The 141,306-nt window shown below is 51.2% G+C and overlaps 2 protein-coding genes, 1 long non-coding RNA gene and 1 other non-coding gene across 8 annotated transcripts; 2 read left to right on the top strand and 2 right to left on the bottom strand.

Annotated features, from left to right (window-relative positions):
* Positions 1–4,190: 4,190 nt before the first annotated feature.
* LOC119037600 (uncharacterized) lies at positions 4,191–8,197 on the top strand. The gene is made up of 5 exons (XR_005080243.2): positions 4,191–4,271; positions 4,771–4,858; positions 6,144–6,551; positions 7,545–7,766; positions 8,109–8,197. It is a non-coding gene; the product is annotated as an uncharacterized LOC119037600 (long non-coding RNA).
* Positions 8,198–28,969: 20,772 nt separating this feature from the next.
* LOC119037715 (U6 spliceosomal RNA) lies at positions 28,970–29,076 on the top strand. The gene has a single exon (XR_005080265.2). It is a non-coding gene; the product is annotated as a U6 spliceosomal RNA (small nuclear RNA).
* Positions 29,077–60,087: 31,011 nt separating this feature from the next.
* On the bottom strand, positions 60,088–83,296 carry LOC119037612 (organic cation/carnitine transporter 2). Of its 5 annotated transcripts, XM_037129866.2 has the most exons (11): positions 82,641–83,294; positions 76,126–76,229; positions 70,576–70,730; positions 69,454–69,625; positions 68,159–68,285; positions 66,398–66,498; positions 64,592–64,806; positions 62,983–63,165; positions 62,066–62,263; positions 61,836–61,971; positions 60,088–61,489 (listed from the first exon to the last, which is right to left on the bottom strand). In XM_037129866.2, the coding sequence occupies exons 1-11, from the start codon at positions 83,031–83,033 to the stop codon at positions 61,402–61,404; spliced, it is 1,872 nt and encodes a 623-aa protein (XP_036985761.2). In that variant the 5' UTR covers positions 83,034–83,294; the 3' UTR covers positions 60,088–61,401. The 5 variants fall into 5 exon arrangements, with proteins under 5 accessions (XP_036985761.2, XP_036985763.2, XP_036985762.2 ...); XM_037129868.2 differs by lacking the exon at positions 70,576–70,730 and having other exon boundaries at positions 69,454–69,516; positions 82,641–83,296; XM_037129867.2 differs by lacking the exon at positions 62,066–62,263 and having other exon boundaries at positions 82,641–83,289.
* Positions 83,297–99,391: 16,095 nt separating this feature from the next.
* LOC119037703 (solute carrier family 22 member 4) lies at positions 99,392–139,913 on the bottom strand. Its single transcript, XM_053672759.1, is given in 20 exon segments — positions 99,392–99,467; positions 101,156–101,273; positions 101,276–101,290; positions 103,815–103,877; positions 103,880–103,948; positions 103,951–103,995; positions 104,914–105,044; positions 105,046–105,105; positions 106,942–106,994; positions 106,996–107,037; positions 110,377–110,481; positions 114,146–114,366; positions 120,621–120,775; positions 122,052–122,161; positions 137,285–137,394; positions 137,397–137,450; positions 137,453–137,542; positions 137,545–137,862; positions 138,684–138,846; positions 139,908–139,913. Coding segments are annotated over 20 exon segments (2,004 nt in total).
* Between the last annotated feature and the right edge of the window lie 1,393 nt (positions 139,914–141,306).

Here is a 141,306-nt window from a genome sequence, read left to right as displayed (position 1 = left end):
TTATGGTAAACTATGTATAACATAACATTTAGCATTTTCACTGTTTTTAGGTGTGTGAGTCAATGGCATTAAGTTTTTGTTAGATATTTTTTCTTATCCTCACAGAAGGACATTTTTTCCTTGCTTTTTAAAGGGAGAGGAAGGGAGAGAATGAAGCATCAATCAGCTGCCTCCCACATGCGCCTGGACCAGGGATTATATGTGCCCGGACTAGGAATCGAACCCACAGCCCTTTGGCTGTGGAATGATGCTCCAACCAGCTGAACCACACCAGCCAGAGCGGCCTGGCGTTCCCTATGCACCTTGCTATGCTGCTCCAGGAGTTTCATCATCCCCCACATAACTCCAACCTCCTTCCATGAACTCCCCGCTCCCTGCATCTGCCATTCTACTTCCTGTCTCTCTGGACTTGACCGCTCCAGGCTCCTTGCAGGTGTGGGGTCGTACGATATTTGTCTTTTTTGGTCTGACTCATTTCACTTCTTGGCACAATATTTTCAAAGTTCATCTACGTGGTAGCATGTGGCAGAATTTCACTCCTTTTCAAGGTTGAATAACATCCCACTGTGTGTGTGGATTCCACCCACCTGCCAATGGACATTTGGGTCGTTTCCACCTGTCGGCTGTCGTGGATGAAGCCAGTATGAACACGGGTGAGCAAGCACTTCTTAGAGACCCTGCCTTCTGTCCCTTTGCACACATACCCAGGATTGGACTTGTTGGATCACGTAACCATTCCACGTTTAACTTTTTTAGAAGCTGCCGCACTGCTTTCCACAGCGACTGCATCAGTTCACACGCCCGCCGGCCATGAACAAGGGTTCTGATTCCTCCACAGCCTTGCCAACACTTGCATTTTCTGGGTTTCTTTGATAACAGCCATCCTAAAGTGTGTGAAGAAGTATGCACTGTGGTTTTGATTTGCATTATCCGAATCCAAACAACTTATTTTTAACAAAAACAACTTATTTTCATTTGCATTTCCCTAGTCCAAACAGCCCAATTCTATGTGAAATCCATTGTCCTTTGCTTCCTGATAAAATGGACCACTCTCCTGCTCATACTTACCCTCTACATTGTTTTGTAAATGATGTTAAAACACAATGAGATAAAATTGGCCATCTTTATCATTTGTTAAGTATTAAGCAAATTCACATCTTTGTGACGTAACACAAATGACCTTTATAATAATAAAAAGAAACAAAAATCTACTTAAAAAGAAATCAAGAGGTGGGTTGTCAGCTCCCATGATGCTCACACACTTTGGCTTAGTCCAGGCAGGGACTTGCACCCACTCACCGAGACCCTCCAGGGTGCCAGGTTCTGGGCCAGGCAGGGGGCTCCGAGGTGCCCCTGAGTTTCAGCCTCTGCCGGGAGCAGTTATGCCCAAGGCTGCTGGGCCCAGAGGGCCACCCCGTTGTGCGGGCACAGTGCTGGGAAAGGCGGCACAGAGGAGGTGGCAGGGCTGGGCATCAAAGGTGTGATGTCTCCACCTGCAGAAAGGAACGGGCTGTGGCAACACTGGTCACAACGGCCATTTCAGAAGCATTTGTCTGTTTATGTCCGTGTCCCTTCTTCGATGATAAGCTTTGCAAGAGCAGGGCTGGGTGCTCTTGTTCTCCGGGGGGACCCCAGAGAACAGGATGAAATGAATACTTGCTGAGTAAGTGAGGGGTTGAGGAGGAGAGGGGGAGTCTCCTTCCAGAATCTTGGCCCCGAGAGGCAGACAGCATGGCTGTGCTCTGCGGGGAAGGGACTGGAGGGACGCGTTCCACGGGTGATGGAGACAGGAGTGGGCCAGATGCTCAGCGCAGGGGCCCGCGGGGAAGGGGAGTCTGGAGACCCAGGTATGAGGGAACGAAAGGCCATGATCACTGTGCAGAGGCCCTGGAGAAAGGGCCCCTTTCTCCAGAAGGAGATCACTGGAAGGAGAGGGGTCTCCCTTTTTTGTGAGACTCAGGTGGTCAACACGAAAAAGACAGAAAATGCCAGTTGTTGACAAGGGCGGGAAGCACCTGGAACGCTCACACACTGAAAGAGCGTGTCCTGCTGTTACTCTAGGCTTCAGATGGCACTCCGGTTGCTGGCTGGCTCAGGCTGCCATCTGGGCCAGCCAAGGGGGCCCCAGCATCTGCACTTAGGCTACCAGACATGACATGTTGCATGTCCAGAGCGGTCTGCCAAAAAGGGCCTGAATTCATGGGACAGGGCACAGTCGAGAGCCCAGACTTGTCTCTGCTCACTGGCCCCCAAACTGTCGACTTTGCCCATGCGCCCCCTTGCCTCTCATCTCAGGTCCCGTAGTTGGCAGGACTTCCGTCAACGGAAGGTGAACCCTCTCTTTTCAGATAGCTCGTGGGATGGGCACTGCCAAGCTCCCTCGACCCCACCCCTGAACACTGTGGTGAAGCCCATGCATCAGGGGCCTTTCCGCGCTCCGGCTCACCACCAGCATTGCAGCCCCGAGCTGAGGTCCGAGACTCAGGGCACAGCCCCGCCCACCAGACGCGCAGCACGTGGGCCCACTCCCAGCCCCCAGCTGGCAGCTCGGCTTGATGCTTGCACAGCTCAAGTCGGGGGCAGGCAAATGCTGACTGTGTGTAGTTTGTATTTTTATTGCATCTTCCTTCTCAAGTTCAAGGACCCCGTCACTGAGTTAGGAAATGCTGCTTTGCTCCCTGTGGGGAGCTCCCTGTGCTCGGCAGTTCCTGGGAGGAGGCCGCAGTCTGGAGACGAGAGCTAGCTGAAGGCGGGAGCCTCGGAGGGGACTTGCTACCAGGGAGTGTGCCCTCAGGAGTCACGTGGCATGCCCTCACTCTCAGTGCCACAGGGTCTCGGAAGTGAGAGGGGCCACAGAGGAGTGGGGTGGGCAGGGAAGACCCTGGAGCAGGACCCCCAAGGTGGGGAGCAGAGGATAGAGGAGACCACCACAGGTGAGCAAAACAACAACTGGAACTGCATGCACATTGTCAGAACATACGAGCGGGCCCAGCCTGGGCCCGTGTGGGAGGGGCCCACCGGCTGCCCTTTCACCCACAGATGGCAGGCCTCCTTCAGCCCCACCCAGGTCCCCAGGACACATGCTACACTGTCCCCAGCCTGACCACAGCCCCCACATGAGCCATGTCCTGTTCAGACTGGCTTAGAAACTGGGAAGTACCTGGCATGGGGCCCTCCACTTCCTCTACTTGATCGCCTGGGGCTCCGGGGGGACCAGCAAGGGGTCATTTTTGTGGCCAGGAAATGTCTGTGGCAGCTGTGGACACCACAGGCCTTCCCTAGACCCAGAATTCTGAAGTGCAGGCCACATTCCCAGTGATTCTCAGCTGCCTGAACTCCAGCTCCAGTCCCTTGCTTCTTCCTGGTAGGCTCATCCTGGTGTGTGTATGCCAGGGAGGAGGTGAAGGTTGTCTTTCCCGAGTCCATGAGGTGCCCTCAGATCCAATATCCTCTAAGATCAAGGGCAGGACACTGAGAAACAGAGCAGTGGATACTCACTTGTGGTTTAGTTGAAAGCTTTTCAACCTTGGCCGCCCATCACAGCCACCTAAGGAGCTTCTTAAAAGTACTCACGTCCAAATACTTCAACAGACACTCCGCAAAGAGGGGATCTAAGTGGCCAATAGCCAGATGAAAAGGTGCTCGACTGTGTTAGTCATCAGGGAAATGCAAATGACGCCACACTGTGATGCCACGCCATTTCACCAGAGTGGCTCGTGGGAAGAAGACAGAAAATAGCAATCACTGGCAAAGGTGTGGAGCAGCTGGCACTGCCTCACATTGCGGCAGGAAGTTGCTTTGTAGAGTCACCTGGCCTAAGGTGTTAAAGCCGAAAGCACTCTATCCATACCTGCCCAGCAGTTCTACTTTGGGGTCTGGACCCGACAGGAACGCCCCCACAGATGCCGCTAGGATGCTCATAGCAGCAGTGTTTGGAAGAACCCCGACTGCAAACAGCCATCCGAACACCCCATGTCGGCCAGCAGTAGAACGGACAGGTAAACTGAGGAACATCCATAGGGTCTGAACCCTATGGACGAACTGACGACATGGATGAGCAACAGCTTGGGCAAATCTCACAAACACAGTGCTGAGTGGAGGAAGCTGGACCCCAAAGCACATCTACTGTGTGACTCCATTTACAGAAGGTCAAGCTCAGAAATAGGTGAACCTAATTTCTGCCGTTAGAAGTGAGAACGGCGATCACCTTTCATAGCAGGAGGGGATGCTGGCGCTGTTCTCTTTCTTGATCTGGTTGCTGGTTACTCGAGGTAAGTTCACTTTATGAAAATTCTCTGTGCTTTGCACTTCAGGCTTTTTTCTTTCCTCCTTCCTTCCTTCCTTTTTTTCTTTGCATGTATGTTATCCTTCAATAAATATATATATATATATTTTAAACTCAGATCAATTCAGTCAGTATCTTTAAGGTGAGGATAAGACCCAGGCATCAAGATTTAAAAAAATATATTTTATTTATTTTTATTTTCCTAGAGAAGGGGAGGGAGGGAGAAACAAAGGGGGAGAAACACCGATGTGCGGAGGCGCAAGAGAAACACTGACACCTCGACCAGTTTTCTCTCAGGTGTGACACACCGGGGACCTGGCCCACAATCTAGGCATGTGTCCTGACCAGGAATCCAACCGGTGACCCTCCAGTTTGCAGGCCGATGCTCAATCCACTGAGCCACACCAGCCAGGGCATTATTTTTTAATGTAATAGATGATTGTCATGTGCAACCAGGATTGAGAGCCCTTGGCTTCATTTCTCAGGCAAAGCAGATCCACTCAAAGGCTTCAAAGGGCCCTGACAGAAGGCACTTCCAGCCCGGTGGAATGGCATGCTGGGCAGGCGGAGCGGGTAAGCGGCGCCCTGTGCTGTGGTGAGCAAGCCCCCTGCCTGGGCACAGGAAGCCCTGGAGCCGCTGTCGCAATGCGGCTGTTGAAAGCTGGTTGCATCAGTTGGTGTGTAAGGGGAACGAGGTGGGCCCCAGCCCCACCCCAGGGCAGTGGCTCACTCAGCACAGCTGCTGCAGGGTGATTTATAGAGAAGTGGCAGCTGGGTGTCCCAGGGAGGGCCACCAGGGCCAGATGCACTGCCCAGGCTCTGACACCTGGTGGGGGGAGGGGCGGCCGTAGGACTCACTCGGGGTGCCTGTGTTTGTGGGTAACACCCAACTCTGGGCTCCAGATGATGCCCAAACTCTCCGTCCTCTGGGTCCAGATTGGGAACTTGCAACATCGCGCTGAGGACCGACCACACTGGCCTTGGCTCAAGTGCCTGGGCTGAGACTGCTCCTTCCTCTTCGTGTGGTTTGTGGCAGCCACCCTCGCCGTGGCCAGCCTTCAGCATACTCTGGTCAAACTGCATGCAGCTTGGCCAGGCGGGACAGGACATGGGCTTAGGCATGACACAGGTGTCCTGCCTCCCTGGGCCCCAGCCATCCTCCCAGAAGTGCAGAGAGGCCTCAGAAGCTTCCCCCAGCCCTCCGGGCCCTCCACCGCCAGCTGCGGGCTGGCCCCCTGGCCGTGTCCCTGCACGTCTGCCTCCCAGCATCGCGTCTGCAGGGCAAGAGTAGACAGGAAGGGGCCCGGGTCTCATGCACCTCTGCTGGGAGGGACGCTTGCCGGGGCCTCACGGAGTGGCGTGGGCTGGAGGAAGACAAGCTAAACTGATAGAGGTTACATCACTCGAGGGAAGCCACCAAACATTAAAAACGAACAAATCTGACTCCAACTGCCCAGCCCCCACTCCCCAAATTAAAAAAAAAAATCCCTAGAAGTGAAAGAATCAGGAATAAGGAAGCTGGAGTATGAGTGCCTCCCTCCCGCTTTCCTGGCTTCAGTCCCCTCTCTGTGAAATGGGGGTTCCTCCCAGGCCTTTCCTCTTGCCCAGGCAGACTGGGGGGTCCTGGCTCTGCCAGAGGGGCCTGGGCCTTGAAGGCCGGGCCCGGACTGCCCCTGGCTGGGAAGTCACCTCCCTCGTCTGTGAAATAATACCACAGTGGCAGCCCCTGCCAGCCAGCCAGCCAGAGGGGCACTACCCCTTCCTGTTGCCTGCTTTAAGAAGCATTTAAAAATATTTTCTTTCTGTGCTTCAGGAAATGGGTGGCCAGAAAGAATTCTTGATTCTATTTTTTCCCTAGATACGTAACATGTGCTTCAAAGGGGTATGCAGATTAAACACAACCGCGAGCCAGCGGGGAGTGCCCTGGGTGACCTTGGAGGTGGCCCTGGTCCGCTGGGCTCTGGCTGCTCCTCGGGGTGTGAGGTGCATGAGGTGTGACGGGGCAAGGCCGTGGGTCCCCCACTGCCAGCTGATCCTCATCGCAGACCAGCGCACCACACTTGTCAGAGCAGAAGCGTCAAAGAAGTCGCTGGCCTGAAAGCACAGAGGCCTGGCTAGTGGGTCTGAGGGACGGCTAACGTCACATCTGGGGAATCCCACTCACCCACAGCCTGGATGTCCCCCAGACACACTCTTCACCTTGACCCAGTAAGGATCTGCTGTCCCGGAAGGACGACTACAACTGCTGACGCTTCCCAGTCTGCAGGTCATCATAAATTCTCTCTCCGGACTCCTTTTACTTACCTGCTAACTTTTCTTCTCAAAACACCCCAGTAAATAACACTTCCCCATCCAGAGGAGTCACTAGTCCAGTGCCCTCTGTGATGTATTGTTGTTAAAACCAGAAAGTGAATTTTAAAACCCCCCGAGGAACCCAGAGGTGTCTGACTTGGGACTCCCAGGAGGGGCTCCCAGGCCACTCAGGGACTATTCTTGTTGTAGATGCAAATCAGGGGTTTCTGGGTGTGGTCACAGTCCCAGAGGTAACAGATGCTCACCCCAGGGGCGGGTGGGAAGGGGCCGAGGGAGGGCCTGGGCGGGGGGCCTGAGGGAGGGTGGGGTGGTTAGTGAAACTACAGAGAGCTGCAGGAGCCGCTGCGGGGAGGCATGGTGGCTTTAGGGTGACAGACACTGACCCTGCTGACCTGAGGCCCGGCAAGGGAGGGAGCTGGGGATAAAGCACCCCAACATTATTCTGCAATCTCCTGCGGGGGCTTCTGTGGGTCGTAAGCAGCTGGAAGCCTGAGGAAGCGAGTCTGGTGGCTGCGGTCCACACAGGGCTGGCTGGGGGGCAGGGTAGGCAGCGGGCAGGGCAGAGGGGGAATACCTGCACAGTCATCTGGCTTAACCATTTAAAAGGAGTCCCTTGGAAGTTAATGTGCTAGAGTGCGGCACCCTCATCACACAAAAATGTGTCAAGGGGCAGCCAGGGACAGAGGTGACCATGAAGAAAGATTTAAGGAATCGTATCGCAGTGATCCTGGTCCCCATCCTGGAGGGACCAATAGCTCTACTTAGCTTAATAATTTCGAGGTAAACATGTATATTTTAAAAAAGGTAAAATGTGGGCACCGTACTACTTCACAGGGCTCAACAGGGCAGGGGGACATGAACACACTTAGAGTCATCTTCACCCAAAACAAGGGCAACGGGCCCTCCGTGAAACGGCTGTTCACGCCCGATCTCCTTTCTCTCCCAGGTGCCATCAACACGCCAGGCGAGAAACACCAAGGGACAAACCCTCCAGAGCAGAGAGAGCAGTGAAGGGCGAAGGAGAGATTGCAGCACACTCCGGGAGGCTGGGAAGCATGGCGGCTGCCTCGGGGGATGCTCGTCCCTCAGGGGGCGGATGCCGACAGGAGGGAGGCAAGCTGCTGCGCCCCCAGACCCTGGAAGGGCTCAGACCCCAGGGGAAGACCAGGTGTGATGGTGGTGGGGGTCAGGTATAGGAGGGGGCAGGGTAAGAGGCCAGGGAAACTGGTCGGAATCCTCCCAGGCCCTGCTCCACTCTCTGCCACGCACAGCAGGAGACTGAGGACACTGAGGACTGAGGACACGGGAGACTCAGGCAGAGGAGAGGCCGATGGCCAGGAGGATGAGAAGGGGAGGGGGAGGGCGCAGTCTGGGCGGAACAGAGGACTCAGCGTCCTCCCTCCTCACACCCTTCCCTGCCCCAGGCGTACACTGATCACTCTGCACTGGATTATGGTGAGTTTAACACAGAGCTGCAAGTTTTTTTTTTAAATTTTTCTCCCACTGAAAGGTGGGGCTTTGTTTCCTTCCTGGAACCTGGGCGGGCTGTGCTGCTGTGGAGGTGATGCTACCTGATGGCCAAGGCCAGGCCAGAAGAGGGGACACGGCTTCCGCGAGGCTGGTCGGGACTTCCGCACAGCAGCCCTGGGCCACCCCACCGGAGGTCCGTCTCTCAGGCGCTGTGGGAGATAGGCCACGGGTCATCTTTCTGATCACCAGGCCCAGAGGAGGCCAGGGAAGAACCTCTTTGGGGTGGACCCTTGGGTGCCAGCTCCTCTACCTCCCACAAAGTCATTCCTCTAGGCCTGGGCCCCAGACCCTGCAGCACAGAGGAGAGTTGGGCCTTTTCCAAATTCCTGACACGCGGCCTAATAAAATGGTCGTTTATGCTGCTAGGTTCTGGGGTGGCTGGTCCTGCAGTCACAGATGAGTCGAACAAGGAGTTGGAATGCTTATCTTGAGAAGATGAATGGCTCATAGGCCTTAAATGGGCAGGCACCCCCCCCCCCAACACTCCGACTCGGGATGTTTGGCAAAGTCTACAGATAATTTTGGTTATCACAGCTCTGTGGGGGGCTTCTGACTGGGCAGAGTTCAGAGACGCTGCTGAACGTTCTACAACGCACCAGAGTCTGACACAGAGAAACCCTTGGGCCCCGAATATTAACAGTGCCAAGGTCGAAAACCTAGTTCTAGAGAAAAGGGTCTGATGTTTAGGGGCCTGCTCACCAGAGCACTGGCTTGCTGCCTCCAGAGGGACCCCCCGATACGTTCTCCCCGAACACACGGTTTAATTTAGCGTTTTATTGCTTCATCCATAAATAAAATAGCCAGCCAGGACCTCTGATGTTTGAGGAAAGCTTCCAACAGGGAGAGCGAGAGAAAACACACGCACGAAGGGGAAAAAACAAAGACAATATAGAGAATGGAAGACTGTTAAAACAAATAGACAAAAAATACATAAGCCTTTCAAAGGGGTAAGAGGGGGAGAACATGTCCATAGAGTAAGATTGTGAGATTATGAAAAAGGAACCATCAGGAAACAAGAATGAGTACTTGTGTGTTAACAATAGGAAAGCCAAAATTTAAAAAAAAAAAAATCAACAGAAGAGTTGGAAGATAAAGCAGGTTTCCCTAGGAACTAAACCCAAAAGGCAAAGGGAGGAAACATAAGAAAAAAATATTTGTTAACAAATGGAAGGTTAATCCAGTAGCCCAACAGGTACAGTAGAGGGGAGTTATGAAAGAAGGAACGCAAACTTTTCCCGAAACACAAGGACACAGAACACACTCCTCAGTGCAGCGGTGGGGAGCGCGGCCACATTCACTATGGATTTGAGCCAAACGCATGTCACGTCTGCGTTGGGAGGATGAGGTGTGGAGACCAGAAAGGGCTTTGTAACGAAGCACAATTCCCATTGAACCACAGGAAGTCCCCAGATGTCTGCAACTGGTACATCAAAAAACAGCAATACGCACAGAAATAGAAACTAATAAGAGGGTTGAAAGGGATACCTCTAGAGAGAGTGGGACTGAAAAAGCTGGGGAGGGGATTTGGATCCTGAGCCTCTCTGCACTCTTCATATTTAAACCACATGCACGCATTATTTTAATACATTCGAGCAAACAGACAGTAGTTGAAACGAGTATAGTAAAAAGCTGGCATGTGATGAAATTAATTTGTTTGGAAAATTCACTCATGTGGACAAGCCACGCCCTGAAAGTGCTCAATAAATTGGCGCTGTTGAATGTGAGCCGCGTTAATGCTGCGTTTCTCCTGGTGGCGCCGAGCAGTGAGGCAGGGTGGGGGTGGGGATGTGTGGGGGGTGGGAGCCAGCACGGCAGCCCTTAGGCAGTCACTGGCTCCCTTTCCCAGCAGGGTATATTCACCTGGGGATCCTGCTCTTCAGTGTGGACCCTACCAGGCTGCCAAAGAGAGAGAGGAGCTTGTGGTCCTTACAGGAGGGCTTCTGGGAATTCACGAGTATCGTGTGTTGGTTTGATATGCCTTGTTTATGACTCGGCTGATGTTGTTTTAATTCACCTGTTTATGGCAAAGGGGAGGAAAGCTGTTTTTTGGAGTGTAGTCGGTTTGACATAAGAATGAAGTGAGTTGGGTCCGATGCCCTCACCACCAGGAAGTCATCATCTGTCTCGTTGATCAGCACTCGGCAGTAACTGGATGTCTGGGAAGCCCTGCCTGGGGCTCAGCCACACGGACGGACGTGCGGAGCAGCCCTGGCAGCCAGTGGACGCGCGGACGTAAATGTTGCAAGTTTCTGAGGAGTATCTGGGCGTTTTGATCTGGGCAAGGCAATTCTTTGCGGACTTAAAACCTCTCTGAAGACTTTTGGGGCATAAGTTCTTGCCTCTGTGAAGGTGACTCTGATTGACAGCAACAAAAGCCATGCAGTAGCCAAGAGGGAGATCACCTTGCCCTTCAAACTGGCACCATTGTCTCCTAGCTGTGTGCTCCAGCAGCAAGGGACTCTTACTCTCTGCACTGGCAGCTGGACACCAGCGCTCAGTTGGCTGAGCATAGAGGTGCACTTCAATTAAACTTGGACTTTTCCCCTTTTATCTCCCCTTGCCTGGAACATGAGTATAATTAATCCATCCTTGCCCTTGATCATGGTATTTTTACTGACTTATTAAGAGATATTAACCTGTGTGCTATTGGTTCGTGCAATTCCCTCAGTGAACCTGTGTTAAATAAACTACTAGCAAAGAGAATCCCAGTCTCTGAGCAGGATTTTACTCCCCAAAACCAAACAACTGGGATTCCCTGCCTCTCCTACTCTGGGCATGGACAAAGATCCCGGGTTTCTAAGGGTGGGTGAGGGGCCCAGTGCCGGTTGGAGCCTTAGGACCCCGCTGGGATGTGTCGGAGGGAGGTTGCCTAGCAGCCAAAGATGACCACACACACTCAGTGTCACTGACCGGACAGGTGGGCCTCCAGGCACTAACTCTCCTGGCAGGGGTGCCCCAGCCCAGGAGTGGCAGCAGTGGGCACCATGCCTGCAGGCTCTTGAGCCTCACCTCCGAGGTGCACCCTTCGGGCACCAGCCCTCGGGCCGAACAGATTTTTCTGTTGTCCTTTTCCTCACCCACTGCTTTTCCTGTTGCCCCTCCTCCTGCCTCTGCCCCAGTCCTCCAGAGCCTGCCCGCCAATGGCACTGCAGTGTTTTATTTTTATTTTTGTAACCTTTTCCATTGTTACTTCCTTTTTAAAGTTACATCATCGTTATATAAGTATTCCATGTAGAAAAGTAAGAAAAAGTTGAAAATCACTCCTAATTCTACCAGCCAAATAAGAAAACAAAACAAAACACTATTTGTTTATAAATTTCCAGAATGTTTCTAGGTCAACACACAGGTAAGTACACTATTATTGGCCCATATCTCATCTGGGTACCCACCTGCGAAGCACTCCCCATGCGCCCAGACCCTGTGCTGGGGCTTCAGCTGTGTGAATCCCACCGAATCCTCACGACCTGGGAAGCTGCCGCTGCTGCTGCTGCTATGCCGTTTCCGCAGCAGGAAGCAGACACAGGGAGGTCACATCACTTGCCTGAGTTCCCAAACTGGTTACAAGGCTGATCTGGATCTTCGCCCTCCAGGCTGAGTCCACAGCTTTTTTCCTTTGCATGTTTTGGAAGCTTTTTCCAGTTTTCTTTTTCTTGGTTTGAACTTAGCCAACATCCTTCTTGTGAATAAGTATACACCTCCGTCATTTGGAGGCATAACACTCCCTCTGTGGGTGTGCCAGGTTTTAAATGGCCAATTTCATTTTGCTGGACTTTCTGCACTTTCCTATTGAAAACAATGCAGTTATAAATATCTTTGTACGTACACCTTTGCACAATGTGATAGCTTTCTTTTGTTGTTTTTCTTTAAAGATTTTATTTATTTATTTTTAGACAGAGGGGAAAGGAGGGAGAGAGGGAGAGGAACATCAATGTGTGGTTGCCTCTTGTGAGTCCCCTACTCGGGACCTGGCCTGCAACCCAAGCATGTGCCCTGACTGGGAATTGAACCGGCGACCTTTTGGTTCACAGGCCAGCACTCCACCTACTGAGCCACACCAGCCAGGGCTGATTATTTTCCTAGGATCAACTTCGGAGGGTGACATTGCTTGGTCAAAACCTAGACACATTTTTCTTTAATTTACTTTTTAAAAAGATTTTATTTATTTATTTTTAGAGAGAGGGGAAGGAAGGGAGAAAAAGAGGGAGAGAAACGCTGATGTGAGAAACATCAGTTGGCTGCCTCTCCCACATGCCCTTGCTGGGACCCCGAATCCTACCCATGTGCACTGACCGGGAAGTGAAGCAGCAACCTTTCACTTTGTGGGATGAGGCCCTACTCACTGAGTCACACTGGTCAGGGCTGGACACATCTTTAAAAGCTGCCCCTTTCCGCTCACATCAGCTGTACACAGCAGCACACGTTTCCCCACATCCATTATTTACTATTTTTAGTTTTTAAAATTTGGACTGTGACTTAACACAGACTCAGAGGACCTCCATGATGGAAGCATCCTAGTATATCCCTCTAGATCTAGAACCAAACCAATATACTTAAAAAAAAAAGCCCCAGACACCCCGCCAAGGCCTGCCCTGATTTCAGCAGGCAGGGCAGAACCTGAGGGGGGGGGGGCACTGAGGGGCGGGGCCTGGAGGTGGGCGGAGCAGGAGGCCGGGGCGCAGGCCTCCAGCGGTTGGCTGGGGGGAAATCGCAGTGCTTTCCCCGTCTACTGACTGCGCAGGTAACTCAAGGATCCACCCTTCCATGCGAGCTGTCCTCACTGTCCCCAGTGCCCAGGCTCTATCCAGGAAGTCAACGCAAGTCTCTTGGACGTTCACTTTATCCAGCTGCCAACGCTTCAGTACTCTGGTCTTCCCTGAATCCCTTCCAAGGCCCTTTAAGTTGAGAAGTCCCAAAGGAGACACAGTCGTATTGTTCTCTCACCTGGCCACTGCTTTCTTCCAATAGGCCACAAACTCTGGCACCTAGAAAAAAGGGGGAGGGAGTAAATGACTGGGGCAGAGCACCGAGGGAGGCCTCTGGCTGGAGCAGAATGGGTGGAAACTGAGTGAGGTGTGCTCACCCCTGGCGAGTTAGTTCTTCAGAAGCCACCGAGGTAGGAGGTGGCTGCACGCTGGCCCAGGGCAGACACGGGCACCGTGACTGCTACACCGGGGGCCTCTGTACGGGGGGTAGTTCTTTCTCACTAGCCTGTTAATGCTGCCACGCTGGCAGGAAGCCCAGTGCTCTTCCCCCCTTGTCTCAAGGCCTTGTGTAAACAGCATGTGGTCCTTCCATACACTTTTATCCATGTGGCCATTCATCAGCTATTTACTGAGCACCTAGTATAGGCCAGGCACTGTCCTTGCTCCCGGGGCTACAGCAGCAGACAAAACACACAAACGCCCTGCCCTCGGGGAGCTTATGGTCTACCGGGAAAAACCAACAACCAGATAAAAAAATTAATGAAATATTTAGTAGTCAGAGGAGGTAAGTGCTCTGGAGGAAATAGAAAGTAGGGGGTTGGGGGTGGGGAGAGGGAGTTTGGAACAGGAGGTGGGAAGAAGTGCCAAAAATCGAAATAGTGAGGCCAGGGGAGCTCAGACATCTGAGAAGGTGAATTATAAATAAAGGTCTGAGAGAAATGAGGCCACAAACCCTGAGAATTAACGGGAAAGCACCTTTCCAGATGAAGGGAACAGAGCACGCCAAGGCCCAGAGGCGAGCCGGCCTGACACGGTGAGGATCAGCGGGGAGGGTGGTGTGGCCAGAGTTCAGTGGGCAAAGAGAAGAAAGGCAGGGATCAGAGAGGGAGGGAGAGGTTCCAGAGCGTGCAGAGCATTAAAAGAAAGCCCTGTATGAACTTGAGCTTTGAAACAGATTGGAGCCACTGGGAAGTTTTGCAGAGAAGTGTGGCATGGTGCGACTCACGTTTCAACAAGATCAGTCTGGACACTGGATGGAGAATAAGTTGGGGAGCAGAGGCAGAACACAGGCAGAAACCCTGGCAAGAGGCAAAGGTGGCCTGGACTCGAGAGGCAGAATGGGGGCTGAGATGTGTCAGCTTCTAGAAAGCAGAGCCAACAGGATCTGCCGATGGATTGAAGTGGGGTGTGAAACCAAGGAGTCGAGGAGGCCTCAGATGTTCAGCCTGAGGGGGGGGGGTGGATGGAATTGCTGTCGCAGAGCTGCAGAAGCTGCTGATGGAGCATGTTTGGGGGAAGATAAGGAACTCCATTCCAGGCATGGTGAGTAGGAGACACCTGTTTGATGTCTAAGTGGAGAGGCCTGTAGGCAGGCAGATAGCTGAGTCTCGGGCTCAGAGGAGAAGTCTGGGCTGGAAATAAAGATTTTTGAGTGCTCAGAAGGTAGGGCTTTTCTTTTTGTTTTGTTTTTGTTTTTCCAATCTTCACCCAAGGACATTTTTTCATTGCTTTTTAGAAAGATGGGAAGAAAGAGAGAGAAACACGTGGAAGAGAAAATTGATTGGTTGCCTCCCGTACGCACCCAGACTGGGGATCAAGCCCGCGGCGTTTTGGTGAGGGGATGACACTCCTGCCAGCTGAGCCACGCCAGCCAGTGCCGGCGGGTGGCTTCCTAGGATGGGATCGCCAAGGGGGTGACTGTGAACTGAGACACTGTCCAAGGACTAATCCCCATTCGGTTGCTCAGCCAGGGAGACTAAGAAGGAGCAGTGCCCTGGTGGGCGTGGCTCAGTCGGTTGGAGTGTCATCCCGTAACCCAAAAGGTTTTGGGTTTTTATCGCTGGACCTGGCGTGTACAGGAAGCAACCAATGGATGCTACTGTCTTGCATTGATTTCTCTCTCCGGTCCTCTTTCTCTAAAAGCAATGAAAAAAAAATGTCCTCAGGGGAGGATTAAAAAAAAAAAAAAAGAGTAGCAAGTAAACAGGAGAGAAACCAGGGGTTTAAAGGCTTCAAGGAGGACTGGGCAATCCACTGTGATACAAGAACAGAGTATTAACAGCTGGATTTAGCATCTTGGTCACAAGTAATCCCAGTCAAGGGCAGATTCCCTGGAGTGGCTGGGATGAGAACCTGACTGGAACAGGAGCTGAAGTCGTGCGCTGGGGGACAGAGTGCGTTGGCTGGCCGCAGCAGAGGCGCTGGAAGCTAGGGGGAAAGGGATGAGAGGACAAATTGCTTCTGCCTTCCCTCCACTCAGTTATAAAACACACAGCACAAAGCTGACACTTCCACAACGCCTGTAAACGGCAGCCATGGTTACCGAGCTTGGACCAGGTGCCCCAGGTAGCTGAGCTGCGGGAAGCTCTGGCCCGGCAGCTGGCTCTCTGCCTGTTTCTGAACTCCCACGAGGTTATTCCCATGCTCTCACTGTCACGTGCAGCCTTAGGATCGGTGCCCACAGCTTGGGGCTGCTTTGTTCCTACAAAGCAAGATCTTACTTGGGCTTTCTCCAGATGGTAAGTCAGAGGGAGCAAGAGAGGCGGGGCCCTGCTCTCTGAAGCTTGCCTTCTGGTGGAGGAAGACAATCACCAAGGAAACAGATGAGCAGGCAGGCCACTTCGGATGCAGACAAATGCAATGAAGACAATCACACGGGGTGAAGGTGGATGGAAGTGCGGAAGGGGCCCCCTTCAGCCAGGTCGTGTGGTCAGGTGGGCTCTCTGGGAGATGACATTAAGACAAGACCAGGACAGCAGTGCCTGGCCAATTCTCCTCCAGCTGGTCCCCAGCTACTCTGGGGCTCCCAAGTCTCCCAAGGCTGGGTGGGCCCAGGGCATCTAAGTACAGGGCCGAAAGATGACGTTCTCTCTCTCTCCTATCTCCAAAATTCACTGTGGGGATTTTTTTCCTCCAGATTACAAAAGACGTGCATTTTTATTGGAGGAACTGGAAAACACTGAAAACGGAAGAAAGCAAGTCACAATTCTACTGCCTAGAGATAACTACGTTCACATTTGGTACGCGCCCTTCTAGACACCGTCTACATGTACGTATGGCCGTATTTTAAAGAATGAGATCCAGTTGTGCGTTCTGATTTGTGTGTATGGTTTTAGTCCTGAACTTGACTGCACCTTTATGAGTGCCCTTCTCATGACATTTTCCTCCAACATGATTTTCAGTGGCTTCTAGGTATTTCATTGAATGCACGCTTTAAAAATTATTTATTTAGAGAGAGAGAAGGAAAGGAGAGAGAGAGAAACATTGATGTGAGAGAGAAACGTGAATCGGTTGCCTCCGGTACATGCCCCAGCTGTATGCGCCTGACTGAGGACTGAACCTGAAGCCCAGGCACGTGCCCTGACTGGGAATTAAACCGCTGACCTTTCACTTTGTGGAATGAGGCCCAACCAACCAAGCCACACGGGCCAGGGCTTGAATACGTACTTTTATCATATTTTATTTAATACTCAAACACTGGCCATTTAGATTGCTTCCAAGGGACTGCTACTCAGTAAATGCTGTAGTAGACAATTTTGTGTCTTTTTTCTCAGTGCGGGAGGCTTGCAAATCTCGGGTTGTGGAAACATCAGTGCCCAGTAGGAGTGCCATAGGTCTCCTGAGATCAGGGGGCGGCCCTGGCCCAGGGCGGAGCTGAGCAGAACAGAGACCAGAGGCTGATTTCATCCTCTGATTTACCCTCATCCTGTTTTCTTCCCTGGAGGGTTTGAGCAGAGACCAACAGCTGGCCCCTCCCACCAACCCTGTGAAATCCAAAGGGATTCCCCACTTGGCCAGGAAGTGGGTGTCACTCTCCGAGGGGCACAGGCTGCACCCCATCCTCCCTCGATATCCCCTAAGGGAAGCTCCACCTCCCACTTCCCTGGGGAAAACCCCCGAGGGCCAGGAATTCGGCCTTCCTTGGGGGCGGGGCTCTACAGAAAGGGCAGCTCCCCTCTGGTCCCAGAGCTGGCCTCGTACAATCTCTGTCCCCGAGGGAGCAATGTCCCCAGGGGCAGTGAGTTCTGGGGTGAGATGGGAAGAGTACAGGCCCAGGGGGCCACCAGACTGGGGTTGGAATCTCCGCTCTGGCACATTCCAGGCTTATCTTGGGCAAGTGGCTTCACCCAAGTTCCATGAGGGAGGAGACCTGGGTCTGTTTGGTTTACTGTTATATCTGCAACACTTAGGGCGTAGTGGGTACTCAATAAATATTTACTATGCCAGGTCAATGCACGCTCCTTTCTGAGCCTTAGTTTTTTCATCTGTACAATGGGAATGATAATAGCTATCTCACGGGTTTGTTTTGAGGATTCAATGAAACATGGGTGAAACACAGTGTCTGGTGTTCAGCAAAGCCCTGAAAAGTTGCCTCCACCCTGGCACACGCCCCATGGCCTGGCAGGAAGCTCTGCAGCTTCCCCTTGTTAGACAGACTTAGTTTGGCTCTGCTCTGCCCTGCCCACTCTTGCACCCCTCAGCTGTGGCAGCACAGCACACGGTGTGTGTGTGTCTGTCGGACTCCCCTGCTAGGCTTCAGGGCAGTGCAGAGACAGGAATTTCACCCAGTGTCCTCTGTGCCTCTGAACAATGCGGTGAAGTAAGCAAAGTCCTTATCTCCACTCTGCAGCTGGGGAAGCAGACTCGGAAAGGTTAGATGCCTCGTCCTAAATTACACAGCTGAAGAGTGGCAGAGCTAGACCTGAGCCGGGTTCTGATTTCTTCTCCCCTGCTCTCCTGTAAGCAATTCTCTTGCAAATGGGAGTGTGTGTGTGGGGGGGTGGTAAGGAGGAAGCAAGCCAGTCCCATGCCCCAAGGGAAAAGGCAGGCAGAATTCCAGGAGAGAGGGAGGTCCTGGGGGTCAGCAGGACAGACACAGGGAGTCCCCTGAGCCCCACTTCATCTTCCTGCAGACTGTCCCGAATGCAGCAGCAGTGGTGGCCCCTGAAGGCCTGTGGTTTGGCTGGTCTGGGACAGGCTGATGGAAAGGCAGGGCCCCGGTGCCCTCTGTCAGTGTGCAGCCCGGCCAGCAAGTGGACTCGGGTTTGCTCAGCCCAGAGGTGATGGTCACGGGTCCCAGCTGCAGAAGTAGAGGTGCCTGCTCGGGACTGACCTGTCTCCAGATATGGGACAGGAAGGGCTCCTACCCAGACCACAAACATCTTGATTTACTCATCTCTGTGACCCCAAATTCCTGCGGAGTGAGGAGAGGAGGGAGCGGGGAGAGGAGACAGCCAGAACGAAGCCAGGGCTGCAGAGGAGGGACCAGGGATGGGTGGGAGGGTTTGAAGGAGTAGAAAGGGCTCTGCCTGCCTCCCCCACACTGAGTTTGGGTGCCTGGCGGGCAGGTCTGTGGCTGATTCATCTCCGTCTGTATCAAAGGACTTTGCAGATAGTCCTACTCAGTAAGTGTCCCTGGAGGCCAGTCCCCAGGATCAGATGGCATCTGCTTTTTGTGCCTGCATCATGTGGGAGAGGGCCAGTGCTGCTGGCCCAGGGTCCAGACCAGGATGGCCCGGGGCAGGGCAGGGGCTCTTGACCTATAGCGTTCACAGAGTTCACCTCCCTCCCAGACCATGTGGGGAAGTCTCCTGGATCCAGGTGTCTCCCAGGCCATAGAAAGGGACTGGGCCTGTGGTGGAGCACTCTTGCCCTTGAGAAGCTGGGAGCACTGTGGCCACGGGGAAGAATGATTCCGAGCAATCATCCCTTTGTAGAGAGTAAAGCAGCTGCTTGTGTCCGAACAGTCACCCAGAGGAGCCTGGTTGCCCCTGCCATCCCTACGGCACGCACGAAGCCGTGGCTTCCTTGGCAGGCATGCTGTGTGCAGGGCTTGTCTCTGCAAGGCCAAACTCAGTATGTGCTTATCACCTGCATTTATCTGTATGGCGTTAAGCTGTACGCTGAGGGTACCCAGACCCTGGAGTGGGACTTCCTGGAGACCAGTTATCATACATGTCCATTCGTGTGGCCCTAAATTAAGTCTATAGAATTAGGTCTAAACTCAACAGCAGCCAAAGGCCACCAGGCCATGGCCTGGTCCACCTGCCCACCCTCTTCCACCTTGCACTTCGCTTACCTAGCACTGTGGCTCAGATGAGACGCCACTGCCTGGGCCAGCTGGTTTCGGCTTAAGCCAGTGGTCCTCCAAGTGTGGTTCCCAGACCAGTAGCATCAGCACCACTGGGGGTGATGCTGTTAGGAATGCAGATTCTCAGGCCCCACCCTAGACCCACAAAACCAGAGAGTCTCTGGGGCGGAGCCCAGCGATCTGAGTTCTCACCAGTCCTCCAGATGATTCGGACACACGCCAGCACTTGACAGCCACCTGGTTACGCCACTGCCTGAGCCCGGGCTGCCTGTTCTCATCTCAACCACTTTTCAAAGCCCAGCTGCATGGGCTCCCTTTCAGGAAGCCCTGCTAGTCCACCAGGCACCTATGGACACCTCCTCCCGGAACCCGCAGCCCCATTCTGGTGAGAGGGTTTCATTTCTGCTCCTGTTTGCAGCAGGCATTTTCTGCTTTGTTTTACAGTGAACTGGGCTTGTTCATTAACTGTCTCCCAGACTGACTCCACTCCAGCGCCCACACACACACGTTCCTCTGAAGACACCTTGGGGGTTAAGGCCATGGTCTTACTTCACTCAGTCGGTCGACAAACATCTACTGAAGGCCCGCTGAAGGCAGCAGGACCCATGCTGGGCCCTGAGGTTTCCAAGGGAGGGGAACGTGTGGTCCTGTCTTCCACCAGTGCACGGTCGTGTGATATGCACTTTCTGAGCATCTGGCTTCTTTCACTCAACAACCCTGTGAGATTCATCAGTGTTGTTAGGTGTGGCCATGATTTGTTCTTGTTTAAATTGCTGTGCACTGCTAAGCGGTTTTCCAAAGTGTTCATATGAATTTACGCACCTACTGCGATATATTGGATTTGCCAATATTTGGTGTCATTGATCTTTAAAGATTTTTGGGTGGGTGTAGAGTATTATCTTACAAGTTTAATTTGCTTTTTGGCTATTTAGATAGCCACTTGAAGACATTTCTGTTCAAGACTCTTACTCATTTTTCCTGTCTTTCCCTTACTAACTTGGAAGAGTTGTTTGGACACTCTGCATATGCGTCCTCTGTCGGGCTTTGTCACTGAAAATACCTGTCTGTGGCTGGCCTTCTCCCGCTTTTAAAGATGCTTTTGATGAACAAAAGTTCATGAAAGGTCAATTTATCTATTTTTCGTCTATGACTACTGCTTTTTGTATCCTGTTTGAGAAATCTTAATTTTAACATCTAGAAATCCAGTGAACGTAGAACAACCAAACTCACTCACATTAAAAGCACAGCGCAGTGCGGGAGAAAGTTGGGTGGTGGGTGTCAGAGAGGATGGCACCTGACGGGGCTGGGTGCCCCCTGGGTGCGGAAAGCCTGGGCTTCGTCCTGGGGCGTGATGTAGGTGAGAGGTCAGCCTCTGGTCGTCTGGGGCCCAGCTGGAATGGGGTGCACAGTGGCGGCTGCAGACTGCTCTATGGGGGAGGCGGACCCTGGCTGACCGGTCAAGAGAAGGACCACCCCTCTTCATGTGTGTTACACTGGCTTCAGCCCCCCAACACCCTGCAGACTCCCCTTAGTCCAGGCCCTGTTCCTGCTCCCCTGTGCCAGAGCCTGCAGGGAGAACAGTGTCAACACAGTCCAGCTGGTTCTAGAAGGGGAAATTCTCCCCTCCCTGAGTCACCGCAGACGGGAGGAGCTTCGAGGAGCAAGCCCGGGATGACGGCCAATTGCTGCGCTTGTTTCACTTTGCCGCCTCACCGCCAAAATCCCCAGGGTGCTGGATGAAGTCTAGGTCCCAAAACTTCCCCCATCTTTCCCCCAGTTTAAATACCCAGGGAATCACAAACTGCCTCTTCAAGTTGACTTCCCCAAAAGAAAATAGAAGAGGTCTCAGACTCCAAGTTATGAAAATACAGTTGGGAGTGACCGAGGCTCCACCTCTTCTACCCGGGGGGTGGAGGGTGGTGAAGGCCCGTCACCTTGCCAAGAGGACCCCAACCCACCAGATGACACAAGTTGTCTTCTGCCTCCTCCAGCAGAAAGCCAGCTGCAGCATCTCCTGGGCGTTTGCTCCCCACCAGCTTCACGGAGATGCGCGGCACAGGGCCCCAGGAGCTCTGAGATGCAGCACATAAGTCCCCAGCATCACTGCGGACGGGGCTCGCCTCTGTCCAGGGCAAGGCAGTGACCACAGCTAGGTGACACATTCACTTCTGATGCGTTCACATTACCGGTCTTGGGGGAAACCACAAAGTGATCTCTCACAGCCCCCTGGTTCCTGGTCTGTCCCTGTTCCCCACCCCTCACGACCACCTTATCCCATTTCCCACCCTCTCATAAGAAGACTCAGAACTCCAGGGTGGGGTCAAAGCAGCGCTCGAGACCCACAAACGATGTGCACAATTTTGGGCATTTTCCTGGGGAGTAGGTTCGTCTAGTTTTTTAGATTCTAGAAGGGGTGTGTCGCCTCAAAGAGGCTAGGCACTAGGCCCCCTTTAAATAGATGAAGTTAACTTACACTCGTGAGTCATGCATCTTTAGCTACCTGCATTTCCGAGATACACCTGGGGAAGGAGAACCTCAACTGAAAATACATGCCCAATGGCAAAACTGAGCTACCCTTGACACCTGCGGGGAGGCTGACTTTGAAGCAGGGGAGCCTTCTTGCTATCTCTCTTTGAAGCCCCTCCCACCGGTGCATAAGGTCAGTTTTTCGGTCTAGATGGTTTCTCAGAGGCCCCTGGAGTGGGGACAAGGGTCGGCGACTAGAATGTGTTAAAAGAGAGGAAGCCCCATCCCTCAGGTTTGAGAAGCCTTCAAGGCTTCTGAGGCTGCGAAGACCTTGACAAAGACCGGAGCTCTGGCCAGGCGGCGCAGTCATTTGGTTCGATCCTGGTCAGGGCACATACCCAGTGGGATATCACTGGGCACATCCAAACCAAAGGATGTTTGTCTCACGTGTGGATGTTTCTCTCTCTCTCACCCCTCTCTTCCCCTCCTTCTAAAATCAATAAAGATATCCTTGGGTGAGAATTAAAAAGAAAAAGTCAGGTGATTTCCACCATGACGCTGGGGCCCAGGAATGCTGTTTCTGCTGTCCTCTCGAATCTCACATTGGAAGAGCCTGCCTGGAGCTCCTGCTCCCTCCTGAAAGGGCCAAGGCCTGTGCCTGAGGCCTCCTGAGCTGCCCCCACCCACGCCCTGTTGGTGACGAGAGGCAGCTGCCCTCAGCAGCAGCGACCTGAGGGCTTCCCCCCACTGCCCGCCCCAGCTCTTCCTCCAGGACTCGGACTCTCCGGGAGCTTCCTGGAGGAGCCAGGGCCCAGCCCCCGCTGCAAGCAGAAGGAAGTGATCCTTCAAGCCTCCCAGGGACTCCCAGGGCTGGCTCAGGCATCGGACTGTTAAATCAGTGGGATTTTTTTGTGTTTTCAGAAACTGTTGCTTAAAAAAAAAAAAACCATCCAAGGCGTTTATGTAACCCTCGGGAAGTCTCAACAGAGATGGTTCCCTACTTATGACTGTGGCGAGGACTTAAAAAAATAGAAGTAGCAGGCCGTCAAAATCAGAGGGGCTGTCACGTTCAAGTTCAGCTTTAGTAACAGAGTTCAATATTTTACTCTAATTTGAGAAGTTCCTTTTTACGCATGGCCCCCTTTTCTGGTTTTCTTTTCCTTCATCCTTCACTCCTGTGTACCATGCACTCCTGACGGTTTCTGGAAACATCAGAATTGTCTTCCTGAAACAGAGATCAGAATCTACCCAGAACTTGGCATTTTGGGGTTTTAGAATGACTGTGCTGGAATTCATGTAAAAGCCTAGGACAATTCCATTCTCACAGAGACCCCACGCCTGCCAGGGCCGACACTGCTCCCTGCTTCCCGGCCGTGCCCGCTGGCTGCTCCGCCTCTCGGCTGTCCTCCTGGGAGGCGGGCACAGACTGCCTGGCCCAGCTCTCAGGGGTTCGGCTCCCGAACTGTGCCAGCCGGCTCAGTGCGGTCCCTGAACCAGAAGCTCTGGTTCCAAGGGGGGCGTGAGACTCCTGGGCACAGTCAACTGAAGCCTGAAGTTGATGGTCCAGGCTTCTTTCTAGAATCCCTCTAGAAAGGGGGATCGCCATTACTCAGTACTGGCGATTCAAATAGAATCTGTCTATTGCATAAAAATATCTTCAATTTTTATTTATTGATTTATTTTAGAGAGAGAAAAGAAAACAGAGGGGGAGTGGAGAGAAAAAGAGAGAGAGAAACACTCATTTGTTATTCCACTTATTCATGCACTCATTGGTTGATTCTTGTATGTGCCCTGACTGGGGATTGAACCCACAACCTTGCTGCATCAGGATGATGCTCTAACCAACTGAGCAACCAGCCAGGGTAAACATCCTCTTCTTTGTCAAAAAGGCTATTCTCATTTGGGTTTAAGCAGTGGTTTGGATCACAGACTTTCCTACTTAGAAAAGAATCTGATGAGAGCATAGTTTGATACCACTTAAGGGGAGAGGATAGGCTCACACGGGGCTGTGGACCTAGCGATAAGGGTTTATGACCTGCTTCCTGGCACCACAAAACATCCAAGAACTCCTCACCGCTGCCAAACCGGCACCAACAGCCAAGGCCTCGGCCTGGAGGCCCCTCCTCGCACCAGCACTGGTCGCCCTCACACAGAAGGCAAGAGCCCACGCCCTCACCTGCTAGGGTTTCCCCTAAGGGCCCAACAGCTTGGAGGGGTGGCAGGGAGAGTAGAAAGTGTGGCCGCCACAGTCCTTGTCCCTTTCAGCTTAGGGACATCAGCCAAGAGAAATCCAAAGGAGGGCGGAGAGATTGTCCAGAGGTTCTTCCTCTCTGTTCTCCGCACCCACCCTCATCCTCAAGCCCTGATGTCAGCCCTGCTGCGCCCGCCCCGGAAACCCTCAGCCACTTCCCACAGGCCCCTCCCAGGCAAGTTTTTAAACTGGTGGGTGTGGGAAAGAGGAAGAGCAAAACTATTTCCATCCCTGCCAACTCCCGCCACTCCGTGAGCGCCCCATTGGAAAAGGATCGCTCCTCCGACCACGAGACCTCCTTCCGGGACTGCAGGGCTCCTCTCGCACCCAGGGGAGAAGGAGTGGCGGAGGGAGACCTGCAAACGCCGAACGTAGAAATATGTGCTTGAAAAAGGGAAGCCCCCCAAAAGTTCCCATCTGTGCCCAGCGGCAATTAAAATGATGACTTAAGGAAGACTTTGGGGTCTTTCCAAACCCTGGAGGAAAATATAAACCCAGGGGGACATGCTGTAGCCTTAAAACTCTGACCTGGTTCCAAAGTGCGGTGCGTGAACCCCAACAATTGAGGGTGCGTGGACACCCTCTCCCCAAGACCTGTCTGCCTACCTTGCCCCACCCGTGTGAGGCAAACACTGATTGGCCCCTGACTGCGCCCTTCCATGCCGGGCGCTAGAGTTCTGCAACCTGGAGGTGCTTAGAGAGGGGCAGGGAAACGATTCCGTCACCGTTCACTGTGTGCCTACACTGTTCACTGTGTGTCTACACCGTGCGAGGTTCTGAGGTTTGAGGGGATAGCAATCTGAGAAGAGAGCGCTCCAGCCTGGGAAGTCCGAATGTACAAAGGGCAGCACAGGCGCCAGGCACAGTTAATCCTGCCTGTGCCATCAGGGCAGGTGGCCCAGGGAAGGGCACGAGTGGGCTTGGGAAACGTGTTAGGGGTTTGATGGGTGCAGCTGGGAAGGAGCGGCACTCCAGGCAGAAAGGACTGAGTGAGCAAAGGCCAGGGTTTATGGGAGGTGGTGTGGACAGGGTGTTGTGTGGGGTCTGGGTGCAGGGAAAGAGGAGAATAGAGGCAGACGGCAGTTTATGTCAGCCACAGAGAAGTGCCCTTCAGAGAACCTGCTGCGCAGAGTGACAGCCTTCGGCTTCAGGATCTGCCCTACCATTCAAGTCCAGGCCGCATTGGCTCCTGGGAAACTCCCAGCCAATGGTAGACTATGGCAGGGTTGCTGGGGCCATTTCTGCCCAAAGCAGGAGTCTTCTCATGGGCAATCTGTGCTTGTCAGACTGCTTGAGAGGATCTTGAAGCTGCATCACAGCTGGGGGTCTTCCTACTTAATCCTCCTTCCTTTCCCCTCTCTTCCCGGGAGGTTAGACCTTGACCTCTGTAAGACACGCCTCTCCCAGACCACTTCCGCTCCCTTCCTCTCCCTTCCCTTCCACAGGCTTCCCCTCCCAACAGTCTCCTGCATTTCAAAATCCCTTTCATGTCTGCTCTCCAGAGGCCCCCAAATGACTGAGAAGGATCCTGGATGAATGTTTAGTGTCTGAACTTGATCTTGTTGGCAGTGAGGAGCCACTGAACAGGAGGAGCTGTGATCAGATCTGGTTTGTACAAGTAATTCAGCAGCAGGGTGGGGAATGAACCAGTGGGGAGGTAATGGGCTGGTGAAAAGACCACTTAAAAAGATGCTGCATTTATTGGTACAAGGTTTTGATGACAGGCAACTGGCAGCATTTGTAATATACCATGTATGCACTCTTGAACTCAACAATCCCTACTTTAGAAATTGTACGGAAACCCTAACACAAATGCGTAAGAGAATAACGATGAGAACGTTTATGGCGGCCTCAACGTCCTGGCATGACATTGGAAATGGCATGTTCTTCAGTAGGAGGGAAAATGAAATAACGGCACATCCTTGCAGGAGACGCCATGCAGCCTTTAAAAAGAATGCAGTGGATCTCTGTACTGTGTGAGAAGGATGTACGCAGTTTATTTCTATTCGTAGAGAGTCAGTTGCTGAACACAGGAGACAGCATGATCCAATTATCATGAACAACATTATGCATGGGCATCTCTTTTGCATTTGTTTGTCTAAATAAATTGTGAAGAAGACACATCAACTTGCTACAGGTCACTCCTTGGGCTGGTAGGGCTTTCACTTTTTTATGTATTTTTACAAAGTAGTAGGAGATTCTGGCTTTATTTTTAAAAATATTTTATTTATTTATTTTTCGACAGAAGGGAAAGGTGGGAGAAAGAGAGGGAGAGAAACATTGATATGTGGTTGCTGCTCGAGTGCCCCTCCCCCACCCTAGGGACCTGGCCTGTAACCTATGTATGTGCCCTGACCAGGAATCAAACCAGCAAACCCCTGGTTCACAGGCCAGTGCTCAATCCACTGAACCACACCAGCCAGGGCTAGATTCTGACTTTATTTTTATTTTGCTTGGTGCTTTACTGTATTTTCCAACTTTTCAGATGATAAGCATTTCTCTTATTGGAAAACAAAATTTTAATTGAAAAAGCGCTGTGTCTACTTGGAAGAAAAATCTAAAAATTCTTCCTAGTGTCTTCCCAGAAGAAAACAATAACAAAAGCTCCCGGGAGAGCTGGGACATTTGTCAGCGGCCCAGTCTAGGTAAACAGGAATTCGAATTGAACTGGAAGAGAGCTGAACACAGGGTGGTGAAGACAGAAGTTCCAGAGGCCCGGAGAACTGTCCTGGGTAGCCGGCGGGTAGCAGGAGGGGGCGAGCAGGCTGAAACTCAGGCCAGGCCAGGCAGCATAAACGAAAGATGACACGGGCCCCTCTCCTGCAGCTCAGGAGAATAGTCGGGGCTGGAAACTCATGACTACAAAAGATTCAAAACTGGCCAACGGCACTCCCCCATGAACTAGAATGCCAAATGTAAACAGTGAAATCATAAAACACAACTTAGAAAAAAATGGTGAATATTTATCTGATCTGAACAGATAAGGGCTTTAACCACAAAAGCAACTAGCATTTTAAGAGTCTGTAAAATTTGAACATTAAAGATAAATACTTATCTTTCAAAAACAAAGCTCACAAACAGAATCAAAAGGCAAGCAAAAACAGGGAGAATATTCACAGTATTTATGGAGAAAATATGCCTTATACATAAAAAACATAGATTGGTAACAAACAAAAAAAAAACCTCTCCAGAAAAAAAAAACCCGAGAGCATTTATTTTGTATTGGGTAGAATGTGGTTCAGTTACATAAAACAGGAAACAACAGGGCTTAAATAAGCTGGAAGTTGTTGACTTCCGGTCAAGATGGAAGTGTAGGTAGGCATGCTTCACCTCCTCATGCAACTAGAAAGAATTACAACTAGATCTCAAAACAAATAACATCAAGGATCATCAGAAAATCGAGCTGTATGGAAGTCTGACAACCAATGATTTAAAGAAGGCACATTCATCCAGACAGCCGGGAAGGGTGAAGTTACAGAGATGGGCAGAGAGGCATAGAGATGTGGTACGGCGTGGACAGGGGGCAGTGGTGGTGGAGCGGACAATCCCACATTCACATAAGGTGGATAAAAATTGTGAGGGATACCTTGGGAGAGAGTGATCCCAGCCCCAGGCCAGACCGCACAGCCTAGGGTTCCAGCACTGGGAAGATAAATCCCCACAACTTCTGGCTGTAAAAACCAGTGGGGAATGGGGCAGTGCAAGAAATTGCAAGATTTTTAGGAGACTCAGCTTAAAGGGCCTGCATAGACTTAGAACGTACACAAACCCACTCACTCTGGGATTCAACACCAGGGCAACAGCTGGAAGGGCACCAGTCATGTACAGGAGTGGGTGAAGTGACTGGAAATGGGGTGAGTGCTGGGCAAACCTCCATAAGCCAGGCAGCGGCACAGTCCCTCCTCTGAGCTCTCCCTCCACTCAGAGCCACAAAATAGTGAAGGAGGTTGCCCTGCCCTGGCGATTACCTACAGCTCTGCCCCACGGAATTTATAGGTGCCTTTTCTACAATAGGCCACACTAAGACAGGGGGTCAAAGCAGCTCCACCTAATACACAGAAACAAACACAGGGAGGCTGCCAAATCTAGGAGACAAAAAACATGGCCCAAGTGAAAGAACAGGACAACACCGCAGAAACAAACTAAATGAAATGGAGACAGCCTATCAGATGCAGAGTTCCAAACACTGGTGATCAGGATGCTCAGAGAATTCATTGAGTATGGCAACAACATAGAGGAAGAAATGAAGGTTACACTAAGTGAAATTAAAAAAAAAGTCTACAGGGAACCATCCGTGGAGGGGAGGAAGCTGGGATTCAAATCAATGATTTGGAACATAAGGAAGAAGTAAGCATTCAACTACAACAGTGAGAAGAAAAAATAATTTAAAAAAATGAGGATAGTATAAGAACCCTCAGGGACATTTCCAAATGTACCAACATCTAAATCATAGGGATGACAGAAGGAGAGAAGGAAGAGCAAGACACTGAAAACTTATTTGAAAAAAAATGATGAAAGAAAACTTCTCTAATTTGGTGAAGGAAATAGATGTACAAGTCCAGGAAGCACAAAGAGTCCCACACAGGTTGGATCCAAAGAGGACCACACTAGACACATCATAATTAAGGTGCCAAGGATTAAAAATAAAGAGAGAAACTTTAAGGCAGCAGGAGAAAAGCAGAGAGTTACCTACAAAGGAGTTCCCATAAGACTGTCAGCTGATTTCTCAAAAGAAACCTTGCAGGCAAGAAGGGATGGCAAGATTCAAGTGATGAAAAGCAAGGACCTACAACCAAGATTACTGTATCCAGCAAAGCTATAATTTAGAATGGAAGGGCAGATAAAGTGCATCCCAGACAAGGTAAAGCTAAAGGAGTTGATCATCACCAAGCCCTTACTCCTACACTTATTTAAGAAAAAGATCAAAATTATGAACACTAAAATGGCAACACATTGACAGGTACCAACAACTGAATCTAAAAAAACAAACTAAGCAAACAACAAGAACAGGAACATAATCATAGATATGGAGATCATTTGGAGGGTTACCAGCCTGGAGGTGGAATGGGGAGAATGAGGGAAAAGGTGCAGGGATTAAGAAGCATAATTGGGTGCTCTCTTCGGCAGCACATATACTAAAATTGGAACAATACAGAGAAGATTGGCATGGCCCCTGAGCAAGGATGACACGCAAATTCGTGAAGTGTTCTATAGTAAAAAAAAAAAAGCATAATTGGTATGTACAAAATAGACAGAGGGATGTTAAGAACAGTATAGGAATAAGAGAAGCCAAAGAACTTATATGCATGACCCAATGACGTGAACTAAGGGGTGTGGAATGCTGGAGGGAAGGGCAGTACCAGGAGCGGGGGGCAAAGGGGGAAAATGGGGACAACTATAATAGCATAATCAATAAAATGTGTTTAAGAAAAAAAGAGATGGAAGTTTATTTCTCTCTCACATTAAGGGGAAAAAAAAAAGTCCACAGGCTGTCAGTCCAGAGCTGGTATGGTGTCTCCAATAGTCCTTAGGGAACCTAGGCTTCTTCCAGCTCATTCTGCCCCCTCTCTGGGGTGCAGCTCTTGTGGTCCATATTGGTTGCTAGAGCTCTAGTCAATGTGACCTCATTTAAGGCCACAGGATGGAGAAAGAGAGGGTGGGTAGAAAGGCATATCTCTTTTTGTTTTTAAGGAGTCCTCTTGGAAGTCCCACCCAATACTTTTACTTATATCTCATTGGCCAGAACTCAGTCACATGGCCACACCTAGCTGCAAGGGAGCCTGAGAAACAGAGTTACTGATTTGGGTAGTAAAGGGCTCAGCTAAAAACTGGGTTGGCCCCGGCTGGTGTGGCTCAGTGAATTGAGCATGGGCCTGCGAAGCAAAGGGTCGCAGGTTAGATTCCCAGTCAAGGCACATGCCTGGGTTGCAGGCCAGGTCCCCAGTAGGGGACACATGAGAGGCAACCACACATTAACGTTTCTCTCTCACTCTTTCTCCTTCCCTTCCCTGCTCTTTAAAAATAAATAAAATATTTTAAAAAAATGGGTTGGTTACTAAGGAAGATGGGGGGATGGGTATTATAAAGCAACTAGCAGTATTTGATATACATGTGAAGAGAATTATCAAGATGAATACAAATGTAAAAGATTTTTGAAAGGGTTGGTCTTACTAATAACCAAATAAATACAAAGCAGCCCTCTTAAGGTCTCCTTCAGCTAAGATTTTTAAGAGCTGGCCAGACAGGCCATCAAGAGGACAGTCAAATGCTTATTGTCTAGTGACAGTCCCACGGTAAAGGCCCTTCTGCCTGTGCAGTGGCTCCTGGACCTTCTCCCCAGAGTCTCCCTCCAACCCCAAGTGACATCAGATTCTGTAAACGCTGGAAAGTGGAGAAAATTCTGCGCCCAGGGATTCTTTAGGTGAACTATGGCGACAATTAAATTTTAGGTGTTTTTGAAAGTTCCTTAAAAAGTAATATCCTCATGCAAACTGAATCAGCAGTTTCAGAACTAAAAAGAACCTCTTCCCTCTGTTTGGGGTGTCACAAACTAAGCATGAAAACAGGCCATTAAAATAAAGACCAGTATCGGGGAAAATCAGGCAACCACAGATCAACCTTTCTGGCAAATCCAGAACTTTACTCCAGGCTCCGGGGCCCTCTGGCAGTGCTGCCGTCCCTCAGAACGCACAGAAGAAGGCATGGCCAGTGTGGACCAACCCTTCCATTGTGGTTTACATTCAATATTACTTTGCATGACTTTCAGATATACAGCATAGTGGTTAGACAATCGTAAACTTTACAAAGTGGTCCCCTGGATATTTTCAGTACCCACCTGGCACCGTACATAGTTATTACAATATTATTGGTTATATTCCCTGTGCCGTACTTTGCATCCCCACGACTATTTTCTAACTGCCAATTTGTACTGCTTAATCCCTTCACCTTTTTCAGTAAGTCCCCCAACCCTCCGCCCCTTTGGCCGCTGTCTGTCTGGTTTCTGTGTCTATGAGCCTATTTCAATGTTGTCTGTTTATTTATTCTGCTCTTTAGAATCCACATATAAGAGCAGTCATATGGGCATCACCTTTGATTGGCCCATTTCTCTGAGTGTAATACTCTCTAAGTCTACCCATGCTGTCGCAAAAGGTAAGATTTCCTTCTTTTTTATGGCATCCGCCTATCTTTAATAGTTCCTATGCCTTCTCCCCATCTTGGACTGTTACCAGTCACTTCTCACTATTTAATTGAAAGCCAGACTTCACCCCTTCTTTTAACTTTGGCTCCTTTTAAATGGTGGTGGATTACGGAACCAAATACAAGAGGGGACATTTCATGGAGCCTGGGGGAAGGGGCCTTGCGTGCCTGGGAAGCAAAGCGGTATAATGACTTGACACACCCTGGGTTCAGACTCCTAGTTGTACCCTTCACAAGCTGTGTGCTCTGGGACAAGTTAGGGACTTCTCTGAACCTCGGGTTCCTTGGCTTACAACAAGGACACCGTGGAGCTCGCCTCCCGTGGTTTATCATGCTATTCGGTCTTGTAGGAAACAGACAGCTGGCTCAAACTGGGAGGGCTTAAGGGAGCCAGTGTGGCGCAGGAGAGGACTCGAGGGCTAGCCGCAGCGGGGAGCTGTTACTGCCATTGGCTGAAGGGGTGGAGTGTGGAAAGAGGCAAGGGAGCCCCGAGATGGCAGCTTCCGGTATGGGAGCCTGGTGTGATCTGTGAGCTCCAGTGGAGGAGGCCCGTGCCCTGCAGTGACCTGAAGGGGACCCAGGGAAATGAATTACTGCCCATTGGCCAAACCCAGCCAGAAGCCAGAGGCCAGGGAGATGGTCCTGCAGTGCACTACGGGTCAGCCCCCCAGGACACAGAGCAGGTGGAGAGGGTGGACAGCCGATCTGGAGGCGCAAACAGAAGAACTTCAGGGAAGATGGCACAGAGACTGTGATGAATTTAGTGCAGCGCCTTGAACACGGCAGACAAGTGCACGAGTCCTCAATAAATGCTAATTAATTCTGGACTTCAGCCTTCTCTCTCCCTCTTGCTCTGGCTGCCTTTTTGACTCACTGCTTACTTCCTGGTCTTCAACAGATCAGGAAAGGTCGAGGTGACTTCCAAGTAATGAGAGTGTGAGAAAGGATAACCGGGGACTCTGGGGTTGGGGATGAGAGGGGGAAACAAGACGAGAGGAGAAGGTACGAGGAAAGAATGAGGGAAATGGGAGAAAGAGTAGGTTCCCTGTCAGCCTGGAATGAACACAGGATTGTCACTTTATGATCATGCTATGCACTCCCAGTGCCCTTGCAGCCTCATGAACTTGCAAAGTAGGCCTTCCTTTCCTACATGCAAAACCTTGCTGTTACTTCTAGATTAACAGGCTTTATCTCCGTGCCCCTTTCCTCCAAAACCGAGTAGTCAAATGTGTCCACATGGACGACCTAACACTTCCACACTCCCTCCTGGGTGCCGGGGTCAGGTGAATGTGCCATCCCGATGTGGGAATGGCTTCATGGCAGGAGTTGGTCCTCCCACAGGGTGACTCACTTTGGGAAGGGAGGCCCCGAGAGTGGTCTGAGCTTGTGGCCCTTGATGTCCTGTCCCCAAGTCTTTGCCTGCTGCCAACTTGGGCCTTGAGGAATCAGTCTTTAATGCCACAGTCTCTTCTGAGTGTCCAGTGCAGGCTCCAGGGCAAAGCCTTCTCACCCACCTGTTCCACTCCTGGCATGCTTCTCATGTCTCCTGGCCTCCCTCTGTGCAGGCTACTCTCTCCACCTGGAACACACACGGGCTCCTCTTTGGCTACCCTCACCTCATCCTCCAAGATCCTTCAGGTGTCACCCCTCCGAGAGCAGTGCCTCCTGCCCTCTGCGCGCTCCCACCACCCTCTTCAAGTCTCTCACCCACGGCACTGACCACAGTGTCTTGGTGCCCTGGCCCTCGGTGAAGGTTTACTGAATGAATATTTGGAGCGTAATTCCAGAAAACAAGTGTCACAAATCCAAAAGCATCTAATCAGCCCAGCTATATGTTCTAAAACATTTCTCCTGACCTACTGTCCCGCCAGCTCTCCTGCCCCAACAGCAGCCAGGCCGGGCAATTTTATGACCCTTCACCTGCTCTTTCCTCAATCTTCTTTTCCAAACATCCTCTTATACGCCCCTTCCTTCCAGGCCGTCCCTGACCACCCAGTCCAGAGTGGTCACTCAGTCACTCGCTTGCATATCAGTGCATGGCAGTGTGCTGTACAGCATTTATTTCTGGCCTCACCATTTGATTGACATATTTGTTTAATTGCCCTCTGTCAGCCCCACTTGAGCAGGGACCTTGTCTGTTCATGGCTGTGGGCCAGGCATCCAGCACAGCGTGTGCTGCAAGCACGGTGCTCGTTACACAGTTGTCAGATGCGTGCATGCCATTGTTGCTGCATTCTGATCCAACCTGATGCCTGCCTTCCACCTTTGCTGTTAGAGTTAAGTGCTCCAGAGGCACTCGGAAGGACCTCCTTCGTGGCCTTGCGGGGTGGGAGGGGACCTCAGTTCCTTTCCTAGGCCAAGGAGGGTTATGCTGCCTGCTTACAGCTTCCCTGTGGCCAGATGCTAAGGAATCTCGGTCCACGTGTCTGCAGGCCCCAGATGCTGGAAGGGCTCCTCCAGCTTTCTGTGACAGCAGCTGCAGCTGCCCGTGGCCCAGACGGAGAGAGGAATGTGCCCAGGGCTCAGCACTGACAGACCACTGCCACCCCAAGAGTACGCACAGCCTCCTGGCAGGGTGCAGAGAGGGGCCCTGCCCCTTGGGGCAGGGCAGTGTGGCTCCTGGCCCTGCTGTGGAATGGGACTAGACTTGAGAAGCTGTGGCCTCCACCCGCCCCTCCTGTTCCTGCAGAAATTGCTCTGCCAGCTCAGCAGAGGGCCAGGCCAGGAGTCTCTCACCTGCCCTGGCTGTTCCTTGAAGTCTTCTGGTTTCCTGGAAATCATAAAATGTGGGAGACAGCCTTTATCATACCCTGAACAGTGTACTCACAATGTAACGCCAGAGACTGAACCGGCCAATGACAACAGGGCACTGAGCCTCCTGGTTACTCCCAGAGACTGATATTTGCACCTACTAACTGAGGTCAAATTTGCTTCTTTTAAGTCACATGATTTGCCTCAGGCAGGAAGGTGTTGGGGCCACTTGTTGCAAAGGGACCAGGAGGTGATCACTGAACTGCTGCAAACCAGCCTTGGCGGCAACAGCTGTGTTCCCCGGGCAGCCAGCCCTGGGAGCGCATAGCTGAGCTGAGCTGAGCTGGCAGCTGGTGAAAGACCCACGGTAGGGCCTGCACCCCAACATGTTACTCAGAGCAAACTTAGGACATCTTCTCCCCTCCAAGACACCTGCTGCTTAGAGCTACTTTGAATCCTTTCTGGAATAGGGTGGGAGCTAAATTAATTAATTAACAAACTGATTAAGGCGACCCAGAAGATTCTGGTTGGTAACTTAAAGGTCTGCAAACCACAGTGTAGGCCCTACCCTATCCAGACACCTAATCTTGCTCCCTGAGGCTTTACTTAACCTCAGGTATTTATCTCCTGGTTGCCATGGAAGCTGCTCAGACAAATAGCAACTGGGCCAACCTGCTGCCCCAGGCCCTTCCCCCCCCCCCCAGCCTTCCTTCCAAGAGCAGCAGAGCTCCCTGGTGGCCACTGGTGGCCCTGCCCGAAGGTGGAGGCAGCCCATCACCACCTCCCACGTGAGGTACCATTTACAACGTCTCTCAAGGCACACAGTAGGTGCTCAATAAAGGCCTGCTGAATGAAGGTACCCCCAAGGCTTTCAAGACCCTAGAGAACCCCTCAGTGGCCTCGGTGGCTCGAGGAGATCTACCTGTCACACCAGTCACCCCAGGACTGCAGGCCAGGTCTAACATGGCCACTCAGCCTCTCCAGGAACTCAGCCGGCCACTTCCGCTGCTCCCAGAGCCAGGTGGACGCAGACCTGTGGGGAAGGGGCCAACTGTGGTCTGGCAACTTGGCCGGGTGGCAGGAGGGGACCATGTCTGGCTACACTCACAAAGGGAGCCACACACCAAGGTTCGAGCGGCCGAAGCCCCGCCACCCGCACTTCGCAGAACATCGCCCCCACTGTCCTCCTGTCCCCCCAGGACTCACTCAACACCTGCTCAGACTGGGTCCCTAACTACTCGAGAGGACAGACGCTGGCCTCACTGGGACCCTGCAAGAAGATCAAGGAAGAAGCCGCTGTCCCTGCAGACCCTGAAGTGGCCACCAAAGGAGGGCCTGCAGTGCTCTCAGGAACACGAGGCAGGCTTTCCCCCGTGCACGGCTCGGTCCGGAAGGGGCCCAGCCCTGGAGCCGACTACCTGAGCTCTCAAGGCCCCGTGTGGACCCCCGCCCTGTGGAGGGAGGCAGGGGCGTGGGGATGGCTGAGCGCGGCTCTGGAGCCGGGCCGCGAAGGCCAGGCTGGCCGTGTGATGCCGTGCGGCCGAGCAGCCTTCGGTGTCCTTTGACCCCTGTCTCTTCATTTGCTTGTTATGTGAGACATGGAGTTAAGGAAGATAATATATGTCAAATTTTAGTTCAGTAAACCCACCTACACTTTAGCTGCACAACAATCTTTTCCTTCAAGAACACTGAGAACAGGAAAAAACCGGGGAAGCAAGTAAATGGCATGTCATCACACAATGGCAGGAGCTTAATCATCCGCCCCGAGTAACAGAGATGGCAGCAAGTGACGAGGCGGCAAAGGGGTCTGAGTTCTTTGGCTCAGTTGCTTTGGGCTCCTGTGTCTCGGCAGATGCACTTGAAAGCTGCTTCCGCCCACACGCCGCTGGGGCCCACTGCTACGCTCAATAACAACAACCAGGATGATTAAAATAGCGGCCAGGCACATGCTACTAAGCAGCTCACACACGTTATTTTACTTAATTTGTACTGCAAATCCGTGAGGTAGGTATTTTCGTTCCCATTTTACAGATGTAGAAACCGAGAGTTGAAGAGGCTGAATAATTTCTGAAGTACACCCCCACCCGCGTCCCCACACACAAAGGGACAGGGCTGGAATTCAAACCCACATCTCTTCTGGGCCATGTTTTCTGCAGCAGAATTCTAAGCGCTGCCCCTTTCCTGGGGAAACCCACTGGCTAGTCCTCAAGTCTAATCTGCCAGGAGTATGGGCACCACTGTGAATCTAAGACCAAGGGGGACAACCCTCAGGTGACAGGGTGGCTGGGGCAGCTGGGAAGGGCAACTGCTGCCCCTGCCCCCTGGGACAAAAGTCAGGCCTCTTTTAAGTCAGGGCTTTTGGGAGATGCCTCCCGCACCTAGTCCTCAGGTCTGAGCCACAGAGTCCGGCCACAGGAGGGAAGGCCCAGCTTTGTGCAGGGAGAGAGAGTTCTAGAGTGCCCACCTGCCACCTGCAAACCTGTCCCAGCCCCGTCCCCACTCCAGGGATGGTCTTTGTGATGCACACGGGTGGTGGGGGTGGGAGAGCGACGGGTGGGGGGTCTGCAGGATCTGACCAGCACGGAGCAAAGAAGGTGGGGAGTACTGGAGGGCCACCACCCTCACCCCTCCTGGTCCTCTGCCCACAGATGCCCCTCCCAGGGGAGCTCTGAATGCCGAGGGTTAAGGGTCCTGTGTGCTGAGGAAGCCCCGCCCACCAACCCCCTACAGGAGCCAACACCGGCTGCCAAAGGGTTCAACTCAGAACTGCCTTCGCATGTTACTATTTTTTCCTGGAGAGCAAAATGAATTTCAGGGAGAGAACACTGGCCCAGGACCCCTTGAGGAGAGAGGAGAGAAAGAAAAGAAAGAAAGAAAGAAGGAAAGAAAGAATACTGAATGTAAAGGATATTGAATATTGAGGGAAAGAACACTTCTTCCCCTCCCTGTGGGCAGGAATGCATGCTGTGACTGGCCAAATTTTACAGGTGAGGCCAGAAAGGCCAAGCTTTGGCTCTCCGCTGTCAGAGGAGGAGGGAGACAGAACTGGGCCTCCTGGCTCCTGGGGGCAGGAACAATGATTATAAAAAGCCCATTTGTGCCAAGGCGGAGCCCCTCCAACCAAAATGTCAACATTTTATCATAATATCCAAGAACGCCTTTTCTAACCCTAAACCCACATTTTATTTCAACACCCAGCCGGCCAACATTCAGTTCTAAATGTAGGGGACCTCCTCCCCTCCCCCAAAAGCCCTGTATGGGAGAGGGCTCCTGGTGGCAGACAGCAGAACTGATGGTAAGTGTCGATGACATCACCAGAAAGCAGGCTCTGTGTACAGAACGACCGTGGGCAGATCAGAAAGCTCTCGGGGAGGACTGCAGAGTTAGAGGCCAAGCAGCCAGGAATGTGCCTCGAACACACCTTGGAGCCGGTCAAGAACACAGTCCTCTCTTCCTAAGGTGGCCTGCGAGGCTGGTGGCCAGTCCCTCCTCCCTCTGTAGCCTCCGATCTTCCCACTCTGTGCGGCTGGCTCCCCAGGGATTGGTGCGGTTGTGGCTCCCCCAGACAATCCCATCCCAGGGCTATGAACTTGCTGTTCCTTCCGCCTGGAACACAGACATTCCTAGGGTGCGCTCCCTGGTTTCTCTCACACGCCCCCTCCCTAGAGAAGCCTTCCTGGACTGCCCTGTCTCTCTGTGTGTCTCTGTGCTTTGCCTTCCTCAGAGCACCCGCTGCTCCCTGGCACTGTGTTAGGTGCTGTCCGACTCCCAGACAAGACCGGAAGCTCCGTGAGGGCAGGGGCTTGGCTTCTGCTCGCTGCTGTCAGCCCGCAGCCCTAAGTGGTGCCTGGTACCTTTTAGGTGCTTAGCTATTTGCTGAATACTCTGTGAAGGAATGAACAAAGGAACGAATGGAAAACTTCAGCGCAAACCAAGCGCTCACACTCTCCTGCCTGCGCTGGAAGAGCAGGGCAGTAACAAGAGTCAGCTTGTGGGGTGGCTGCAGCTGCACCGTCACCCTGCCCGATAGCGATCAGCCCTGAGGCTTGCACCTGGAGGGAAGACTCATCCAGGGCTTGTGGCTCCAAAAGTCCCCGACAGCCTCTGCAGCTTTCGGGACTTGTCTGGGCCGTTACCCTGCAGACCACGGAGGCCTGGCGGGGTTCCTGCCCCTGCTTTGCCGGGGCCTCGGATAGGCCGGGAAGTGACTAACCCAGAGCCTTCCTTCCCCCCACAGCCAGTTCAGCCCAGGGAGGAAGGCTGATGAGCACATGTGGTCATGTGTACACCCTCAGGGTCACACGAGGTCAGAGCAGGGTGAAGCCCAAGGCTGACCTGCGCTCTGCAGATAACACGGGGGTGAGCGGCAGGGCAGGCGCTGGCGTCTGGCATGTCCACCCACCACCGGCCATGGGGCCTTGGAGAATTATTTGAAAAGACAATATAAAAGCACTGCTTTTCTCAGGTGCAACATGGAAATAAAAGTCCCTGCTTCAAACAGGAAGCTTATCGTGTTCAAAAGTCTTTACTTCCATTCTTGATGATATTTAAGTCAATCTTTTCTTTTTTTTTTTTTTTTTGGTTTGACAGTCAAATCCTACCACCACCAAAATCGGGCCAACTCAACCTACTCGGTGTGGTGCCTCTGGACCCCTCCCGACACTCCTGCTCCGTCCCACCTGCGGCGGAACCTCCCCCCTCCCATCTGAGCTGACTGAAGCCCGGGGCGGCCTGGCAAAGCCTTCCCTGGTGCGGGCTTTTCTGGGCCCTCAGCATGTACACACTGCATGTTAACAGGAAGGAACTAAGTTTTTTAAAAAAATTAGATCTCTTTAAATTTTACATTTTAATTACAGGTTACATTCAATATTATTTTGTATTAGTTTCAGGTGTGCAGCATGGCGGTCAGACAATCGTACACCTTACAGAGCATTCCCCATATTTCCAGCGCCCAACTGGAAACTAAGTCTTGACCTACAATCAGAGCACAGGATCCCTGAGGGCAACTGTCTCTTTTCTGGGGACACTGTCCCCTCCCGGGCACTAAATAATACGCGGGAGTCCCTGCTGACTGACTCAGCTTGAAGTTCACTTGCCCTCAAATATTCCCTCTACTTTCGAAAGGAAGGAAATGAAAGATATGGAAATTAAATTGGAGAAAAGTTCAAATCACTCCTGTTTCTGCATGCTTGGGCTGCATGGGGGAAAAAAAACCCATCTCTATCTCCAACCCAGACCCGACCAGGACAGAGTAATGCCCTGAAAATGATGCTCAAAATAAATCACAAGGACCAGCCTCACTTCAAGATTTCAGGAAGGAACACACAGTTAAACTGAAAACTGTTAACTGGTGTTGAAGAAAAAAAAACAACAAACAGCCCGGAAATGTTTTTAGGCGTGTCTGTCAGAGTCCCTCAGGGGCTGCCTTGTCCTCCGACACCTGCTTTACTAAAAACCCACAGCCCAGCGCCCGTGCCTCAAGAGTCAGAAGCAGAGCAAAACCAACACAGAGGACCTCGGCGGCACATGCCATTAGCGGCCAGTGCCCTGCGGCCACCAGAGTGGGCGGTGGGGAAGCTGAAGCAGCGGCAGACAGGTGTCCCATGTCACTGAGACCACCCCCGCCACCTTGTCTCTTTGACTCTACTTCCCCTCCCACCTGCTAGATAAAGACATCTGGAAAAAAGTCCTTACGCAGCCCTTCACCCAGACTAATTCCACATTATTTCTAATGAGACCTCATAGCCAACAGAGTTCTTTCTGATGACTTTTAGAAGACAAAACCCAGGACACTCAAGTGATATGAAGAATTGGATATAATACCTTTTGGCTTTTAACTTCCTATTAGATAGTAAATCTTTTTGCTTGCAATTCTATGCCTGCACAAAGCAACTGTTCTCTTAAATTTCAAACAGCTGGAAGACAGACCACACGTTCCCTGCAAAGAACACCTCACACTTCCCGCCGACCGCACATTTGTGGGATTGAAGGGCATGTCTTGGGTGGGCATTGTCCTCCTGGATGACAAAGGGGACGGGCCCACGGTGCAGATGGGAAGGGCCACTGCAGTCACAGTGCAGAGGGTGACCCTCTGGGTCCCATTCCTTCTGTAACATTCTAGTAATATTTCTGGTTCCACTGTGATTGTTGCTTTTGTAAAGAAATCGTGAAAATCAACCAACTACCTCAAAATCCAGCATGTGCGATTTACACCAACCCCTATATTTAAACAAACAAACAAAGAAAAATGTGGGACAAGTAAGCAGAAAACTCTGGTCAAGCCCTACACTCACCCACAGCAGGTGACTGGCATTCACTCACACACGGGAGCAGAAGGGAGTCCATTTTCTCCGTTCCCCGCCGTTCAGAGCTGTCCAGGGCGTGCTGCCACCTGCAGGCAAAACACGGAAAAGCACACGCTGAGGCTTGCGTTGCCCAAGTGAAGCCCTTGCCTGGGGGCTTCCTCCAGCAGCTGGAAGACCCGAATCCCATCGGGTCTGGAGAAGGGCCCGGTCTGGTGCAAGGGCCTGGAGAAGTCACTCAGTTCTGTGTTTGGGATCCCACCGCAGAGTGGCGACAGACACAGTGAGAATTCCAAACGATCCGGAGCTCAAGGATTTCTCAACAGCAACAGCGAACAGACGCCCTGTGCTCGACACTGCTCTCAATGGTTTGCATCCACTCGCTCACTCACTCCTCACGGAGACGGTGAGTCTTATAGGAGATCTCTGCCAATCTGCCTGGGGAGGGAGTTGGTCGGGTTGTCAAAATGGAGAACTTGCTAATACTGATTTCAAACAGGGGTCAGGCGAGAAAGCTCCGCGAGAGACTCTGAGCATCCTGCGGGTCCATTCTCCAGATATTTGTCAAGTGCCTGTCCGGGCCCAGACCTTGCTCTAGGACCTGGGAACAGAGGCATGAACCCAAAGACAAAGTCCCTGCTCTCGTGCTGCTTCCCTCCTGGTGGAGGGAGGTGACGGTAGACGAGGTGACAAATGCTGTGCAGATGACAAAGCCAGGCGCTGTGCTGGGAGGCAGTGATGGGCAAAGGCAGACATGCCCCCTGCTCACACAGGACAAGCATTTGTGAATCGAATGGTCACCTAAATAAGCGGAGCTGTTGACTTGTGGTACGTGCGATCGAGGAATGGCACGAGTCCCTCTGACAGCAACCCAGCGAGGCCTGACCTTGTCTGAAGGCTCGGGAAAGCCTGGGATGGAGTGTGAGGAGAAGCATCCTCGGCAGAAAGCGCACCGTGTGCAAAAGGCTGGATCGTGGACAGCGAGCCGGAGGTGGAGTGGGGAGCGAGGAGGCCGGGGAGGTGGACAAGGGCTCAGGCAGCTCTTGCGTGGTGCTCCCAGCCCAGACAGGCCCCCACCCTCTGAGAATGGCAGCACCACTCTGGGGGCCTGGCAGAGAGGCAGTGTGGCTGCATGTGTGTGCTTTTAAAGGATTACATCATAGGCTTGGCTGAAAAAACGGCCCCACCAGAGATGTTGATGTTTGGATCGCTGGAAGCTGTGAATATGTCCTCTTACAAAGGGACCTGGCAGATATGATTAAGTTAAAAATCTTGAGTTAGGGGATTATCCTGGAGTGTCCAGGAGAGCCCAATGCCACCACAAGGGTCTTCGCAAGAGGGAGACAAAGGGAAATCTGATTACAGGAGGGGGGGTCAGAGTGAGAAAGACTGGTGGGTTGGAACAACGAGGAAGCAGCCCTGAGCCAAGGAACACAGGAAGCCTGTAGAAGCTGGAGAAGCCTCGTTTGTTATAGCAGCTATAGGAGACCAACGCACACCGGGTTCCGTGAGGAAACGCCCTGGAGGGAAGGGGAAGGGGAGGCAGGGACCAGCTGGAGGTCACCGCATGATCCAGGAAGGTGATGTGGGAGCCTGAGCCACAGCCATGGCCGTGAGGGTGGAGGAGAAGGGTGGAGAGGAGGAGGGGAGGAGCCAGCCAGTCGGAGGTCTTGCTGCAATCTGGCAGATGTTCCTGGAATGCACCACCAGGCTCCTTCCAGGCTCAGGATGATGTGGCTGGCTCATCCTGGGCAGAGCCCAGCACCCTTTGTGGGCGGAGGAAGCTGTGCCCGGCTGGAAGACCAGTCCTGGGCCCACTTGATGGGGACCCGTGGACCCCATTCCCACAAAGGAGTGCAGGGGGTTCCAGGGACAAGCCCTAAGAAACAAGAGCCTGCCTGGGAATTTCTACTGGACAGAAGGCAGGATAGTTTTCTGCCAAGCGTTAGGCCTAGGAGTAAACGTTTTTTCTTCCAAACAACGGGATTTCGTAATCTTGGAAGTAAGGCATTCAAATTCAAACACACACATCTTCAACCCAGGTGATGCATAACCGCAATGATATCCAACATGTCAAAATGTCACGGTTGGTAGAATAATAAAGAAATGAAAGGAGGAGAATAAACGGGAAACTAGGAGACCCTCTCTCTCAGCATCTGCTCCACTCCTGTCTAGTAACCCAGACCTCCCGAGCAAGTGGAGTCCCGATCTGGCCCTGCCTGGTAGGGCTGTGGAGAAGGAAGGCAGTACAAATGGTTCCAGAGGATGTCAGACATATTCATTTCCCCCCCAACGTATAAATATGTACCCACCAAGACCAAGTACTCTGGAGTCTACCGAGGGGTCACAAGGAAGGCTGAGGGCACCGTGGCCCACCCCCAGGCCGGGTGGCTTTGCATCAGGCCTCAGTGGCCCAGGTGGGTTCCAGGAGCAGGTGAGGACCTAGCAGTGCCCGCAAATGGCAAATTCCAGGCAGTCCCACCGAGGTTGGAACAGGTCAAGTAAAAAGTAGGTACATGTATGCACACATTGTTTTTCCGGGGACAGAGTGCTGTGTGTTTCTTATTGGAGAACACAAAAATCTCCTGGGTCCCAACCATCCAGAGAGAACTTATTAGGAGACACTTTCTTCCCATCTTTTTTCCAGTAATTTCAGTGTGCGTGTATCTATACTTTCTTTTCTTCAAAAAATAGATTTTATTTATTTATTTTTAGATGGAAGGGAGGGGGAAAGGTAGAGAAACATCAATGTGTGGTTGCCTCTCACACCCCCCACCCCTAACTGGGGACTTGGCCTGCAACCCAGGCATGTGCCCTGACTGGGAATCAAACCGGTGACCCTTTGGTTCGAAGTCCAGTGCTCAATGCACTGAGCCACACCAGCCAGGGCTATAGTTTCTTTTTAACCATATTAGGATACTGTGTATATTTTTATTTTGCAACCAGTTTTGTTTTGTCTAGCGGCATGTCATTTTTCCATGTCATTAAATATGCTTCTTTAATAGTTGGCAGTACTCCATCATGGAAAGGTATCAGCATCGCTTAACCAATTCTTTATTGCCGGACCACTGAGTGGTTTCCAACTTTGTGACAGCAGACGTCACCTGGCGGGGAACAGCCCCTGTGGAGGAACACCTCCTCCTCCAGGCTGTGTCTGAAGCTCCGCCCGCTCCCTGGGTGGTGGTTGGCACGTTTCAGTCACCCGGACGCCGCCATTACTAGTTTGCCGTCATTACGTACGTACCCTGTGTCATACTAAACGCTTCTCTTCAAATCAACTCATTTTCCCCTTAAATAAATGTGTTTTAAAAGCAAACCTTATTTACTATTACAAAGGGGATATGTCATAAATAAAGGGAACAGCAAAAATAAATACAATGAAAAACAAAGCAGCGTGGTAGAGATGCAGTTAAGATACTGCTAACCCTCTGCTCAGTCTTTTATATTAGAAGGGGGATTAGGAAAATTTGGAGAGCTGTTGAAGACACGCTAGCACCAAAATGAGATTCTTCTCCTTCCCTTGAGCAGAAGGTGGAGAGCAGGGGTGACTTCTCGCCGAGGGAGTCACCGTTAGACGATGCTGCAAGCGTGTTCCTCCCAAAATGACTCTGCACTGTCTGAGATGACCCAGCGTGGGAACGTGACTTAGGAAGGACTGCTGGGGGGGAACGACTGGGACAAGCAGTGTGGACACTTGAAAAAGCTGGGATGAATACCACCCAAGTTAGTTTCACTGTCCTTTTACCACGAGAGTGCCCGGTTGACTTCCCTTTCAAACAGTAAGTGCGGTAAACAAAAATGTTCAAACGTGAAGCTCCTAAGTGTTACATATTCAGCAGCTGAGGTTTCGGAGCTGTTCTCACTCTCCTCGCGCCGGTCTCTGATCCCGAGGCAGGGCCGTTATGTGAAGCTTCGGCGAGTGGCAAGTCCACACCAAACTGGTGTTGCGCTTTTTAACCAAACTAAACTATAAACTCAGTCCAACACAACGGAGAGACTTCGGCATTTGCAAATAGTTCAGGATGTTTCTGCGCCAACAAAGGTCAAATGAGGATCAGAGTAGCAGGGATTCTAGAGCACGCTTTTGAGAAATCAGAGACTCAGAGAAGCATTACTCATGAGACACAAATCACTACAAATTTTCAGTAAGTCAATAAAAATTCTCAGAGAAACACATGTTGAAGCCTTCCTATCCTGGTACGACAGGCAACTGCACAAACAGGTTATGGATTAATGCAATTGTTAAGAAAAGATTTTGAAAATAGAAAAGGAAAACTGTATTTTGAAGCATGAAGAGTTAATAAAAATGGGAAGCTTCTAGATTATGTCAATAATTCTGGGCAGGCACCCATGCGAGGATGTACATGTGGGAGAAAGGTGGGGGAGGAGAAGATAATTAAAAACATGCTAAAAAGTTTCTTATGTTTGGAAGGAGGTTAGAGGTTCTGATGAATTTTGTTATTTACAGGAACATACAAGTTTATCTATGCTTAAGAACTTCATGAGAGCTCTAGTGAGATACAGAATTCGAAGTCAGGAAGGAAGGAAGGAAGGCAGGCAGGAAGGCAAAATTACCTGATAAATCCAGAAAAAGTCACAAGAAAAAAGGAAGAACTCATGATGACTGTATGGCAAAACAAGATGGCAGAAAGAAGGCCACACTTATCAGTGATCAAAATAAGTATGAATGAATTATATTCCACTATTAAAAAACCAAGACTTTCGATCTAACTGCCCACAGATGAAAAACAAATACATAAACGGCGACACTCTGTTGCAGTGGATGTGTGTATGCACCACAGGAAGAGGCCCGTGCCGTATATAGGTTAGAAAGTTGTAGGAAAATGTGTAAGCATGGAAGAGAGTTCACAAAACATACCAGGTTGGTAACTGTGGCTGTCTATCAAGAGAGGGATTATGGGAAGTGGGAGTGGGCTTTCTGATCTAACTTTATAAGTGTCTACATTGTTTGAATCAGAAGCAGATTGTGCCCAGAAAAACAAGGTGAAATGAAATAATAAATGTAAGGGAAGAGTCAATGAAGTAGAGGATACAGAGGACAAAAAAAAACAAGGTGGTTAACAAAATCCAAAGTATGTGCTTCAAAAAAGACAAACCTCTAGGGATACCGGTCCAAGAATAACAGAAGCCCTGGCTGGTGTGGCTCAGTGGATTGAGCACCAGCCTGCGAATCAAAGGGTCGCCAGTTTGATTCCCAGTCAGGGCACATGCCTGGGTTGTGGGCCAGGTCCCTAGTAGGGGGGCACACGAGAGGCAAGCACACACTGATGTTTCTCTCTCTTTGTCCCTCACCTCCCCTCTCTAAAGATAAATAAATAAAATCTTTAAAAAAATAGCTGACAGAAGATGGAAGAAAAAAGACCACAGAAAAAAGAGGAACTTACAAATATAGCACACATTTTAAAACTTATAAAAGGATAACATAAATAACTGTATGACAATACATTTTGAAACCAAAACGTAGATGGAATGAATAAATTTCTAGAAAATGGCACAAAATGATAGAAAATGTGACTAACCATTTAAGAAATTGAAACAATTTTAAGAACCCCCACAAAGTCTTAGGCCCAGAAGGTTCTACAGGTGCCTTCTACCAACTTCTGAGGAACAGAAAATCTCTATCTTAAGTGTGTTGCTTCATAAAAGAGAAAAAAGAGGAAATGCTCCTCCACTTAAGGTTGCTATAATTTTGAAATTTGGAATATGGACTGTTCAAAAAAAAGAAAAATACAGGCCAGTTTCACTTATGAACATGGATGCTAAACACCTAAATATTGTCTAATCAAATCTAAAAGTGTATTAAGAATATATCATGATAGGCCCTGGCTGGTGTGGCTCAGTGGATTGAGTGCCAGCATGTGAGCCAAAGGGTCACCAGTTCGATTCCCAGTCAGGGCATGTGCCTGGGTTGCAGGCCAGGTCCCCAGCAGGGGGCAGGCAAGAGGCAACCACACACTGATGTTTCTCTCCCTCTTTCTCTCTCCCTTCCCCTCTCTCTAAAGGTAAATACATAAAATCTTTTTAAAAAGAATATATCATGACAAAGTAAAAAAAATAAGTTCAAAGCCAGAATATTTTTTAATGTGTATCACTCCATTAATGGATTGTGGGAGAGGCTAGTACTGTTCACCTCGGCTCTGTTCTCCTTTGCCTCCCAGGGTCACCGTTACACCTCCCAGCCACCTCACAGCTAGGTGAGGCCATGTGACGATGGAATGCCAGTACAAGTGATATTTGCCATCTCTGGCCAACACAGAGGTTCCCATGAAGGACTCAGGTCCTGGCAGCTGGGGGAGCAATGGCTAGAAAGAGCCTGGGTTCCCGAGCCACTAAGCACTGAAGAGCCCACCGCCTCGCCAACACGAGCGACTTGCTGTGAGTGGTAAAGTATCTGTGTTGGTTTAAGCCATTGAGATGCTGAAGCTGTGACAACAGCTTATATCATATACCCTAATAATACACAGAAAACTGGGGAAGGATCACATGATCATCTCACCAGATCCAGGAAGGGCATCTGACAAAGCTCAATGACTAATTCGTGATTTAAAAAAAACCACAATAACAACAACTTTTGCAGAAGCAGAATTAGGAGCCCAAGTGTGCCTTCCCTACCTCTTTCCTGCAGGGCTGGGTCATCCACTGGTGTAGCCGCCACACTTTGTTATTATACTTTTTGTTAGAAAGTAATACGTGGGATTTGATTTATTTTCCTCTTATCTCAGATCCTAAGGAATTAGACTTCCTTTACTTAATAAAAGCTATCATCTACAAACCTATAGCTAATACCATACTTAATACAGAAACTACATCTAGTTTCTTTAAGGGATGGAAGAAAACCAGGATGTCTGCTATCACCATCGCCATGTAGCACAATTACAGAGGCAGTAGCCCCTGTGAGGAAATAATAAAAAAGAAAAACAAACATAAAGCCAGAAGGAGACAAAAGTTACCAGGGTTTGCAACTAGTGAAATTATTTACATAGAACTCTCAAGAGAATCCACAGAAAAACAATCAGCTGTATTTCTCCACACCAGTAGTAACTAACACCCATCCAAAAAAAGAGGGACAATATGGAACAGCATAACAGGCAACAGTGTAACAAAATAAGAAACCGTTTATAATAGTAATATTAGTCAATCAAGAAATGATCTTAAAAAAGAATGCTAAGAGTCCATGCAGAAAAATGTAAAACTTGATTAAAGTCCGTAAAAGGAAGCCTGAATACATGGAGGGGCAGATCACGTTCATGAGTGAGATGACCCGACATTGGAAGGTATCAACTCTTCCTGGGTTGACCTATGATTTAGATTAAATCCCAATCAAAATTTCAGAAGGACTTTTTGTTAACTTCCCAAATAGACTTTAAAGTGTTTATAGAAGAACAAGTCCATGACAAGCTAAGTCGAGCTTGAAAAAGAAGAAAAAGTACATTTTAAGATATATAAGTCATTATAATAAAAAACAAAACCCAAGTGGATTAAAGATGTAAATGTAGAAGAAGAAACACTAAAGTCAATAGGAGAAAATATAGAAAAAATTTTTTACAATCTTCAGGTAGGCAAGGATTTCTTGAGTAAGGTACAAATACCACAAATTAAAGTAGAAAAATGATGGATATGACTACCTAAAATTTAAAGATTTATGTTGAAAAAAAAGGGAAGTGATCCACAAACCTGAACATTAGAGTTAAAACTATAGAAGCTCTTAGATGAAAACATAGAATGACTCTTCATGAACTTGAGCAAGGCAAGGATTTCTTAGATATGACACCAAAAGCACAAGAAAGAAAAGAGGAGATTGATCAGCTGGGCCTCAAAAAAACTGAATTTTGTTTCTTCAAAGGGCACCATTAAGAAAGTGAAAAGCCAACTCACAGAAAGGGGGAAACTCTTCGTTACTCATATGTCTGGTAAAGGACAGATATCAAGACTACAGAAGTCGGTGAAAGCAGATTCACAGTTGTAATACAGATAAATAATACAGCAACTAATTACTAATAATACAAGAATAAACTCTGTGTCTTGCGTTCTCACAACCTAGTAAGGGACAAATAATCTCATTTTAAAAATAGATTGGAATAAAATATTCTTCCAAAGAAGACAGACAGATGACTAGTAAGTGCTCAGCAACGTTAACCACCAGAGAAGTGCAGATCAAAACCGTGTGTGCCGCCGTTTCACACCCTCTAGGATGGCTATAATCAAAAAACCAACGGCAAGCGCCCATGAGGGTGTAGAGAAGTTGGAACCCTCCAGCCCTGCTGGTAGGCTGTAAAGCCACCGCCCGCCCCCCCCCTGGGGGGGCAGCTTCAGAAAACAGTCTGGGAGTTTCTCGAAGGTTTAAACAGAGTTACCACATGATTCAGCAATTCCACTTCCACTAGGTTTATACCCAAGAGAAATGAAAATATATGTTCACATAAAGATGCATATGCAAACGCTCACAGAAGCATTACTCATAACAGTCCCAAAGTGGAAGCAACCAAAACGTCATCCACTGATGAACAAAGCTACAGAATGGCGTTTATCTACACGACCGAACGTGGCTGAGCGGTGTGAATGAGCAAAGCACGTGCCGACACATGCTGTCACGTGGGCAGACCTCCAAAGCACCGCACTAAAAGGAGCCAGTCACCGAAAATCGCCTACCATCTAACCCCATGTACATGAAATGCCAAGCAACAGGCAAACGCATACAGAGAGAAAGTGGATGGGTGCTCGCCTAGGGCTGGGGAGGAGCATGTTGAGGGATATTGGAGAGTGACTGCTGGTGGAGAAATAAAAATATTCTAATATTACATCATGGTGATAGTTACACGCTCTCTAAACAGACTACAAACCACTGCACTGCATACTTTACACGGGTGAGTTTTATGGTATGTAAATTAATCTCAATTACACCATGACTATTAATAAAAGCAGCCCATAGATGAAGTTAACAGATGGGTGACAGGAGGAGAAGACTTACAACATCTACCTTCGATAAATGATTAATATTTTATTACGTAAGGATATTAATAAGTAAGGAACAACATGAAAACCAGAGAAAAATACCAGAAACCTAAAAGAATAGAAAGGCGGATGAGCTGGCTAGGCAATCAATCCATGAGTGGCAAGACAATAGTAGGGGGCGCTCCGTGCAGTGGAGACGGAGCAGTCTTCGACTACCAGTCAACAACCATGAGGCAGGTAATGGTGAGTGGGGACAGGTGCTAGGAAAGGACTCTTCATGCACCCCCGGTGGGAGGAAGCTGATGGGGCCATTCAGCAGCACAAAGTAGCAGTTTTAAGAAAAAGACACTGTGCAAATGTCCCAGAACCAGAAATCTCCCACCATCTATCTGTCTATCTATCTATCTATCTATCTATCTATCTATCTATCTATCTATCTATCTATCATCTCAGAGAAATTCTTGCACAAGATGGCATGGGGACATCCTAAAGGATGTTTGGTGCAGCACTGTTTATGGAAGCAAGGAGTCGAGAGGCCAGCCAAAGCCTCGCTCAGACGGCTGGTTAGGGATTTGTGGTGTCCACTCGTGATAGGAAACTATGCAACAGCCAGGAGTCATCAACTGGACTTACACAGAGCAATGTGGTTGGACTCAAAAAACATAATGCTGCAGGGAAAAAGCAGGCAGGACGAGATGTACAGGGCAGGGCTATTTATTTCGGTAAGTACAACCAAAGCGAAACATGACACAGTTTTCAAAGACGCGCCCTTTCTGAGCAGATGTAAGGAAAGGCAGTCGGAAGAGCGTGCAAACGCGCGGGCACGGCTCCCTGCGTGTGTGCGCGCCGGGGGAGGAGGGTGCTCACGCAGAAACGGAGGGTAAAGGGAGGGCATAACAAAACAAAAGAAGATGAGAGGCAGACTGAGGAGGAGAAATAAAATCCCTTGCATTACTTTCTAGTGAAAAAATGTAATCACAAAGGTCACCATGTGCTGGTGGAGGAAGGCGTGGGAAAGACAGGGCTTGCTGGGTCTGCAGCGGAGTCATCCAGTTTTCAGGGAGCTGGAAGCAAGAAGCTGGGGTGGCGAAAAGGCAGGGAGGGGGTCCACAGTGTCACTCCCTCCTACCCGCAGATGGAACGGAAGAGTGTGGGGTGTAAAAAATAATTTTCCTCCCACCTTTCTAAGTTCTCCTGGCTGGACTAGTAATCAAACCAACACGAGACAGATTAACAGGAGAAAATGCCCACATTTATTGCATGCACATGGGGGAGGGGTCCATAAGAGTATAAGACTAAGGATGCACCAGGCAGTTGAGGCTTACATGCCTTTCTAGACTAGAGGGAGGAAGGCAGAGGTCTAGGATTTCAAAGCGAGAGGAGGCAATTCATAGGTAGACGGACGAGAAGGAGCAGACGTGTGGTCCACAAATTATTGCTGGGCCACCCAGCATCAGTGCAACACAGAGGGCAGTCCAGCAAGCTGGCTCTGCTAGATTTCTGCCAGCCTACCACACTCAGTTCACAAATGCTAAGGTGAATGAGTAGACACACCAAGGTCAGTAGGCTAGGGTCCCCCTCCTGGAGCTGGCTCTCCTCTCTGAATTCCCGTGTGCAGAAAAGAACCGAAGGCTCTCTCAGAGTCTTCTGTTTCTTCAAAATAGCCATCTTAAAGTCAGTATGCCAAAGGGCATCTTTTGGGCTGGCAGACTTCGGTCCCCCTCAAGAGGAAAGGGAGAGAACTGTCCATGACAGTGAAATTTTAGTTAGCAGGAGGGAGAGAAAAGGACATTGGGGAATTCAGAAGAAAAGGAACGGCACTTGCTGAAGGTGAGTCACCAAGTCAAGGAATTCTATTTTCTGGCTCGTGACAAAGGCGGTATTTTCTCAAAGTGGTGAACACTCACCACCCTCCTGAGGGAGGCAGAGGGGGCCTCCACGTTTTAAAAATTAGGGCGTTGAGTCATCCTTGTTGAATTCAGATGGCTGTTTTCAAACTCACGAACATCCCGGTTTTGTTTCAGTGACGGGTCTTATGAGCAGATCCATGTGATTAAGCCAAATTCTTTTTCATTGAGACAAAAGTAGATTCAAAAGGGCCCTTGGCTACAAAAATCGGGCGTCACTCAAAAGCAAGGCAAGAGCCTCCAGATTTGTCACTTTGTTTCACCACTTGGTGCCTCATCTGCTCTGTGCTTGTCCCACATGACTGGCCTAGTGAGCCACCTGCTGACATACCTTCTCTCGCTGGGGGATGGGGAACACCCCAAGCGCAGGGGCTGTCTCTGCAGCATGGAGGGGGCACCCAGTTCCCTCATGCCACACACGAGCGGTAGATGGGACCAAGGGCAGACCAGGGCCCTCATCTTTCACCCTTCTGCTGGCCGATGCAGTGGACAGAAAGTGTCCTGGTTTCGGCAGGACCGGGTTCCTGAGGGCACCCATCCCTAGCCATCTATGCCAGCCCTGGGGTTGGGGTCCCTGCAGAAGGAGCCCGGGGCTTCGCATGGGCAGGGCCCTGGAGAGGAGCAGCATCCTGGCCTAGCTGCTCTCCAAGCCTGGGGCCAAGCCAGGGGAGCTGCCAGACGCTTGTAGAGCACCGCAGAAGCTGCCAAGAGCACCAGATCTGAGAAACGCAGGGGGTCAGCGGCAGGAGGGACGAGTTGGACGGGGAAGAGGGGAGGTCTGACAGATGAGAAGGCGTCAATGATGAGCACCTTTCTCCCCGCTGAGCTCGGGTGAGGCATTTTACATGCTTCCGTCCTCTCACTTCGATTTTTCAACACCCGGGTTGGGGAATGTGTGCTGGGAGTGCAGAGGGGAGTTGGGTGTCCTTCAAAGAGGGAACCTGTGCTGGGAGCGGTGGCCTTGTCTGGGCACAGTCCCACCTCGACCCCAGGCTGCCGGATCTTTGGCACGTTCGTCGGAGCTCCCCCCAGTCTTCCAGCCCGGCCCGGCGGACCCGAGCCTGGAGAGCCGCAGCAGGCTGCGTCGCAGGCCCTCCCAGCCCCGAAGCACGACCCCAGGCCGCTGGCCCGGGTCGCAAGCCCGCCTGGCGCCCCGCCTGCCGGGTCCGCAAGGAGGAGCCCGCGAGGCGACGGCGAAGGGGCTGCGCTTACCTCCAGCGGCACGTCGCGCCCGGACTCCGGGCCCCGGGCCACAGGTTCCAGTCCCGCCGCTAGTGCCGGACTCTGCGCCCCTCGCCCCGACGGCAGCCGCGCCAGCCCTGGTCACGGCCACTTTCATTTTCCTCGACTATATCTGCAGGAAAACGAAAGCGAAAACGGCTGAGAGGCGGGCCTGAGCTCGGGCCGGGAGCCAGAGGCGGGGGCACGGGGCTGCGCGCAGCGGGCGGTGGGGCCGGGGCCCGGTCCACCCGGGGGGGCCGCGGCCCGGCAGCGGGCAGGGCAGGCCGGCGGCGAGCGGCTGGGCCCGCGCGCCTCGGTCCGTCGAGGGGGCCTCCCCTTGGTCCAGAGCCTCCGGGGCCTGGTGGCTGGCGGCAGCCGGGCCCCCACTGCCGGCGCCCCTTCCTGGGTTTCTGGCTGAGGAGGTGGATGCAGGTTGGAGGCTCTGAGCGAACTGGGGCCGGTTTTTCTAGCGGACCCCAGGGGTCAGCCCGGCTCCTGGCCCAGGCAGGTGCCCTGGTCTCTCTGCCAAACTGGCACGCGAGGTACCAGGACTTCTCATCCGGGGTCAGTGGAGAAATCGAAAGTCAGTGGTGTCAGGGAAATGGGGGATAAGAAAGACTGGAACAGCAAGCTTAAGGTTTGGACCTCCTGGTCTTAACAGTGCCCGTTGATACTCCAGGTTTAGAGACTCCAGGGTTCGACCCCCGCTCTGTCCCTACTGGCTCTGTGATTTTGGGCAACGTATTTACTCCCTCAGCCTTAGTTTCTCTCCCTGCAGGACGGGGATAATATATACCTACTGCAGGGTTGTGGGAATTAAACAAAGCCATGTGAAAGGGAAAAATACTTGGTGTTTTATCTTAGGCTCCAGGTGGGTTCTTTGAGGGCAGCAACCAAGTCATGGTTTTTCTGGATGCTTGGTGTACATTCTCTTAATGGTCAGCGGTTGAACTTGGAGGTCTCTGTGATAACAGCAAGGAAAGTGTCCGTCCATGTCTGGACCATGTCAGCTTGCCGTGGAGGGGCCGCGGGGGCTCTGCAGCTTTTCTGGAAGGCACCTCGCACCAGGCTTGACAAGCGAGCCCATAGCGAGGCCACGGGGCCAAGCTTTTATCAGAGCAGAGAGGCCGATCTGGCCGGGGTCAGAGGGCGTCCCTGCAGCCCAGGGCGGCCTCTGCCTCCGAGGTCTGATAACACACCTGTAAGCATTTCTGCTTGGAGAACACAGGCGAGACTCCAGACTCCAAGCGCAGTTTGCCGTGTGCGTGTTTGCTCGTGTTGGTCAGACAGCAGTCCGACAACTGCAGCAGGAAAACCAAAGCTGCGCGGTCAGCCAGATGCACTTGGGTTTGCCTCTTTGTGATTCTGGCATGTTCTCCGTGTGATGGAGGCGAGTGGCTGCTGTGGTGGCTTCCCATGGTCCTGGCAGGTGGGGGCGTGGGGCAGGCCAAGGGATGGCCTTAGAAAAACAAAAGCCCATACTCCCCCTCTGGAAGGCGATGCTTTTTCTCTGCAGTATGAAGGAAAAAGGGAAAAAAAAAAAAATCAAGGCAAGGCCTGGAGGCTCTTCCTTGTTACTGGACAATAATTCTTGACTCCAGGAGAGCAAGGTAGAGTTAAATCTGCTTTTGCATCAAAAAGTTCGTCTGGGAGATGAGGATCAGGAAAAGAGAGGGAGAGATGCAAGAAGGTCAGGCCCGACCCTGGCTGCCTGTCACAGATGTCACGCCGGTGAGCAGAGAGTGAGCAGGAGGCGGGGCCAGCCTGGAGCCTGTCCTCTCGGGGACCTCCCAGGGTCCAGGCTTTGTCCTCGGCCTTGTGGGATCAGTGCTCCAGCTTTGATGAGAAGTCAACATTGTGTATACTCAGAAGCCAACTTACTGATTTCATGAGCTGTTTGCTAGCCGCTCTGCTAAGTGCATTGCATCATTGCTTTATTTAATTGTCCCCGTAATCACGTGCTATACTGTGGTGTTTTTTCACTTGGGGAGCGGGGGACGTTGAAGGAAATTCCCAGTTAGTGTGTGTGTAAGGGCAGAGTCAGGGTCCAGTGAAGGCCACCGGACTCCGGAACCTGGAGCTGAACCACTCCTGTTAGAAGCGAGCTGTCAGGAGCTTCAGGCTCATCGGGTCGCCTGGAGAGCGTGCTCTCCTCTCCTTACTGTGCCGTGTGTAGCCTAATTGTCAGAAGCTAGTGGGCAAACTTGAGATTGGAATCAGAAGAGCGAATCATCTGACTTACGCGTTACATGAGATCAGCCTGTTGCGTCTCTACCAGACCAAAGGTCAGACAACCTGGTAGGAGGGCTGGTCACTCATTCCCGCTGGCCTGGCCGGCCCCTCTCCTTGGGGTGACGCCCCGTGGGCCTTCCACCTGCTGCCTGGCGTCTCTTCATTATGCTACCTTGGCTGCACCTCCTCAGGTGGACACATTTCTTTTTCTAAAGGTAGAGCAAGGGCTCACCAAGTGTGACAGTACCGTTCAGGTCCTCGCGTCCTTACATCTCTTTATGGAAGCATTTGGTGTAGCTTTGTTCTGATTGGCTTGCTATACAACTTACCTTCCAAGGAGCAACGTTGTATTCCCAACTCTTTGGGAAAAATTCACTTTCTTTTCCTTCCTACCCTCCCTTACCTTCTAACCCTAGAATCAAATCTTATGCAAATAGCAAGTTCTGGAACAAGCACTTCATCCAGGCTGAAATGCTCATTGATGAAGACCCCAAATTCCAAGGGCTGAGAGGATCAGGCAACACAGCAGGAGAACGATTTACGTGAAAAGAGAAATCAAATTTGCTGGTGAGAGAAGGAAACACCGAGGGTGTGATTCAAAAAAAATTTTTTTTTAAAAAGAAGTCAAATAAATACTTTATTTATTCAACAACTATTTTGTGACAACCACAAAGTGCAGCCGCTCTGCTAATGCTATGATTTAATGAGCAGACACAGACACAGTCTCTGTCCTCAGGAAACCTGCCTTAGGGAGGCAGTCAGTCCCATAGTCAGTGCTATTCTAGATGCTACCAAGTGGATTTGGTTCGATAAGAGGGAGTAGGAAAGAATTTGAACTTGCCTGGGCTCAAGTAAAGTCTTCCCTGAAGAAGTGTTGTTTGGATTGGGAGCAAGAGAATGAGGATTAATGAACTAGGTAAAGGGGAAGGGGATTGGAGAAGAGATAAATGGTGGTGGGGTGGGGGGAACAGCATGTGCCAAGGTCCTGAGGCAGCCAAGATCGTGGAGCACTGGGGGACTGGAAGCAGGCTGGATTTGAACCATTATCTTCTATCTGATGCCTAAAGGTTAAATGGAGCAGGGAGAGTCCACAGGAGGCTGGAGAGTAAGGCAAAAACTGCAATAGGCAGGGTCTTGGAGGTCACAATAAGGACTCCGGTCTTATGAGCACCGATGTTTAGCTTTGTTTGCTGTGTGGCACGTGGACTGAAAGACAGTCACAACCTGGGAGCAAGATGATGGTGGTAGTGGTGGAGGAGACGAGGGGAAGTGGACAGGTGAGAGAGAAACTTAGAGGGTGAATCGGTCAGGAGCATGGCGATGGATTGGGTCTTAGCGATCAGGGAAAAGGGGTATCAGGCAGGACTCCCAGGGAGCGTGAGAAGTGAGTGGCGGTGGCAGCCCTGTGGGTCACAGGCCTCTCTCCAGGGGACCTGCTACCAAGAACACAGCTGCCAGCAGCTGCCCCTTCCAACCTGCCACCGTGTGAACACAAGACCACGCTTTCCGGCTGCTCCCAGGCAGTGAGTGAGCACAGTGGGGTACCAGAGCCGGGTGGGTCACTTCTGCCTGAGGTGGGGCTCCTCCAACAGGCCATCTGTCCTCTGCAGGTCCCACCCGGGTGGCCACCACCTTCTCAGAACTGCTCGGTGTCTGGTCTAGGGGGAACGACACTGACAGGGCGATGCCCTTGATTGAGCTGGAGCATCTTGGGAGAGGACCGAGTCTCAGAGCGCTTTGATTCTGCACGTGTTGGGTGGCGTGTCAGTGGGCAGAGAACCTCCACATCGACTTTCCCACGCATGATACACGTGTGTGCTTCATTCTGAAACTACCGGCTGTGTCACCTGTGTGAGCGACTGCCTGGCCTTGCGAAATGCTTGTGGCATGGATCATTTCCAGACTTCGGTTCGGAACTGGGCACTACCACTACGCGCCTCTAGGAAAACAGGACCTACCAATAGCAAAACTATCCTTTAACTTTCTTGAGGAGGAGGCAAAAGTCGAAACATAGAAAGGGAGCAAGGAGTTGTTCTTGAACAACTGAAGGTTTGTCATTTTTCTTTGGGGGCCCCGGTTTTCTGGGCAAGAGGAGTCGTCCTGGATAAGCGGTCCTGAAGAAAAGCGGTCTCGCAGTTGGCAACACTGATGGAAACCTCTGTTGTTCCCTGAGGGAAAGAAGCCAGCACTGCAAAAGGCACTTTGGCTCTGACCTGTCTCCCTGAGCAAGGTGCCCTTGGAGTGCCCTTGGAGAGCTGGGTGCCTTGGGAAGACCCTGCCACAGAGACCGCGGGCAGAGCTGCTCGGGCTGACATCGGCCCGTCCCATTGAAGCGGCCTTGAACAAGATCACCTAACACGGGGCTCTCTCATGGGCCAGCTCAGAGACCCAGACGGCCCGTGCCCACCCCACGCTTGAGTGTGGAGGCTGGCAGGACGTGATTTACACGTTTTGTGCACAGGCTTTCAGGAAGCGCAGGAACCACTGGTCTGCGTGGACTGAAAAAAGGAAAGAAGCCCCGATCGGTGTGGCGCAATTGGGTGGGGGCCATCCAGTAAAGCAAAAGGTCACCGGTTTGGTTCCTGGTCAGGACACATACCTGGGCTTCGGGTTTGGTTCCTGGTCAGGGTGCGCACAAGAGGCAACCAACCGATCGTTGTTTGTCTCCCTCTTTTTCCGCCTTTTTCCCCTCTCTCTGAAAAGAAATAAAATCTTTTTGAAAAGAGAAGTAGGTGTGTGCATCACGAGGTATGTTTTTCTGAGAGCTTTGTCTCTCGTTGAAGGTTGAACGAGGGAATATATTCGTTAAATTAAAATGTAAGCGAAGCACATCTTTTCACGTGCTTGTGTATCTTCTCTAGAGAATGTCTACTTGTGGGGGTGACTTTTCCCGCAAGTCCCTCTGTCCGCCACGGATGAAAGTAAATACGACATGATCTGCTTGGGAGGAGAGGTGGCCGATCCCTCAAAGGGGAAGGGCCTTGAACCCCTTCCTCCAGGGGCTTTTATTGGGTTGTAATACTGAGGAATACAGGGTGGCAAGGATCAAACAGTAGATAACATTTCAAAGAAATCTGAGGGTTTACTATGAGTCAGAGTTTGTCAGGAACAGAGTTTTAGGGTTTCCTGCTTGAACCCTTAACATATGAATGAAAGCACTCTCAGCAGAGCAGATTTCACAGGTTTATCAGCAAGTCTTTGTGATGCCAGATTTTTCCCCAGGACACACTCTAGCAAGGCAAGGAGCTGCACCTCTCCCCAGCAGGTATTCAGGCTTAAGAGGATTAGAGCCAGGACGTGATTCTCCCAAAGGACATGGGGACTCCGGCTATGTCACATAGCTGGGGGGGCACGGGTCTATTGCTTGCTCTTTGTTGCAGCCCCCTGCCCAGTCCTTCCATGAAGGCCTCCCAAGTGATCATGTCTGGCTTAGGTTGCTCCCCGCTGTGAGGAGACTTACCCATCAACAACACAGACCAAGCTTTGGGGGCAGGGAGAGAAAACTGAGGCAGCATTTGCTACCAGAGACAGGCTTTGTCTCCTGCGGCTCGAATTCCAGAGGTTGCTTTCTCATCCTTAGCCACAGGGGGTAGAGTTACAATTCCTGAAACTAGGCAGAACGGTCCACAACATCTACTCAAGTGTTTGGCTCATTTTTGTAAATTTTGAGTTGGAGGAGTTCTATGTGTTCAATAGAAACCCCTTATCACACACTCGCCCATCCTGACAGCACTGCATGCGTGTGGCAGCCTGTGTACGCGTGTACAGCGTGGCCCACACCCCCAGGGGTCCGTAGAGAGTTTCTCATGCGAGACAGCTTCTGGGGTAACAGTGCCAGACAGGTGTGTGGCTGCTGCCCTCTGGCTGGCCCAGCAGAGACGTGGTGTCCCCATGTCCCCGGCAGCTTCTTGCACAACCATCCTTTAGATCAGGCGCCTTCTTCCCAAGGTGAGACCTTCCAGGGCGGGTCTGCCCACAAATCCGGGAAGATGTGATCTCTGCTGAGAAACCTCTGATTCGGTCGTCCGGGGCCTCCTCTGTCGATCTCATTAGATTTTCGTGGAGATCAAGTGAGCACATAGATGTGCTTCCCTGAGGCCTTTTCGGTAGGTAGCACCGCCAGGTGTTGCCACACTGTGGCTCATGTCGTGGGTGTCACATAGCCTCTGTATCGGCACAGAGCCCTTCGGGAACGGGAAACACCCAGGGACAGGCTGGCTGTGCTACTTACTACCTGACAGAGCTGGGCCCTCTGCCCAGCCCAGTCCCAGCATTCGGACTTGGTGGCAAGTGGAATGATTCTCTTTCTGCTCTTCGGGAGTTTATGAGAATGTTCCAGGAACTCTGATGGGGACAGGAACTAGTTCCTAAGCGTAAGAAAAGAGGAGAAGGTAATCCCTTCTTTTCACTTTGATCTGTGGTAGAATATTCTTTTCTTGTTTTTAATACGAATTCTTTCTCTACCTCCTTTGCTTTATCCTTGGTATTCCTATGGGCACCCGGCTAATTCTTACGGGGACTCACTGAGCACCCCCATCACTCACCACCATTTCTGCAACCACCAGTGATGCTCGCCTTTCTCCCTGAGAGGAGAGCCCTGGTCAGGATAGCGGTCAGTCATCCCGAGTCATGGCTCGCAGGGGAACAAGCCACATGAGTCCAGGAGGCCAGGATGGAGGCCTCCCATTTCCAGGTACTTGGCTCCCGGCTGGGGCTACCATTCCCTTAATCAGAGCTCTAAGCATTCAGGTAACGTTGCCTTTGGCTCCCAGAAGGCCACAAACAACTGGAATCAGTGCCACTGAGAACCAGAAACCATTCCTGTGACAGGACAAAGGGCGGCCAGGCTGTGATTCACGTTCTGGGGCCCAGCACAGGCCCGGGTCTGCCTGTCTGAGTTCTCAGAGTTCTGTGGCTTTGCCAACTGAGTTCTCTCTCTGGCAGTGAAGCTTTTATGCAGGTCTGTCCACGTTCTAGCTCATTACATATGTGTGCATGTGTGTGTGCCCCACAATTCGCTCCAGCCATCGTTGCAGACCAGTTCACGGTGGCTTTGACCACCGCACGCGGCCTGATGGTGCCTCACTCAGCCTGCCACGTCTCGGAACCTGTTTGGGGCTTGGGCGTGTGCAGCCTGGGAATGCAGGGAGCTGACTCTGTGGGGCTGCCTTTGATGAACGGGGGATGCACACTGCTACAGAAATGCTCCCTCTTTTCCCCACACCGGGTGGTTCTGAGGTGGATTTCCTCAAGTTCCTCAGACCTTCTGGCTGGCTGGAGCTGTGCCCTCGGCACTGGCCAACCTGAAAAAATACGTCCCTGTGCAGGTCTTGCCCCTTTCCCCTTTCCTCCCCCGCCCCGTCCTTTACTCCTGCTCCCCGGAATCTTGCTCCCTCGTCACTGCACAGAGCACTGTCCCGGCCCTGCTCTCGGCGGGCCCAGACCGAGACGCATGTGTGAGCAGGCCGGCTCAGGCCTCGGTCGGTCAACACAGTGCGGGCTTCTAGCATGCGGGGGTTACTCTCAGCCTCAGAGGCTCATCACCAAGCACCGCCAGAACTAGCCCGAGGTGACCCAGAGAGAAGTTGGGTGACAGTGTGGCCTGGGTCACCAAATGGTGGAAATAAAAGTCGTGGGCAGTTGCTATTATTTTAAAAAAATCATTCTTTTTATTAAAACAGCTTCATTTCCAAGGCACTTCAGTAGCTTTCCCAGACATGTGGTTTTGAACCAGGTGGAGCACACGCTGCAGGAGTCCCACAGTAACCATGGTGACGATGGAAAAGGGAAGGCGGTTACACTGAACACAAGTGTCTGCCAACGTCACATGACTGAAGTGAGCAACTCTGAAGGGCTGTGAACACGGTTTACCTTTCTTCTTTGTAATTTTCCCCGTGGTTAGGTATCATGAAAAGAAGCCACACGATGATGTCCGTTTCGGGACTTGGAGAGGTGCCGGTGGCTGAAAGTGCTGAGGCCTTGCCTGGGTGGCAGCTGCAGACCATTATTACCAGAGTGGTTCTGGGTTGACAGAAAGAGCCACTGACCAAGAGACTGTGGCACCAGTCTCCCCCAAGTCTGTTCTGAAGGGTAAATAACTTAAGGAGAAGAAAACATAACAAATCGACAAGCAGATGACACACGAACAGACAAAATCTCATTATTGTTTTGAGAAAAGAGACAAGTTTGCTTGTCTCTCTCTTCCTGATGTGTTTCCTTCAAACCACACGTGGAAACCGTGATAGCTAGGTTCGAATCGCCTGGCAGAAAACGAGACCAGTAGGTTCTGTGGTGCATTTGTTACGGGCCTGGACAAGCCCAGTGCTTTGATCAGATGTAAACAAGTTTACCCAGAGTCACACCAAGTGGCCCAGGAGCTCACACAGGGACGCTGGCCTGTGTTCTGTGCCTGCTCGGGCCCCTCCGAGTTAACTACCTATAGGCTTGCCCAGCCCTGGGCCCTCCCGCCCTGGAGCAGCAGCCCTCCCAGTTACTGGGAAAGGGTGAGAAATCCAACTCCCTGTGAAATGATGTCTTTTCCTTTAAAGTGCGCCTTTAGAGGGAAAGATTTGGGGGGTGGGATTTAGACCTCCTGTCTTATTGGGGGGCCTTTTCAGGAAGTCTGAAGTTAAAATGTAAGTTTAGCAGGTGCTTCTCACGCTCTTCCGAATCCCACTGGTACGAGTTCACTTCTTGGGCGGTGCCCCATCCCTCGCCATGTTAGGACGTTTCTGAAGCTGTCTGTTGACAGTCCCGGCGTCACTGGAGGGAAGGTGGTGCTCCAGGACCACATGCGGCCTCCAAGGCCAGGTACCCATCTGCCAGCAGGTCAGACACAGGGCCACCAGGATGAACAGCAGGGACCTTCGTCCCTGAAGGGCCCCATGTCCACACAAACCACTTCTGACGGGATGCAGTCTTTCATCTTTGCTGGCTTACCCCCTGGGGGGGGGGAGGGCATTATAAGGCTGTGCTTTTAAGGACTATGGGACTCTCTTCACCATCTTTTAATATCCTTGTGTGGCTTGGAGTTTGCTTGTATTTTATTCTATAAAAACAAGCAAAACAAATGTTAGTAACAAATCTGGAAGAGACATCCTCCAGTCTCCAAACAAATAAACCAAACCCAGAACTGCAGCATCTTACAAAAGAAAAAAAAAAAACCAGATCCTGAAGGTCTTCCCTGACCAAACTGTTCCCAAGCCGCTGCTGCTGTGGGGACGGACGTGGGGAGGTGGCGGTCTGGGTCCGACCGGAATGGGCAGAGTTCCACCTCCCCGCCACTGCTAAACCTCCGACGGCTCAGCTGGTCCGTGGCGTTTCTGAGAGGTTGTGGGGAACGCTCTGCCAGGCCCGGGCCGCTGCACAGGCGTGGTGCAGGGGGAGGCTCTTACCCCTTGACCCTCAGCATCTGGTCGATGGTGTCTGGCAGGGGGATGCCGAAGCTCTCTGGGAGGAACAAGGTGAGGATGGCTGTCAGGACCGTCAGACTTCCCATGAGAATATAGGGTAGGAAGCGGTCATAGGCACCTAGGGAGAAGCAGACAGAGCCCAAAGCCGGCGTGCGGTTAGACCTGGTTGCACTCTGGCCCTTTGGCTGCCAGGACTCTCTAAAGGGGGTCACCTGCTCTCTCAGCCTCTGCGTGTCCCACAGTCTGAGTTGCCAGACTGGAATCCAGCACCCAGACAGGTCTCGGCACCTGGGTCTGCACCGACATGCTCAGAGCCTCAGCAGGGCCCCACAGGGCAGGGAAGGGGCGCGGAGCCACGATGATTACCATCCCTATTTCCCAATGCCAGGTTTCCGAAGAACTCCAGATACCTGTCCAGGGACAGAAATAGCTCTTGCACCTCTCCAGGTGTGGTCCAACCCATTCGCTTTGCCCACAGGCCAAGCAAGATGTTTCTGCTTGTCAGATCTATGGAGGGTGCTCGCCAAGCATTCTGGGTACTCTCAAGCTGGGTGCGCCCCTCCCCAGAGATGTGCCAGCAAGGGGTGTGCAGGGCACGGCAGGTGCGGGGAGAAACGAGCTTGGAGGAGGAGGAAATGGAGCCCTGCTATGGAAAATGGCGCAAGGCGCATCTTGACAGGGCCTGACCCACTGAGCCACGTGCTCCGAGTCACAAGAAGTCTCAGGTCGTCAGATGTCCGGAGTGGACACCTTTCCCTCTTCCCGTTCCTTTTAAACTCTGATTCCAAGAAGAGACTTCTCCGGGTACAGGCACTGCCTCCCTCAGTCGCTCTGCAGTTTCCTAGGATGGGGGGCTCCTGCTCTCTGACGGAAGGGGCGGGGCTAAACCAGGAACCAACCCCCCCCATCTCTCCCCGGTTTCTAGCCAGTGCACAGGCTGTTTTCCACATGCAAGCGCATGTCGCCCCCGCAGCCCCCGCGCCTGGATGAGGACCTCCTCCCCCAGGCACAGACCCAGACTCAGACGGGTCCCACCTGCCGTGCAGGCCCGTCGTCCTCTCCAGCTCGCACGGAAGCTCGTGGCGCCTCCACCCGCCCCTCTTGCGTGAGCTCACCTCGCAGGACTCACCGAGGTAGACGAAGTAGGGAGACAGGATGCTGCCCAGGCGGGACGCAGTGGAGCTGACCCCCACGCCCATGTTTCTGACCACGGTGGGGTACAGCTCGGCCGTGTACACGTAGGCCATGGAGAAGGCAGATGTGATTCCGAACTTGCCCACCATCACCAGGGTGGTGGATACGTAGTATAAGTCTGGAAGGGCAAAGGGAAGAAAGTAGGCGAAGGCACCAACCCAGGGTACACTGCAACTGGGAGTCGCGATTTTGGGGGGCAGGCAATTTCTATAACTCCGTGTTGCAGGTTGAGGAGCTACAGCCAAGATGCCGCTCCAAGTGGTTACTCCTGAGAAGAGGCTGGGATCTGCAGCTGTATGGGACACACGCTTCCCTTCTGCCTGAGGACCACCGGAGTGAGCCCCTCTAACCCCAGCAAGCCTGTGTCCCCGGCCAGAAGTCACGACATGCCTCTACCAGGGGACAAAGAGCTGTAGGCACTGTGGGGCTAAATGATGACTTTGCATGGACAGGGAGCTCCGTCCTCACTCGCTCCATGCTTTCGTCCCGCTCAGACCTGACGGTTCACAGACCCGCGGACCCTGGAAACGCTCGGTCCTGCCTGCCGGCTGCGAGTGGCCTATGGGCTGCCCAGGGCTCGGCCATGAACCTGCACACAGTCCTGCGCGCCCCCACCATGCCACAGTGGGGGCTGTGCTGCCAGTCCTGGGGACGCACAAATGATCCTGAGGCCACCGAAGGCATGAGTACAGTGACAGCTCTAGGTACCACAGGAAGTCCAACAGTTCTATCAGTTGTCACAGGGCTGTCTCCCCACCTGTGGAGTCCGAGGCAGTTTTAAGAATCAAATCCTGTTAATGGCCCAGGCGACCCACTCTGTGACCTGGCCCCTCCCTTCATCTCTTTCCAGCTCTTTGTCCATCTTCGAACACACACCAAGCTCCCCGCCCCCTCAGGGTTGCTGCCTTTGCTGTCTCTTCAGCCCACAGGGCTCTGTTCCTGGACTTTTCCACGGCGTTCTAGCACCATCGCTCACCTGACCTCCCCAGGACCACTGCTGGTGACCGCCCTCCGTATGCCAGCTCTCCCAGTCCTCCTTGTTATAAGACACAGTCTGCCCTGCATGAAGCTTTATTTACTTGTTTGTTGCCTGTGTTCTCGACCAGTGTGGCAGCTGCAGCAGCGCCCCGGGCTCCGCAGGGCTTTTCACTCCCCCACTGCTCACTGGCTGAGTGCAGGGCCCGCCCACTCATTCCCTAGCTCCTCCTGGAATAAGTGAATGATCAAGGGCCAGGCTAATAAGTAATGGAGATGGCTGTCTTTGCTCCCCCTTACCCTGCAGAGAAAAACAGGTATGCCCACACTAACTTGGGTCAACAGGAAAACTGACCACCAGCCCCGTCTGGTAGCTCCCCCCACCTTCCCCAGGCCCAGGCCAGGAGGGCTGTCTGGTCTCAGGAGACACTTTCTCTTGATTTTTGGGCCAAGCGGGAAGATACGTAGGTGAGTGCTGATGGCATGATCTTATGCCTCTTACTGACCGGGCCAGACAGCCTGCTAGAGACTGAGTGACTTGGTGAAGACTGCAGACGCACAGTCCCTACCTGAGGGCACCAGCTGCACAAAGAGGAGCACGATGCCGCCCAGGAAGAGGGCGGTGGCTATGGAGTAGCGCCGGGGCAGGTACTGCAGCAGCAGCCAGGCCAGCGTGTACGCCGGGACTTCCACCACTGCCGACAGGAAGCAGTTCACATAGATGTCGCCATGCAAGTTAGGGGTGTCCAGGGAGAGCCCGAAATAGCCCACCGATATGGTCATCCTAAAACAGAGCGCAGAAGCTGGAGGAGCAGCGTCCGCCTGGCTGCCTCCCACCCGGGGCCACTTTCCAGATACAAGGATCGCAGGAAATTCAAAACCATTCCTTCAGGAGGGCTGCAGGTTGAAGTGAGTCTCACTTCTTAGAACAAAAGAGAACTCCCCGGGCCCGGTGTCAGCTCCAGGCCAGAGCACTTTCAGAGTGTCCCAAACAGCAAACAGACATGTACGAGTCAGAGTTACTTTGTTGGGAAAAAAACAAAACAAACAAACTGTTTGTTGAATTGAAAAAATTCAACTCCGACCTGCCTATGGGCTCTAGAAACCCTAAGCGGAAGCTCTCGCAACACCCACTTCCTGGCTCTCTGCACATCCCCGAACCCAGCAACTGCAGAGCAGCTGGAGAATGAGCCAGGCAGCAGACAGCAGGTGGGGTGGGGCGGGGCGGGGCTGGAGGGACAGGATTGGACAAGGAACAGTCGTGGGGCACAGCACCTGGAGAAAGAGCCAGAGCAGACCCTCTGTGGCACCCCACCAGGGAGAGGCTGGCCAGAGGCCACCGCCTCCAGCACCGCCATACTCTCAGAGGGGATGGGGGGCACCCCAGGGCAGGGCCACAGGGCTGCTCGTCTGCATGCCCGCCCTGGGGTCCCTGGCTGGTGCATGCCAGTAGGCACTCTCTCTGTAGACCGGGCCTCTGTGGGTTAGACTGGACTCCTCTGCTGGCTGAAACCACAGTTGTACGAGCAGGGGAAAGGCCCGTCAGGAGTTCCCGGGAAATCGGAGCCAGGGTGAGTCTGGTGCAGGCTGAACGCTGCCCTGTCTGCGGGCGGCTCCCACGTGGGGCGATGCCCTGAGGAATCCTGGGCCATTCCTTGGAAATGGGTGACTCATGGTAGTCCCTAGGGGCCAGCTGGCCAGCTGCCCAGAGACTGGCTGACTAGTAACAAGGACTCTGAGGCGAAGTCCGCCTTCCTCACCGAGCAGCACCAGGTAGAGGCCTCTAATCCCAAGGATTCGGCTGCTGAGCAAACGCTCTCCCGATACTTGGCTGCGCTCCCTCTCTCTGCCAACTCAACTCCCTCTCTGACACACTTGGTGAAATGCCTCGCTCGCTTGTTAGAAGGAACCTGACGAGGACATCCAGGCCGTGGCCCTGCTTCCAGGACAGTCTCCAGACATCCCGGAAGGAGGGATCCTGGGCTTCCACATACAATCCCAGAAAGTACTCACGGCCTCTGCAACTGAAAGAACATGGGGTCTTAGAGCCTCCTGGAAGGACTCGCCTGTCGCCCTCAGCCATCGTCGGAGGCACAGGGGGACAGGCACAGGGGAACAGGACCCAGAGCGAGCAAGGGTTCTCCTAGGACCTGGAAGGATCCCCAGTGGTCCCACAGTGCCCCCCAAGAGCCCCACAGCAAATTTCACGCTCCTTTCCTGAAATTCTATCCGGGATTACGTCAGGCCTGTTTCTTGGGCGGCAAGACACACCCCTCTCCCTTGCGGATGACACGGGATTGTGGTGCTGTTCTGAGACGTGCCAGCCACCACCAGGGGCCGTGTGTGGCAGCCTTGGGCGGGTCCCGCTGACGTACCACAGGATGATGGACATGATGGTGACCACACAGATGTTCCAGGTTCGCAGCAGATCCAGGATGCTGTGGGTCTGCTGCTTCTGGGAACTGAGGTCCTCGAGCTGCAGGAGGGAGAAGCGGGGAGACTCAGAGACCCAGTGACCTGCCTGGAACCCTGGCAGCTTCGCTTTCTGTGCCTCTGGGCTGGGGAGATCTTGTTTCTTTCTTGAAAAGAAGAGTCCACTGGCCTAACCTCGGGCAGCGGAAGGCTTCCCCTGGCCTTGTCAATGACACATTAGTGATCGAGGGTGAGGAGGAAAAACAGGTGACCAGTCCCCTCAGGGGACGCAGCCAAGGTGAGGCCCAAGCTGACAGCTCCATCAGACAGCACCCGACGGTGGCCACGTTCCAGGGAGGCCTCGAGTGTCCCCCCTCTGCCCACCCCCCCGCGGCTGGATCCCTGCCCTCTGGGTCAGAGGGAGACGGGGCTGTGGAGTCCTACTGATCTGCTCTGTTAAAAGAATTAATGTTTCAGTCTTCATACCATGTAGTTACTGGTCTACTTCCAAACGCAAAAACATCTCAGATAGAAAAACAGGAAAATTGACCTCAGCTTCACCCAGAGCAACTTCCTATGAAATTCGGCACAGCCAGGGACATTAATAAACCACACGTCTAAACACACTGCTGTTTCTTTCTTAAGCAAACCCAGCTTTGGAGCTTGTTTTTCCCAAGTTAGCAGTTCAACAAAAGGTCACCTTTAGACTTAATGGAGCCCTTGACACAGCCTCATTTCCTTGAGGACGGACCGTCCACTGAAAAGCCACCACACCTACCTCACCTGGGGGCTCGCTCTCTGCCATCTGCTCCTGCCCGGACCTTTGTGCACCAGAGCCCTTTCCAATCCGCGCCAGGAGACTGGCAGGGCTGGCGGTGGCCAGAGGCTTCTCTGCTGCGTGCACCCAGTCCCTCCTCTCCCAAGCCCCAGGGCTGCGTCTTGGGTCTCAAGTGTCTCTAACGTGCCTTTCGTGCTTACCCGGCAGGAAGGCTGGTGGCCATTCTCACAGCCAGTCCCCTGCCTTCCTGCCAGACCAGACGCACGCTCCAGGACTGTATCTGCCAGCAGCTACAGAGCCTGACCTCTTTGCACTGTCACAAGACTGAAGAGACTGAACGGCCTGCTGCAGAAAGGGCGGAAGCTGAGGCAGGAGGGGAAGCAAGACCCGGGCCTGCAGGCAGAACCAGAGCTTGCCTGTGGCGTGAGAACAGGGTCTGCAGGGAGGGGCGGGGTAGGGCGAAGGGCCGGACATTGCAAAGGCCTGGCTCCGAGGTCACGCAGCAACTAACCACAGGGTGGAGGTGGGGGGAGGAGACAGAGCGCTTCTAACTCCAAATCTGTGTTTGCCTCATATTTTATCTGCATTGTCTTTTTACAACCAGAAACTACGGTAGGAGAAACAGCGATTTCCCAAAATGCCAACTTTGTGGAAGGATACTGCTCATAAAGAGTGCTTATTATTCAAAGTAATAGTAAGACTATACAATTGCCTGGGAAAGAAGTGCAGAAGTATGAAAGCTTAAGATCCACAGGGAAGGTGAAGAGATTTAGGCAGCTGGCACCTTCTTGGCTTCAGAGGTGTGACAGGGACTGCCAAGGACAGCCTCGGCTCGGGCAGGGAAAGGGCTGGGCTCCCACGTGAAGGGAGGGCTTCCGGCCTTTGTGCTGCTGCCCTTAGACCACGGTCCCTGGGACCCTCCTACCCGCTCCCGGTTGGTGTTTACCTCATTCGGTTCGAAGATGGTGGGGGGGGCAACGATCCCGTTGATTTGGGCCGCCCTGCGGATGATCACCTCTGCCTCTTTAAATCGTCCCTGGGAGATGAGCCATCGGGGGGACTCAGGGATGAACCTGAAGTGCAAGGAGCAATCTCATGGAGGCGTTCCTGCCCAACAGAGCCGGTGTGGCCTCAGCGGAAGCGGGAAATGGGGGCTCAGAACCAGAACTAGCTTTGGGGCGTATATGGTGTTTCCCAGCCAGAACCAAGGAGATGGTCCCCACTACGCCAGTGATGACCAGAAGGGTGAGCTTCGGAGTACGCTGGAGCGCACGGATTTCAGAGAGGGTGCCCAGCACTACGGGATTCAGCCCCTGGCTGGCCACCTCCTCATTTCCAAGGGACGGTGGTGCCACCTGCTGGACCCTGAGGAGACCAAGCAAAACAGGCCCCTGAAGCCCGGCTCCTGCCATGAGCTCTGCCGGGCCCAGACTCTTGGCCACCTGTATCCCTGCTTGTCCCTGGCATCCACAGAAGTTTGTGCGCTGGACTCTTAGCCTCTAGTTTTTCCTCATTCCCACCAGATTCATCCAATTGACTTGTCAGACTCTCCACCTCCTCTCACAGGGCACCCGGGTGCTTTGGAGACTACGTGGAGCTTATTTTCTGCCTCACCAGGTAGCCCCCGCCCTTCGGTCCTGGCCAGGACCCATGCTTGTGCTCTGAAGCATGCCCGCCACACGCGGGGCAGTGCTTTCACCACCCCACCTACAGGGGGCCACTCCCACCTCAGCCCCTCTGCCACGTTCCCTCCCTGGTAAGGAATGGCGTCCTCTCTGCCGGTCCAACTCCTCTGTGTTGGAAGCTCGGGCGGAGCTTGGCTCCCCTGTGTCGCCACCCTGGGGACTCTCGCTCCCACTGCTCCCCCTCTTCTCCCAGCGCCCCTGTCAGGAGGCCCTGGCGGCAGCACAGAGCCAGCAGCGGGGTTGCAGCTGCCTTGTCCTGCGGTCTGACAACTTCCTGGCCACCATGGAGGACCCCATCGCCTGGCAGCTCCTGCTCCTTGCTCTCCCTGAACTCCGATCTTCCTGGCACAGGGCCGGACACAAGTCTGTTGATGTCTTGGGGTTTTGTTCTGTCTTTGGCTTTTCTGGGTGTGGAGAAAACATTCTGAAACAACTCATAAAGAATTGGCATTTCCTGTCTTAGAGAGTCCACACAGGAATACGTGGGTTGCTGCTGCCCCCTAGTGCAGGCTGGAGAGAAGATGCCCTGTTGGGGGGGGGGGGGCGCCACACTCACCACCAGAGCAGCGCGCACAGCACCCCGGGCACGGTCAGCGCCAGCAGCAGCATCCGCCAGTCTCTGATGAAGTAAGCAAACAGTGGCAACATCATGTAGCCAACTGCAAAAAATATGCACACTCCTAATGTGGAGAATATGATACGCACTGACTTGCCGAGGATTTCTGTGCCTGTTTGAAACAAGGAAGGTGTCATGTGAGTATTTCATTTAGGTTGTTTCCTTATTAATCTTCTGTTCTATAAAGGCAAGAAAGCAGCCAGAATTGTCTCTAAGTTTCAAAGCCCTCGCGAGGGACGGGATTCTGAACCCAGCCCAGGGTGACCGCCTGCTGGGGGTGCCTCGCTGTGGCCTCTCGGTGACAGGTTGCTCCTGAAAATGCCATCACTTCCTGAAGCCATTGGTTAAAAATGCCACAGCAGGCCTCAAAATGTAATCCTCACACGAGGAAGAATTCATCAAAGGGAAGGTCATTGCTACGGCTGCCCAGGCTAACTATTGTCCTCCAAGGAAAAAACATTCTACAAAGTGTGAAGAGAAAGAAATAATCCTTTCAAAAACACAATAAGCTAGAGTCAGATTCCTGCAAACAGGGGGACCGGTTGTTCTTCGGAGAGAACAGCTTGGAGCCCTGCAGCCTGAGCTCTGCGCTGAAGCCCAGAGGTCCCACGTGCAAAGCCCACTCCCATTGATCATTCTTGCCGGTGTTTTGCAGAAGAGGCGGTTTTCTTCCTTGGCCCTTGCTGCTCACACACGCCTCCCTCTTCCTTGACTACCTCAGCCCCGGGCAGTGGCAGGCCCTTTTCTGATGGAGGATCTTGGGTGAGTTCTAGTAAAATGGCCATCAAGTATCAGTGAGACCAATGTGCCACACCTCAGAGGCCAGGACAGACCTGGGGTGCAGCCGTTAGGCTGCTGTGCTGCGGGGCCCACGGCTGGGTACCGGGTGGGCCCCGTTTCCCTGCCTACAAACTGGGTTCTCCCAGAAGCCCTGGTCAGTGCGTATGGGCTTGCTAGAGGCCACTCCCCCTTGGGGGACAGCCCTGCCGTGTCCCGCAAGTGGGTGGCGAGCTGCTGGTCAAACACATGGTCAAGTACTCAGCTCCAACCGGATGGTCGTACCCAGGACAAACGCAGCCACGTAGTTGGAGATCTGGCCCATGCCTACAATGAAAAACAGCACGGAAAACATCTCGAAGTTCTTGGAGAAGACCTGCAGGAAGCTGAAGCCGGTCTGCACGCCCATGGTCACGAACAGCACGTTCTTCCGACCGAACCTGGGAAGGAAAGGGGGGCAACAGAACCCGCTGGGAGGAGGTGGCAGCAACACACTCCACCAGGAGGGGCTTTTCCCAGGACCATTTGGGGGCGGGGGGTGGGCAGGACAGAGCTGCCAGGGCCTCTGGTGCAAGGACAGCCCCAGTCTCCCGGTCCCTATGCTGCTGTCCACCCCATCCCTCCTCTTCAGGACCAACATGGGGCCTGGGCAAAGGCAGTGCCACAACTGTGTTCAAGTTCACAAAGGATCACAACATACTTATGCTGCTTAAAGTCATGCATTTATAATGCATTAAAAAAAAAGAACTGGTTTACTTTGGAGAGTGATGGAGAAACAATTCATGGTAAATGAAAACTAGTAAATAAAGGGGATGAAACATTTGTCCTGTGTCAACTATAAGACTAATCAATCATAGATGAGGGGAAGCATCATTTTATAGAAGTCTTCCAACCGTTAAATGAAAAGAAAGTGATCAAACCAGAACATCACATTTTGCAGCCCCCAACCAGGGGACAGACATGGGCACTGTGTTTTGGTGACTGTCACGCAGCGCGTGACAACTGAACACTGCAGGGCTCCTCCAGTCTCACCCAAGGGACTGAACCTGCATCCGACCGCGTCTCTAGATCTAGCTGCTAATTTTCAAGAAATACAGAGAGAAGAGGAATCTGCTGGACCACACCGTGAGCTGGCGATCGGTCAAGTCCAGCTGGGGGAATTCTAGAGGCAGACCAGCCCAGTGTCCTTCAAAAACCAACTGGGAGGCAAAGGCAGGAAAGGTGGACAAGTCCCTAGATTGAAGAGACTAAAACCCACAGGGAAGCCATTATAATAAAAGTCAGGCCGGTGGTTATGTGTGGGGTGAGGACACAGGGACAGGGCTTCCTGGTGGCCAGCAAAGGTCTATTTCTTAATTTGGTGGAAGTTACGAGGTTATTTCCCCAGAATAATTCATCAAGCCACACATTTGTTGTATGTAGTTTTTTGTATCTGTGTTCAATTTAAATTTTTTTTTAATGTTGGATTTTTTTCATGTTTTTTTTTGTTGTTGTTTTAAAGACAGTGCCACACATGGGGAAGAACAAGCCAGCCTAGTTCATTTTACCCACCAGATTCAGCTTGAATGTGGCCCGGGCAGCAACATCCATTTCCACTTGATGAATGTTTATTTGACCATCTATTATACACTAGGCACTGGGGATATATCTGAGTTAGAGAAAAGACGCTGTTTCTGCCCTCAAGGAGCTTCCAGTCTGTAGGTGGTGAGACAGACAGCGATCACAGTTCAATCGAATGCCCTGTTACTCAGTGCTCAGGCCCTCCATGACGGGGCCTCACCCAGGTTCACAGGGACACAGCCAAGGAAGCCGCCCTGGATGGGCGGGAGGTCTTCCTGATGACGGGACACTGAAATGAGGTCCAAAAAAAAAGGAGCTGTTGACAAGGGGGAGCAGGGCAGCAAACTTTCAATGGTGTTCACCCTACAGTGGGGAGCCCAACGTGAATCGCATCACTACTTCTGATGCGCGCTCTGAAGGACAGGTGCGAGTAACCAGGGTGACGTAAACCAGGGACCCTGGGTCAGCCTGCAGGGTCCGGGAAGGCCACCAGGTGGGGGTGGGGGTTGCTTCAGACCGAGAGGAGCACAAAGTGTGGCTGGGGGGGGCATGACGAACACCAGGGGCCAGCGTGGCTGCTGCTGGCCAGTCGCCAAGAGACTGCAGGGTGGGCAGGAGCCACCCTGCACAGGCCTTGCAGCCGGGAAGAGTTTGGTGCTTCTACTCAGTGCACTGGGGCTGTTTTAGTTTTGGGAGGTTTTGGGGGGCAGAGGCCAGAGATGTTCTAGACACCCTAAAATGCCCAGAATAGCCCCTCACAACCAAAAATTCTCTGGCTCAAAGTGCCAGTAGGGTCAAGGTGGGGAAGCCCTGGTCCAGGGGGAGACTGTGTTCTCCCCTGGTCCTGCTGGCGTTTTCCTGTTACAGGGGCACCGCACATGCCACCCAAGGGCGGCCCCTGGCTGCAGGCAGGGAGCTGTAACCTCTACCCCTGCCCTCCCCGCGCAGGGCTCCCTGGGATGGCAGCAAAGAGAAAGACCAGGGAACACTGACACAGCCCCAGTCCCTTGGCAGCCCAAGGCGGGGGCCAGAAACACTCACGCTTAAAGTATGTCAGCAAATCAGCAAATGTCCAACGTATACATGCCCACAAAACCAGGAAGTATCAGCCTATCTCTTCCCAGGCTGTGCCTCTCCTAATTCCTGCACATAAAGGTAACTCAATATCATAAAAAAGGCTTTGACAACCCAGGGTTATTTTGTTGCTCTTGAATTTCAGCCTTCCTCGTATGTCAGAGTGAAGGTGAAACCTTTGCCCTATAGAAAAAGTTACTATTGGTATTCTAGACAACAAGTTAAGGTAATGAATCTTTGGCTCTTAGGTAATTTGTTTGGCTTAGGTTTTGGACTGGCTTACTTAGAGGTAATGAGAAGAGAAACTGTCCCCCCGCACAGAGCCCAGGGCCTTCCGCGGGGGTGCAGACAACCTAGGGGGCTGGTGCCGGGAGCTGGCGGCAGGGGCTACAGCCAGAACCGCCCTGCTCACAGCTCTCGCATTTACTGGGCTCAAAAGATCCTGCCAAAAAGCAACCTGCTGACAAAATGTTTTTAGAGTTTTGAAAAAACACTAAACTAGCACTTCCGAAGGCTAATGTAGCCCTTAATGTACTCATTAATTTTACTTCTGTCTCCTTGGGAGATCTCTGGAACTTAAACACCTTCCGGAGGCCATCAGCGTCTTAGGCTAGCCCCCAAAGACCACCTAACCCGTGACACAGCCGACCCAGAAAAATGCACTGAGATTCAACTCTGATCCTGGGCTCACTGCCCCTTGTTGTTCCCTGCAGAGGGACTCCTGAGCCTGAGCTGCCACGCAGCCCCGGGGAGGGGACCTCCCGCCATCGCTCGAGGATGGACACCCCCTTCTCACTCTACACTCTCCCCAGGCAATCTCGTCCGTTTGCGGCTGTGACCAGGGTTATGTGAGCTGACAGTTCCCAAGTTTGCTTCTGCAGCCCAAACCTCTCATGGAGCACTAAATGCACACCTCCAACTACATACGCAATTCCCCGACTCAGGAGTCTCGCGGCCCCCCACACTCAGTACATTCACACCGACCTCACTCTCTTCTCCTACAGACTTGGTCCTCTTCAGAGTTCTTTGCTTAGAGAAGGGCACTGTCATCTACTGGGCTGTAGGGGCTGCAACCCTCCCTCCTCTCCTCGCCTTCTGCATCCAGCCCATGGCCTCGTCCGGCTGGCTTTGCCTGCCACCACCCAGCTGCTCCACCTGCAGTCTGCTCCTAGCAACCACCATTTCCCGCACGTTATTGTGATCTCTTAATTAGTCTCTCCACAATCCTTCCTCCGTCAATCCTCTCTCCACAAAGTTATCAAATAACCTGGCAAATACTACAAATCTGATTATGTCACACTCCTGCTTTAAAAAACTCTCAGTGGCTCCCCAGGGCTCTGTGACGAAGCTGAGCCCTGGACTCTCATCTGCTAAGCCCGCCAGCCTGCTCGTGTGCGTGGGCCTCTGCCTGTCTGCCACTTCACCTTCGACCACTCTCCCCGCTCCAGAGGACGTTTCTGCAGCCCTGACCTGCTCCGTGCCTCTTCTTGAGTCTAGGCTTGAGTTTGTGCTGCTTTTGGCACCAGAACACACTTTCCTCTCTCCACCCCCATAGCTGGTGAACTTGCACTTGTCTTTCAGCTCCCTGTGCATGCTTCCCCTTCCTGGGGCAGCCTTTCCTTGGCCTCCCCTCTGTCAGACCCTCTCTTCACGTCTGCACCTCGCTGTGTACCTTACTGCCACCAAGGATAACAAGCGCTCCCCTCAATGAGCTATTTAATACATTCTGCCTCACTGGAAGGCGAGTTCTGGGAGAGCTGGGCCCAGAACAACACAGAGGACCAAGACTCTCTGGGGCCCAAGTCCAGCTCTGCCCCTGCTGGCTCTGTGATGCTGGGCTAGTCGCCGAGCTCCTCTGGGTCTCATCTTCTCCACTCATGAAATGAGAATACTGATCCTTCTTCCTTCACAGAGTCACGGAGGTTAAATTCTTATTTAATGTGTACAGTGCTTCTCAGAGCGCATGGCACATATTAGGCGCTATGTGTGTGTGTTAGTAAATATCAGTGATTGGCTGATACATGCTGCTAGACTAAGGATCTGTGGACGCACAGACCTTGCCTGGGAAGGGGCAAGTGTCTATGGCTCGTCCAGACTCACCAATCAGTGGCCATGGCCTACTTAACTCAGTGCTTATTGGTGATGACAGAAACTTGTCTCTCCTTTTTTTAATTGCTGGGTGATACTCTGGAAAAAAACAATCCAGGGAAGAAATGCACGTATTTCTCATGAGGAAAGACTCTCAGGCGAGGACAATAAGCCACAGACAGAAACGTGCCAAAGCATCACCCCGAATACGTTCTGCGGGGTCAAATGACTTTGTTCTCATGCAGCAGGACAACCCCCTCCTGAACTTCTCTCTTAGAGACCCCAGCCAGCCAGGACGAAGCTGGGTGACACAGGGTGGCCAGGGACCTTGCTGAAGGTCACTCTTCTCACCAAGGGCTTCTCCGACAGACCCTGCAGCTCGGGGTAGAGAGATAATGACATGACAGACCCCTCAGAATCTCACAGAAACTCTGCACCTCTCTCCAGAAAAATGCTCACGCGCAATCTCTAAAATTTTGCCTCTAATTTCAAGAGCACGTGAACTCCCTAAGTCATGAATGGACATGAGCTAGCAGCCTTGGAATTCTATGAATAACCTGCTTATGGGTGAAAATAGCACATTTCCTGCTTGTTGTGAAGGAAGTGCCATAACCACAGGCTGAGCTAAGGGGCATCAACCCTCTGGGCCCGAGTCCCGCCCACCCTGCCGCTACTGGCGTCTTCCCTCACCTTGCAGAGGCCAGTGGCTCTGGAGACACGGCAGCAGCCAGTGTGGTGCACCTTAGGATCTACAGCACAGTGTGTGTGCATGCGTGTGGTGTCCAGCTTTCCCATGCTTGGGGACACAAGAGTCATGCTCACCAGGCGCGCGCAGAAGTGACCCATGGCCTAATTTCCTGGTCAGACCCAGCAGACCCAACCTGGACACGCTCAGCTCGGGCTGTTGTGTCCAGCAGGAGTCGGGGAGAGGAGGTTGTGGGCTCTCTTTACTCGGTGTAGAGTCTGGACTGTAGGCTGGGCTGCCCTTTCTTTTAACGCTTAAGGCCCTGGGTTGAAAGGACACTGCCGTTTGAAGTCGACGCCAGGCACATACACACTCCCTGCTCAGTGCCGGGGTCCCCTGCCACTGCAGCAGATTGACGCCCACCTTACCTGTCTGAGAGCTGCCCCGAAATGAAGGAGCCCACCAGCACACCCCCGAAAAACAAGGAGATCGTGAGCGGTGCCTTCCAGTCGTCCTCACACACCAGGTTCCACTGTAAGAGGAGCGAAGAGGTGTCTTACTCACTTTTAAAAATCTTCGAAATTTAAGCTTTCTTGGAAAATGCAATCAGAACATCCTGTATCCCCAGTCTGTTTACACGACCCTGTGGGTGTGTGAGTTCGTTCCGGCAGCCATGGCTGATCTGGGCAGCCATTCAGGGTGCAGGCGCCCCCTTGCAGGGAGACTGGGCTCCCTCCCCGTCCGGCTTTTCATGGCTGTTAGCCCCATTGTTTGCTTCTGCTCTGAGGAAGGGGGAGGCAGGGAGCAAGTCCTCTGCCTACGTTCCAGTCCAGGAGAAGGTGAGGCCTCTCACGGTCACTCTGAAGAACCCAGGTGGGCCCAGGGCTGTGGACGGGCAGGGCGCCCCTCCCATGGGGTCGGGTCATGGCCAGGACACATGAGAGTGGTTTGGGAGCAGGGCTCTGGGGCTCCCAGGGTCAAGGCGTCCAGCAAGGAACCGAGGCCAGAGGCCTGAGACGCACATGTGCCGCTGTTCCTTTGGCTCTGCTCAGGCCCCCACCGTGGGCCTGTAACTTCTGGGTCCTTCTGGGGATATTTAGAGCTGGGGTCCCAGGTGACAGCCAAGAGCTCTAAGCTGGGAGTTAAGAAACTGGGTTTGAGCCTCTATTCTACTGTTAGCTGGTTACCCACCCCCAGATAAGAGTCCCCCTTCATTGTGCCCCCATCTCCTTGTTGGTAAAACAGGGTTGGGGTAGGGAACAGGCTGCACAGCTGGAGTGCCCCAGCATCCAAGGCGCAGTTCCATCTACGGCCACCACACGAAGAGGTCTGCAGATGTGGGGATGCAGCTGGACAACTCAGATGTGAGGTCGCCGCGGCTGAACGAGGGGCCAAGAGGAGGACAGGCCAAGACGGGGAGCTTGGTGGTTCCCAGAAAAATGTTTCTCAGAACCGAGATGACGCTCAGCAGTAACCAAGAAGGCCACGTGCCAGGGAATTCAGACCCTAGCATGCCTGGCACCAGGCTGCTGGCCTGCCCTCCACGGAGTCCGCGGGCTCCCCCCCAGTGACACAGAGAAGCAGTGGGGTGTGCGGCTTCTAAGAACAAGGCATCTCTTCCAGGTCAAATGCAGAAGGAAAACAAGTCTGCTTCCCTGCCCTGCTGGGCAGTGTGTGCGCACGGAGCCCCCGGGCACCTCAGAGGGGTAGGGGGCAGCCGCCAGGTTGGATGTGAAGATCCCTGCAGCCAATGATCAGGATCGCCTGGGCTGAGAACGGGGAGGGGGGCCTGCCCCAGGGAAGAATAGAAGGTCTCCAATGCCTCCCACTGGGGAAGTCCAGGCCAGCAGGAGGCCAGAATCTCAGAGCACTGAAGCCTGAATGCTTGGCAATGGCAGCCCTGCTCCCTCTGCAGCCTCAGCGGTGCTAGCGCCCAGAAAGCCCCATGGGACATGGCTGCTAAAGCCAGGACAGCTCTCTGACAGAGCTGAGGGACTCAGGGATGGGTGCTGGCCTCTGGGCGTTAGGTGGGGTGGCAGGCAGAGCTTCACAGGCCAGGTCATGGCCACTGCTGCTCCTGCATGCAATGGGATCTATTCCCAGCTAGCACACACTACTTCTGTGGCAACAAAGGTTTTTTTTTTTTTTTTTTTTTTTTTTAAGAATAAGGACTCAGTAGCTCTCTTGTGAGGGTTGGAAATAATATAGCTGGACTAGACTAGAAACCCTGCAGTGAGTTCGGGGGTGTAGTCCCCCCAGTCCACATCAGGTCTCCCGATACAGGCTTTTAGAGAAATCTAGGCTGGTGAGGAGACCAGGTGACCAGTGTCATCTTGGAACAGACTCCCAGATCGTCCTCCAGCTCTCACTGCTTCAGCCCTGCCAGTTGGTCCGACCTGCCCCTCATCTGGGTCAGTGTGTAGCTCCCTGGGGTGACTAGTCTCTCCAGTCACCCCTGACAATACCTGACGGCTCTCGGGGCCTGGTTTTGGGCCCTCCAAAAGCAAATGTGGGCTAACACTTCCTACTGGCCATAGGAGAGGGGGGGGTGTCTGTGTGTAGGGTCAGGAAAGGTAATAGGTTTCGAAAAAGGAACACAGGGGCAGGTACAAACTAGGTCCCACCTCACCAGCCTATCCACTTACCTGTCAACCACCAGATGGACTGCAGTGGGCGCCAGGACTTGGCCGGAACCCTCCTTAGGAGGGGCAGGATGAGAAGCCCGGAGAGTGCAGGCTACGTACCCTGGGCCTGTTGTGTCTACAAAGGAATCCGGCATTCCTACACTGAGCTCCTGGCTCCCCGGCTGTAACTAAAGCAGCTCCAGCCCAGCTCACGATGCTGCCACCTGGTGCACGGGATGAGCTATGCTGGCGGATGATAATAGGTATCAATGTGAGAACTATGTCTGTGGGTTTAAGATTCAGGTCACGAGTCTAGCATCGTGCCCCTCAGCTGGGTGGGCCATGGGGACCCCACCAGAAAAGATCTGGGAGTGATTCTGACAAGGGGCCTAGATTTGCTACCCTTCTTGGCGAGAAATGTGCCTTTCATATCCGTGAGAGCTTTTCATACTGCACATTGTAGTTGTGTGCAGTTCATTTATTTAGAAAAGACTTTATTTCTTTATATTTCTTTATCTTTAGAGGGGAAGGGAAGGAGAGAAGGAGAGAAATATCAATATATGGTTGCCTCTTGTGCGTCCCCTGCTGGGAACTGGCCTGCAACCCAGGCACGTGCCCTGTCTGGGAATCGAACCACGGTTGTTTGGTTCGTAGGCCTGCGCTCAATCCACTGAGCTACACCAGCCAGGGCAGTGTGTGGTTTATTTTATGTCACATCTACCTCCATGCCGTTATTAAAATTTTGGGAGGGAGAGAGAGAGAGAGAGGAGTGTGTGTCTTGTACATAGCATGCAATCAGTGATGCTTCCTGGTTACGGAAAGGAGAGTGATGATGTCGTTTTCTGGAACTAAGTGTTCTCTCCTGGGAGCTGGATGGAAAGGAGAAGAGATGGGCCGCGCCACTGGGCAGCAGCTCTTCCCCGGGACGTTCCCAGCCTGAGCGCTTCAGCGGTCAGACACACTGGTCGGTGCCGTCTGTCCTACCCACAGTCCGTTCTGCTTCCTGATGCGGCAACTGGCCGATCCCTGCCCCAGGGCTGTCAGGGCAAGGGGAAGAGGTATCTGCCTGGCAGAGCCCCAAAGGGAAGCTCAGTAGGTGTTTGGTATGCAGTGAGCAGCTGAAAAAGCTAAGGGCTGAGAAGCTTCGACACTGCAGCACCCTTTGCGCTTGCCTGCCCAAAGCCAGGATGAACCCTGAACTTCGATCTCTAGAGCAAATTTTCTTTGCTTCCTCAGCCTCTTCCCTGAGTCAGCTGTCAGAACTTTGACCCAGGATTGGGGTTCTCAGACACCGAGAGAAGCGCTCGATCTGATCGCGCATGACCAGATGGTCCTGTCGGATGGCACGTGCCCAGTGAGGGGCTGCTCTGGCTTGCCACGAGTTGCAAAAGGTCTGTGCTCCCCTTGGGTTTGAGAAGTTGGCAAGAGCACAGCAGCACCATACAAGCTGACAGTCTGTTCCGACTTGCTGCCCTCCAGAGTCAGCCCAGCCCCACCTCCCTGGCTTACGTGGCCTTTCCTTCAGGTGATGTGGGCTGTGGACAACAGTGGGGGCTCTCCTACCACACGAGACTATCTATGTATGACATCAGGCTTCCAGAAAAGCTAGTCCAGAGAAAGAGGCTTGCTAGGACAACGAGGTGAGTCAGAGTCCTGGCAAGGGCTGGGCCGGGGGCTGGCAGGAAGCAGAGGTTAAGGGGACAAAGAAGACCGCTAGGCCTTGGCTTGAAGAGACCCCAACTCACGGGTGCAAAGGAACTTTTCTGCAGGCTGGGCTGTGCAGACACCAAAAAGCAGGTGGGCCAGGTAGGCTGAGAAACTGCCCAGGTTCCCAGAGGAGGGGCAGCCCTGGGGTCAAGAAGCACTCAGACTGGAGCAGCACAGCAAGGTGGGGTGGCTGATTCCCTCCACCTCAGGGATGACTAAGAAGTCAGAAAAGGGGCCAGCCTGGAGGCACGGGGGTGGGGGCAGAGGGGCAACTGTTCCTGGAATATAGAAGAACAACCTTTTTCGCTTCCTGAATAGCACCCCCTTCTTTCTGCCAGTTCAATGCCTTGTCACAGACCCACATGGGGGCAAGCCCCAGTCCCTGGGGTGGGGGATTATGTTTCCTTTAAAATATTTCAGTCATTGCTTTCCAATCACCCTCCAGTTTCCCTTCTATAAATGAAACTGTCCTTTTCTTCTTCAGTTCTCAAACTTTAGACAAAATTTCTTAAATTATTCACTAATCCATTCGACAAAAATTTTCCTGCATACTCGGTCTCTGTGTCGAGTATCAGGCCAGGACCTGCAGGAGATGTAAGGATGCAAATCTTCCATCAGCTTCAGTACTTACATGTACACACTTTAATTTCAACAAAGGGAGAAATCACACAGGGGACACGAGCTTTTCATCTCCTGTTGAAAAATGTCACTAGGAATTCAATACCAGTGTCCTTATACCACTTCCACATTTGCTGTGGGACAGAGGGCAGGCCTGGGGACATTTAGCCGGCGTGGGACTAGCTGCAGTGGTCAGCATGCCAGGCCTGGGTTGAAAGAAAATGAGCCTTAGAAAAACGGAGTCAGAATGTTAATGCAACAGCTTCCACCAGGACTGTTTACCGAACGCCAAGTCAGACATTCCAGCATCTCCAGACAAAGGGCTAAGTAAGGCATTAATCTGGCCTCCCAGCGAAGACTGAAAACCTGTCAGTAGGTGAAAGGGCACAGAGCTCTTACGAAACTGCTAAGACGGTGAAATACATAGGCCCAATATAAAAATGGAAAAGCTGACAATGGTAGCAACACAGTTCAAGGACCCTCTGGTGCAGCCAGCCTTTGGGAACTCATCAGCGCAGCCACCACCCTCAGCCAGGGGCAGGGTGAAGGCGGCGAAGCAAAAGCAGATGACGACAGTAAGCCAAGGGATCCCAGGGGTGGGGATATGCTTCTTCTGACTTCCTCCTTCCATGAGCAGCCAGAAGCAGAATTTGCAGGGACCCGTGTGATGGAGTAGGCTTCCCTCTGCGACCTCTGCCTGCCACCAGAGGGACAGTCTCTGCTTTCACAGCTCTTACTGGCTTTCAAGAAGATGACTTGCTTGAGTCTAGGACTGAGGATTTGTGATGTTGGGAAATTGTCTGTAGACTCTTGGGCCACAAAACACACAGTCAACTACCTCTATTCAGTGCCTCTTTTGTCAACACTTCAGGACACTAGAATGATGTCACTACCTGTGAGATCCCAGTGGGGCCCCCCTTCAGCCCCATCCCTCTGAACTCTGACCTCCATCTAGGTTGTTTCTTGCTGTTCCAGACTTTGCATCTGCTGAGCTGAACACCCCAGACTCATTGAGAGGCCTCCTCTTCCAGGAAGCCTTCCCTAATCTGCAAATCCCCGATCCTGACATTCAGTGAACCTGTACACCCTGGTGCCTGTCAAGGAGGGTCCTTCATGGCCCTGCCTGCTTAGTTCTGCTGAGACCCCAGCAAGTTAGTGCCAGTGTCTGAGTAAGATGCAAAGCACATCTACACTCACATCACTAACATCCTGTTGTACGTCCAGCTCTAATGACTCTCAGCAGGGGATAGGCAAAGCCACCCAAAACAAAAATCCAAGGGGCTGGGGAATGAGAAATTCGCTTTCTCCCCACTTCCTATGAAATAAGATTGTATGCTTTAGCTACAGCATTCTGGGTCAACAAGTCACCCTGAACAGATCTCCAGGTGCAGGGATCCTAACAGGTTGATAACTAGCCAGGAGCAAAAAGTTCAACTTCCTTAGAGGACATGGTCAGTCAGACTGTCATTTTGGGGTGAGGGTGGGTGGGGAAATAGTAACTGGAAAAAGAAAGAAAGAAACAGTTGTATACACATGCGTCCCTTAATTTTAAAAGTTCAGGAAAGAAAAGATGAATTTCCTTTCTCTCTGACATGTGCCAAGAGGCTAGAAGAAAAACAGCGACAGTGCCTTAGCCCTGGCCCTGGCTCTGCTGAACACTCTCACCCCAACTGGAGGAAGTCTCTGACCACCCAGGGCCTTAGAGCACCTCGGAGGGGCCGCTAGGGCCTTCCTGGCTCCCTCTCTTAGATGGCCATCAGAGCAGATGGCCAGATGACACCCTGCGGTCAGAGGGCATCTCTGGCTGGAAATCAATGCGCAAAGCGTTCTGAGCCACCTGGCTGGAGGACGCATAATCATCGATAGTTGTGTTGGGAGAACAGGAGTGGAAACATCAGCATGCACCTTGCGCGGGGTGGACTGTGCGACCTCAAACACTGTGAAGGTCCTCCCCACACCCCGGTCTTCGGCCCCGGCGCGGGGCTGGTACCCACCTCGGTCACGATGGTGGACAGGAAGACGTCCTGGCTGAACTCCCAGCCATCCAGGCAACTCTCCTGCTCCAGCTGCTCCAGGTCCACATCGAGCACCGGCTCCAGCCCCAGCGCCGAGAAGTTGGCGATCGCCGCGAGCCGGTAGCGCCGGCAGTTGTGAGGCACCTGGCGGCCGTCCTGCAGCCGCAGCGGGACACTGTGGTTGCGCCAGGCGCTGCTCAGGTTCGCGCTGTCCGGCACCCGGCAGCGGTGCTCCGGGGTCCCCGCCAGGAACATGATTGACATGCCATTGAAGCCGTTGGGGATGATGCTGGCGCTGAGCAGAAAGAAGATGAGGCGCTGGAACAGCCCCCACTCGCCCAGGAAGGCGGTCACTTCATCGTAGTCCCTCATGCCACGCGCGGGTGCCTGCGGTGCCCGCCGCAGAGCTGGGGGACTCGGCGGCGCGCAGACGCCGGGCGCGGAGGTCGTGTGCGCGTGCGCGCCGGGCCTCCGCCCCGAGACCGAGCGGGGGACGAGCCGGGTGTCTGTCCACCCAACAAGCAGGATCGCGATCTCCCGCCGCTGTAGCTGCCGGGCCGCAGCCTCCGGTCTTACTTAGGAGGCGAGGCGGAGGAGGGCTCTGGGCTGGGCTACCGGCCCGCCCTCGCCCCCGTGCAGTGTGGCGCCGACGGGGGCGGGGCTGGGGCTGCACGTGACGGCAGGTGGGCGGGCCCGGCCGCCGGGTGAACTGCGGGCTCAACCCCGTGGCTCCAGCCGGAAGAGACCTGGCTCCGTCTCAGAAGGCGGCCTCGCTCCGGGTCTCGGAGATCGAGCCAAATTCGCTGCTGCAGCGCGGAGCTGGCGGGAGGGGACGCGTTGGCAAGTGGGCAGCGAAGCTCAATTACAGTATTAAAAATAACGCCTCCATCTAACAGTTTTTTGCCAAGGCCAACACGGGTACTGGAACAGGCCCAGGGTCTCACTGTGGTTAGGGCCCGTATCACCGCCCATCCCTGCGAGAGTGATGGGGATTATTTTCAAACCGAAACCGGGGATTATTTTCAAACCGAAACCGTTAATTACTAAAATGAAGAGGCTGGGAGCAATGACTTTGAATTCTAATTCAAGTGCCCTTTCCTTGTTTTACTCTGGAGCAAGCAAACCCTTTCGTTGTCCTTTAACGTGTGAGAACAAATGTAAATTTTTAACTTCAAGATGATTGATGATCCCAGCCCAGGATTAATTGTTGTCAGATTAGCTGTTTCTGCACAGGCCTTAACTCAGGAGGTCACTTGCAATGAAAGAATAATTCTTTTAAAAAAAAGCAGCGAGGTGATTCTAAAGCTTTACTCTGCAATAGAGTAAGTAGCTACATTCGTAATTCCACCATAACAACAATGGAGACAAATCATCCTCCCTGGAAACAGGGTCTTCCCCAGGAAATGGGAAAGGTGGAGCAGCTCTGACAAAATCCTAAAATGATACATAGTTTGACTCTGAGCATGAAGACAAAGCAGCACAGGTGACCAAGAAAAAAGAAAAAGAAGAAACGACACAAGATTCCAACAAATGAATCACTATATGATCCTGAAAAAGGTAACAGATTGGGCCTGGGTTGATGCACGGAGAAGAGGCTTACCCTGGGTTTGGAATACAGAGCCCACTCCAACAGACAGGGATGCTGCCTTGAATTGCACTGCCGGCCCGACCACACTGGGTCTTGATTGTCAAAGGCATGCAGCGTACACAACTCAAACCAGAGCAGTGTTTGTGATGAACTTGGTCTGTCAACTAGCAGGAGGTTCTAAGACACAAAACCCCAGAGAACCAAAGAAAGAGGGAGGCCATGAGATGATGAGGTCTAACCGTGAAGATGCTGCCAGAGCAGGCAGAGACCGAAGCAGGAGAAACCAGTCACCCAGTGGCTGCACCGAATGTGCCACTGACGTGACAGGCTGCAGCAAGGAGCACGTCTTTCACGTGTTCAGCCTTTTAGCAAGCGGTCCCTAAACAGCTGAGTTGGCACTTAATTGCCCAATACTGTATAGAAGGCAAATATAGACAGTTATTTTCCTCCTGCCCATTCACATCAAGTGACATTCCGAGTGGTTAGTTGAGGAGTGTTTCATTCTTTTTGAAAGACAATAGTTAACCAACTTTCATCCCTCCCCTTCTTTAAAAATTTTTTTTTCTCCTAGCTCTGTTGGGACTGATTATTCACCCCCCTTTTTAAAATTAGTATAAATGTCTTCTATTTTTTCCCACTTATCCTGCCACAAATTCATAGGGAGTAAGTTCCTGCAGCCCAGGGTTCCCTCCATGGGTTCTCACACAGTGCGCTCCTCTGGGGGCAGCAGACCGGCGCTTCAGCTGGACCCAGGGACCCTTCTCTTTGGCTTCCATCTTTTCCTGATCATTTTCCTTCACACGTGTTAGGAAGCTCTCTCAGCTCTTAGAGTGCTTAATATGCTCAAAATGGACAGTAAATAGCTTGGCAAGACTCTTGCCCTTAACTTGTTTGTTTACAACAGTGCCCACCGCATGTGGGTGACACTGCAGACCCCTCAGTTTCTCCATGGCAATGCCTGTGGGGCAGTCCCTTCTGAACGGTGCCCTTTCCTCCTTGCCTACAATGTCGCCTTGCTTGTAGAGTCGCATGTATGTGGCCAAAGGGACAGCTCCATGTTTCCGAAAGGCCTAGAGAGTGTACAGCAGGTGCCTCTCCTCTTTCCCTTTGCCTTAGTCAGTTTGGTGAATTACTGGAAGACGGTGGTTCTGGCTGAAAAAGAAAAAAGCTATTCATTCTCTTTTTCATGGACTTGGCAAACTTGGGGCTTTTTATTCATGAAAACTCTCTAGAATTAAAAAAATAAAAAGAAATGGGTGAAATGAATTTTAATAGTATGTTTATTTAACTCAGTATATCAGAACATTATCACTTTATCATGTAATCAATATAAAATGGAGACATTTTACGTTCCTGTATTTTAAAAATTCATTGATACTATTGAAATCATATCATATATAATGTTGTACTAATATATATATATATATATATATATATATATATATATATATAAATCTTAAGAAGCCAGTGTGTAATTTCTCAGCACATTTCAGTTTGGATTAGCCACACTCTCAGTGCTCAGTAGCCACGTGTAGCTGGAGGCTCTCTTATTGGGCAACACTGTTTGAAGGCCTTTAAGAATTACAGCTGCTAAATTTAACATTGCAGCCTATTCCTTTTAATAGTAATAGGGACTTAGCGATAGAAAGAGAACTAACGGTGCATTTAAAATGTAGTCTGTTCGATAAGCACCTCAGTGGTGATTATGTTCTAAACTGAAACTAGAAAAAGAATGGGAAGCTAGCTTTGCCAGCATGTTTTACACAAGGAGATATACCACTCCCATAAAGCACAGGAAAATTTTTAAAACTTAGGATAAAAACTTTAACACAGGCGCTGGTCATTTCATGCACACTTGGTGTTCTGTATTCCTGCTTCCCGAAGATAGTGTGCTGGGCCTTCAGAAATGTACTCGGTTCTTTCTAATGTTTTATCTCAAGGAACAGTCCTTTTCTGGAACTAAGTGAAAAGGAAAACCAAGCTTCTTAAACATAAACCTGTTCCTCATATCAGCTCTCCAAATTGTTTTAATATTTCAAAATAAATGAAAGCATCTCAGAGAAGACTGCTGAGCTGGGTACAGGCCGATGAAGAAAGTGAAGACATATAGTCAATCTGCTAAATTACTGAAATCAAGCAGGTTGAAACATGAGGCAATGACTCTAGTCTTGTTTTAACAGCCAGGGGACTTAAAGGTTTTGAACTTTCTAGTCCTGAATTAATGCCTGGATATACCTCTGGACATCGGACAGACCTCCAGATAACCCTGTGAAGGACTCCTGGCCACACAGGTCATTGACATCCGTTATCTCGATGCCCTGACTTCTGACTGATAACCATCCTGGGCCAATCTTGGATCAACCAGTAATTCTTAATGATGTACTTTTTACTACAAGAACTTTTAACTTCCTTCTTTGCACCACTTCTGGTTTTGTTTTGTGTGTGTGTGTGTGTGTGTGTGTGTGTGTGTGTGTTTTTGCCTAGCTGTGTTACCATTTCCAAACCCTAGGACTTTTGGATAAACATCATTTATTTTTAGCCAAAGCCTCCAGATTCTTTTTGAGTTCCTTTGACAAAACCAAATGAGTTGAAAAATAAAAACCCTTTATTTTAAGAAATATCAGTTGGGCATCAGAAAATACTCCTGAAAGGGTTTGAAAATAATTCAATAGTCTTCAAAAAAAAAAGCAGGTTTTAAGGAAAAGAAACAAAAACCCGTTTGTCATAGATGGCTTGTCCCCATGCACAAAACGGAGCGCCCTGGGAAGGGGCCTTCCGGTTCCTGGTGAGGCAGTAATTACCACATATCTGGGTGGTATTGTTATTTAAATCACATCTTTTAAAAGAGAGCCTGAACTCTGAATCTGAGAGAATCAGGTTACCTGAAGCCCTTTAACCTTCAAGATTCTGAATTAGAATGCTCTTATTTTATATGTAAAAAAAAAAATAAAACAGATACATGGCAGAGAGCAGATCCAGGGTTAGAACCCTGGAATAAATGGAGTAAAACCCAGATGTGGTAGCCAGCCGGTCTTGAAGACAGCACCTAATGATCCCTGACTCCTGGTATCTGCACCCTATTGTAGGTTCTTCCCATTTGTACCTGGATTGGTGACCATTGGCATGGAGCAGAAGGGAAGTTTGGTCACTTTAGTGGTTATATGGTAAACGATTTCCATCTTGAATGCCCCCCCCACTTTCTCTTTCTGTTTCTTTGGGAGAAGCAAGCTGCTATGTCGTACGAGGCCCAGGCGGTGGCAAGAAATGAAGAACCCTGTAAACAGCCAGTGAGGCGCTGAGTCGACCTTCAGGGAGGTGAGACTGTCAGCGGCCACTGCAGCGTCAATTGAGTCACTAGATGACCACAGCCCCAGCCGGCAGCTTGACTGTGACCCCGTGAGAACCCCTGAGCCAGAACCGCCAGCTGAGAGGCTCCTGGACTCCTGACCCTCAGGAGCTGTGAGGTGTAATAAACGTTTGCTGTCCTACACTACTAAATTTGGGGTTGATTTTTTTTACACAGCAATAAATCACTAATGTACATATGGTTTAACAATATGCTGAATTAAATTGACTATAATTATTAGTTTTATTTTGATGATTGACCCCTAAAGGAGCACCGTATGAACTCAGTGTTCTGCAAAGATTGGCTGCGCCCCCAGGTTATGTGGGCTGGAGCGGTCAGTGCCTACTTGGCTGAGGAAGAGAAAACTTCTCAAAGGAAGAACCCGTCCTTTGGGAGAAGGGTAAGGGGGTCCAGACTATGTCCAATTGTTATAGGAAAACAAAGCAACCAGACACTGAGGGATTCTGGAGTACGAGGTTTATTAACGTGCACGGGCTCAGAGGAGTCAGTCTCCAAATTCTGAGCCCCGAGCAAAGGATTCTTGGGGTTTATATCGTCTACGGGGTATTCCTATCTACATGGCAAAGCGGGATACAGAAGCAGAATGCGGTAATTAGTTCTATCTACGGGGCAGAAGCAGAGTACAAAGGCTAAAAGTGAAAATTAGTTCTATCAGTGGGGGTGCTAGTCCCAGCCCTAGTGACTATCCTGCTGTTTGCTTTTCCCTGGCGGCCTTCTCGTTCTCCCAGGGTGCCTGGGGTTTTGGGTGGACAAAGGTTTTCCAAAACTTCCCACATCACAATATTACAGCGTCCCCCTCAGAGTGGAGGATGATGCCGAGGGTCTGGTCTGCCCAGTCCCTGCTGTGGGTCTCACAGATTTTATGGAAAGGGGGCCTTGGGTACAATCTGAAATAGCTATCTTTGCTAGGAACACTGCTTGTCTCAGCCCTGGAGCATTGGAGTGTGGCCTGAGCATGGAAGAACCAGAGTCTAGCCCTGGCTGGTGTAGCTCAGTGGCTTGAGTGCGGGCCTGCGAACCAAAGGATCGTGGATCGATTCCCAGTCAGGGCACATGCCTGGGTTGCAGGCCAGTTCCCAGCAGGGGACACATGAAAGGCAACCATACACTGATATTTCTCTCTCTCTCTCTCTCTCTCTCTCTCCTTCCTTTCCCCTCTAAAGATAAATAAATAAAATCAGGTGGGTATGTAGCCCTTACACGTTCTTTCCCACGCATCCACTGAAGACATTAAAAAAAAAAAAAGAACAGAAAGGTCTGTATCCATGAGTCCAACTGTGGTTTCAGGTTTGACTCGGAAGGAGATCGGGGTTCACGTTTGTACGGTTCTGTGATCCCACATTTGAGCCCCGGTCGGTGTGGTCCTGGACGCGTGAAGAGAGTGGACCTTGCTTGACACGTTCTGCAGACTAGAAAAGTTAGGTAATCAAATACTCTGAACAATTTTTTAAAGACTTAGATGTGTAGACTTTTACTTGGAATAGGTGTAATTTCCAATATGAAACCCCACAGTTTGGCTTCAAGAGATACGGGAGAGTTTTAAAATTGCATGTAAATAATTACAGGTTGCTACCAGCTTGAGCAGCAGTGGGAATGCGTGCCATGAAGGGAGTGAGCCCTTCAAGGTATGTCCACATACAATGAGATGCAAAATACAATATGCTGCTTGCGTTTTAAAGGCTGGTTATCACATTCTAGAACAGATGGAAAAGACATGGGTGGTAGCTAATGTTAGAAATATGTGTTTCCAAAGGGCTTTAAGTATTTATGTGACATAAGAGAAAAAATTGGGTTAGTAATGTTATTTACTTTTCATTCATTCAGTACATATTTGCATAGACTGTTATCTGCCCAGCACTGTTCTGGGTTCTAGAAATTGAGAAAAGAGACTATTTGTTCTCCTGAAGCTCACATTTTCGTTGTGGGATGGAGATGCCAACAATAAACTTGAAAAAAATAGATATGAATTTTAAATACAGGCATAACTCAGAGATATTGCAGGTTCAGTTTCAGACCACTGCAATATAGCAAGTAGTGAAATAGAATGAATTGTCATCTTTTTGCTGGTGGCAGGTCCTGCCTACCATTTGTAAAAAAAAAAAAGCAATATCTGTGAAGAGCAATAAAGCAAAATGCAACAAAACGAGGGGTGCCTGCGGTGGTGAGGGCCACGGCAAGAGAAAAGAGGATGGTGGTATAAAGGACGAGAGTGGGTGGCTAATTTAGGTTGAAGACGAGTGGATACTTTTCTAAGAAGGTGGCATCTGTGTTGAGATGCAAGGGCTGGTAAGAATCCTATCACTTGAAAATCCGGGAAAAGAGTGTACCAGGCAGAGGCTGTGAAGTCAGGGCAAGTGCATGGGGAGGTCAAGGTAAGGCCAGTGCGACTGGAACAGAGCGACCAAAGAGAAGGGCAATGGGAGGTAAGGTCAGAGAGACACTGGCGGGCTAGACACTTCCCGTCCCCTGTCAGCAGTGGGAAGTGTTTTTGGTTTGTTTGGTTGGTTTTTGTTCACGTATATTGGAACTACAAGTGGCAAGGAGTCTGAATTTGATTCCGGGTGCAATGAGAAACCGTCAGAGTGCATCTAGGCAGAGGCAGGACATGGTGTGAGTTCTCGCGTGAGAGGAGCATTCGGCTGCTGCGTGGAGTTAGCTGGAAAGGGCGCAGACAGGTTGATGGGCCAGTGCTACAGTGGTCTCTGTGGAGAGATAGACGGATGAATTCAGAACACACTTTGAAAGCCAAAGGCGATGTGACATTCTGCTGGATATGGGCCAAAGGGGGGAAAAAGTAAGGACGACTCCTGGATTTGGGGACAAGACAACTTTGGTGGCTTTGGCGCCAGCAAGGAAATTGGGAGGAGTGGGCATTTGGGATATTAAATGTTTCCTTCAGTGAAAAAAGACATATTGGGATAAAAGACACATAATATAAAAGTTGTCGTCTGGTCTGTTTTTGCATGTGCCACTCAGTGGCGTGAACCACACTCGCCCCGCTGCGTGGCCATCACCACCGTCCCTCTCCAGAACTCTTCGTCTTGCAGAACGGAAGCCCTGTCCCTGTGGAACAGCAACCCTGCACTTCCCACCCGCTCCCAGCCCCTAGCAGTCGCCCGGCTGCTGTCCTGAGAAATCTGACCACTCTAGGTGCCTTCTATGCATGGGCCATACAGCATTTGTCCTTTCGTGGCTGGTCTAGTGCCTCAGCAGAGGGCCGTCCAGGTTCATTCATGCCGTAGCACCGTTAGAATCCCCTTCCTGTCTAATAGCCCTGAGAGATGTTGCACGGTGTCTGCGTGCCAGCTTGTGTTTCCGTTCATCCGTTTTTATTGTGGATGATGTTGCTATGAACGTGAGCTCACAAATAGCTCTTCAAGACCCTGCTTGCAGTTCCTTTGGGTACATGCCCAGGAGAATCGCTGCATCATGTAGTAATTCTGTGTTGAATTGTTTTAGGAATTGCCATGGTATTTTCCATGGGACAGTACCATTTTATATTTCCAACGACAGTACACAAAGGTTCCCATTTCTCTACATCTTCACTAACACTTGCTATTTTCTGTTTTTATAGCGGCTGCCTGATGAGCGGAAGGGGCAATCTCATGGTAGTTTTGATTTCTATTTCCCTAATAACAGTGACGTCGAAGATCATTTCATGTGCTTCGTGGCAGTTTGTGTGTGTGAGTGAGTACGTGTATACATACTTTTTTTCCTCAGCTCAGGTCGTTTGGCTGTCGCTGAGTGGTAGTTGTCCTTCATTCCGGGTATTAACCGAAGCAGCTGTGTGAACTGTGTTTCCCCCCGCTCCATGGGCTACCTTTTCACTCTATGGACTGTGCCCCTTTTCGTGCAGAAGTTTTAAATTTTCATGCGGTTCAGTTTATCTATTTTTTCTTTTGTTGCCGGTGTGAGAGTTTTATTTAAAGCTTAAAAATAAACATATATTTAAATACATTGCTATTTTAAACTTATTTTAAACTACATAAATTTGGAGGCAGCTGGGTCTATGAGACTGAAGGTCGTAGGAGAGGCCAGCGTAGAATATGAAGTAGGGATTAGCCACAGGTGGGTGACACAGGGGCCACATTCCAATGCGGACAAGCTCGGGGGAGGCCTGCGTGGTGGGCCTTAGAAAGTCAGAGACTGAAGTGAGCACATAGTATGGTCCGAACACGAAAATCCTTAGCTCAGAGCAGGTCCTAGGCTGGTAGCTTCCTTGACAAAGGTCATTCTTCACCTTCTGTGCACCTGTCCATTGTGTTTTTGTATCTAAGGTAAAGCGACTGTGGACGTCAGAGTCGTCTTCTTCCCAGACCCCTCAGGGCACGATCCCCCACCAGGGCACAGACCACAGAGCTCTGACTGTCGTCTTGTTCCCCAGATGCTGTGTCCATGTGCTGTGAACGTTAATGGCCCTGTACCCTCAATGTAGAAGTGGTATGTGTCTCCCCATTTTACATTTTACCCAATTCCAGAGATGTCCCCCCTTCCTAATCTACCACCAATGTATCTCATGTAACCCCCCACCCTTACAAGTCTTCTCCTCTGATTCTAATGTATAAAATAAGCTGCAAAACTGCCATTCTCCAGAGCCTTTTCTCAATTCATTGAGATTTTGCTTCCTGACAATTGTCAGCTCAAATAAACTCATAAAAATTCTCTAGAGGTTTGAATGTTTCTTATGTTGATGCATGTGTGGATGGCATTTAAAGTCATGTTGTAGATGAAATCACCCAAGGGAGAAGATACATAGGAACTAGGTCACTCTATGAGACAGTCGTCTTAGAGTGAGATTCCATTGGAAGATATCAAGTAGCTTCAACTGAGTTAAATTTGGATACTTTAAGTTATTGATGATCTTAATTCACTCTTCTAAGCCAGATGCTACATTAGGGTGGAAATTAGAAAGCCCAGGGCAAGTAGTAAATCTGCTTGCTATTGTATTATTGCAATAATAACACTAAGAATAGTCCATGACATCTCTGAGTCCTTACAACACCTCTGTGGGATATGTATTTGTATTGTCCTCACTTTATAGACAAAGAAACCCAAAAGAAGTTAAACAATTTACGCAGGTGCTACAGTTAGTATGTGGCAGGTCTCAGTTAGAACCCTGGCTGATCTGCCCCCAGGGCCTATAGCATTGTTAATGCTACACCTCATTACCCTGAGAAATGAAGGCCAGCCCTCAGCCCTTTCCAGCTGACGACGTTGGACCCCCTTAGGTTTCATATAGGCAGAGTCGCGTCTTTGTGGTGGGGAATCGTCCAAGACAGATGGCACTGCCTCGGTTATCTTAGTTAGGCTGACCTGCAGTCTCTTTTTTGGAATACTCTGGATCTTCACATTGTGCCAAGTTCTCCCACATCACAAGTAAAGGAGAAGAAGGTAGATGGACGTAGTATATGAGGATTGGCAGAAGTTATCATGTTTTTTATTCCTCTTTCTCTTCAATCTGGATACTATGGCCTTTTGCTTCAGTCACTCTCACTTCCTCCATTTTCTTGGCATTCTGCTCACCTGGATGGCCAAACCCCCAATCCGACCAGGAGTGCACGTCATTTCCTCCCCGGGACACTGGAGAAAATCATGCTACCACATGACCTGGTGTCTCTACAGATTTGCATTTCCAGGCATGGTTAGACCTTCAACCCACTTGACTCTCTGACAACTCACATGTTCCTCCAACCCATAATGATCTCCCTTCTCTCCTGTATCTTAATTCAGCAGCTTCCATCGAGAGTGAAGGGTCAGATGCAAATATCTCTCTGAAATTCTACTTTGAATTATTATTATTATTATTTTAATATTAAATTTTATTTAGTTACTTTTCAAGTACATTTTTTTTAATCTATTTCTCCCATCCCACCCCCCCCCGCCCGGTCTCCCCCCTCCCTCCCATTCCCCCCCCCCAGTCCTCATCTCTGTGTCTTTCATACTTGTTCCTCAAAATCCCTCCCCCTTTTTCCCCTTAAGTTCCCTTCCCTCTCCCCTCTGGTCGCTGCCCACTTGTTCTCTATTTCAGCGTCTTTGTTTTTATTCTGTTTGCTTGTTTGTTTTATTCTTTAGCTTCCTGTCAAAGGTGAGATCATATGGTATTTGTCCTTCAACGCCTGGCCTATTTCACTCAGCTGAATTATTTTTGATATATGCCCAGAAGTGGAGTTGCTGATCACGTAGTAATTCTATCTTTAATTTTGGGGGGAACCTCCATCCTATTTTCCATAGTAGTTGCACCATTTTACAGTTCCACCAACAGCGCACAGAGGTCCCAGTTCCCGCACGCCCTTGCTGACATTCTGTTCCAAGTTTGAGATGCTATCTCATTGTTGTTTTGACTTGCATTCCTCTCGTGAGTAGTGCTGTTGAGCAATGCATCATACACTTGTTGTGTGTCTTGTTTGGAGAATTGTCTATTCAGATCTTCTGCTCATTTAAAACCAGGTTGTTTGTTGTTGAGTTCTAAAAGTTCCTTTTACATTTTGGGTAGTTATCCTATGTCAGATATATGATTTGCAAATATTTTCTCATTCCGTATGTTGCCTTTTTGCTCTCAAGCTTTCTTTGACACTCAGAAGTTTAAGTTTGGTGCAGTCCTATTGGTCTATTTTTGCTTCTCTTACCAGTGCTTTTGGTGTCCCATTCAGGAAGTCATTGTCAAGCGTGATATCCTGGAGTGTTTCTTCTCAGAGTTTTATAGTTTTAGGTCTTTAATCTTTAAGTTAATTTTTACATATGGTATAAAGTATGAATCTAAATTCACTCTTTTGCATGTGCATATCCAGTTTTAACAAAACCATTTGTTGAGGAGAGTATCCTTTCCCCACTGTGTAGTCTTGGCTCCCTTGTTGAAAATCATTAGACCATATATGCACAGGTTTACTTCTGGGTTCTTTATTCTGTCCCGTTGGTCTTTCTTTATGCTAGTACCACACTGTCTTGATTACTGTTGCTTTGCAGTATGTTTTGAAATCATAAGGTTTGAGCTTCAAACTCTGTTCTTTTTCAAGGTTGTTTTGGCTATTGGGGGGTCCCTTGAAATTCCATATGAATTTTAGGATTTTTTTCCCTCCTTCTGCAAAAGTTCCATTGGGATTTTGAGAGAGTGGGCATTGAATCTCTAGATCACTTCGGTTAGCATGGGCATTTCCATGAGATTTGAGGCTTCCAAGCCATGAGCATGGGCAGTCTTTCCATTTATTTGTATCTTCTTTGATTTCTTTTAGCAGCGTTTTGTATTTTCAGTATACCAGTCTTTCACCTCCTTTTTTAGGCCATACTTAGTTGTGTGGGTTTTTTTTAAATCCTCACCTGAGGACATTTTTTCATTGCTTTTAGAGAGAGAGGAAGGGAGAGAGAGAAACATCAATTGGTCACCTCCTGGACACACCCATGCAGGAGATCTTAAGTCCCTAAACCAGGAATCAAATCTGCAACTCAGGTAGGTGCCCTGATGGGGAATAGAACCTGCAAACTTTTAGTAATGGGATAATGCTCCAACCAACTGAGGCACACTGACCAGGTCTAGGCCACACTAAGTTTTTTTAATTGCAAATAATTCTGTGATAAACATCTATCTGCATAAATATTTCATATATCTCTGATTATTTCCTAGTTTTAGAGTTAATACCTCAAAAAATCCAAACATTTTAAGGCTCTGAAACACTCTGCCAATTTGTTTTCTAAAAAACAAAAATGATTTCCACTCCCACCAGAAGAATATTAGAGTGCACTTAATCATGCCCCTGTCAGTATCAAATAGGGTCATTTTGTCATCTTTGCAGTGTGTGAGTTGAAAAATGGCATCGCATTGTCATGTGGATCAGTATTCTTTTGGTTACTCATGAAGCAGAATACAGTTTTTTTGTATATTTATTGACCAATGTTTCCTTGTTTGAAAACTAATCATTACTTTTGTCCCTTTAACTATAATAATGATAATAAGAATACTTATTTACGTTTTCAACAAATATTTACTGAGCATCTACTATGTGACAAGCACTGTTTTAACTACTGGGGATACAGAAGTGGTCCTCATGTAGTTAAACTCATGGCACGCAGGGAAGCACTTCGATGAGGAAACACAAGGAAGAAGCAAACTAGCTAGGAGGTCAGAGGGTAATAAGAACTATGGAGAACGATGAGGCAGGGATGGGTAAGGTTAGGACAGAGAAAGAACAGGATACAATTTCAAATACAGCGGTCAGGTAAGGATGTATTAAGCAGGCAACCCGTGAGCAAAGACACAAAGGAAGTAAGGGAGCAGACTATGGAGGTACCTGGGAAGAGCACTCCTGTAGGAGGGAACTTACAGGAGAACGGGAGCGCGCTCACAGAGCGCAGGACAGCGGACTTTGTTCTGGGCAGCAGGAACAAAGAAAGCAATGGGGAGCGTAATAAATAGGAGCCGAGGTCAGAGAGCTAAACAGTGGGGGCAGGGGGCGGAGGGCCCTGTACTTAGGTGAGCATTCAATTCATTCTACCCATTCAGGACCCTGGCATGGCTCTGTTCCAGTCTCAATGAAACGGACGGATTTCTTCACTTAGTTTTTATGCATTTCTTATTACCATTATTTCTAGGTACTTTATGTCCTTATGATTATTATGAATGGAATCTAGTTTTTTTCCAGGATATTTTCTAGCGGGTTATAGCTAGTACATAAAAAGTGGATACTTCTTATATGCCTCCACTTGAGCGGAACCTATTTCGATGTAAGAATTTTTAGTTAAATCTCTTGGATTTTACCAACAGAATATCATGACTACAATAAAACTCACTCGGAAGTGTTGAGAAGGATGAGTGCCAAACACGCATGTACAGATGGGCCGCCCCTCACGCCTCGCTCTGATCTGCAGTGTGATGTTGGCTGCCAGTCTGAGGCTGATATTCATAGGAAGGTTAGGAACCCGCTTTGTAGACCAGCTTTAAAATTGGTTTTAAGAATCAGGAACATATCTTGGATTAAACTAAATACTATTTTGGCATGTGCCGATCAACTTAGCCTATGAATTTCCAAAGAGATAATCAACTGGGTGCTTGTTGCCTTTTTATAAATAGCTTTATAAAAGTCATCTCTTCAAAGCCTTTGTAAAATATATAGCACCCACGCAAACAGCAGTAAAAGGTAATTACCACATCCTTTTTATATTTAGAAAAAGAGCATTTCTATTTAGGTGTTTAAATATGCAGATATCTATGTATCAAAAATAACATGGTTATCAAGCTAGAGTCATAAAGTGTTTTAATTAAATATTTATCAAAAGATAAGCAGGACTAGGGCCTGGGCCTCCAAGGGGCTGGCAGCCAGGTGGAGGTGGGGGCGGGGTTGGGGGTGGGGCATAACAAGAAAGGAGCCCTCCTGATGAGGGTAACAGGCACCAGCAGAACACAGCAGAGCGAGCAGTCACTGCTGGTGGGAATGAAGTTCAAGGAGAGCTTGTTGGGAGTCGGTAGGACTTCCCTTCTCCAGGACCCGCAGCCTAGCCCCTGGTGGGGTGGGTGGAATGGCAGTCAGACAGGCTGCATCGATGGGGGAGATAAAAGCACTAGCCAGATCAAGCTGTCACCTGTGTCCCCAAGGATGAAGCATAAACTATTATAAGCTACTCTAGTGGATTTTAAGTAAGAATCAAAATGTAGGAGCAGCATGTCAGTAGGATAGAAAAGGCAGTACAGAGAAAAAAATTATGAGCTATCAGAAAAATGTAAGATAAGAATTTCAAAATAATAAGTGCAGCCCTGCCCGGGAAGCTCAGCTGATAAGTGCGTCGAAACTCCTCGGTCAGGAGATCATCCCCTGAACACATCAATAAATGGAATAATGAGCATGTCAGGATGTTACATCAAAGATTCATTTGCAAAATGTTCAGTGAAAGTTAACATTTGGGGAGAACTATTTTGAGGACATGCCGCCACCACACAGCATGTTAAAAAACAGTGGCTGCCTATCTCTCCAAGCACGCGTAGCCCTGGGTGTGTTGAGGGGTCATCTGTGGTTGCTTGTCACCATGCAGCTGTCAGGGAAGACATGGCCAGTGAACACACGCCTCCTCCAAGTCTGTACCAGCACCCGCCTCTGTTGTCATCTCGGCCTGCCTACAACACGGTGTGACACCGAGCTGACCTTCATTCTCTGAGCTTATGGTAGCTTTCTCTTTGTGCCGCTCATTCATGGAACAGAGGTCCCTCCACTGCTGGTCAGACACAGCCCCGGTTGGAGAGGATGGACATGCTCAGGAAGGTGTGTTAACTGAAAGTGTTGTAAAAGGCTCCCTAGATGATTGACTTGGACAGCCTTCTTCCTGGGGACTGACCCCTCGGCTGTGGGGTACACGAACCATTTCTACCAGTCGAACTGCTTTGTAGTTTTGCTGATTCTGTTTCCCAGGAAAATACCTCCTAAGCCAGGCTTAGGAAGCAGGAGGCTTAGTTCCGTTTGAGCACAACGAAGGCGGCTCAATGAACTGGCTGTGAGCTATAGCCGCCGCCATTGCAGCGAGGACCTGCATCGGTTCCCTTCTTAAAGGCCCATGGGCCACAGGAGCCCGGGCCTACTTGGTCTCCTGCAAAATACTGTTAACACCGGCCATCATTTCCTCTCAAAGGAGTGTATCAAATTTTCTGGCTAGGAATGCTGCATTCAATTATAGCAGCCCATGAGTCCACTTTCAGAGACAACTATAATTTGGAATGTGCTGACTCACACACACACACACACACACACACACACACACACACACAAACTGTTGTCACCTGAGAGTTATGTTGCTACAATGATACTCTTTTTATCTGGAGAGCTGACTTGTATGTTTGGAACCAAGTGTTAATCTTTGCACTGACCAGTCCTAAACCAACATATTTTCAAACAATCTTACAAACCCATTTTATCAAAAGAATTGGTAAGGAGGACTGTCTGGAAATGGTTAGTTTAAAAAAATAAGGAGATTATCTGGAAGAGCGGTCCAGAACTTGCTCTGTGACAAGCACTTCTCCACAGCAGGGTCCGTGCACGGCCGCAGCGGGGCTGCGTCATCAGGGAAGGCTGCGGTGGCCTCCGCGTCTCCTGTGTCCATTTTCCAGTTCACCGGGTCGGGGGGGAATTTTTATCAGAACAAAGTTACTAGAACTTTGGGAGTTTCTTCACTGTTCATGGAATCTCTTGTTTTTTTTCCCAAACCTGAACCTGAAAATAAGATAGATGCTAAAGAAAATTAAATATTCAAGACTCTCTTCTCTAAATGCTAGCCCGACACGGAAAAACATTTCTGGTCAATGAACTAGTCATTATTGTAACTGTTATATGAACCTCAGAGGTCTGGAGCTAATATTTTATGATTTTGAATATCTGGAGTCACTTTCTTAAGTAAATGTAAACAAAACCCAGAATTTAGTTTCCCCGTGGAAAGGATGGATTGGTAAGAATGAAGTTCTTGGCGAGTTAATATGGATATCGAAACAGTTGTATTGTTACAAGAAAACGACTCATCAACAACGGGCACTTTTCCTTGTGCTCGATCAGGGACCGGAATCCATCCCAGTGACAAAGACCCTCTCTTGTGGACAGGTGTGAAAACATGTCACCTCGTACAAGCTGGCAGAAGCCGTAAGAACTGTTCCCCACGTAATGGACGGGCATACTGGAGTGTAGCGAAAATTCAGTTTGCCCAAAGTTAAATTTCCCCACATTTATGCAGGTGTAGGATTGGAAGCCAGGCAGTTTCACTGTAGAACCTCAATTTCTCCTACCATACCACCTATCTTTTAAATCCTTTTCAATCTGTGGTGCCATAGAAAGATATTTGCTTTTTGTCCCCACTCCCAATATAGAGCTCATAAATCTGTAATTTCCTGGGAGATAAGGGTAATAGGGGCGTCTTGTTTTTTGGGCACACAAAGTAACTCTTGGATGGGCTCCCCTACATAAGTTCAAGATGGCAGCTGGTTGCCCTCGAAACCAAGCCTTGATTGATTGGAAGCCTGGAACTTTCAGCCCGTCTCCCAACCTCCATGGGGGAATAGAGGGCTGGGGATTAGACTAATAATTGGCCCTGCCAGTGTCCATGTGATGATATCTCCATAAAACCCACTAAACCCTGGGGTTTGGAGAGCCTCTGAGTAGGCGAATGCACCCAGGTGTGGGGCCGGGACCACCCCTCAACGCCACGGGACAGAAGCTGCTGCTCTCCGGACCCTTCTGAGCCTCACCCCTTGCACCTCTCCAACTGGCTCTTCATTTGTATCCTTTATGATAAACCAGTGATGGTACGGTAAGTGTTTTCCTGAATTTTGTGAGTCCTTCTAGCGAATTACTGAACTTGGCCCAGGAAGGGGTTTGTGGAAGCGCCAACTCTGCAGCCAAGCTGGACAGGAGTGCGGATGGCTTGGGCACCGGATACGTGGGGCAGGAATCCGAGGTGAAGGCAGTCTTGGGGGACTAAACCCTCAGACCTGTGGAATCTGGTGCAAACTCCAGGTAGTTAGTGTCAGAAATGAATTAAATTATAGGCCTGTTGGTGCCAGAACTGGTTGGTATCAGGAGGAAAAAAACCACACAATCTCATAGGCCAAAACCAATGATACTGAGGTATTACATCTGCCACTGAAATGTCTTTTTCTGTAAACTGCTTGTTCATGACCTTTGCTAACTTTCCTACTGGTTGTCTTATTTTCCTACTAATCACTAAGAGCTTTATGTTTATTAGGTGCAAGTAGCCCTGAGTTCTTTATTTTATTTTATTTTTTTAAGATTTTATTTATTTATCTTTAGAGGGGAAGGGAAGGAGAGAGGGAGAGAAATATGTATGGTTGCCTCTTGTGCATCCCCCACTGGGAACTGGCTTGCAATCCAGGCATGTGCCCTGACTGGGAATCAAACCGCGACCCTTTGCTTCACAGGCCTGCGCTCAATCCACTGAGCTACACCAGCCACAGCAGCCCTGACTTCATATTGCATGTTGCAAATATTTTCCTCCTGGCTCGTTGACCTTTGTCTTTATTTATGGCTTCTTTTTTTGCTGTGCCAACAATGTCTAAAATCACATAATCAGATATATCAATCTTTCCCTTTATGGCTTTTTGCTTTTTATAACAGAAAGGCTTCCTCCAAGTTATAAAAATCTTTATGCTTTCTTTTATGATGTTTATGATTTTGTTTTTTAGATCTTAATCTTTCTGGAATTTATATGGATGTGTTTTGAAGTAAGACTCAAGTTTTTAGTGATCCACAATGGCTAGTTGAGTGTTCTCACACCTGGCACAGAATAATGTAACTCACCCCCACTGCTTTGGAATGGCTACTTGTCATCACGTGCTGAATTCTCATAGTTTCTTGGGTTTAATTCTAAACTCTAGCCCAGTGATTTGTATTCCTACACCACTAGCACACTGTTTTCACCACCACTGTTCAATAATACGCTTCATTTTACGAAAGAGCTACTCTCCACTTATTACTCTTCCTTTTAAGGAACCTCCTAGCCGCTCTCGCATGCTTGTTCTTTCTGAGGAAGTTTGATATCATTTTTTCAAGTCCCACGCACCATTTCACTTTCTGCATGTCCTCTAAGGTCTCTAGTAGAGTTACTCTGAAACTTTCAGGGAAAAACAGAGTGATGGTTCCGATCAGGATGGTCAGGCTGCCCACGAGGATGTAGGGCGAAGTCTGTGGAAGGCTCCTGTAAGGCGCGGGACGTGGCTTAGACGCAGGGACTCTCCAGGCCTTCTTGAGAATCACTGTGTAGAGGTGGCAAGCAGCGTTTGACAGCAGTTCTGAACAGGAACATTTTCAGGAGTTAAAAAGTAAGCAAGTCACACCATTCGTTTTTGGCAGATGGCACTGCCCCAGCATTTCCATCGTGATTCACCTACTTGATTTTGCTTGATCAGAAGGTCTTTCCTGTCAACTGGTATTCTCTAGGCTACTATTTAACCATGTGTGACAGATGTTACTTTGATAAAAATCTTTGCCTAGCAAATTTCACCTCTGAAGGAGGAGGAAACTGGAGGGAGGGGACTGGAAAAACATCAAGGGGAAAGAGGTTGACTGCGATGTTGCAGGGACAGGTACGGGCGAGCATGACTGGTGTGACCTTTGCTTTAGTCCCAACCAGTAGAATGTGGTGGAAAGTCATGACTCTTTATAGAGTCATGAGACTCTATAAAGAACAGTCTAAATGATATGTTCCACCCAATTCAAATCCATAAATGTCAGACACTACGAAAGCAGTGCTTTGGGGGTTTTTGCAGCATATTTGTAAGCCTTGGTTTTCTATGGAACTAGAAGAACTGGAAGAACCCCTCCAACGCTGCTGGGGCCACTCAGCAGAACAACAGACCCCTGTTTGGCTGCCCATCTGCATACAGAGATTACAGAGCAACAACACACCCCCACATTTTATTTGACAAAAAGCATGGATCTTGAAACTTTTCTGAGGCCTCTGTGCCACTAACAGGAGTAGCGACTGTGAAATCGGAAGCTTCGTCTCAGACTCCTCCGTTTTCTATGTACCGGTGGTCCACTGTGAGCCTATAGGAGGAGCACAATGTGGAAGCACAGGGAAGAACAAAGGGGAAATGACTCCACTCCACACAATAATGCGTTTCCTTGGGTCTTGTTCAGGGCGGCTGTGCAGAGGGTGTTTAAGGCAGGAAAATGTTTCTCTGAGGATTGCGTATACCTTTTCTGAGAATTTGTGTGTTCTTTGGGGATGTGTGTGTGTGTGTGTGTGTGTGTGTGTGTTTGCACTAGTAGGTAACCACTGGATGCCCAGGAACAATAAGGAGGTGTGCATACGTCTCTCATCAGTAGGGTCCTTCATGAGGAGGATTAGGCTTGGAGAGCCAGGTAGTGCACCCGCTGGACATCCCCCTAAGGTATCTTCTGGGGTGTTATTTCAGCTTGGTAAATTTGATGATATAAAAAGTAAAATTTCCTGCATTGGAAAAAAATCATAAAGTCAAAATGTAAATGATAAACTAGGAAAAATGTTCATTTTTCATTTATTTTTTAAGAGAGGGAGAGGAGCGGGGAGAGAGAGAGAATGGGAGAGAGGGAAACATCAATTTGTTGCGGCACTCGTCCAAGCATCCGTTGGTTGACTCTGTGTGCGCCCTGACCGGGGACTGATCATACAATGTTGGTGAATTGGAAGCCGCTCTAACTGGCTAAGCTACCAGGGCAACTAGGAAAAATGTGTACCGTGTATATACAAAGGGCTACTTTTTTCTCCCCAATTACAAAGACCTCTCACGAATCAAAGACAAAAAGTTGGAAAAAAACCCATGAGAAAGACAGGCAAAAGATGCAAACAGTCAGGTCACTGAGAAATAAATAGAATGTCAATAAATATATAAAAGATGTTCAATCTCATTATAATTAAGAAACGGAAGTGAAACAACACTACCCACTTTTCATATAACAGATGATCAATGATTAAAAAACTGGATGACCCCCACTGCTGGTGAAGATAGAGAGACACAGCCACGTCTCCTGTATTGACAGTCGGGTTGTGAATTGGCTCCGTATCCAGAGGCTAACTCGGCAGTATCCCTCACATTTTAAAATTGCTCCAGCAATCTATGAATCCAAGTATACCCAATCAAACGGACAAAGGGTGCAGGGGCATAGGAAAATGTTCATGGTAGTATTTTTTTAAAGATTTTATTTATTTATCTTTAGAGGGGAAGGGAAGGAGAGAGGGAGAGAAATATCAATGTGTGGTTGCTTCCTGTGTGTCCGCCGTTGGGAACTGGCCTGCAACCCAGGCATGTGCCCTGACTGGGAATGGAACCGCGATCGTCTACTTTGTAGGCCCACGCTCAATCCACTGAGCTACACCAGCCAGGGCAATGGTAGTATTTTTTGTAATAACAGAACCCTGGACATTGCCTCAATGTCCACTCATTGAGCCTAGTTAACTAAATCATGTATATACATACAGTGGAAGACTAGGCACTAACTAGAAAGAAGGTATGAGAACTATATATACCAATAAAGATAGTCTGATACTATGTTAAGTTTAAAAAGTTGTGAAATAATATAGATGTAATTTTTTCTGATATATATCAGGATATATATATATCTCTGAGAGAGAAGAGAGTACTTTCCCCAGTACTTTCTATGCTCTCTGAATTTTTCACCGTGAAAATATATTACTTTTAGATTTTAAAAAAAGAACACGTGGCTAAGATGCCTCTCACCCAGGTACACAAAGTAGGGAGCGATGAAGCTGCCCACCCTGGACGCCATGGGTGTGACCCCACGGCCATGGTTCTGACCAGTGTTGGGTAGAGCTTGGCGGTGAAGACCCACAGCATGGAGAAGCCGGAGGTGACCCGGACTTCCCTAACATCGCCAGGCTGACAGAGAAGAAGTTGTAATCTGGAAAAGAGACCCTGTGCAAACAGAAACGCTTTTAGAAGTGGTGCGATCTCAACTTAGTTGCTTTTATTTTCCTTTTTGCTTGAATGAGCTTGTTTTTTTGTTTTGGTTTTGGTCTTTTTCAAATGTAAAGCTATTCCCCAAATAACACGCTCTCTGCCAATGTCTTAATCACTGACATGGACAAAGATGGAGAGTGAGGGGTCACTTTGCTCCTCACTCTACTGTTATTCTAGAAAACGTATGCATTCAGAGACCTGTGTCTGCTTTTATTTGTTACAGGTCTTTCACAGTAAATTGTCAGCATGTTAATATAGTTCAGTTTCACTGTCAAAGAGAAGGACCAATCCTTTCTATCCTGTTTATCATTATTAAGAAATACATACTTCTGTGTATAATGCTGTGTGTCAACACCTGTTGCCTTAATGTTTTAATAATATGAGAAAGTTACACACAGGGAAGAGGGAAGCCCGTCCCTTTGTGTGCTCTTTAACTGAAATATTACAGACCCCCCAAATCACTGAATCTATATGGGAGCTGGCGTGTGCTACCAACTCTAACACTCAAGTAAGTATACACCTCAAGAAAAGGTTTGAAGGTATCAAGAAACTGGGAGTTAGGGTTGTGACTTCAGGAAAGAGGTTTGAGGGTTTAGGTGAATGTCTCTGTGACGGGGGCGCCTGGGAGCGTGAGTTTTCCTTTGCAGGCATGATTTCCAAGTCTCCAGGGCTGACTCATCCGTTGGAGGGGTGTTTGTGTGAACACCGGAAATCCCATAGTTAGCAATCACTTGTCCAATGGACTTAGCAATGGTATGTGACGTAGAGGCTACATGAGTAGGGAACGGTGACCAGTAATTAGCCTAAGCCAAGGTGTAGATCTTTTCCATCAGGTTGTTAACATTGGTTAACTTCTCACCTGCAGGTACCAACTGAATGAGGAGGAGCACTCCAGCTATGATGCAACGCCTGGGCAGGGTTCGCAGCAGCAGCCAGGCTGCGATGGACCCTGGGACCTCCATCAAGGCAGAGAGGAAGCAGTTCAGGCATCTCCGTGTGTAAACTAGGAGAGGTGAGAGACAGAGCGAAGTAACCCACTGAGGTCAGCATCCTAAAAGACAGAACAGAAAACAGAACGACAAGAGAATGGCCCGAATTACTCTAAACCTTCCTAATGGCCAAGAAGTGGTCTAGGTTCTATTTTCCTATAAGGAGCCACTAACTACTCATGGCTGTTTAAAAGCAAATAAATGTATTTACTTTTATTTAAATAACATTAAATAAAAATCAAAGAGTCAGTTCCTCTGGTGCACTAGCCACACTCCAGCTGCTGAGTAGGCTAGTGGCCACTATAGTGGACAACACAGGTAAAGCCTGTGCACCACACAGGTAAAGCTGCAGAACCTTCCACTGGACAGTGGGGGTCCAGCCACACCAGTGCGCAACAATACCCATCCCGGTCCAGTTAGTCTTACACTTCACTCTTTCCAGAACCCTGTGACCCCCTCGTTGCCTGCGAGGCGGTATTTGAAGAAAGAATGTATGTCAGTTATGTCAGTGAACCTAAAATCCAGACTTCACTCTTATCAGAAGACAGGAAGGAGAAGGAGAAGAGGAGGAGGAGGAAGAAGAGAAGGAGGGAATACTGTGCGATCCACTTACTGTAAATCCCAACGGACCTACCAACACTCACTTTAGGGAAAGAGTGACAGTCTCGTGATGCTTCTGAGTATCACAAAGTGCACAACACACGACCTGTCATCACAGCTGACAGCCCCACAAAAGCTTGTCTGTGGGAAAATTACTGCCCTCGGCAGACTCCCCTGTGCAGAATTTGCTTATTATTTCCGTGAAAAGCAGAGGATATCTGAAAAATCTTTCCAGGACACCGTTGGATATTTTTATACATACTTAACTTGGTTGGGGAGCACAGCGGCTAATCCAAAACGCAGCCAAAAATTAGACTGCATTGCTCTAGGAATCGCAGTGATTTTCACATTTGGTGGTGAGAGCGGCTCCGACAAAGCCCCAGCGACTGTGCTGACAGGTGAGAACAGGAGGGAAGCCAGGGGCCCAGACACACTTGCTTAACTTAGTCATAAGCTCTGTCACTGCTTTCCTCGACCTGCAGAGCAGGACGATCCCATAAACAGACGAGCTGCGCCGGAACCTGCTAGTTCTGATGGCCACCTGTGCTGCTGCGGTCACGGGTAGGCGCTTCCTTTTTTCTTCTTCCTCATTTCTCGGCAGATCCATTATTGAGCTCAGTGTAGACGTCAGTTCACCATTTCAATGTCTTGTTAGTTTGCAATTGGGAAGAATGAAAAGCTTGTCAAAACTCAAATACAGGCCGCAGGGGTTCAGGTTATTCTAACCTCACTCTCCATAGCCAGCAAAGCTTCAGGAAGCTGGACCTGAATTAGCATATCCGCCTCAGGCACCAGGGACAGCATTAGTCTTTTTTTTTTTCCTCCTCATCTGAGGACTGGAGAAGGAGGAAGGGTGTGAGAAAGAGAGAGAGGGAATATCATCTATGAGAGAGAGAAACACAGATCGGTTGACTGCTGTATGTGCCCGGACGGGGCATCAAACCTGAAAACCCTTGGGTGCACATCCTTGGTGTGCACTGACCTTGGTGGTTCCCACGAACGGAGCCATCCGTTGGTCAGGGCACATCCTTAGTCGGTCTTAATCCCAGTAACTTTAGGAGGGGAGGGACCCTTTCCTGGTGGGCTTACTGCAAACTTAAATATTTTTCCCTGTGACTTTTCTTTTTCAATGTCCAGCCCCATGAATTGAATCGAGCCATCTCCAATTAACTTAAAATTGTATAACTTTTATTTGTCTTAGGCAGACCCAGGCCTCGCCCTGATGTTCCTTTGACTTAAAGCAAATTGGTCGAACCTTACGTGCCGCGTGCCACCCTGCCAGGTCACCAATGACTTACCGCAGCAGCAAAGACATGATGGTTATGGTGGCAATGTTCCCAGTCTTGAACAGGGTCCAGAATGAAGGCTTTCTGTTGTTGCTTCAGGGGTTTTAGCTCCTGGAGATAAAATAATGCAAATAACCAGGAGATTAAGAGGTATTGAGGAAGTGTCTTTGGCACCGACAATGTAGAAAAAAACTTAACATGTGTAACTCTCACTTCACCTTGAATATGCTTAGAAGTCTGGAATTCGAGGGGAAGGCCATCTACATATATGATGCTTTCTTCTAATACTTTAAAATGTCTGTGGCCCACTTCAGACAGAAACCTTTTAAATATATAACAATGGCCCCGCTGTCCCTTTCTAGAAGGCCTGTTAATGCAGCCTTGCTCTGACTCCCGCTCCTTGCTCTGGGTCCTGAATCACCCTGAGCTCCAGTCCCAAACCACCCTGAGCTCCCAGCACTGGAATCACCATGGGCCGTGCCTGGTGCACTGCCATACAGACCCAAACCGCCGTGAGGGCCCTCTCTGCTTTCTACACCTTTCTTGCTGACGTCTCCGTATCAGGACAGATTTGGGTTAACTCTGGGACTGTGGTAAAGTTACTAGTTGTCCTCTCCGAGCCCCCATTTACTTCTCTAAAATAATTGGGAGAAGATCAAATGAAATCATGTGCATAAAGCTTAGCATAGTACTTGAGCTACAGACACGCCCAGCGCCTTCTAACTGCTGACATTGTCCCCGCGCCATGGAGACGAAGGTGCTGGCTGGCAGTGGGGAGTGGCCGTTTCTTACTGCTGTCAGTGGACTTCCCTCCTTTACTCCTAATTTACCTGTTAACTGGCCCTGTGTGAGGAACCTAGCTAACCAAGCTCATGCACATCGAAACTAAAAGCACCACAGGCTCTGAGGTGGGGAATCTCCTTGGGATGAAGTGTAAGGACTTCGTGGCCCCAGGGGCCCATGTGCGTGCGATGGGGCTGGAGAGAAGGCTCCGTGAGGAAAGCAGTGAGGCCGCCGGCCTTGCCTCTGCAGCGGGTGGTCCCCAGATAGCAGCGCCCTTCTTTCGGGAAGACTCAGACAGGCCTATTACCTCGTTTTTTCTACACTGTTTGAGGCGTGCTGCGCTCTGTGATGACAGCAAAGCCAAGTCCCTGCTTAGCTGGAGGGAAGCTGCAGGGCATGGGGAGCGATGCCATGCACAGAGGGGGCCCGCGGGTCAGGCCTGTGCTAACACTTGGGGCTCTCACAGGGCCCTTGTGAAAATGCAGATTGCCAGGTCCCCCCAAACCTGCTTTACCAGACTCTTTCCTGGGGCCCAGAGGCCTGGGGGTGTTTATTTTAATCCCCTTGTGTGATTGTGATAAGCAGCCATGTTTGGAAACCTCAGGACAAGAACAGTCTTGTATCCAGGGCTTATGCTTGGCCGTGTGGAGCCAGCATTTGGACCAGGCCCCGCAAGCAGGTAGAAGGTGCTTCAGAAAGGGAGCCAGAGAAGCTTGGGATCGTCGGCCAGGATACCACTTTAGGTTCTTTCCTGGCCAAGTTAACGCACTGCCCCTTCCATCAGGTAAGAAAGCCCAGGTAAGTGCATGCACAAGAGAGACCTGGCGAGACTTCTAGCTGTGTGAGCCTGGGCAAATTCCTTTGCCTCTCTGTACCTCAGTTTCCTCTCCTGAGAAATGGGCCCACAGGTAGCATGAACATGAAACTAGCGCCTGGCACCTGGAAGGATCTCTCTCCATCAGCACCTTGTGCAGGCTGCATTTGCTGACCCCCGGCCCTGCAGGTCCTTCGAAAGAGGACCCCACCTGGGAGATGAGCAGGGGAGATGACCGGCCTTGGGAAAGCACAAGCCCCCGTCCTCGCTGTGGCGCGGTTCAGGTGCAGCGTGCCTCGTGGTAGGAGAAAGGTGCTGTTGGAGCACGCGTTTGAACGCTGGACCTCATTCTCATGTATCTATGACTCGCTCCCTCACATGCTTCATTGCTGCGTTTATCCACGTAGTTCCGACCTCTGCGCCTAGACTGTACGTTCCTCAAAGACGGGAATGTGACTGCATAGCCAATAAATCCCAGGAAATATCCAGCACAGCCCTGAGATGCAGAAGTGTTAGACACTCCTGATGTAATTTTTGCATCCAGTTAAACTGACTAAAGTTGAGAATGGATGCAAAATTAGAATTCTTGGTCTGAAGAGCGAAGGATGAAGTGATGTTTGTCCTGGCAGCCCTCTGAGATCTCGGGTTCATGGCCACTGTAATTAATCCTCCAGCCACTGCCAGAGTATCTGCTTCTGTCAAAGGCCCTGGAGGCCAGAAATGGAGGAAGCCTTGGGGTGGAGTGTGGCCATGCCCACCACCCTCCACAGAGCCCTGCGGACCTGCATACTGTCGCTGTGGCCACCGTCCTCATGTCCTGAGCAGCCCCTGCCCTTCTCTTAGCCAGGAATAGCCTGCCCCATCCTCTCCCTGGTTCGGGCCTGCCTCTTCAGCCCTGAGTCGCTCAGCTTTCTCTCTCTCTTCTGTCACAGTGTCCACTCCTTGGCTACTTAGTATTTCCTCCCTCATGTCACCGTGTATCTTTCGTCTAATCCTCTGGACGCTCTCAGTGACATTCCACTCTCCTTAAACACAGGAACTGTGTCTACTGTTGCTTTTCTTTGGGGGCCAGTGAAGGACATGGCCGAGAACACTGTGAGCCCTCTCTGACTGTCAGAAAGGGCCGCTGCTTCCACAGTGTATCAGCTTTTCCTTGAGGCCTCCTGCCTGCAGGGCGAGTCCTCCCGCCTTAAAGCTCTAGATGCAACACAGCGAGACAGAAGACACACAGCTTCTTCCACAGGCTTTGGTAAGAGCCAGGGCTCACTGGGAGTGCGTGGTGGAATGTCCCTGAAACACATTTCTCAGTGAAATCGGGACCTTCAAAAATCACCAGTACAGAGCTGCGACCATAATAGTATGGAGTGATACCAATAAAAAGTTGGAAATGCCCTGGCTGGTGTAGCTCAGTGGATTGAGCGTGGGCCTGTGAAGCAAAGGATCGAGGTTCGATTCCCAGTCAGGGCACTTGCCTGGGTTGCTGGCCAGGTCCCCAGTGGGGGACACATGAGAGGCAACAACACAATGATGTTTCTCTCCCACGCTTTCTCCTTCCCTTCCCCTCTCTCTGAAAATAAATAAATAAAATATTTTTTAAAAGTTGGAAATGAATTTACAGAAGGGAAGAGAACTGACATGTAGTTAATATTTGCTCTCTGCTAAGCAGTTTACACATATCGTCACACTTAGTTCACACAGCCCTTTGAGGTGGGTTTATCTCAGAATTCAGTCACCGTTCGTGGACAAAGCCTGGTACGCGGTGGGCGAAGCATGTTGAGCTAAGTTTAAATGCCGTAAAATCGGGAATGTGCAGCTGACCTCAGAGGGGAACGTCTGCAATGCTTACTTACCTCCGCGGGATTAAAAATCACCCCCGGCCCAGCCGTGCTATTCATTTTTGCAGCTTTTTGGATGATCGCTTCCGCCTCTCCGAATCTCCTCTGGGATATCAGCCACTGGGAGATTCAGGAATAAACCTAGAATTCATTGTTAGCGGTTTATAATTTTCCGCCATGGCAGGGTTTTCGACTATTAACTATAAGTTGACCCCTGAAAGAATTTCTATCTTGTAAAATTCTAGTGTGTCTTTTTAAAGAAAATCAAGGGAGTGAGGCCTCGTATGATTTCTGTTGATTATAAGAATAAATAAAAGCACCTTCGAGTTTCAAAGTTCTGATCAAATCCCAAGACAGATCATCAGCTGCGCTGGAAGCCGGGCGCAGACCAGACCGCGAGGGCCACCATCCAAGGTGTGTGCGGCTCAGCCACGGCAGCTGGAGAGGGCCGGCCCAGACCTCACGGCCAAGGGTGGCTCGTGGGAGAAGCACAGCCCAATGTCTTCCACGTGTCCATCCCGAGGAGACTTCCGGGTGCCCCAGCCGGAGATGCTCTCCAGTTTACTGTGGACAGGACGGCTTCTGCTGTGGTCCGAGGAACAGGAGGGTGCAGGGACACCGGCCTGTGGCCTGTTCTCGTGAGTGGCAGCAGATTCCCAGGCCAGTGAGCGCCCAGACCAGTTTAGGGGAGACACCCAATTTTTTTTTAAGTAAATGTCTAGAAAGTTAATTTTTAAAATTATACAATCATTCTGCATTTTAACTGATGGCCAAACACAGTTGACTTCTCCTCTTTGCTCATTTTTCTCTTTTTTCTATTTCTATTTCTTTCTGTCATGAACATATTTATTTAGATTTTTAAATTATTTCCTAATTTTTGTGTCTTAGAATCGCTTAGCCATTCTTCTGCCAGCTCATGTTTTTTTAACCTATTTCTCAATACTTAGTGATCGTAGAAAGCAAGTTCCACGTAGCAGACTCGGAAGCTCCCTATGATTAAACGGGCCCCTCCGGAGCCTTGGTAGGAGGGCCCTCAGAGCGAACCACGACTCGCCCAGTGGCCACGCCTGGGCTCCCCGGCCCAGCCTGCTTGCACCGTGGTGGAAAACTGAGCCTGGTCTGCGCTGGTCCAGACCTGCCCTCACTGGGCCCCTGAGGCGGCTGCGATGACGGGAGATCACTGACCTTCTGTAGTCAGGGCTGGTCGGTCCAGGACAGTAGCCACTGACCACGTGTGGCTTTGAGCTAGTGTGATGAGGGCGACTGAGGAAACAAATTTCCAATTTTATTTAATTTTAATTTTAAAAGCAGCATGTGGCTTGTGGCTACCATCACAGTGTGGGATGAGAGGTCTCACTACACAGTCTCTGTGTGTGTCCTGTGCGCTTCTACTTCCAGGCAGTACCCTTCCCCAGCCAGGCTGTTCTTGGCAACGTCCTGCCTTCCTCACTGCGGGCCATGAGGGCCATCACCGCGTCAGGGGCCTGCTGGCGTCCGCAGCTCGATATCACAAGACTCTCCCCGCGTTGCATTTGTCGGCTCCTTCCCCACCCCGGACATGTACTCCGTACTCCACTTGTGCTTGAGACCTTCTCACTGCCAGGAAGGGCTTCCCCTCTAGAGGGAACTTGCGGTGTAAAACATTCCAAGCCTCCTGCAGTGACTCTGTGTAGGTCCCCTCCTGTTTTCAGCCCACCGACTCAGGCCAGCTGTAGGCTTAGGTGTAGAGTGTTTCAGTTCATGGAGAATCGAGTCTAGCCGATGGTGTGAAAGGCAGTGGAGCACCAAATGGGGCTGCCCGTGACAGGCTCTCTGTAGTGTTAAGCCTGAGGGAACAGGGCAGGGTGTTGCTGGGGAGCCTGTGTCCCACATGAGCAAACGGCGGGGAGCCCGGCAGCCCAGGCACTGCCCCCGTCATCCCAGCCCAGGGGACGGAGGAGCATCGCTTTGGGAAGGCTGGCCCGTAGGGTTGAGATGTTCTGAATGAAGTGATTTTGTTCTTAGAAGAAAATGATAAGACTGTTGTTTTAACCTTTCCGGGACAGCGTGGTGCTGGCCCCAGGCTGCGGGCCCCAGGTGGCCTCTCTCTGGGCGGTGCTGGCCCGGGACACTGTGTCCACAGCCCAGCCGTGTGCAGCGGAGAAAGAACTGTCCCTCGGGCAAGAGTCAGCGGCTCCTCGGGATGGGCCTTCTCGGCTGCAAACTCAGGGGCTCACCCATCAGAGTTCATCCTTGTTGTGCTAGCTGGTCCCAAGGCAAAGAGCCAAGGCCCACAAATTAAAATCCCAACTAATCTCTTCCAGTCGTTTAGAACCCTTCTATTTTCATTCTTCCTCTCTCTCTGATAGAATTATACTATTATATGTTTGATTAGAACATATTTGTAAAGTACTCGGCTCTTATGCCAAAAGGACAACGAGAGCCAGGGAACATCAAGGACTAAAATCATTCATCTGAAGAGGCAGAAAATAACCTACGAATAAGCTTATCTTGTGTCTTCAGAGCCTCTTGGGCCACCAACACTGTTTAATACTAGATTCGGTCAGCGAGGAGGTTGTGGGGAGGGTGTGACGATGACGATGACAATGAGGAGGATGATGGTGACTCTCATTCCAGAAAGCTCCCTGATCTTGTAGATCTGGGGCCCCTGCTTCCCTCGGAGGCGGGGCTGTGTCGATATGCCATGCCCTCCTTCACCAGAAGCTTCCCTGACCCTCGGACCTGGTCCCAGAGGAAACCTCTGAATCTGCATTGTAGCTAATCTTTAACACACTGTCTCTCAAATTCCAGGGAAGTAAGGGGAAAAAAAGGCTCCCTCCCCTCCCACATTCCCGTGCCAAAAATAGACGGTAAACCATAGCTGTCTTAGAGGTCGTTAAAGGACAGTAGCTTGGAGTGGGTCCAACCTCAGCCATCAGCTCCAGCAAGGCCAAGATGTGCTACCTGTCAGCCTCTGTGGCTGTCTAACACTCACAGCAAGACAAGAACCATTTAGGCCACTTCCCAGGCAGTGCGTCGAAAGGACAGGGCCACCATGAGTGTGGATCTGTGAGTTCCAAACAATGATCAAAGAGATGTTCACTGTGGTGTGTAAGTGGGTAGAGACCAAACAGTTCAGAAAAACCAGTCCCTGCTGGGAGATTTGACTTTGGTATGATGAAAGCAAACCAAAAAGAATGAGAGAGAGCACAAGCCAGACAAGCCAGAACCAGTGATGGAAGAAATCCCTTTCTTCTTGCTTAAATGTGAAAAACCAAAGAAATGGGGAATCCCCAAAAAGAAGGCATAGATGAGACCTCATTGCCCTTTTCTTAATCTGCTCTGTCACTCAAAATCTACCACAGTGCGTGGAACCAGGGCTGTGTCAGCGGTTTTGGGGGTTCCCACACCGATGCCTAAATCGGGTTGGAGGGGCGAGGCAGGAGAAAACATTTCTGGAACAACTCATTAAACAAAGGGAATTCTCTCGCCCTTCCAGACCAAGCAGATAAATGGGCACCCCTCAGATGCCTGAGGACGGGAACTAGGTTAGTTGAGTCCATAAAGGAGAAAGAGATTTCCTAGAGAGAGGAAAGTGTCAAAAGAGCAGGGGAATGGAATTCAAAACAACGAAACTCCACAGGACCGTCTCCACAAATGAAAACAACCACCAACAGCAGACAGGAGTGGGGAGAGTCTGGGGCGAGCGGGGCTCTGGGTCTCCCAAGAAAGGTGCTTTGTGGGACGGTGGAGAATTCAACCCCAGCATGCAGGCTGGCCTCAGCCAGCACCAGGGAGCCGGCACTCGGTCAGCCCCAGGCTCCGGGCCCCAGGCTGCGCTGGCCTGCAGCGGGGGTCTGTCTGGGACACACAGTACCCCGGGCACGGTCAGCGCCAGCAGCAGCGTCCGCCAGTCTCTGATGAAGTAAGCAAACAGTGGCAACAGCATGGAGCCAAGTGCAAAAAATGTGCACACTCCTAATGTGGAGAATGTGATATGCACTGACTTGCCAAGAATTTCTGTGCCTGTTCGAAACAAGGGAGGAACATTAGCATTTTCACTGACTTTAATGTTGGCTTTTTACATCACTACCTGGCAGAGTTCCAACTGTAGTCACTCAGGAAGGGGAAATGTTTGCCTCATGGCCCAGGGCAGGTGTGGTCAGGGTGGAGGAAGGTGGGAAGGGACTCGAGACTTAACACCTTATGGAAGGTAAGTTTTCATGAGATTTAAAAGGAGCTATAGGTTTTTTTTCTTTAAAGATCATTTTATGTCATAGAAACAGCAGCCCAGCCCCAAGAGGCAACCTCTTTGAGCAATGCCACATTTCCAAAACCTGAGCCCCAGGGTGGGGGGGCAGAGAGGTGTTCCAGGAGACAGTGGGGGCTCCTCTGAGGGGCTCCATGGGGTCACAGTGCATTAGCCTTTCCCATAATTCTCTGCAGGACAGACACGGACCCTGGCCTGTGGGGAAACCGTGGAGCGGTCACAGTTGCTGGGTGAGGCTAGGACGCTCTTGGAGCCCTGGGACCCAGCTGCTCTGTCGGTGCACAGAGCAGGCCCCAGCGTCCAGGGGCCGGATGGCCCTGGAGCCACATCATGCCCAGGGATCTGCCCCAGGCAGACCTCAGCCATTCAGACCGAGAAAAGAAGGCACTGTTCTGCTGGCCTGCTGGTGGCAGCCCTGGAGCTGGCCACACACCCGGGGAACTCCACAGAGCGTTCCCAGACACCACAATGGCCCAAGACTGCTCAGTGTGCGGGGCCCTGTTTGGGGGAAGGACACACAGGTGGCTGTGGGTCCCGAGCTGCTCGGCACCACAACGGCTGGCTCAGCACGGTTCCAGAGACGTGCCCACCCCTCAGAATCCAAGAACAGGCTCCTTCTGTTGTTATAGAGCTCCGGGCCCTTTCCACAGAGTCCACTCGTGGTCCCGGGGCGGAGACCTGGGCTATGGCAACCACTCTGCCTTTTGTTTGAGGTCTTGCCACCATGACAGAAAAGGAGCCCAGGAAATACAAAGTGGACCATTCAAACACCATTCAGATTGGCTTTCAAGAGAAATTTTCTTTTTCTTTTTTTTTAAGATTTTATTTATTTATTTTTAGAGGGGAAGGGAAAGAGAGAAGGAGAGAAATATCAGTGTATGGTTTCCTCTCATGCATTCCATGCTGGGAACTGGCCCACAACCCAGGCATGTGCCCTGACTGGAAATCGAACCTCGATTCTTTGGTTCGCAGGCCTGCGCTCAGTCCACTGAGCTACACCAGCCAGGGCTCAAGAGAGATTTTCTCGATCATGTTTACACGCCCTGGTACAGGCTAAGGAATAAAGGGCTCATTCCAGAGAAGCAGTAAAATGACCACTTTGGCTGGTCCCCCATGCTCACTGCCTACCTACCCCAACCCCCTCTTCGTCACTCAGCCCGACTGAGCCATGGGCCTCAGTGGCTCCCTCTGCAACAGCCATTTCTGAAACCAGACTGACCCAAGCGGCCAGTCCTGAGTGCCCCTCCCATCCCAGACTGAGGACACAAGACCAACCACCCCAGGGCATCTCAGCCTCTAAGCTCATTTCCAAGGATCAGGCCTGGCCTCTTTGCGGACGGTGAATGTTATTTCCAGATTTTTCTTACCCCGTTAATGGCCTTCCTATCTGTCCACAGGAAGCCTGCCCCTGCTGTGGTTTCTAGACTCTTTGCCTGTGGCAGCCGTGATTTGGGGTTGAATGGGGGGTGCCGTATTTCTAAACAGAGACTCAGAAGAGAAGTGGCAGGGGACTGGGTTGTGGAAAACAGAAAGCTCACGGGACAGAGTGAGAACCTTGCAGAATCGTGAGGCCCAGGGAGCTCCCTCCTGGCCTGGTCACCCTGATAAGGGAGAGCAGTTTGCAGCTGGGCTCCTGGATAATCTCCCTCCCTCAGGGCAGGTCCTGGCCCAAACAGTGTTGTTCTCACTTTGCTGAGTAATCACTGGGGACAGAAGCGTCGTAAGTCTGGCTCTCTCCTCCGCGTGTGGAGCAGCAGGGATGGCACGAACCTGAATCGTTCTGGTTAGCACGCCTTCCTGCTCTTGGACTTTGGATAATCACCTTCCTCCACCAGCACCATCATCATCATCATCATCGTCATCTTCATAGCTAGCATTTTTTTTTTGAGTAGGCACTGTGTGCCAGGTCCCAGACCAAGGGTTTACCTGTATTATGTGTTTAAAACTTCACAACAATTATAGAAGAATATTGCTTCTATTTTATATGTAATCAGCCGAGACTTAAAGAGCTGGAACGAATTGCCTAAATTCACACATAATAAATGGGGCAGCCAGGAGTGACGTCTGACATGTTTGACCTATGGGTAATGTCTAGAAAAAAATCATCTGGAGGCAAAGCCTCGGCCCCATCAAGCAGTCTTTCAACTGAGGTTCTAGTGGAGACACACGTGGGAGATGGGTGAGGCTGTATGTATCCCCTTTCCAGGTGTGAGGACTTGCATTTTTTTTTGCCTGGGCTACTCTTTGAACCAGCGGGAGACCCACCAGCCTGAGGAACACTGAGAGAGGAGCGCAGTTCCTGAGGGCCTTCGCCGGCCTGAAGCTGCTGCAAGCTTCCCTCGTGGTTGGCTGGCCATGCGGCGGGTGCAGGGGGCGGGGCTCAGGCTGTGCTGGCTGGGGCTCTGGTCCTGGCCTCTTCTACCCGCCAGGCTTTTACTCCCAGGGCAAAGGCCAGTTGATCTTAGTCTGGTCGGGCCTCTGAGAGTCTCTGGGGAGTAAAACTCTGACATCTAAGCCAAAGGTGCAAGTCCTGTTGGCCCACTGCCTGTCACCACCAACGGAATCTGGGTGCCCCCCTGGTCAGGGCCACTGAATCCATTCCACAGGGTGAGTAAACAACCTGAATGTTCACCCTCTGCTGAATGGATGCACAAGCTGTGGTATGTACATGCAACGGGAAGTTGGTTCGAGCTACATCATGGACAGACCTTGAAAACGTTCATTGGAGGAAGTCAGTCACAGAGGCCTCATCTTGTGTGATTCCATTGATAAGGAGTTTCCAGGACAGACAAACCCACAGAGACAGAAAGTACGTTAGTGGTTTCGAGGGCCAGGGAACGAGGGGACTGGGGAGGGCCCACTGAAGGGCCCGGGTGTCTTTTGGAAGTGAGGAAAACATTCTGGAGTTAAACAAGAGTTGGCAGCTGTGCAACTTTGTGAATATGCCAATAACCACCAAATTTTAACCTTTAAAAGAGTGAGTATTATGATGTGAAAATTATATCTCAGTTTGAAAACATAAAAAAAAATATGTAGCTGATAAAGGCTACATAATGAAGGTAGTTCAATTTGAATTTTGCCTGAGTGTCCTGGTAGCCCAGGTCATAAGGGAGGATGCAATCCCAGAATCCTGATCAAAAGGAAGGGACAGCAGGGGAAGCGGAGCTTTAAACAGCCCGGCACGCTGGCGCCAATGCCGCAGCGGAGGCTGATGTCAGGAGCCCCAGGGAACTGCTAACTTAACGAGTCAGTCAAGACCGGAGGCAGTTCAGTGTGTGAAATAAATGCAAGCAGCTAGTTATGAGGGATGTTGCTGGTGTTTTACCCAGAAGCCCATGGGCAGGTTGAAGGCCTTATTTCTGGGAAACCGCAGGAGATTGTGCCAGCAGCTGGAGTGCAGGGAGGGTCAGTGTCCTTGGTCCTGAGTGTCATTCCCTCCTAACCCAGCAGCCCTCAGGTGGCCCCACTTCCAGGTTCTGCCACTCTCTGTCCCTGTGGGCAGCACTGCTCCCTCCGTCCCTCTCCTGGTCTCCCAGGACTCTGGCAGTCTTGTCGAAAAGCAGAGCAAGAGTGGACCCACTTCGGCACCACTTAGCGAAAGGGGTAAGCCAGCTTCCTGAATGACTGTGGAGACCCTGAAACCTTGGGGTCCTCGCTGTACAGTCTTGCCAGCTCTGCCCAAGAGCCAGAGGGCAAAGTCAAGGCCTGGACAGAACCTGGCCGCCCAGACCCCTGGTGTGGGATCCTAAATTTAGTCAGAACCAGGAACTCACTGCGTCGGCACCCAAACGCCAGAGGGCGCTGCTGTGCCGCTGCAGGGATTCATCCAGCCTCAGCCGTCCCTGACGCTGGGCCCATCGCCCCTCCGGGCGCTGATGCGGGAGCCCAGCTGGTCCAGCAGGAGGGTGGTTTTAGTGATTTTCTAAAGAAGGTTCAGACCCGAGAGCCCAACACAAAGGGTCCCCTATCAGGACACGGGGTCAGCAGCTTCCCCCAGAACACAGTGGAGTAAAACTACAGCCAGGGAGGCTTCCAGGGCACCCTATAGCAGCTCTGCCCCAGGCTGATGGGGTGCCTGCTGCACCCAGCACCCTGCCTGGCTGGAACACCTGGGCTCTGACTGATCTTCTGTGATCTTACTCCCCCCCCCACCCCTGCCCCCCACAGCCCGCCGGCCCTCCCACTGCTCAGCACAGGCAGCAGGGCAGGACTTGCCTGCAGGGGGCTTAGGGTGGGTTGTCCTCATCCACCCTCACTGGGGAGGCACCCTGTGCCACTGGAAAGGCCGGTCTCAACACCGATGCCCAGCGGAACCTGAGGGACTCCACACTCAGCACCTACCCCACCTGGCTGCCAATCCACCAGCTGGGCTTCCCGGCTTCACCACGGTTCTCTGCCTTCTCCCTCAGACGGTCCTTTCCGTCCCCCTAAACGGATGTGCTGGCCTCTGGCAGCGCCCTCGGTTTTGTGGGGCCTGTTTAGTCTTTGGTGTGTCTCTGGCCCAAGCAGAGCCATACACTGAGTTTCAGGTATCGGGAGGGTCACCAGAAGGAACACGGATTCTGGGGGACATAGACCATGCGAATGATAGGCTTTGCTGAGCCCCCAAATCCTGTGTCCTGAGGACCAACCGGCAGCAGGAGGTTGCAGCTTCTGTCCCAAATCCCTCTAATCGCTCCAGGTTCCAGCACCACTGTCCCGAAGCTGTCTGTGTCCTCTACACAAATGACCTCCTTCACAGAGAACTCACTTGCTCCTTCCCCTGCAGAGGCCCCTCCCGCCGCAGCCTGTGGAGAGTGTGCTATCTGCCCAGTCCACGTGGCCTCGGCACGCTCTCTGCCCTCCTCTCTGCGGACGCTGAGGCTGGGCCCATGGCAAGGGGTTCTTCACAAATGATTAAAGGAGTGGAATTTGAATAATTCCCTCTTCGAAACCCGACAAAGGTTGCACACATCCTCAGCTAAGAAAACACCATATTTCTAGAGCCAGCGAGTCATCCGGACTTCTAGAGGCGATCAGGATCATCGCACTGGATCCAGACTCAAGGTGAGAAGCATCACTGGCCTTTCATTAAAGGAGCACTGCTAATAACGACACTGTGACCACGTGAACAAACTGGGACAGCACCGAGCCCACGAGATATATTATCACACAGACATGATGGCATTTGGTGTCTGTGGTCCCAGAGGTGCCCTTCAATTCCCCTTCTCTCACCCGTTCCGACAGAGCAGGTGGGCTCAGGGAGCATGTTGGAGACTCTCACTCCGGTGGACTTCCTGATCCACTTTCCTGGATCACCTCCCTTCCCCCAAGGAAAAGTTGGTGAGGGCCCTGGGGCCTCCTCATGGCCCTTAGCTGGTGGGTCCCCCTCATGTAGCCTGCTGTTTCCAAAGCAAGGCTGCTGCTGGGAGACAGGACTCCTATCAGCAACTTGGCTGGTCCTGCACACCGCTGATAGGCCCTCGGGGTGGGCTCTGACTCGGGGTGAGAGCAGATCTGCCCAGCGATGGCGGGCTGGCGCTGAACTCCTGTCTGACACCTGTGTACCGGACACGCCAGCTATCGAAAGTCTGTCCTTGGGCCATGTACAGCTTGCCAGGAACCCTTACCTGCCCTGTCTGAGGCAGATGTCTCGGGCTGTCACAGCTCAGCTCACCCACATCCCTGGGCTGCCCTTCCCTGAACACCCCCACTCGCCGCCTCTGTCAAGCCCTGTGCTCCCGAAATGTGTCTGGGTTGTTATGTGGCTGGTTCCCACCACCACAGTTCAGGACCTGCCACAGAGCCGGTGCCCCACGAACATCTATCTGCTTTGCCCGTGGCCGGATCGGGGAGGAACAAGTGGCTGCAGTTCCCCTCACCCCCTACGTGTCCGAGGCTGGTCACATGTTGGAAGCATGAGGTGCTTCCTTCTGCGCTGAGTACAAGCACTCCCTTCAGCAGCCCCCCTCTTCCCGGGCCTCTCGGAGGGTTGGAAGGAGAAGTCCCAAGGATGAGAAGCCATTCCTACCTAGTATGAAGGCCACCACGTAGTTGGAGATCTGGCCCATGCTGACGATGACAAATAACACAGTGAACATCTCCCAGTTGACAGAGAAAATCTGCAGGAAGCTGAAGCCAGTCTGCACCACTATGGTGGCGAAGAGGATGTTTTTCCTGCCAAACCTGCAGAGCACACCCAGCACAAGGCATGGCATGCGGCAGTCACAGTACAATGCACGTCAGGAGCTGGTCACAGCGGCACTGTGGACACGGCCACAGTGCAGACAGAGTCAGGCGTCGCCACAGGCTTCCTTATTTTCAGGGCTAAGACAGACTTCTCCCCCTGCCATTCCCATCTGCCCAGGTTCTTCCTTGGTGAGGCCTCACGTATCCATGTGCCCCAGAGTTACCCCTTGAGATTCTAAGCTTCCCGTGGGAGCACCATATCTCAAAAGTGCAGAGTAGGGGACACGTGGAAATCTCTTTAGAATGGGCCACGGGTAGAAGCTGTCACCACATTTCCAGAAGGCGGATGCGGTGCAGAGTGCGGGGCCCATCTGACGTCAGCAGCGTGGGAACTCTGCCACTCCAGCACAAGACTCCCTCCATGCAGTGGTCTTCAACCTGGCTGCCCTTGGACTCACCTTCAAAATCTCTGCTGCTTGTACCCGCCTCCCGAGATCCTTATTGTCTGGGATGCAGTTTGGATGTTGGGATTTAAACACTTTTTCCAGGTGAGTCTAATGTGCCACCAATATCGCAAACCACTGCTCTGTGGAATGTGTGTCTTCCAGCAACATCCATCAGTGACCCTGTAGTTGGCTTAAGTCGCAGTTTCACCTTCTGAGAGTGACCAATGGGCGGAAGGGAGCACAGGTGTGAGCTGTCTCCTGCCCCATTTTCCAAACTCAGGTCTCAGGCTGTTGAGCTTGGGGTCCTGCTGGGCTTGGTAACTGGGGGAGGGATGTTCACTCCCTGGGGAGTGGTCTCCCCCAGCACTGGCATTTAGCACTCCCACCTTCCTATTCTGGTCCCCACATAACACCCAGGGGCACTTCTCCCTGAGCTGTGCTGCCCTCTCCTCCAGATTGGGGGCTCTGGGTCAGCTCCGTGGCCCCCAGGACTGGTCAGGGACCTGACCCGAGGTGAGTGCACCGTTAGCAAGCGGTGCTTGCTGTCTGGCCCCGACTGGCTGATGGCTGCTCGTGAATGTATCACATCACTGGAGAGTCGGGGCGGGGTGGAGGCAGTGGTGACGGCAGCGTGCCTTTTCTGAGGGGGTCGGTGATAGGAGGACTCCACTTTTCTGTGGGTGCCGGAAAGGGGCTGAGGGCAGGAAGAGAGGAGATATCACGACTCCTCCTGTCACTGATTTGTTGGCCCAAGGGGCCCCTCTTTCTCTGGAGAGGAAAGGGAGAAGGAGCCCTCACCCACCCTTCCTCCCTCCCAGCTCCCTTACCTGTCTGACAGTTGCCTGGACATGAAGGAGCCCAGGGGCACGCCCACGAAGAACAGGGAGGAGGTGGAGGTGAGGGGCATCTTCCAGTCTCCCTCACACACCAGGTTTCACTGCCGGGGAGCATAGCACGACACGTGGGCCCAGCCCCCCCCCCCCCGCAGGCCCAGCCCCCCCGCAGGCCCAGCCCCAGGGGGTGTGAGCAGCAGCCAGGGCAGGCTCACCTTGGCTCAAAGAGCACACTCCTCGCAGCCCTGGGGTGGACTGCTGACGACCTCTTCCCGGGGCAGCCACTCCCCTCCCTGAGACGACGCCCCTTCCCCTTCTGAGAGGGACAGCGACACCTCTGGCTCTGCTCGCTTCCCACGGCGAGAAGTGAGCCGCGGCCTGGGCTGCGACGGGTGCCAGGCCCTCAGCTGCAAAGCAGCATGAAGCAGAGGTGGCATGTCTGCGTCGGAAGGCACTGCAGGTGTCACAGACTCCTGAGGGGCAGGGCGGAGGCAAGGTCACTTGGTCCCGGTGTAAAAGTGTCCTCTGCTTTGTTGAAAGGGGCAAGTGGTCCCAGCGGGGTCTGTGATTATGTGCTCTGAGTAGACTCCTCCAGAGAACCCGGTGCTCCCTGGTCCATTTACCCCAGGAGCCAAGCTTGGGGCCCCATTCGGGGCACCACCCAGGACCCCACTGAGCTGTGGTACCTTCTTTCCCATCTACACTCCTCCACCCTCCTTCCCAGAAGGGTGGGGCCTCCCACTCCCTGAGGCCCACAGGCTGTAGTCCTAACAAGAATCTGCTGGCTGCTCCATAAAATGAGGCTTTCTACGAGACTTCCAGTTCCTCCCAGCTCTTAAATCAATTCAGCAAATCTCAAAGGAGGTGCAGAAATGTCAACATGTTCAATGAACTTTTATTTATTCATTTTTAAAAGGTTTTATTTATTTATTTTTAGAGAGAGAGGAAGGGAGGGAGAAAGAGAGGGAGAGAAACATCAGCGTGTGGTTGCCTCTCCAGTGCCCCCTACTGGGGATAGGGGAACTGGTCTGCAACCCAGGCATGTGCCCTGACTGGGAATCCAACCTCAACCCTTTGGTTCGCAGGCTGGCGCTCCATCCACTGAGCTACACCAGCCAGGGCTATGTGTGTGTGTGTGTGTGTGTGTGTGTGTGTGTGTGTGTGTGTGTGTGTGTGTGTGTGTGTGTGTGTGTGTGTGTGTGTATACATTTTTAAATAAAGAGGTGTCAGTGGGTATGGGCCAGGAGGTTGCTGTGTGTGGCCGGATAACTGGTTCAGAGGAAAGACCCCCTGCCTCCCACCCCCCGGCTCCCCATCCCAGCACCACTCAGCGATGGTGCCCCTTCCATGGTGTTTGTGAAGCAATTCACAGTTTCCCAAAATAATTTTTTTAAAATCACCACCTGAGGATATCTTTATCAATGAGAGGAGAGTAAGAGAGAGAGAGAGAGAATACAGTGAGAGAGAAACATCAATTGGTTGCCTCCTGTACTCGTCCGGACTGGGGATCAAACTGCAACCTCGTGGTACATGGGAGGATGCTGCAACCGGCAGGGCTGAAATAGAGTTAAACACAAATTCACACGTTTCCATCACACCTTGTTCCGCAGCAGAGAGAGGTGTGTGTAAGGATGCACGAAAGACAAAGGTGTGAAACGAAAAGCCAAGGGAACCGGGCAAACCGAAAGCACAGGGGAGGAGGACCTGCACAACCACCACGTGCAGGGGTGGCTGGCCACCAGCTGTCCTACCCAGGGCTCTGAGCGTCCCAGCCACTCAGTGCTCAGGACCCCAGTGCAGTGACAAACTCATTCTGTAGAAGCTCAGTTCCTGAGTGTCGAGACCTGAGAGAAGCCCCTCCTAGACGCTTTCTTCCACAAAGGGGTCGCTCTGTGAAGTTGAAGCCAATGTGCTTAAATGTTGGAAGCCATCCTGCCTGTTTTCAGAAGCTGTAACCGCCATGGCTAAGGCTGAGTGAGAGACCTTGGGATCTTAAGCCACTAAGGAGACAAAGCTTATCTTCCTGGCAGGGGCACCACCTCTGCCCCCTTTACTTCACCCTGCCTGGTTCTGAGTGGATGACCAGTTAGCAAATGACGGGCAAGAGTCCTCAAGGGAGGGACAACCAAAGACAGGCATGGTCACAAAGGGGCCCTCAAGGCAGGACTTGGGGGGGCTATAGAAAAAGGGGGTGATTGACCCTCACCCCTCAGCTTTGACATAGCTGAGTCCTCATTCTGCAAGAAGCCTCTTAATCTCTTGGCTGCCTTACTTGCCCTGCCTGACTTAAGCCTGAAACAACGCCAGAGGGCAGTGCAGCCCTGTGCTGGAAAGGGCGGGTTCCCCTCAGGGTGATCAGGCCTAAGAAAGAATGTGTAAAATCCCGTGAAACATGCTTTGCTAAGAATGCCCTCAGTTTTCTGATAAGGGTCCAAGCATGAAATGAGTTTGTTCCCCAAAGTTTTATACCTCTTTAACTAATAGACCCTGACTCAGAATAAGCCCTGGTAGTTCTTTGTATGTTATCTATTGTTTGATCCTTACTGCCTGACAATGACTGATGAGCTTTACCTATATTCCTGTGCAAACTGAACCCAATAAAAGCCTATTGAGGAACAGGCTTCTGGCCCTTCTCCTTTGAGAGATCGACCACCTTTCCTCCCCAAGCAGATCATGTCTCGGTAGACTTACTCTCTTCTGTGGTGGCCAGAGGGACCCTGCAGGTGGAGCCCCTCCACACTGAGGACACCCCTGTCCTGAACAGAGACAGCAGCCAGATTCGGGAGGCAGCCTGTCCTGGTGCCGCTGGTGCTGGCCATGGGTGGGAGATCCAGGTACAGCTGCATAGAAGAAAATCAATGTGGCCCAGGAACTGGGCTCTCCGCCCTTCGGGCACGATTGAGGAGAAATCTGAGACCATGCCCAGAGTAGAATTGCATCACTGGGGAACCCCTGAATGGGGCTCAGGGAAAGGTCACAAACTCTCCAGAATTGTGTGGCAAAAGTCATGGGCCTGGCCAGCCCAGGGATTGGGAAAGGTAAATAAGACATGCACCTGAATGAATGGCAACCCGCTTCCCAAACTCACTGGCCAGTGTCAGAAAAGGCTTGGCATCTGTTCCAACACACAGCGAGATGAGCAATGGAGACTCCAGAGCCTCCTGATGTGGACCGTGACCCATTTTGCAGAGGAGTAAACTGAGACTCTGAGACTGCCATTTGTCAGGAGCCATAGCAAGTAAAAGGGCATGTGGGTTACCAGCTCAGGTCTCTGAACTCAAACTCGTAGACGTCTCCAGCTTTGGACACGAACTCCAAAGGCCAGACAAAATGAACTTATTAAATTCCTTCCCCTACACTTCGTCAAGGAGTGTGCCCGCAGGACGAGGGGTAGGAGGCCTCCCCCAGAGCCCCCAGATCTGACAGCACCCCGATCTCAAGCTCGGCAGAAGTATCGGAGGGTCCATTGTCCATCTTCACTGTTCTGTCTGCTGTGGAGCAAAAGAGCCCCTTCGAATAACGTGGTCTCTCTCTCCTTCATGGTTTTCTTAACTTCTTCTCTCAGGACCCCGCCTTAGAAGAGGACAGATAAGACATAAAGACAGAGAAAGGAAAGAGGGAGGCTGTCAGGTGTGGCGCTGGACATCGCATGAGCAAAGGTCATGGGCAGGACTGGCCACGTAATTTGCAGGCAGCGTGCAAAAGTGAAAAGGCAGAAACCCCCTTGTTCAAAAATTAAGAATTTCAAGATGCCGCTATCAGAACTTTAAAAGCAGTCACGGCCCTGTGTGACTGTGCACAGGTTGCTTGCCCATGAAGTCCGCTCAAGCAGCGGCTCAGGCCTGGTCCCTTCGGGGAGCAGGGGACAGCATCCTGAGCTGGGGCGCTGGGGAGGGTGAGGCGTGGGCCAGCTCGCCATCGTGCTCTCACTGGACGCCGGGCAGCCCCGGCTCGTTCGAGGCCCTTCTCCCTCTGGGAAGAACAGCTCAAGAAGCCCTGTCGACGGCATGTTGCACAGGAGGCGACTGGATGTGGTGCATACATGGCGGCCGCCTGCCCGGGACCTGTAGGCTGCCTTCTCCCTTCGGACGTCCCCCTCCTGCCTGCATGCAGGGGAAGGCAGCCGGACCTCTCGGCTCCCCGTGGTTGGCTCCAGGGCCGGGCCCTCTCCTGGGTAGTTGCTGTGCCCGAGGAGTCTTTTTGGAAAGCTGCAAAGGGCCTGCTAATAGGTCACAGGATTGGCAGACACAGTTCCAGCTGGGGCTGGCGGAGCTGCAGTCTAGTAAATCAGCTGTCAGTCTGAAGAGGGGCCCCTCTCTCCACGGGGCTATTTTTGGGCAGGACAGGTCCTGCCTGTCCCCAGCACCGTGGGACCTGAGGGGTGTGTCTTGGGGGCCCAAGGCCAAGGCCCCCAGGAAGTCTCCGTGTTTGACAGTGACATGATAGGCTCAGTGGGAGACAGTCTTCTCCTTGCTGGGATGGCCCTGTGCCCTGGGTCTCTGGGCACGTGTGCACCCGTACACGCAAACACATCTACACGGCCAGCTCGGAGGCTGAGGGGTGGCCTGGTGAGGAGCTAGCTGGCATTCCTTTGGACCTGTGATTTCGGGTCACACCCTAACATTTCTGAAACGTAACCCTCCCACACACCCTGGACAGAGGGGATTGTGGGAACCAACTGGCCCATGCTGAGCAGGGTGGGGGCCCCCAGCGTGTCCTCCCAGGACGACTGCGTCCTTCTCATCCTCAGGGGTTCAGACCAAGATTTCTCAACAGAGCAGAGTGAGCTCCGTGTGGCTGGACCATCTGGCCTTCAGTTCTGCTTTAAGAAATAGAAGCCCAGGTCACCAGGTAAAAGGGGCAGGAGATCACTCTTGCCAGAGAAGGGTGTGCCTCTCATCCCTCCTGACAGTAATAATGGGAACAAGCACTAGAGCGGGTTGAGCGCTCACTGTGCGCATGGTATGGTCTCACGGGACCTCAGAGTTGTCCCATGAAGTGGGCACTTTCTTTATTCCCACGTACAACTGAGGAAATGAAGGCCTAGAGCACGGAATAACCAGCCCTTGTTCTTGCGGATCGGTAAAGGGAGTTGCTTAATCATTTATCCAGCCTTCAGAGAACAGCTGCTCTGGGCCTGACTCTCTGTGGGGCACGAAATAGACATGGTCTCAGCCTCCACAAAATTCAAGGTCAAGCATACTTTATAGGGTGGAACAGGCATGCACATGGGCATGCATGAGCCCAGCCGGCCGGGGCAGGGCGGGCTCTGTGCTGGGCCCCTGAGCCTGTGCTCTCTGGCTGGAGTGGAGAAGAGGCGCCCCTTCCTCATTCTCCTCCAGGTGGACGGAGTGCTAAAACCTGAGCCTACTCACGTAACTCTTTGAGGTAACTAATGCTTGCCCGTGGTACAGGGCCTAACACATTGTCGATAAACAAATGCTGAGCAATTAGGAGTCATGGAAAATAAGTTTGGAAAATGTGTGGTATCATACAGTGTCCTTTGAAAATCACCCTCAACGTTGAACTCTTCAGGCAGCCAAAGTTTTTGCCTTTACCACAGCTGTGAAGGGCCATGAAGGACTGTGCAGAACTGAGAACTCTGGAAGGCAGCTTGATGCTGAGCAAGGGACGTGGGCTGTCTTGGGTGCTGCTAACAGCCATGAGACTTTGGACCACTCACTCACCCCTGTCAGCCTGCTTTTTCATCTTCAAAGGGGAGACAGTAATACTCCTTTGTGGGGAGGCCGTGAGCACTGGACAGGAAACGTAAGTAGAGCGTCTGACACAGGCCTGACACATTACAGGCCTCATTGCATGCCAGTCCCCTTTCCACTGACTTTACACCCTTGTCCTAAGCAAAATAATGACTCAGAATGAACAGCAGGAATAAATAAGCAGAGCAGGTTACAGTTAAACCTGAGGGAGCAAAAAAGATCCTTAGAAACAAGAACTTTGTATTCCACAACCTTTTACAATAAGGTACAAAATCTCTCTATCAGTGGCCTGCAATCTCAGAGATGAGTGTAAATGAGAAATGCACATTAATCCATGTAAGAATTAAAAATGAATTTCAATTACATCCTCTTATAGTTATTTTTCATTCCAGGGGGTGGGGGAAATAAGAAGCAGTAGTTAGTTAATAATAGAATATACGCAACCCCAATTTCTTGTTTATGACTTAGTTGTGGTTTAAAGCTGGAAATTTCTTGACCGTTGGGGGAAAAAGAAGCTGACTATTTCATTCCTTTGGATTGTAACAGCTATATTGAGACCTAATTCACATGCCACAAAATTCACTCTTTGAATGGGCACATTTCCGAGGCGTTCAGTACAGCCACAGGGTTGTGCAATTGTCGGAACTGACTAATTTTAGAATGCATCACCACCCAGCGCCTGGCAACCGTTCGGACACTATCTGTCTCCAAGGGTTTCCCAGTTTTGGACATTTCATGCAAATGGAGTCATATACTACGTGGTCTTTTGTGACTGGCTTTTGATCACTGAGTATGTTTTCCAGGTCCATTTATCCACGTTGGGTGGCGCATGCCAGTGCTTCGCCCCTGTTTATGGTGGAATAATCTACCATTGCATGGAAATGCATTTCATTTAGCCATTCACAGGCTGAGAGAGTTTGGGTCTTTTCTACTTTTGGGCTGTTACGAATGATACTGTTATGAACTTTTGTGCGTAAGGTTTTGCAGTGGACATATGTGTTTATTTTTATTGTACTTTTGGAATATATGTAGGGCAGTTGCCAAGTCACGTGATAAGTCTCTATTTAACCTTTTGAGAGACTCCCAGACTTTTTTCTACAGTGGCTGCACCATTTTACAATTCCAATAGCAATGAAGGAGGGTTTCAATTTCTCCCCGGTCTTACCAATGTTTGTTATTGTCCTGTATGTCTTTAATTTTAGCCACCCCAGTGGGTGTCGAGAACCTCTTTGTGGTTTTGAGTTGCATTTCCCTAATGATGAATAATATTGAGCATCTTTTGTGTTGACTCTGTAGTAGATCAATTTGGAGAGTGTTGACACCTTAACAATATTAAATCTTCCGCTTCCTGAACAAAACATGGGATCTCTTCCCATTTATTTGGTACTTGAATTTTTTTTCAAACATGCTTCCAGAGCATGTTTTTTCAGAGCATATTTTATGTTTTTTCAAAAAATTTTTATTTGTGAAGAACCTCCTTCAGTATTTTTGTAAGGAAGTACTGCAAGCACAAATTTCTCTCTGTTTTTGTTTAGCTGGGAATATATTTCATTTTCAAAAGACTGTGTTGCTAGAGATGAGATTCTTGGTTAACATCATTTTTCTTTCAGCACTGTGAATATGTTATCCTATCCCACTGCCTTCCGGTCTCCATGGTTTCTGATGAGAAGTCAAACGTAAATATTATTGGGGTTTCCTTGTAGATGACAAATCATATTTTTCTTGCTGCTTAAAGAAGTTTCCCAGACTTCCGGTCAAGATGGAGGCATAGGTAGACACGCTTTACCTCCTCATGCAGCCATAGAAAGAATTACAACCAGATCTCAAAAACACACAGAACCTTCAAAAAATCGAACTGTATGGCAGTCCAACAACTAAGGATTTAAAGAAGCCACATCCGTCTAGATGGGTTGGAAGGTCGGAGCTGTGGAGATGGGGCAGAGAGGTGGAGGCCACGGCCGTGGACTGGAGGGTCCCACATTCACGTGTGGTGGATAAAAATCAGGAGGAACACCTTGGGAACGAGCGATCCCAGCCCCCACCCAGACCGCACAGCCCAGGGTTCCAGAGCTGGGAAAATAAATCCCCATTACCTCCGGCTATAAAATTAGTGGGGGTTGAAGCGGTAGAAAAAACTGCCAGATTTTCAAGCTTAAACGGCCAGCACGGATTTAAAACTATGGGAACCCCAGGGTAGCAGCTGGAAGGGCAACAATCACATACCAGAGGCAGGTGAAGTGACCGGAAATGGGGCCAGTGCCAGGCAGACCGCCAGAAGCCAGGCAGCAGTGCTGTCCCCTCTCTGCGCCCCCCCCTGCCCCCACCCCGCCCCCACAACAGAGCCACAAAGCAGTGAAGCGGGTTGCCCTGCCCTGACGATCATCTAAGGCTCCGCCCCACACAATTTACAGGTGTCTTTTCCCCCACTAGAACACACTACTAAGACAGGGAATCAAAGCAGCTCTACCTAAAACACCAAAACAAACACAGGGAGGCTGCCAAATTGAGGAGACCAAAATATATATATATATAGTCCAAATGAAAGAACAGAACAAAACCCCAGAAAAAGACCTAAGGAAAGTGGAGACGGCCCGTCTGATCTAACCCTCTAATCTCCTGCCTGCCTTCCCCAGGAGTTCAGCCTCTGCACCTTGGATCTCAGAAGAGTGAGGTGGACTAAACCTTAAAATGTTCTCAGTATCTTTCTTCATATCAGAGGTAAACAAAAAGCAGCCAGAGGTGGAGAGGCCTCAGAGAAGGGTTCTGTGGTCACTGGGAGGCTTTACCCAAAGCCCAGACCCAGGCAGTTTGAGTGGGATGGTAGGGTGGGGGCGGAGCACCTGAGGGAAGGAGAAGGGGCACTCGGGGGCCTGGCTCTCCTCTTGCAGCCCAACGTGGAGCACGCCACCGCTCTCCCAGGCTCCACTCTGATAATGTGAGCAAATGGAATGGGGCCTGGGCCACCGTGAGGCTTCCCTACAGTCTGGTGGACACAGAGCAGGAACCACTAGCCTCGGGCTGTCTATGCCAAGTGCTAGGGCGTGTGAGTCAACCCAGCCTCTCCCTCCCCAGAGCCTCCCTTCTCTGTGCGCCATCTCTGTTCCACATGGGGATCCTTGCCTTTCTCTGGGGGCTCCCGAAACATGCTTACCACCCCACCAAGGTTTCAGACAACAAGGCAGGCATGCTTGGGCCCTGAGTGTAAATCCAGTTTGGCTCATCCCAGGGGAGAGACTTCAGTCCTTTCAGAGGCCCGAGTCATTTGCTGCTGCTCCCATCAGCTCCGCCAAAGCCTAGTTTTTGACAACCCGCTGCCCCACCTCCCAGACTGTGTGAGGTCTCAGCGGCCCACCACGAGGGGCAGACAAAGTCTGTTTATCCAGAAACTTGGCAGGAGGTGAGGAGGAAACAGCCTCTGGACAGAAGCACATTCTGAGATCCTGGTGGCCATTGTCAGAGGAACACAGCTGAGAGGCCACAAGCAGATTGTTTGGGGTGCGACTGCTGTCAAAGAAACAGGGAATCACATTCAGGCCAGAGCCAGGGAGTGCCCCTGAGCCTCCTTTATTTGTTCTCTGGCAAGCTTTTTCTGAAGCACTGACTAGAAATAAAAGTCTTGCTGGTGTTGGCTGGGGGCACAGGTCCCCATACCTTATCCCCTTTGGAATCTGCCAGAGGGCACGTCTGAGTGCGAACTTGGTGAACATTCAGGCTCCGTTGATAGCAAACCTGCCGGGTCTCTGCAATGGCTAACGGTATCTCAAGACAGCCTACATGGGTGATGGAAAGAAAACTGCCTGAATCTGCTTACAGCTTAAAGTTTCCATCTTTGCCGGAGCCCAGCCAGGCTGGCCAGGCCCCAGGGGAGGGATGTCCCTGAGTGCTGCCGAATGCACTCCCGTGACAGACGCCAGGCTTAGTCTGGCTCATCCTCCCCTCCTTTGTTGCTCCCAATGCCTCCCGTAAGTGTTCTGTCAGCAGAAGTGATGCCCCCAGGTTCCCACCTCCTAACTTGGGACTGTGGGTGGAAATCAGTGTGTCCTGCTCTGTCAGTGCCCTGACCCCAGGTCACAGAAAAGACACACAAGGCTCCAGAGGTCCAGGCCCTTTGCTGGAGACTCCGTCACGCTTCAGGGTACAACCACCAGCCGCTCCACCCACGGGTTTCTAGAGGAAGAACCCGGCTGCCGGAGAGGTCACAACTCTGTCTGGTGAGGAAGTAGCCGTGCCTTAGGCCACCGGCGGCTTGCCACGGAAGGGTGGTTCTTGCCAAAACCGGGCTCTGCCAGGGCCTCTGGAGCGTGGGGCCTGGCTCAGAGGTGACTGCCTCATTTTCCCAGCCCACAGACTGAAGAAGGTCCATGAAAAAAGAGGGTGTGTGTGAGGCAGAGGCCAGCCCATGATTAGACCCTGGCCAGAAACTAGGCTCAGTCTGCAGCCCTTCTCAGGCACCTAGTCCTGGAGAGCAGGCCCCTCCCTGCTCCTTCAGCCTCAGGGCTGGAGGCCTCTGAGCTTCCTCACGCACAGGCCTTGGCTCTCTGGGCCCATAACGCTGAAGGACTCTGCAGAGGGTGCTGCCTGTGGAGACGGCTCTCGCCACTGCCGTTGGTCTCAGTGAGACGGACTCCATCGTCTGACAGCCTGAGACGCTTGGGCCCCTTGTCTCCCCCCCAGCCAAAGCTTCAGTCTCAGTGTGTTGGGCCAGATTCCACGTGTTCCTGTTCTTTCTGCTCGTGCTGTGACTGGCACGCCTCCCCCGGGGCCACGCACAGTCCTCCTCTAGCCCTGGCTCCAGAGACCGGTGAAGGACCCTAGCCTGACTTTTACACTCTTTATCCTGAATGTGAAGAACAGCTGGGGTCAAGCTGGCACCACTGAGGCAACAGAATGAATAAGGAGAGTATTAGATTATAACGCATGGAAAACAGAAATATGTGTGAGTCTATACCGATAGAAAGTAATAATTGTATAGATAAATACTACATGGGAGTGAAGGGGAAGTTCTTCTTTGCAGCTCCCAGCTGATCCCCTGGAAGGAATGCAGGAGACACAAAGATCACCACTCGGCAAGTGCCACAGAAACAGTTGTTTCAGTTAAAGTCCTGTGATGGGTGCAGTAATCGGTGCGTGAAAGTCGGGAGAGAAAGAGGAGATACTTTGTACAGCCTCGGGGTGTCTCCCCCGAGGTATTTACTAACGATAAAGGGGGAAAGTGTAGCTGTACAGTGGAGACCCCCAGCAGACATCGACGTAACCGAGTGACCGTGAGGCAGGAGACAGCGTAGGAAGAACTCTGAGACTGCGATCCTGTTACTGGCCAGAATGTAGCACCCTGGTTGCTAGGAAACGTCTTTGACCAATTAGGTAGAATAAATAGTAAACCGGGGCAGGGAGGAGGAAGGAGACAAGTCTCACACATTAACTCAGCAGTCCTCAGCCTGGTCTGATAATACTGCCAGGTGTTCTAACATCGAAAGAAACACTACGTTAGCAAGAAAGAAGGAAAGTCCTTGAAATTCTATGTAGCATTTCCACTATCTGGGAAAGAAAGCCTTGAAACTGTGCTCTTATCCCACGGTCTGAATGTGGGAGAGGGTTCCCAGTGCCCAGAGAAAGAGCCCATAAAACAACTTTGGTTAATTGCCTACCTCTGGTCACCATCTGTTTTATGAGGGAGTCCCTGGTGCTTACGGAAAGAGCCTATAAGTGACTTTGGGAAGTGCTCCAATTTTAATTAACTGCCTCCTGTCATGTATTTGTTTTACAACAAGATGAGCAAATGGGGTCTGGAGCAAGATAAGGATTCAGGCTAAGAGACTCCCCACACCTACCTAAGTTTGGGTAGTCACATTCCCCCGGGGAAAGCTGGCACCGCATTTACCCGTTAATCAATGTGTGACTTTTTTCTCCTATCCCACCAACTATATGAGTCCCGAGAACAAAGGACTCTCCCCCCCCCTCTCTCTCTCTCTCTCTCTCTCTCTCTCTCGGGGTGTCGGGGTGCTCTTGGCTCTCGGGCCATTGGGCCTCATGCCTCCTGGCCTCAGGCTGCCCCGGGGCTGGCCGCCCTGGTCTTCAGCCGCTCTTGCTTTTGTCGCCCTGTTTTGCTCTGAAACTTTGCCTTTCACCCCCTACTCTCCCCAGTCCCGTTCTCTTCCATGGGAACATAGCAGGTAATAAACTGATTACCTGCTGCTAGATTTGCTGCTCTGTAATTCTGTACAGGCATCAGCAAGGAGAACCAGGTCTCTCCCGTCGACAAGCAGACTTAGCATCAGCAGAAATAAATCACCTTGAGATCACGTGACCGCTGCTGTGAGTCCTGAGGACACACCCCTTCTATGGTATTCTTACCAAAACACTCAGAAACTCAATCTTATCAAGAGACCGACTGCACAAATCCACACTGAGGGACACTCCTCAGAGTAACTGTTGGGGTCATAGAAAGTGTCAAGGCCACGAAACATGAGGAAAGACAGAGGAACTGCCCCAGACTGGAGACGAAAGAGCCTTTCAACCCAACACGGTGCAAAACCCTGGACTGGATCCTAATACAGAAAGAGAACATTCGTCCTCTTTTTTTTTTTTAGTCCAGTTTTCAGGGAAAACTGCTGAACTTCAAACAAGATATAAAATTTAGTTAATAATACTGTAACCCACGTTAATTTCTTGGTTTGAATAAATGAATTATGGTTATTAAATTGTGAACATTACAGGAACCTGAGTGGAGGGTCCATGTGAATTCTCTGCTATTTCTACTAGATCAAAGATCACTTCACAATAAAGTTTAGAGGACGTGATTCTTATTTACTGCACAGGACGAGTAAATCGAACTTTTCGCACAGCCCCGTGGAAGGAAATCACCACGAAGACACAGAGGCAGGCGCATCCGCTCAGCCGCTGGGCCACCGCTCACCTACCCACGCAGCTGTTGATGGACACTTGGGTTACGCCCACTTGTTGGCTATTCTGAATAATGGTGTAAAGGCCATGGGTGTACAAATATCTCTCCAAGTCCCTGCTGTCAATTCTTTTTGCGTGGATACCAAGAAGTGGGGTTGCTGGATCATAGGGTAACCCCGTTTTTAATTTTTGAGGAACCGCATCTGCGTCCCACAGTGCCTGCGCCGGTCTGCCTTCCGCCAGCAGTGCTCAAGGACTCCGGTTCCTCCACATGCTGCCAACGCTTATTTTCTGTTTTGTTTTTTGTTTTAATAACAGCGAGCCATCCTAATGGGTGTGAGGTGATATCTCATCAGGGTTTCGATTTGCCTTTGTAGTCCCCTAACAATCAGTGGTGTTGAGCACCTTTTTTTTTTCACACACCTGCATCTGCTCGTACAGGTGAGGAAAGGGAGGCTTGGAGCTGAGATGTGACAGACTGCAGTCAGCCGGGCACTTAGCGCTGGAGTCAGAACGGATGCCGCAGGGCTCCTCCTGTGCCACCAACTCCCTGGGGAGAGTCACCTTGGGGCCTCTCCCACCTGCCTCCCAACCACTGTCTGCCTTTTATTTGACTCCCACCACTCGAAAAGGAAGCAAGGAAGGAAAAGGCTGGTGAGAAAAAAACAAACCCTGCTGTGTGTGTGTGTGTGTGTGTGTGTGTGTGTGTGTGTGTGTGTGTGTGGTGAAGCGCATCCCCACAGCAGGGCACAATAGGGTGGCTGTGGACCTGTACTGGCGGCTGCCCGCCCAGACACCTGAGGCGGACAAAACCAGCAAGGAAGGGCAAAGGGACTGACCGACGCAGCTGTCAGGGAGGGCTGCGGCCAGGGGGGCCAGCTCCAGCTTAGCAGCTGATGACACTTCCAGAAACTGAGGTGGGATGAGCTGGCCCCCAGCCGTAGGTGGCCCTCGGCCAGGCTGTGGGCGGGGGGTGGGCCAGCACCAGGAGGCCCTCCTCAGGGATCAAATCCGGAGAAGCAAGGCCAGCTCAGGGCCCAAGCGAGGCATGGCACCGAGGCCCGTGGGAGCCTGAGGTTGTCCCCAGGCTGAGCCCAGTTTGCACAGGTCCCGTAGATTCCACAGCCACCGCTCCTGGCTGGCCACCGGTCTCTTCCAAGGCCATTCCCCTGGCTTCCTCACTAATCTTCTCGTTTTTCATAATAGCTACAGTGAGCTCTTCCTAAAAACACAAACCTGGACATGTTACCCCTTGTGTAGAACCCTTTCTATTCTCAGAATAAAGTCCACTTCGCCACATTCCTACAAGACCCACTGTGACCTGGCCTCTGCAGGCATTTCTGGCTTCACCTGTCATCCTCTGACCTCCAGCCACCCTGGTCTAAGGAATTCCGCTCCCGGAATCTGTCATGGTCATTGCCTGGATAAGCCCTGCTTATATTTCCAGACTCCGCTCAAATTTTATCCGCTCCCTCCCACTTTTTGGAGTATTTCTTCACCCTGTTATCCCCACAGAGAGGGTAATATATCTGCCCCAGGCCACACAGCAAGCCAGTCAGGATTTGAATTCAGGCTCCAGAACCCTGTTACTAACCAAGGCTGGTGTTAGCCCTCTCTGGAACATGGCCGGTGTCCCCCCTGGGCATCTAAGCTTTGAGATGCCTAAGCCCGGTGCTCAGGACAAAGCCAGCCACATGTCTGCGGACTGCCACATCGTGCTGAGCTAAGGGGACAAGCAGAGGCCACCCTCACAATTTTCTTGGGAGGAACGTAGAGCAGAGGAGGGGCCAGAAGCTGGAGAATCCTTCCTGCAGGACCGGTGGCAGGAAACCAGTCTGTGAGGATGCCCTCCTCAGAAGGAAGTGTGCCCCTCACCCGGCATCTCCCAGCTCTTACCAGATGCAAGGCAGGAAATGAAGGGGGTGAAGTATGTGTGTATCTGGACTTCTGGAACTTGGAAAACCTGCCACCAAACCATTTAGGATGCCAAGGAGCTAACGGCATAAGCTGGAGCCTCTGTCCACACCGGGCCCTGTGCTCAGGGTTGTCCGTGTGCCTGTCTTTTCACCTGTGCCTCAGGACCACGGTGACTCCCCTCCGGCTCCCTGTACTTGGCTGGCACCAGCAGGACTTTTGCTCCTTTCCAGAGAAACTGGAGACTCCAGACAGGACCCCAAGCCAAACCGCAGGCCTATGGCAGGGCACTAGGTCCCTGATGCGTCCAGAAGCCTGTAGCCAGGAACGGGCAGACCTTCCCCTCTGTGCCTGCACTTGGTCTCAGCAGCGCCCCCTACACCCCTCCTCCTGCTTATGGCAGAGCTCCACTCAGCCTGCACGTCTGGAAAGCCTGCGGCTGGGCCTCCCTGGGACAGCATCTTGAGAACAACTGCATCTGCTGTGAAACTCTGAAAGGAAAAGACGGTTGGCGATAATACTCCCTTCTCCATCCTCTCCATGCTGGACAGAGAGGTCAAGAATGAGCTTAATGTGAACCCTGTCCCTTGGGCTGCACAGATGTGTTAGAAGCATAACCCAGGGGCGGGCCAGCCAGAGTGGGGGGAGTCCCCTGGGGGACTGACACAGACCGAGGACTGCTCACACACCCACCTCGGTCACGATGGTGGACAGGAAGACGTCCTGGCTGAACTCCCAGCCATTCAGGCAGCTCTCCTGCTCCAGCTGTTCCAGGTCCACATCGAGCACGGGTTCCAGCCCAGTGCCGAGAAGTTGGCGATCCCCGCGAGCCGGTAGCGCCGGCAGCTGTGAGGCACCTGCGGCCGTCCTGCAGCCTCAGCGGGACACTGTGGTTGCGCCAGGCGCTGCTCAGGTTCGCGCTGTCCGGCACCCGGCAGCGGTGCTACGGGTCCCCGCCAGGAACATGATTGACATGCCATTGAAGCCGTTGGGGATGATGCTGGCGCTGAGCAGAAAGAAGGTGAGGCTCTGGAACGGCCCCCACTCGCCCACGAAGGCAATCACCTCGTCGTAGTCCCTAATGCTTTCCGCCGCCCCCCCCACAGCTTGCAACAGGGGGCGACGATAAGAGCGTTCCCCGCGCCGTGGCGCAGCGTTACCCGAGCGCGTCAGAGCGCCCCCTCTGGAGGAGGCCTGTTGTGGAAACCGGGACGCGCCACGGGGGTCGGTTCCTGGGAAACGTGCTGCGGGCTTGCGACCGTTTGCGGGATCTGGACGCAAAGCTGGAAGCCACCACAGAAACTTGGGACCACACCCCCATCGCCGCTGCGGCTGGGGAGGGGAGGGCGGTGATGCTGGGGTGGGATTCTCGGGCCGGTCCCCCCTCGAGTCCCGGCTCCTCGCTGCCCAGGTCCCCGCTGGGGACTCTGCAGGGGCTTGGAGCACAGCAAGGCCACCTGCGTGTGGGGGAGGAAGCTCGGCTCCAGAGCCCTCAGCGTCGCCCGCGATCCCGAAGAGCTGAGCGGCCCCACCCAAGCCTCGGAGCCAGGCCTCACCGGGTAGAGTGGGCGAAAGGGAGGGGCCGGGGCTGGAGAGCAAAGTCTTTGAGAGGTCGTCTCGCCGCCCCCTCCTCAGCCTCCGCCCCTGGCCCCGGTCACGGGTCTCTCTGCAGTCCCTTCCTATCAGGAGTCGGAGGTCAGCTGGCCTCCGGCGGGCTGGGCGTGGACGTGAGTCGATGGAACCGGTGCTCCGCGGAAACCTGTGCGAGGGTAGCGCTGCGGAGACAGCGCGCCCTCTCCTCTGGCTCGCGCGCGGCGCTCGTGTCCCGCGTCAGCTGACAGGGCGCCCACTCCCCAGCAGTGCTAGCTGGGTTTGGTCACCAGCCGGCAGCACCAGGGAAGAGCCTACGGGAGCCCGGAGCCTCACCTTGAAAAAGGGGAAACAGGCCCAGAGCTCGGAAGAGATGGTCAAGGTCACACTGCGTCAGAGAGTGGCAGGGACGAAGGGAGGTCGGGGGCAAGGGTCATCCCAAGGTCTCCAGAGAATTCAGCGCGGGGGGGGGGGGGGGGGGGGGGGGGGGGGGCTGGCCCACTGTGAGAGCACTTGATGGAGACGCTGCTGTCACTATTCCTGGATTCTGCTTCTGATCCCTTCGCTTTCTCCACGTCCCCAGGGCTCTTTATGGGGCAGCTGCCAGAGCCTTCTGGGACTGGAAGGCCTCCCGCAGGCAGAATGGACGGCCCCCAGTCCAGGAACTGGGAAGGGGGGAGCAAGGAGCAGATCCAGTCTGGTACCCAGATCGCACGGGGTAACCAGAGCAGGGACCGTGGCTGCTCAGAGCCCAGGCTGAAGACCCCTCTGCTGTTGTGTGAGCCAGCCTGCCTGAGGCTGCCCACGGGGTCCTGAGGCCCACGGACTTGATGGGCGGGAGGGCGCACCTGTTTGGAGATTTTGTACAAGTGTGTTTGCTTTTCCAGGCCCTGGTTAGGAGGATGAGGGACATTTCTGCCTCATTTTTTGTAGTCTCCTCTTAGCCTGGCATCTCACTCTCTTGGCACCTCAGTGTAATTGTCTGTATTATTGCAGACAACTCATTGTCAGGCCATGTGTCCTGATGTGCTGGGACAGCTCTGACTGATGCCCAGTAATCCAGTGCAACTATTAATAGCACTTCGCTTTACTTTTAAAACCATCCTTCATATATATAGCATGTATGTATACATATATATATTATATCCTCAAATAACATTTCATTCAATGCCACTTTGTTATAATGTTGATGAGGGGAAAAAAGTTAATTGCTGGCCCAGGCCGCTGTCTGTGACATGTTTTCACGTCTGCCCAGGTCTGCGTGAGTTTTCTCCAGGTCCCCTGGCTTCCTCCCACATCCCGAAGATGGGTGTGTAAGGTGAATACACGTGTCTCAGTCACCTCAGTCTGAGTGTGTGTGTCCACCCTGTTACGGAAGAGTGTCCGTCCAGGGTGAGTTCTGGCCTCACATCCTGAGCTTCTGGAACAGTCTCTGGCCACCATGACCCTGACCTGGAAGAAGTGGGTTGGAAAATAATGCTTACTTATTTTCACTAATTTTTCTTAGGCATATGTATAGCTCACATTTACTTCCATGTTTACTATTAGAAGTGTTTGGGTCTTTATTTAGAAGTTTGGTGTTGTTTTTTGTGGCCGGAGATCTGTTGTGGAAAGTTAACTCTTGTTTATAGCAATTAGCCTATGGTAAGGCTGGTTTCTTTACATGTGGTTTTCCTTCAAGTCAAAGTTTCCAAGAACCTATCAATGACATTAAGTGAGTACTCACCGTCATGTGGTCACTACCATACTTAGCTACTTAGCTTGGATTTCATCCCTTCTCTCTCCCCCCACTAAAAAGCAAAGCCTGACATAAGAGCTTATGTGGAGGTAGTTGATTCTGAGTAGTAACCCTAGGGAAAGGGCCAAGGGCCTGGGAGAGCCAAGAGGGAAGGAGCCAACAAATGCCATGCCGTGAGCTGGCCACTGGCCACAGGCCACAGGCAGGGTCAGTACTGGGCTGAGACGTAGCAGAGTTGGAGGCCAATGGAAAAAATGAGCAATACTGACCCTACCTTTCCTTAAAATGTTTATACTTTGTTCATATGAATTTTTATATTGATTTTGATTTTTACAAAGACATGAAAATATTATTAACCTCGATGATTGAATTTCTCGGTGCCCCCTACAGTTTTGCACTGGAGGTGAGTGCCCCATTCATTTCGCCTGCCTTAGCCGTGTCCCAGTCCTCGCTGCTGTGGGTGACCGGCATTCGATCCCACTGGGCCCTTACGAGAGCTGTAGAGAATGAGGAGGTATTGCCTCCTAGTTCTGGCTCCATCAGTCAACTTCCCTGCACTTCCAGGTTGAACACGTGTGCGAGCTAAGCAGCATCCTCCAAATAAACTCTTTGCCATCCATTGCCCATGAGTATATGTAAATCCATGCCTCAGACCATTTTCGCCCTCCACACAACATGAGTGCCCAAGGGCACCCCTTGCAGCTGGGCCCACGGGGAGAATTTCCCTTCACCATTGTCCTTTAGGGCTGCCCCTAAGCAGGGCTGTGCCACAGTAACAATCCATTTTGGGGCTATTATCAAAACAACCTGTCTGTGAGTCAGGCCTGAGTATTTTTCCTGCACCAGCTGGTGACAGAGAGCCATCCCACCCGACTGCGGCTTTGAGTTAAGGGACAAGAGTTGGCACGGCTAACGTGCGTGGCAGAGGAGTCTGAGTGTCCTGTTCGTTGACGTCCATGAGCCTGGTGCGCCTGCTCGGTCCTGATCCTGCCTCTGTCGTTTCTGTTATAAGGTGGATTGCTGATGTGCCTGTTTAATCTTATGACCGGATGGAATCTGACAACACCCACCCCATAGTGGACAGCTCTGGTTTCACAGACCCGTGATGTTCCCTTGCTGTAGCTGCTTTTTGGAAAAGGCAAAAAGCTTTCTGCTGCCGAAGGCATGACCTTGCTCTGGAATCCTGGAGATCTACGTTGAAACTCTTAAGATTTATCAGAGACGCTACCCAGCATCCACAGACACCTCTAGCACCACCCACCCTTCTGCTGGGTCATACGGACCAAATGGCAGGGAAGCTTGTATTATATATACGTGGACTCACTGTAGATAGAGCTCTGTTGCTCTGGGCCTCACTGGCACCCAATAGGTGGGTCAGAGTAATGTT

The sequence above is a fragment of the Artibeus jamaicensis genome, unplaced genomic scaffold (assembly GCF_021234435.1).
Source record: "Artibeus jamaicensis isolate MK-2021 breed Jamaican fruit bat unplaced genomic scaffold, CSHL_Jam_final contig_786, whole genome shotgun sequence".
Classification (NCBI taxonomy): Eukaryota; Metazoa; Chordata; class Mammalia; order Chiroptera; family Phyllostomidae; genus Artibeus; species Artibeus jamaicensis.
The sequence above is the reverse complement of the archived record's forward strand: the minus strand, read 5'-3'. Positions and strand labels throughout refer to the sequence as shown.

What these genes read in the sequence shown, in the direction of transcription:
- LOC119037612 (XM_037129866.2), bottom strand. Translation starts at nt 83,033, where the DNA reads ATGAGGGACTACGATGAAGTGACCGCCTTCCTGGGCGAGTGGGGGCTG. An exon ending in CGTGGCTGCGTTTGTCCTGG is followed by an intron (nt 69,626 to 70,575) that starts GTACGACCATCC and finishes TGTTTCAAACAG; the next exon opens with GCACAGAAATCCTCGGCAAG. An exon ending in TGTGCAGCTGGTGCCCTCAG is followed by an intron (nt 63,166 to 64,591) that starts GTAGGGACTGTG and finishes TTGCCCTTCCAG; the next exon opens with ACTTATACTACGTATCCACC.